This window comes from Macrobrachium nipponense, chromosome 7 (genome assembly GCF_015104395.2).
Source record: "Macrobrachium nipponense isolate FS-2020 chromosome 7, ASM1510439v2, whole genome shotgun sequence".
Lineage (NCBI taxonomy): Eukaryota > Metazoa > Arthropoda > Malacostraca > Decapoda > Palaemonidae > Macrobrachium > Macrobrachium nipponense.
Window position 1 is genome coordinate 28,709,569 of NC_061109.1, and position 127,762 is coordinate 28,837,330.

The 127,762-nt window shown below is 42.7% G+C and overlaps 1 protein-coding gene and 1 long non-coding RNA gene across 4 annotated transcripts; one reads left to right on the forward strand and one right to left on the reverse strand.

Moving 5' to 3' along the window:
- Positions 1–4,860: 4,860 nt before the first annotated feature.
- LOC135217166 (uncharacterized) lies at positions 4,861–7,046 on the reverse strand. Its single transcript, XR_010315068.1, has 3 exons — positions 6,841–7,046; positions 5,305–5,521; positions 4,861–5,022 (listed from the first exon to the last, which is right to left on the reverse strand). It is a non-coding gene; the product is annotated as an uncharacterized LOC135217166 (long non-coding RNA).
- A 23,199-nt stretch (positions 7,047–30,245) lies between these two features.
- Positions 30,246–115,487, forward strand: LOC135217145 (serine/threonine-protein kinase STK11-like). Of its 3 annotated transcripts, none has more exons than XM_064252853.1 (4): positions 30,246–30,360; positions 75,532–75,671; positions 91,132–91,371; positions 115,357–115,487. In XM_064252853.1, the coding sequence occupies exons 2-4, from the start codon at positions 75,555–75,557 to the stop codon at positions 115,450–115,452; spliced, it is 453 nt and encodes a 150-aa protein (XP_064108923.1). In that variant the 5' UTR covers positions 30,246–30,360; positions 75,532–75,554; the 3' UTR covers positions 115,453–115,487. The 3 variants fall into 3 exon arrangements, with proteins under 3 accessions (XP_064108923.1, XP_064108926.1, XP_064108925.1); XM_064252856.1 differs by lacking the exon at positions 30,246–30,360 and adding an exon at positions 30,415–30,435; XM_064252855.1 differs by lacking the exon at positions 30,246–30,360 and adding an exon at positions 30,505–31,147.
- The last annotated feature ends 12,275 nt before the right edge of the window (positions 115,488–127,762 follow it).

Genomic DNA, 127,762 nt, shown 5'->3' on the forward strand with positions numbered 1-127,762 from the left:
TCTTGATTCAATCACTTGAGGAGTGAGAAGAGGATCCGGCTCAAGACTGTGAGTTGTGTACTTCGCGCTTCTTCCTCTTTTATTTTTCCCCGCAGCGCAGCCAAATGCACCCGTTAATCTCCCTCTCCATCCTTCTGACTCTTTCCTTCTCCCTCTCTTCCTCTCCCCCACCTCTCTCCATCAATGAGAGAATAAACACAACAAAATCCTATAAAAATCTCATCTCTTGAGTGTCCTGGAGAAGATGACGGAAAACCATGTGCTGGACCACTCACCTTTAATGTGATCGATCGCTCGCTGCATGTGAATTTGAGCTTTATGACGGACTGGAATACGGGTCAAATGGAAATGCGATGCTAAGAGCGAATGAAATTCAAGTTCACGATGACATAACAGAGTCCATGGGGACGTTTTATCCAATCATTAGTCGTTCTTCATCCTATTACATCCAATGAGAGGACCGCCTCCAGAAAGGTAATCAGCGTCGCCAACCAAAGCAAGAGTTTACGGTAATGACCCGCTAGCGTGTCGGGAAACGCGATCATTTTGTTAGTCTTTGATTCTGACGAGGAAACTGGATTTAAGCTGCTTAAGAAAGTTGAAAAAACAAGGAGGGTTTTTCAATTTTTCTCCCTCCCACCCATCCGCACACCCGCACGAGACAGTGCGAAATTAAATCGGATCTCTCTTGTTTTAGGATATCTAGAAAATTACTCTCTCTCTCTCTCTCTCTCTCTCTCGCTTAGTAAAAGAGCACTGCTCTCTCTCTCTCTCTCAAACAATTGAAAAGTTAATCCGCTCTGTTCCAGCCTTCGAGGTGGCGAGGAGCAGCAGATTCAAGATAAAAAGGAAGAGTAGGTGAACACATATATCGTTCGCAATGAACAACCCGACATTTCATTGTAAAGATGGGGTATAGATAGTAAAAACGGCAAAAACAGCAATAAAAACGTAGTATCAATGTTATGAAACTGTAAACATGGATCGACAGTAAAAGAGTGAACGTGAGAGGCTAGCCCTAGTCAATCCAACTCTGGAATTAGGATAATCATGGAAATGACTGGCAACATTACTCTAGTGAATGCCTAAATTAGAGCTGACAGTACCAGTTGGGTATTGCTTAATAACATAGAAATGAGCAGCAATTGTGTGTGTGTGTGTGTGTGATGAGAGAGAGAGAGAGAGATGAACATCAGTAAGCAGTTGTTTAGTAAATTTTATATCGTCCAACTCTTGTTACACAATCTAGTATGTTCCATTTCACCTGAAAAAGGGGGTAATGCTAATTTCTATCAAAAGATAGTTTTGACAGTGCAAATCCTTTTATATAGCTTTTGGTAGAGTATAACGAAGGCAGTATATAAAAACAGCACGTAAAAATGCGATAACAAACTTTAAGATATGAAATTAACTTTGAATTTCATGATAAAATGCTATAGAGATAATTCTATATAGGGAAGTTCATCCATGTAGAGAAATGGCAATCTTTCCTAGCAAAAAAAAAAAGTTGGATATAGACTGCGTTTTAGGCCACGTATGTCCTTTGTACCATAATTAAGTGCATTGTTTACTAGGAAGTGGTCGCAGTTATCAACTGAAATAAAATAGAATTCTTTTATGATGAAAACCAGGCTGGTTTACCTATTCTGTTGTTCATCGTTTCTCTCTTTTAATCATCATCAATGGCATTCAATTTACAATTACCTGTACAAGTAAACCACTTCCATTCTTCCCCAACCCATATAATTGCGCCATATCCCTTCATTTGCCCTTATAATAAACATTACTCTTACTCATTTTCAACTGGCCTCTGCAGTTTCTCTTCACTATGATAAATCACTACTTTCTTATCAGCCTACATCAGCCACCCTATACTACAATCAAGATCCCTTTCGCAACCCACATATTCACACCTACATCTCGTGTTCTTTTTCCATCTCCCAATCCATATAAATATCACATATCCAGGGTAACATAACACACCCTCATCTCAAACTCGCTATACGACAAACTAGTCCCTCCTCTGTCTACCTATTTTAACATGTACCACTGCATTGTCATCATAATGACTTATAAATCGCCATAGAAGATGCACTTACACACCATGTATTCTTAACGCCATCTTCATTTTATCCTGTCAGTTCTAGCATAGGCTTTTCCAGCCTCATGTACGACAAGTCCAGCGTTTTTCAGTTTTCCTCAATACTTCTGGCTCGTACCCCCTCATCCTCTACCGAATGCACAGTGGTCTTTCCCTACATACCCTTCTATTTCGCTCAGCCAGTCAAAACCTTAATATAGGACTTCCCTGATTTGCTAAGAAGTCCTAGGTCCCTCTGTTGCTACCGTCATCACCTTTACCCTTTTCAAAGCAACCATTATCATTCCTCTCACTCAGTCATAAGCACTTAGTCACGCTTTCACCGTAGAACCACATCATTTCCCTTGTAATCCTGTTAATTGTCAATTGCCATCCTATTTTCGCAACAATCCCTTTCACAAGCATTCTCACCAATGCCAACCCCCCCCCCCCACCCCATAAATCATACACCCATTGGATCCATGCCCATTTTTAAATGCCTACTCTCGGCTAAAGACTACAGACCCTTCAGTCATCATATTTCCAATTCCGACTTTTATCATAATAGCCGTTTGCTCAAAATATTTCTCTTTGCATTTATTTACTAGTGGAAAAACTTGTTGTTACCTACAGTGTATAATGCAGTCATAAATTTACAATAATTTTCAATAAAGATGCCACGTTCCATTCACGGTCCTTCACTGACTTCTCCATTTTCTTGTAAGCCAATGCAGGATGATCTCTAACATGCAACAGCTCTTCAAAACAATATCTTTTCCCTCATTTACGAAGCCACTCACTTCATTATCCCACCATTTACTGCTCTTTTTTTCTTTCTTTCTGCAGTCTTGCAAACACTTCCAGTTGAATGTTTCATACACCTCTTCACTGTCATTTACCAGGCTGGCCCATATATGTTATACACAGACACACACACACATATATAAAGGTATTATATATATATATATATATATATATATATATATATATATATATATATATATATTTATAAATATATATATATATAAAGGTATAAGCCACTAAGGAAAAATAAACAACGGAGTTTCCGCAAGATCTTTCTACGTTCAACGTCCTTTACTTGCTAAGTAAAGAACGTTGAACGTCGAAAGATCTTGCGGAAACTCCGTTGTTTATTTTTCCTTCGTGGCTTATACCTTTATTTTATGGATTTATCACGTTCCAAACTTTCGTGATTCAGTTATATATCTATATATATATATATATATATATATATATATATATATATATATATGTGTGTGTGTGTGTGTGTGTGTGTGTGTGTGTGTGTGTGTGTGTGTGTGTGTGTGTGGATAATATATATGGGCCAGCCTGGTAAATGACAGTGAAGAGGTGTATGAAACATTCAGCTGGAAGTGTTTGCAAGACTGCAGAAAGAAAGAAAAAAAGAGCAGTAAGTGGTGGGATAATGAAGTGAGTGGCTTCGTAAATGAGGGAAAAGATCTTGTTTGAAGAGTAGTTGCAGGTTAGAGATCATCCTGCATTGGCTTACAAGAAAATGGAGAAGTCAGTGAAGGACCGTGAATGGAACGTGGTATCTTTATTGAAAATTATTGTAAATTTATGACTGCATTGTACACTGTAGGTAACAACAAGTTTTTCCACTAGTAAATAAATGCAAAGAGAAATGTTTTGAGCAAACGGCTATTATGATAAAAGACGGAATTGGAAATATGATGACCAAGGTAGTATATACCTTGATGATCGGACTGAAAGGGTTCTATAGTCTTTAGCCGAGAGTATGCATTTTAAAAAATGGGCATGGATCCAATGGGTGTATGATTTATGTGGGTGGGGGGCGTGGGGCATTGGCATTGATTTGAAAAAGCTTGTGAAAGGATTGTTGCTTATGACTGAGTGAGAGGAATGATAATGGTTGCTTGAAAAGGGTAAAGGTGATGACGGGTAGCAACAGAGGGACTAGGACTTCTTAGCAAATTCAGGGGAAGTCCTATATTAAGTCTTTGACTGGCTGGGAGCGAAATAGAAGGGTATGTAGGGAAAGACCACTGTGCATTCGGTAGAGGATGAGGGGGTACGAGCCAGAAGTATTGAGGAAAAGGGAAAAACGCTGGACTTGTCGTACATGAGGCTGGAAAAGCCTATGCTAGAGCTGACAGGAATAAACGAAGATGGCGTTAAGAATACATGGTGTGTAAGTGCATCTTCTATGGCAATTTATAAGTCATTATGATGACAATGCAGTGGTACATGTTAAAATAGGTAGACAGAAGAGAGACTAGTTTGTTGTATAGCGAGTTTGAGATGAGAGTGTGTTAATATTCAATAATTGGTAAGTGTGGTAACCAGATACTTTGGCCACGTCATCACAATATATATATATATATATATATTATATTAATATATATATTAATATATAATGTATTATATATATATATAATATATGTTATAAATATATATATTATATATATATAATATATAGTATATAATATCTATATATATATATACATATATATCTGATGTATATATATATTATATATATAATATATATATATAATATATATATAATATAATAATTGTTTTATGTTTTAAGCCCTTGCCTTCAGAAGGGCCCAAATACATAAAGGAAAATAGTTGAAGGGAAAATGCAGAATAAATTACTTGAACTTACCTTAAAATGATTTATAGTGTTAATTTACTCTAGGGGAGGTCGCCAGAAAACTCAGCTAATTACTTTACATACATTTATTTACAGGAGGCTGCTTAATAGCCTGGGAAAGTAAATGCAACTTGTCCACATGTGGGACCAATATCATCTCTCACAAGGGGATAGTTGGCTAAAAATGCGGTTCACGTAAAAGCTGGCTTTCAAAATTGTTCATATGTCTTGCGGTAAAGCATCACTTGCGGGCGCGAAGACTTGGACACGTGACTCAGGAAATCTGGAAGAAATCCCAGATTAGACACAAAATAATCAGAGTTCTTGCACAAGTTACAGTTACTCACTTTGTCTAACACAATGGGGAGGAACTCTTAGCGTTAAATGAAACATTCAATGACTTCATTTGTCTGGATGATCACACAAGGGAAGCATGCGGCCACGAGGCAGTGAGAGGAACAAAGAAAAGTTCATTGAGAATTAGAAGTTTGAATTTTGAAAATGGGGAGTCATTACGACACTAGGAGTTAAGGAACTGGCAATATGACTGTTTCACAAGACGTACCTGGATGCCATAATCAGTGGACCTTTGTAGAAATGCGGCATCGGCTTTGTCTCAGGTCTGGGCGCGCCAGTAACGCCTTGGTAGTTGGTAGGCCTAAATGGAAGGCTAGGCTGGCTGGGACATCCGTCCGATGTCACGACTGGAAGCGACTGAGGTCGAAGGCAGGTGTGTAGCATGGTTGTTTGGGGTCAGCTTAACCCCCCAAGAGCAGGGCATCCTGGAAACAGAACATACGGCCAGCAACGGGTTCACAGGAAAAAGAAGCTCAAGACGTAGGCCTAATAAGTACCCAGTCCTTAAGGCTGAGAAGTCTTTATTTCCCCCCTTCTAACAGGAAATTCCTATCTCTGGCTGGCATGCTTTGGGTTCCCGCCTAAAATCAGCTGATATTTGGGTGAATATGGCTGCTCTTTTAGAAATAAAATACATTAAATACCGCTGGGAAGACGAGGCGGTGAATAAATGTAACAATATATATATATATATATATATATATATATATATATATATATATATATATATATATATATATATATATATATATTGTGACGAAGTGCCAAGTATCTGGTTATTACACTTACCAATTACTGAATATTACCTCACCACAGCCAGACACCTGAACCTTCATCACAGGTAAATACGACTGAATACTCTAAATGTAACAGTGATCCCTTGAACAACTTACCAGTATTACATAAAATCAGACTAGTGTATTAAAACAGGTGTGAGGTAATCTTATATGTAATTAAATTAATCAAAGGGCATCACTCCATCAACAACTTTAAAAGTCTAAGTATTTCCTTGATTTCAAAAGTCTAAGTACTTCCCTGGTTCTAGCTCACCTCAATTAAATTGAAGGAAAATAGCTCAGTTACCACTCTATGTTTCTACCTAAACAAAATTAAATATACTGGTAAAAAAGAACACTTATAGAAATTTTAAATACAAAAATTTATTACCAAACTCAAAATTTATAAGTGAAATTCAGGGAAATTCACTGTTACTTGAAAACAACACAAAGTTTAATTAATTCTTGAATTAATTATTAAGCAAAATCAAATCAAAATTGATTTATCAAAAAAATCAAATTCAAAAGTGTTAGGTAATAACTAAAATTTGGATATTAATTCACAAGTGCTAAATAACACTAAAACTGGAAAAGAATTCTAAGTAAATGCAAATTAATTCACAAGTGTTAAATTCAATTAAATATGCAACAATTAAGTAATGAAAACAATTGAGTTAATCAAATTGAGAATGCAAATGAAAACAGAAAAATGTGGAAAATACCAAAATTGCAAAAGAAAGCTTTAATCACTTAATATAAAAAAAACACACTTCAATAAGAAAATTGATAAATGTACAAAAATCACTTCAATAAGAAAAATGGATAAATGCACAAAAAAATCACTTCAAAAGAAACAAACACAAAACATAAAAATTTTCAATGTGTAAAAATTGAAATTGTCCCACCAAACTACTGTACATATGTTTATTATTTTGTTGCTAGTGAAAAACCTTGTAATAGCACATTACCTTGGTACCAATTTTCTGCTGCAGTTACTTCCACACAATATCTAGAAAAAAAGGGTGCCGTTACACACTTGTACAATGTTTGTTCAGATTCCACAATAAACACTAATAATATTAAATAACTCATAAGAAATATCAGATCTAAAATTTATATGAGACCAACAACTATGTAAAAAATCTTTTACTTTAAACTTTATCACTGAATCTTTTACAAGAGAGAGAGAGAGAGAGAGAGAGAGAGAGAGAGAGAGAGAGACCCAAACGCAATGAGGTCTTAAAGCGGAATGATTTTCCTTAACAGTGGATTTCTTCACACAAAATGTTTTGAGGCCGAGAGACAGTTACTTTCATAGAAATTCTCTTTCAAAACAATATCTAAAGAGAAATTGGAATTACAATCGTAAATAGAATTTATTATTGCGTGTTTTAAGACAATAAAAGTATTTTACGTAATATGAAACGAATAATTATTTATATTGAAAGTAAAACTAAACAACGTCACTTCCCAAAGATGACGTATGCTTAAACAGAAGGTTCTAGAACGATCTTACGAAAAGATGATGCAATACCATAGGAATATGGTGAAATATCCATGTGACTTCTCAACAAAGACGTACACGTTTGAAACCAGTCATTTACATTGTATTCTCAACATGTTCCAAAACAGAACTCCCTTATCAGAAGTGTTGACCTGTTATGAAAACAAAACGGAAACTTGGTGACGAGCATGCCTCGCGGCTAATGTACAATGCAAAAATTTCTCTCTGTTTGTCCACATCTTAGTTATATTCTTAACTTTTAAATGAAGTTACGTGAAATCTGAACATACATTATCAGAACATACTAACTCTAAGCTGAATAAGGAATCTGAAAATATTGCAAACTATTTTACAACACTTCATACAATTACGGAGAGGATGATAGGCATTACGAAAGTAACAACATATAAGAATATATATAAATATATATATATATATATACACACACACACACACACACACACACACACACACATATACAGTTACGAAGAGGGATATGCATTACGAAAGTAACAACATATAAGAATTTATATATATATATATATATATATATATATATATATATATATATATATAGATATATATATATATATATATATATATATATATATAATATAATATATATATATTATATATATATATATATATGGTGAGGGTATCGTCCGCATGCCCATATTGCTCAACCACAGTTACTTCAGCACCCTGATAATATAAAGATGGCACTTAGGCCAAAGTAACAAAAAGTGAGAGGCCTCTTGTGAGGGAACGAGACCAATAGCTTCCCGTTGCTGGAAAGACTGACTTGCAAAGGATCGAGAGAATCTTCATCGATTTCCCGAGTTGCATGCCTATCTTTAGCAACTACTAAACGAGGCTGTCTTTAGAGATTTAGTAGCCAAGGATATCTCTAGTGACTCGATTAGCAAGATCATCTTGAACTTCACAATCAGAAACGATCATCTTTCTGTAACTCAGTTACCAGGGTTATTTTAAAGGGCCAGTTAGTTATTCATTAACCAAAACCATCTTGAAAACTAAACTAGCGAGGTTATCTTTAACGACTCTGTGACAAGAGTAGTTTTTGTGACTCAGACCGTCAAGTCTAGCTTTTGAAACATCTAAAAAGTCTCTATTTGAAAATTCTCTCACCTTGCCTCTTATCTTATGCGAACCATGAAGCAATTCCTGGTGACTCAGATAGCAAGACTTTATTCGGTTATTTAGTTAGAAAGTCTATAACTCACTCTATAAATTCAACATAGCAGTTCAGTTAGAAAAAGTTCTTCGACAGGCTAATTTGTGCCACAAACTTTAGCAGTTCAATTAGAAAATTAACAAATTGTTCTGTAACTCAGTTAAGAATATTATTAGTAACTATGTAGTAAGAGATTTACAACACAGGAGTTAGCACTGTCTTCAGCAAGACACTAATATATATCAGAATCAAGTATCGGGGAAATGTGAAAACTCGCTCGTTATTTTGTAACACCAGAAAACCTCAATAATTAATCAATCACTCGATGAGATTATCATTTATGGTTACTTTCCCTTCCCAGGAATCTGCCCTTTTAACAATCAAGAGAACATTGCATCCGTGCAAAGGTGAATAGGTATATCGTAACTTGTTTTTCTTATTATTTAAATCTGTGTTTTACTAATTTCACTTTACATTGCATACTATTCTTTCTTCATATATGGACATTCTGCTCCGAGGAAGCGTGCTCAATGCTCAACTGGTCAAATCCTTCTTGGCCGTTTTCCAAACGCAACTTTTTTTAAAGAGAAAACGCCATCTGTATCTTTATGCTTTTCTGTTTAACACTGGTAGTCTACGGGTCACAGCTCTTCCATAAATGGTCCCTATATATATGCATACAGAATGAAGGTACCTGGGTCAGAGCTCCTGGGCGTTACGTAACGTCACTGGAGTTGCTAGTTGCCTCCGTTACTTTTCACGGGTTGAATAATAATGATAATAGCTTTGCCAAAGACACATCTGTGGGGTTTTTCATGTTCGGAGATACTTACATCCACAAATCTACACTAACGCACATAGTAACGCTGCTTGCAAAATACAATAAGCATACCTCTTTTGTTCCTTCATATTGATCTAACATTTCGCCTATTTTTACTCATTTATTTTGATAAACTCTGACGCCACTAAACACTAGTAATACATTCCAATAAGAAAAAACTATTCATCCTAGCATGTAGCCATGATGCAGCAGAATGTCATTATTAGCTCTTAAAATGCCTTCGCAATAGCATGAAATGTGTCTAACGCAAATCGTACGTTGAGAAGCCTAGACTTCCTGGCAGGCAGACCTCTTTTGCCCCTTCACAGCTGCTTTATGAGTTTGATGATTTGCTCAATCCCGGAATGATATAAAGACTTGAAAATAGCCTGCCGGTTTTCAGCTCTTTTATCTCTGAAGACAAAATAACAAGACTGAAAATATTCGTAGATGGTCTCATTTATTTCCGTTTATATTTATTCTGTTTTCCTTTGGGTACGAATAAGGCCACTTTGATTTCTTGTTTCTAAAAAAGTTATAAAGTAAACTGGTAGTGTTCCACAATGCGTTGCACGGTTTGTATTTTCTGTAAAACCTTTGTTCATGAAACAGGCGGTGGGTGGGGGGGAGTCTTACGGAAACTGCAAAAGAATCAGTCAAGCGTAACCAACAATATCGTGGAAAAGAATGTTGGCGTGGTCCTCTATACAACATAGGAAACCATTGCCTTTAACCCTTATTTCAGCGTTCTTAGGGCTTATTCGAGACTTTATTGACCAATTTCGACGTAATACCGGAGGATTCTTTACATCAGAAACAAATCAACCTTTTTCTCTTCTGTAAAATTCTACGCCATCCTAAGCTCTGGTAGTATAAGAGGGCAATCCTCGGAAACGCATTTCTGAAACAGGAGATTAAAATTAAGACCCCATAAATGACATATTCTTCATTAAAGAAAAAGACTATTTTAATTTTTGTATATGCATATTACTGGATGCCTACACAAAGCTACGGAAATAAGTATATGATATGAATATGTTTTACTTACAACTTGCCCGCGGTACCTGGCTTAAGGGACCCAAAACAGACTAAAAACAGTTGAAACAAATGATCTCGAATGAAACTGCAGCCCTGATCACTGCGTATTCGGCTGTTGTTAGTCAATATACGTGTCTGGATTACCTCTGGCTATCGTAATTAGTTAACGAACCGTTTAATCCAAGATCACAAAATAAAATATTCATGTTTAGTATATCCACGTTTTATTATTTCGAAGTCATATGAATCTTTCTAACAAGTTTTTCCAAGGAAAAGAAATATTATTTCAAAAAATACAAGGCAACTTGCTGTTTATATATTTTTTTACTTTTTCAATTTATTAAATCTCCATATGGAATAAAGTAATACATCATTTCTTTATATATAATAGTTTTCCGCAATCTCACGCTAATCATTGCGTGTTTAACACGACAATGAACACATGATGATGATTCTGATTTGAGGTGACAACATGTTAAGGTGTTCCAAAAACTTTTCATAAAAACTCAAAATAGGTAATTTGGGTAAAATGCATAGATTTATTGGAATATTCCATTCTAATGATGAATGCATGGAGTCGAATCAACCTTAGTATGTTTCTAGTCTTGGAAAGATTCAACACGCCAGACTGTTCTTATCACAAACACCTTGTGACAGAAGCTGGGTAACAAACCTTATGTGGATACAGCTGAATTAACTGATGCTGAGTTATATCTGACGAGAAATGCTTGGTAGCTTGATTTTATGCAATGGTTAGTACTAGGTCAGATATAAGTAATTTTGTTATTATGGTTTCTCAGTTCATGTCGAAACCTATCCAATAAGATTTAAATACAGTTTAACATGGTTTGAGATACCTGCAAGGAACTGTTATTCATTGTCTTAGATATTTTAGGTTGATATACCTATTTCTCTATGGGCCAGTTAACATTGAGACTGTTTTTGTATTTTTTTATTTTTTATTGTAAAATAATGGTGTATATATATATATATATAATATATATATATATATATATATGATATATATATATATATATATATCTTAACCCCCTCTATCAAAAATACACAAGCTTCCCTGTCAGTAGCGGCCGGCAAGCATTGTCAACTAGGCTAATGAGTTTACATAAATACAAAATATGCTATTTTATTTCCCAACCAGTTGAACATAAAATGGAACAAAATGATAAATAAGTCATTTTATTTAGAAAACCAATCTGACTCACAAGAACTGTAAATTATCATTCCCACTCTCCTGAATCAGTCTAAGCATATATATATCTATATATATATATACTAATATATATATATATATATATATATATATAATATATATATATATATATATATATATATATCTTAACCCCCTCTATCAAAAATACACAAGCGGCAACTCTTCCCTGTCAGTAGCGGCCGGCAAGCATTGTCAACTAGGCTAATGAGTTCACATAAATACAAAAATATGCTATTTATTTCCCAAACCAGTTGAACATAAAATGGAACAAAATGATAAATAAGTCATATTTAGAAAACCAAGTCTGACTCACAAGAACTGTAAATTATCATTCCACTCTCCTGAATCAGTCTAAGTAATCACCCCCCAAAAAATCTCAAATTGTCAATTGCTACATTTCAATAGTCAAACTTAGAGAATCCCATTTCTAGAATAATGACATGGGACCCATCTGAAACAAAGAGACATATCCATTATATTCCCCACTACACATTGTTAAATAAATATATACACTTCACACTTCTCTCTTTTCAAAGGCAACTGTTTCTAAGTCATTTAAATATGTGTCATACCTCTAATGGGTCTTGCCTCAGCACCTGATGTCCTCTGAACTGCCTTCCTCCCTATCTCAAAGGAATGTGTGCTTTTCTCTTAAGTGTCTCGAGTGGCTGGACCTGTCATGCATGTACAAACGGATGTACACATCCACCACACCCTAAAATCGCCCATGGCTACAGTTCAAACGGCCATCAACCCCAAAATGCACACACATCAAATTCCTTCGCTTCCAAGAAGGCTATCTCTAGGTGCTCTCTGTCTCCAAGCCAGAAAAGCTGACACGTAATTCACTACTAACACATCAATTTATTCCTTTAATATATACACAAAATTACATATAATCAGTCAATAGTTCTAACATTTGGCAAATTTTATGATCATATTTGTACACAAAAGAATTTTAATGACATTCAAGTACTACAATTATGTACAAAATCATCACAACAAATGATAACACAAGGTACACGAAAAGTAGCAATATATACACAAAACACAAAGGTCGTTTACATCGTAAGAACTCTTGTCAAAGAATACAAAAATAGAACTATAAATAATGCCGCGGCAGTTTTTTTTTTTTCTGCATGGGCGTTTTCCCATATTTTGACCGAGTACTATGTAGACCTCTGAAAAAGCGGGATGCCATACTTTTAAAAACTAACCATAGAATCTTATATTTTACTATGTAGCTGAACCATCGATTGTTAGTTATTATCATCAATCTGACAACATGGGCGTCCGCAGCAGGGCAAGGAGGGGCATTTGGCCCCCCTGGAATTTCTGGAAAATATAAAATTTCATGGAAAATGCAAAATGAATAAAATAGAATGAACATTCCTGTTTATTCAGTTTTCTATTATTCAAATTTCCATGATTACCGGTTTACTACTGTTGTTGGAACAGGAATTGGAGTCGTTGGGGATCTCTTCCAAACTTGTCAATAACCCTGTGACTCTGGGTCCCATACCATCGTTTTCCAGGAAATCTAATGTGTGTTCTGTCTGGCTTGTTACTCTAGTGATTTGTGAAACATAAACTCGAAAAGAATTTTTCCGCCGTAATTCACGTATGTTAATTGTTAAATAATTTTTCCGTAAAAAATCATTAAAATTCTCCACAGGAGATGATGTAGTTGAGCTTCTCTGTTAGATAAAAATAAAAAGTGCCACCATTTGGCATCTAAATAATTCTGGAAACAATTTTTCTTTTTTCGATAAAGGGGAGGGGGATACCCCTCCACGACACAGATCTCATAGTCATTGCCCCCGCCCCCCTGGCATCGTTTTCTGCGGACGCCCCATGTCTTGCAATTCTTTTCACCAGTGTTAAATCCTATATCAAGCCACGTAAGCTCAAGACCTTTGTCCATGGAAGTGTAGCTGACCATCTCATCAAATTATCATACCAATGAATGGAAATTTCTTTTTTGCTCTCAATACATTTATCACCGCGCTTGGTACTGTATGTACATTTATTCATTAGTATCGGGTCCGATTTCAGCTGGTTGTCCCACTAATTAACTAAGTGCATTTGAGTCGTCACAACCAATACCCAAACCACATTTCAACTGTAACTTAAACAGATGTAATTTTAAAAAATTCCAAGAGGATGACTTTCATTAATTTGCTAAATTTTGAAATATGATATAGGCCTTTCACGTGTATTCACTCACACGTAAATACTGTTAAGCAGACTGGCATATCTCTACATGAAGTAATTTTACCTTCAACATCTGCAATTATATGGAAGATAAACCATTCCACATTTTGTTTACCCCTATAAGAATATTGAAGAAACAGTCAAGAACTGAAAACTAAACACTCATTATTTATTCATAAAAAAACTATTATAATACACATGCAAACGGTAGGTTACGAATGCAAAATATCCAACCTGCTATCCCATAACCTTGTTCTTTATACAAAACATATCAGTTCGCAATGTTTCATGGGTAACCCAGTACAATAAAGGATTATCGATAAAACCTAGAATAAATATTAATGAATTCAATAATTGATGTAAGTACTGATACTTAGAGAACACACGAATTCTTAAAAGTTAAACATATTAAATTGACAATAGCAAGTTCTTGGACGCTTGATAGCATCCAAAGTTGCAGATACATATCTTGCTGAGAAATTGCCTTGAAAAGTACGCTCAACTTCGGGTAGATCCAAGCATCTTCAAATGCTGCTGCAGAATCTCCCACAGAAGAAAAATGATCTTTTCTCTTCAAGAGAGCTCTAATAATTTACAAAGCAAATGAGACATAACACCAGTCTTGGTGGGGGCAGTTACAAATTAACATACAGTAGCATGTGTGGAAGTCCTCGTCTTCTTTCCCACCATTATCCCTACATTAAGGGGTCGGTTGCCTGATGCGCCTTCTCTACTGCCTTCTATCAAAGGCATCAACCTCCACCAAACCTCTTCTCTCCATATCTTCCTTCACTTTATCTCACCACCTAATTCTCTGTCTCCCTCTTGATCTTCTTCCTCTAACAGGTTCCTCTCAAGCCCTCTTCAATCCCTCCTCGTCATCCATCCTCAACACATGCCCATACATCTCAATCATGACTCTCTTATCACCTCTGTAATCTTTACTAAGCCTGCCCTTCTTCTTATTTCATATTTTCCAATCTCTTAAGCAAGTGATATTCCCATAATCCACCTCAGCATTCTCATCTGTGTTCTCTCAAGCTTAACTTCCTCTTTTCTTCTCAGAGCCAATGTTTCTGCTCCATACATTAACACTGGTCTTATCACTGTTATATATCTTGACTTTTAGCTTGATTGGCATTTTCTTATCACATACCACTCCAGCTACCTCTCTCCACTCCCCCCCCCCCCCCCCTGCAGCTTTTATCTTACTGTCAACTTCAGCCTCACATCCTCCCTCTTGGCTTAAAGTAGATTCTAATTATTTAAACTTTTGTGCCTGTTTTATAATTGAGCCTCTTCTTTCTTGTATTAGTATTCTGTCTCTATCTTCCCTACTGCTCAGCAAAACCTCTGTTTTATTGACATTCACCTTTAAGCCACCCCTTTCTAAAGATTCCTGCCCCTCTTCAACTGTTCTCTGTAGGTCGTCCTCATTTTCAGCAGTAATCACCAGATCATTGGCATACAACAATTCCCACAGCTCTTCATTCCTGATCACTTCACTCAGCATATCCATGACCAGCACAAACAAAAATGGACTTAAGCTAACCCCTGATGAAATCCAACATTAACTTCAAAGTTTTCTGTTTCCCCAACTGCTGTTATCACTTTTGTGCGGGTTCTTTTATATATCATCTCGACCAGCCTCACCAACTTTTCTGGGATTCTGGGACTTTCCTTTTCCTTAAACACCAAAGCATCAGTTCTCTTGGGATTCTGTCGTATGCTTTTTCTAGGTCTATAAATGCACAATAGAGCTCCTGGTTTCCCTCTAACCTCTTTTTCTGTAGCTGTCTTACTATGAAGATGGCATCCACCGTCCCTCTTCCTCTCATGAATCAATACTGCTGTTTCCTGATCTTTACAATCTCTCATCTCTCAAGTGCAAAAGTCCTCGTAGGTGTGCACAAACCTACATATCAACGGTGATCAACTGCCACCAAAGTCTCCTACTCGTCTCACTTTCTTCTTCAATTATAAGAACATAAAATGTAACCGGTGCTTCATGAATTGTCCATAAGGCCCGCTCTTCTTACAACCTTGCGGCTACGTCTTAAACCATTACGTGGTCACGACAATACCAGACTACAACAAATACGATCTCCAACACTGCAATTATTGATACTTAAATGCAATACCAAAATAACACTAAGGTGGCCGAGCTCTCGAGAAGTCAAGTCAATCACTACCCACCACAACCAGCCACTTTGCTCACGCCTCACCTGCAACAAAACCCTCGTCTGAAAAGAAGAAAACACACGTTGAAAGTCAAACAAGCAATTCTCCGTGATGAAAAGTAGCCTAGCTTGTTACACCAACTTACCAACCTATAAGGATTTTAATGAAAAGTGCACCATGGAAAATTTAGAAATTAAATGAATTGAAGCTTATATCTCGAATTCTTTGATCCCTAGAAATATCAGCCTAACCCTGAATGGTTCGGAAATCCGCTCCATGTCTGCACATTTTCTTGAATTTTGGTTCCTTCAGCAAGTTGCGGACTGTAGTAACAGAAAAACGACAGCTGGAAATGTTCTTGCGGCAATTATTCGACGACTCCATAATATTTCTTGACACAGGTATGATATCTTTTTACTGTAAGGATAATTAGCTTACGAAAACCGTGAGTTACGTCTTTTCCATCAATGCCCAAAAAAGGTTATTACTCACCGAAAACTTGACGCCATTTAAAGTTAATCATTTTCACTATACGTAGAAACCACTCTGGCAAAATTTTTATATTAGCACTCAGAAAATGTGCTATTCATAATCTCCAAAATCAAAATTCAGATAAACCACACACTATGCTCAAAGTCTTATTCTTAAAAAGATCCCTTTGATCTTTTAAGAATTCAGATAAAAGTTAGAGAAACCACTGAGGAACTTTCCGAATTCTGAGTCTGATTTTGAAGATTGTAAATTGCTGTATCTCTGAATGTAAATTCCTGATATCTGAGAAAATTGCAATTATTAAGCCAGTTTTAAAGGGTAATCTTGCCTATCAGGAGTTGAGTTCATATAGACCTGTATCAAATTTATCTTTTATAAAAAATCATGGAGATGTGATCATCGAACAATCAATGGCTTACCTACCTACGGCAGGTGTTTTCCTGACTGCTAGCCTGCCTACAGACAATTATATTCCACTGAGACAAAAACATATGTTCAGTGGTAAATGGCCTATTGGAACTGATGGCTACAGATAAGTGTGGTATGTTGGTGCTCTTGGATCTTAGCGCTGCCTTCGACACAGTTGTGCATGATTTACTCTTAGATGACCCCGAATCCATCTAAGACTGTTTGAAGGATAGCTCGTACTGTGTATAGATTAGAAATGCTGCGTCATTGTATGAGCCTTTGACAAGAGGAGTACCTCTGGGAAGTGTGCTTTGCCCTGTCCTACTCTGTATCTACACAAAGTTAAGCACCTCTTAGTTTTACCAGACCACTGAGCTGATTAACAGCTCTCCTAGGGCTGGCCTGGAGGATTAGATATCTTTATGTAGCTAGGAACCAATTGGTTACTTAGCAACGGGATCTACAGCTTACTGGGGGATCCGAACCACACCGATAAATTAATTTCTATCACCAGAAATAAATTCCTCTGATTTTGCTTTGGTAAAGCAAGGAATCGAATCCGGACCCTGAGATCGGTAGTCGAGCGAGTAACCACTCGTGCAACGAGGAACTCTGTATCTATACAATTAGTTTGTCTAATACACTACATGATTTTGGAGTAGAATATAAGTTATATGCCAGTGACACAATTCTATTTTATTTTTACAAACATTAAGTCACTAAGTCTACAAATTAATAATGTAGTGAAAGTTGCTGGATATCATCTCAAGAATATAGCCTTTGTGGGGAAATATCTTGAGAATTCTGTTAAGAATCTTATCATCAACTCTGTTATAAACCGTCCAGAATATTGTAACTCGGTGTGCTATAAATTACTCAATGTACAGCTCAAGAAACCTCAGAAATAAAAGGTGTTGCTCCACGGGACAGGAATGCCCCTGTCTTAATTAATTTGCACTTCCCTGTGAAATCTGGATAATATTCAAGTTATGTGTTTTGAGGGACCTATTACAGTTTATACAACCAATAAGTTGACCTGGTATTGGACTAGTTTCAGATGGTTTCAAGTTGTTAGAGCCACGTTTTTCCCCAGTCTGTGGCTCCAGACGTTCATTAGCTACAGCATCGCATTCACTAAATTAAAGGGTACCAGCAATTCCATCCAGCTCTTATGATAATATCTTCACAACCTCATTAGCTAGGTTAAAGCATATTTTACATAGGCACTGAAAGCCTTGTTGATGGATACCTCTGGAAATTCATGCCTTGATTATGGATAGCATCCCAAACCTGTGTTCATGAACAGTTCCAAAAAAATTGTTCAAGGAAGTACCACAGTTCCCACTTATGTTATTGACAAGCCTCACAAAACACTGCCCTTATTCAAGGATAGTATGAATGTCTCAGTGCCTTGGGATGATGAACAGCATCATAATCATTGTGCCGATTGTACCATTTACTCACTGTCTGTGTTCACGGATAACCTTACACGCATTTGACAGGGTTCATGGAAAATAAATTCACTGCCCATGTTCATGGATGGCATTACAAAACTATTGCCAGGATTCTTAGGTAACATAAAAAAAACTATTCCCAGTGTCCATGAGTAACACTGCAAACTCATTGCCAGTATTCAAGAGTAATTTCCATACTCATTGCTTGTGAAGTTGATTATATCTTAGTTTTACCAGACCACTGAGCTGATTAACAGTTCTAGGGCTTGCCTGAAGGATTAGATATTTTTACGTGGCCATAAACCAATTGGTTGCATAGCAACAGGACCTACAGCTTATTCTGGGATCTGAACCACGTTAAGAAAAGACTTTCTATCACCAGAAATAAATTCCTCTGATTCCGCGTTGGCTGAGCAGAGAATCTAACCCGGACCCTGAGATCGGTAGTCAAGAACATAACTGACTCGTCCAACGAGGAACTAATTAATATTAAACTTATTGTCTGTGTTTAGGAATAACAAATTCATTCATTGTTTGTGTACAAATAGTAACTGTTCATAGAGAAAACTCATTCCTTATGTTCATAGAGGAACTCACTGTGTTCATAGAACAAACTCATTGCCCATAGTCATAGAGTAACAAACTCATTGTCTGTGTTCAAAAAGTAACAATCTTATTGCCTGTGTTCATAGAACAAACACATTGCCTGTATTCATAGAGTGAAAAACTCTGTGGTTATAGAGTAACACACTCATTGCCTGTAGTCATAAAGCAACAAACTCATTGCCTGTAGTCGTAGAACAACAAACTCATTGCCTGTAGTCATAGAGCAACAAACTCATTGCCTGTAATCGTAGAACAACAACTCATTGCCTATAGTCATAGAACAACAAACTCATTGCCTGTAGTCATAGAGCAACAATTCAACAAACTCATTGCCTGTAGTCGTAGAGCAACAAACTCATTGCCTGTAGTCGTAGAACAACAAACTCATTGCCTGTAGTCGTTCTTTAGAAAACAAACACTCATTGCCTGGAGGTTCGTAGAACAACAAACTCATTGCCTGTAATCGTAGAACAACAAACTCATTGCCTGTAGTCGTAGAACAACAAACTCATTGCCTGTAGTCGTAGAGCAACAAACTCATTGCCTGTAGTCGTAGAGCAACAAACTCATTGCCTGTAGTCGTAGAACAACAAACTCATTGCCTGTAGTCGTAGAGCAACAAACTCATTGCCTGTAGTCATAAGTGTGCTTAAATAAATAGTGCGTTGGCCTGTAGGTCATAGAGCAAACCAAAGACTCATTTGCCTGTAGTCATAGAATTAACAAAAAACTCATTATGTCCGTTCGTGTGTGATAGTGATGCAACCAAAAGATCCATTGCCTCTAGTCGTAGAGTAACAAACTCATTGCTTGTGTTCAGAGTGTAACATACAAACTCCATGTTATTATATAGCATCATAAATACACTGCTTAAGCTATGAGTAACCTAACAGAATAAAAACTAATCAACATACCTGAAAAACTTTACTACGCCTTACTCAAACAGATATTCCAATTATTCAATGCAAAAAAAAATCCATGACTTTAAGTTCCATACTGTCAATTTAAAAAAATACTTTCGTGCTGTCTGTTAACTGGAGCTGAAAGTTCCTAGCAATGAGTTACTGACAAACTTCATAAAATTAATTTCAACCTCTAACAGCAGAAATCCAAACATTACTCTGGACATAATCTTTGTCATGGGAAAATTTTGCATTGTTTTGACGATTTTCAAGAAAAAATCTATTGGGTAAGCAAGCCCTATTATTGTAAAGGACCCGTATTTAGGAAGTTTACTATATTCCCTATAACAGGAAATTTTCGGCCTCGAGAAAGGAAGTACCAAGTTCCAGTCCTCTAAAAATATTACAAAGTTTAAAGGCAACTTTACGCTTAAAAATTTAAATTCGGGCAAAACCTTTATGGATATTGGCCAAAACATATCTGACTTAACCTAACCACAAACTTAATCAGTTTTCAGGAAGCTAAAATACTAAAGTAAAACACACCAAGATGGTAGACCTGTACATAAATTTAATGTTTTAATGCTGATTATTACCGTTTGATGGCAAAAACATTCTTAATTTCTTCAAACCTTAGGGAGCTTCTGCAAACTTAACTGAGTGGGAGATACCGAAGCACTTTTAAACACCTAATACCTATCTGAACTTGCAAGGAAACAAAGCAATAGGTTAAGTCTATACTTACTACCTGAAAGAAAGAGTTTGATTAGCTGGTTTGTTGTTCACAACTACCCAAGAACCCTCCAGAGGCACTGGCCCTTTTTAAAGGGGTGAGGGATAAGAACAGTATCTACAAATTAATAAAGTAGATTTATGACCAATTGAAAAAGTGAATTTATTACAAAAATAAAAAAAAGTAAATATAACAAATTAAAAAAAATATTACAAAAATTAAACTGCAAATCTATCACAAAAATTTAAAATAAATTTCCAATGTTAAAAAGTTAATTCATTATAAAAATAAAATGCAAATTTATATAAAAAACAGTTTTAGTAAATCTATAACAAATACAAAAAATATACAATTATCTAAGAAATATAAAAAGTAAATTTATGACAAAAAAGTACTTAAAACTAAACTTGGCAGACGAAAAATACCTCCAACATACCTGTTGCTAAAGAGAGCAGCTTTACCATGTGTGAAGCTTTACTGTAAGAACAGGAACTCCAGGTCAAACTCTTACCAAAAACATCCTGGAAAAGATAAAGCTTTACAGCTGTGCGTGATTTACTTTAAAGCTTCTAAATTTTGGGGGTTTACGCATGTCAGATTATGGGTAAATGTCCACAGAAATTGTTACGATGAATGTCAAATATTTGTACGAGATCAAACACGCAGTAAGATTAGAAAATCTCCAGAGCAAATATACAATATTAGCAATGATATAGTAAAGTTCCAGAGTTACCTTGCAGAAGCCCGGGGTTTAGTATAACATGTCCAGCAAAGTGACGACAATTGATGGAAATTTCAAGCGTCAACTATAGTCTAATCACGTGATAAACGTTTTTTTTTTATATAAAAACTTCACGACAGGGCCAATCGCGCTACGATATATTGATAAAATTGGGAGGAATTGAATACGCCACTCCTGAGAAAAAAGAATTAGTTAGCGAACACCTGCTAAAGGTCTACCACCCACAACGATTTTACAGTCGAAGGTCTGAAGCTTCAGAGATGTCCTAAGTTCCAAAGTTCCGAACTCGAACGATGTCTTTCAAAGTCTAATGATGTATGTAGACCTTGTCATTAACCAAGGACTCTAACGTGTCTTGCTTCTTGGAACATGACCGAATGCATCCTATGGATATCCTTGAAATTGCTAATTATCCAAGTATTATTTTTATTTCCACTCCCTTCATTTACTTGTCTTTCATGGAAGTTTAAAATCACATGATGAATAGATTTTCCTGACCGTAACTCGTAATTTCTTTTAAGGCTCATGGAATCATATATAGAGACTATCGATTCAAGATCACGACCGTCGTAATGGCTGGGTTTGGTGATCAATAGACAACAGTCGTGGGCCTTGGGCCACAAAAAAAAAAAAAAAAAAAAAAAAAAAAAAAAAGCTAGCAGATTATGATACCATGAAGTCATACGCAATGAACCATTCATGTCAGTCTTGCATGTCGAGATGAGATGACATGCAATTCAGTTGCGTCATATGCCGACAGATGCAATGGCACCGTCATGAATCGTGAATACGGATGTTACCATATATAAAGTGTCAGGTGAGCTCAGCATTCATCATTCTTGTTGCAGCCACAGACAAAGCAAGAAACAAGGAAATTTATTAACAATTTTGGAAATAGCATATATGAAAAATGAAAATTTTATATTGTGATTATCTAATAATCAGAAAAAGGCACAACAAATTAAACCAATACAGGGCAGATCACTTACCTCTTTCAATCCAAGGGTCTTTGGCTTCTTCTGATGGACATGTTTCCCAAAGAAGCAGAAGGTCGTCAAGATCCACCTTTCCATGTCCATCAGGTTCCTCACTAATGCATGGCCGCTCTTGGTCCTGGTCAATGGCCCAAACCTGGTTCTTAATGACTTCAACCACGTGCTTAGCTGAACTGCAGTCAAAGGGGGGTTTAGGGACTTCGCCTTTTCTCCCAGGAGTCGCATCTTCTTCTCCACATCCTTAAATTCAGTGAGGCTACTGTCATGAAGCAAGGGTTGCTGGTGCAGCCATTCCCCAACACCCTCTCCTGGTGGCGCATAAGAACACACAAGGTGTTTTCTTCCGCTGTTGCTGCCCAGACCTGTCACTGACCCTCTCTGCATCGTTGTTGCTGTTTATGATTTAGCTAGCTTTATGCCAGCACGGGCTCTTGCTCCTAGAGCATCCTGTAAGTCTCTGCATCCATTGTCGACTCCTTATCGTTGTCAATGACTTCCTCATCCCCGTGTTCCATGGTCAAGGATTCTTCCTCACGGTCAGTTAGGGCCAATGATATTGAAGGAGATGAATCTTCAGCGGCTTGCTGAAGGGCCTGCAAACAGGGGTCGTCAACAGGTGAAACAGATGCTACTGAAGAGATGCTAGGAGTGACATCCTTAGACGGCACAACCTTCTTCCTCACAACCTTCTCAATGTTTTGTGACATGATGATCTGGAAACAACGAGGAGATCACATATGGGTCACTGGTGAAAGACTGTTGACTTGAGTATCTGGGATGCTGCCTTTTATGCCTGCAGATGCACGTGACACAGTCTGACTACTGCACATACACACTGCACACTCTGTGGGGTTACCAACTTCCTTAATCAAATGCCTATGCCGTTGCAGCAGTCGAAATGTAATTATGGCACTATCACGTCTTCCAGCATGACAGGGCGACTTTTGACAGTTGTCGTGACTTGACTGCGTAGGTGCTACGGCTGGGGTCAAACATTGGCGATTTCACACTGCGCATGTTGTAATGGCTGCTTTACGTCTGAATTACGACCTATTTACGCTCAAGTCTCCATGCGCCATCACACAGTCCACGACTAGTCTTTGAATTTGCTGACGTCCGCCAAGTAATTGCGGATGTTCAAAGCTGCATTTAGCATACACGATCGAGCTGCAACGAACGTCAAAAGTCGCCATGTCATGCCGATGTATGAGAGTGTCTTTAAGCGTTTTCAACATACGTGAATAACTTTCCATGTGGTTACAGCAGACACGCATTACAGTTCCAATGTACAGCGTCCATTACAACATACGTGATGCGTACACCCCTCCAAGTGTGGAAGAGAGCACTGCTGCGCGCAGTTCACTGGCACGATTCATTAGACAAATCTGCCTCTCTTTTTTTCAGTTTTGATGAACATATATTTGTGATACAAGATTTTCAGTATTCTATATTGTCAAAGAACTCCTCATACACATGAATAACACAGAAATCAACCTTGTTTTGAGGTATAGTAAATGAAAAGGCAATTTGTATTTCCATTTAAAATTGCAACTTGGATTTCCAGTATTCTTGGTATATTTTGAGTGTGTCATATATAAGGAAATATGACATTGAATAAAACTCACAAGAAAATATGTTAGGTAATACTATAAATGTTACAATTTCACTATTTATTTGGATATTTAAAGCTATTTAGATTTAATTTTAGAAAGTATGTACGGGCATTTTCTATTGCTTTCTTCTTCAATTATACCACTGAGAAAATGCTTTCTTCTTCAATTATACCTCTGAATTTGACAAGGAATGGAGTCTGTAGGTGAGTTTACATAATCACGAAGGAGATCACGTTGAGCCCCGTCAGTCAGGGATGCTCGCAGCCGGGTTGGGGAAGTCAGGTTTGGTAATATTTTGTCAGGTCTCCAGCGACCAGTTACGACCTCATGTGACACAGAGTCTTCTTGATCTGCGTAAGTGGTGGCACTAGGATTTCTTGTTAAAATCAAGTTGTGCAACGCACAAGCGGCAAACACAATGGTTTCGGCGCGATCATGCCGAAGTTGAATGGGGGAGTGAAACACTGAATCTGTGGGAGACAGATGAAAAATATTAATTTAATTATTACATGGTAAACGAAAGGTATTTTATGTTAAATACCTATTATTTAAGTAAAAATAATTTGATATACAAAAGGTATATCATATTAATACACTTTTAAAAAAGCAGACTGAACAATATCTACCTGCTTGCTAGTATGCCAAAGGCATTCTCCACTGTACGTCCTGCCTTGCTCATCCGATGCGCTCATGTGCTGTTAGATTTCGTGCAGGGTATGGCTTCATCATATAGTTTTTCAGAGTGAAGGCGTCATCTCCAGTGAAGAAATAGGCAACAGGTGGTTTGTCTTCACTTTCGCTTGGCAATCTTTCAGGGGCAGGCAGATTAGCTTCATTTCCATCAAGTATTCGTCAGAGCTGTGTCTTCGCAAACGCACCTACATCAACGTACATGAACTTGTATTCTATGTCCACAACTGCAAGTAGAATTATAGAATAGAATTTTTTATAGTTAAAATAATGAGTTCACGTTTGTAGTGGGTTCTTGAGTCTGATGTGTTTGGCGTCTACTGCTACAAGGGTGAGTAGGAAATTCCAACGTTCTTGAAACCCATGGGCTATCTTCTTCCATTCCTCTGGGGTCGTGGGTGACTGAATCACCTAATCTCCAAATGCAGCCCTACAAGTCTTAAGCACAATACTGCTGATTGTGTTGTGTTCTATTGGAATTGGTAAGAATCTCCAGTTGCAAGGAAATGTAGGGTAATTGCAACCCGCAGGTCTGGTGGAATGGGTCTTCTCCAGAGTGTGAGGGTCTTCCCGATTTAGGGTGCGACCCGTTCAACAATTTCATTAAAAAGATCCTCTGTTATTCTTGTAAAGTTGTGGTACAGTCCTAGAGTTTCAATTGTCAATTCTCTCATTAGATTGTCGTAATAACCTTTCTCTCTTCTTTGTAAGTATGACTATATCCAGCATCTCCTTCTTCTTCTTTCCTTCTTGGCCTTCTCTTTCTTTTGGTCTTGCAGGTACTTCAGCAGTTAACTGCAAGAGGGAGTAATAAAAATTCACAATGGCCAGTGGTAATTCAGATTGACGAATTGCTGGTCCTGAGAGTCCATCTTGTTCCTTTGTCTGCGTCTGGAATGGGAATGATTACTGAATTCCCACCAGCTCTTTAAATACCCATTCCAACCTCTTCATGACACAGCTGCGTGAGTCCCCATGTCCTTGTGTACGTCTGCATGTGCTGTTAGGTACGTCAGGAAAAAGCCTCAATAACTTAGCAACAGTCGTAAATGCCTTCCCGACAGTTGCAGCCCGCAAAAAAAAAAAAAAAAAAAAAAACATTAAATGTGGGCGTAGACTAGAACATTGCATGGCGACATAAGTGTATGACTGTGTATGTTGGCAATTTCACCCCAAAGGACGCACGGTGTGAAGTTGCCAATGTCTGACCCCACCTTAAGCAGCCTTGCACATCTGCCACCACTTGGCGGACGTTGCCAAACTCTCCGACGTGGTTACGGATCATGACGACTAATGGCGTCTTGCTCGTAATTGCACCGTAGTGGCGTCTTAATGAGGAAATTTCCGGCCGTTGCGACGGTCGCAGTCTTGAATCACCAATGTGTGACTCAGGCATAAGCCTATCGTAAATTTCTTTTCATCACTTTGATTATATAACTTTAATTCATGTGGAGATTTTGCCATAACGATATATAATGAAATATTCTACATATTTGTATATAGCTGCATACACACACACATTGGCAAATGCGTTAAATTAGAAGAGGGCAAAGGACTGCATGAGTTTTCCTCATGACTTACTAGTCTTTACATAAATCATGCCGATACGTTTCACAGTACATTTCCTCTTATTTTTTGGTAAAAACAGGTGAAGTATTTGACGCAGTGTCAATTTCCTCTTCTGACTTATTAAAAAAATTAACTGTTCCTAACTTGAAGGAAACCATTATGTCTGCTTTGAAAAATTTACGATCACCACTGACCAAGAAAAATGCACAGAGGAAAAGAGAAGAAATAAGGAGCTTACTGTTTATTTCCCTCAGTCCTATTTTTTCTATTTTATATTTGTTTAATTTTGTCAAATGGTTTCCAAAGAAATACTGAAACTTCGTAAATTCATTGGCAGCATAGTTAGTACACATAGATTGTCAATCACTGAAGTGGCGGTCTCCCTGCCGAGAGTGTAACTTCGGGTGGCCATACTGAAAGATCTCGGTCCAGCTCATAGTACTATACTTTATTACTATTATCATTTTTATCTTTTTTACTATTATTATTATTATTATTATTATTATTATTATTATTATTATTATTATTATTATTATTATTATTAGTGTTGCTGATATTATTACTGCTATTATTATTATTATTAATAATACCGGACCCAATTTCACAAAGAAAAATTACCTTGGCCTAAGCACTCCAACCATTGTGGTCAAGGCCTAAGCATCTGCTCTTGGATCTAAGCAGTGTCTAGCGTAAATGGTTCCTGTGAATTACGGGGCCTTCTTTGCATACAGTCTCTAAGCACTAACTAAACATTAATGCACACTCACTAAACACTCACACTTACATACACTCACAAAACACATACTTAACATACACTTACTCTATAACACTAAACACTCACTGAATACCCATGACTCACTAGGCACTCACTATACACTAAATGCTCACTAAATACTCTTAAAACACTAAACTCACTAAATACTCAATATACCTCAAACACTCAGTAAAGATTCACTAAGCACTCACTTAATCCTAAACATTAATTAAGCACTAAACAATCACTAAGCACTCCAATACACTAAACATTGTGTGAGTACTCACTATACACTAAGCACTCGCTGTATAAAAAACACTCACTAAACTGTAAACACTCAATAAACACTAAATACTCACTAAACCCTAAATGCTCATTAAACCCCTAGACACTCATTAAACACTAAACATTGATGACCATCCACTCATCACTCATTGAATGCTCAATAAACACTTACACACTAAACATTAACATTTACTAAACATTTAATAAACACTTACACACTAAACATTAAAGTTCACAAGACATTCACTGAACACTCACTACACAAACATTCACAAAGCATTAACTAAATCTAAACTCACTAAACATTCACTGAATACTTAAACACTAAACATTCACTGAATACTTACACACTAAACATTTACTAAACACTAACGTTCTTTAACATCTAAACACTCGCCAATATTCACTGAATGCTTATGCACTAAAAATTGCTAGACAATAACATTCACAAAACCCTAAACACTCACTAAACATTCACTGACTACTTACACAGTAAACATTCACTGCCTACTCACACACTAAACATTCGCTAAACCCTAAACACTCACACGCTAAACATTCACTAAACCCTAAACACTCACTGAATGCTTACACACTAAACATTCACTGAATATTTCCACGATAAACATTTAATAATAGTCACTAAATCTGAAACACTGAGCAAACATTCACTGAATACTACACACTAAACATTCACTAAATCCTAAACTATACAGTAACTAAACACTTACTCATAAACATTCACTAAACTCTTATTCACCAACCCCTAAAACTTTGCTAAACACTTACTCACAAAACATTAACGATAAAAAAAGTCACATTAAAACTAATCCCCTCTTCAATTTGCGGGTCGCCAGACTTTTAAAAATGGCCACATGGCTTTGCAGCGCCGCCCTGTTGGAAGACCACCAAACTACGTTGTACTGGTATAGAGATCGCAACTCCAGGTGTATATATACAGGGGCATAACTCACAGGGGGATGTGTCCCCCCAAAGTTTGAGTTAGGGGGGACACTGTAAACTCTGCCCCACCACCACAAATAATAAATATTATGGTTAAATATCATGCTCCTACGAAGACAGAGCTAGGAAAATTGAAGTATTACCCCTTTAAAACAGTGTCCCGAAGTTTCCTTTGAACCTCTCAAGAAAATCTATATTAAGTTTGAAAGAACATCTGGTATAATATAAAGTATTTTAAATATCTATTTATTATTAATTTAACTATTAATGAAATCCTACTTCCCTTGTATCATATTTTTTGAACAGGTAAAACAGAAAAGTTTCAAGGGATTTAAGGTGCTTTGTTTCATGTATAAGAAAATTGTGTTCGTGATTGATTTTACAGTATATATATATATATATATATATATAGATATATATATATAATATATATATATTATTATAATTAATATATATTATTATAATTAATAATATATATTTATAATATATAATTTCAAAAATTTTTCCAATAAACGCCCAAAAAGCTATTGGGGACAAATTATATATGTGCTAGGGTAAGCGTATCCACCAAATATTTTATGGCATCCATACATACGACACATAATTGATTTCAGATGCTTAATGTTAAACCGCCCATATTATTTAGTTTACCTGCCCTTGTAGGTCTTACAGTGCCCTTAAAAAGAGCTCAAATTTCAAAAAGTTTCTGAGGGGGTTCACAAAGCCCCCACACCCCCCAGCTAAACAGGCTCGCTTCGCCATCCACCCCATTGTACCCCCAAACTTTTTTGGAACTAGTTGCGCCCCTGTAAACATATACCCTTTATGGTAGTATCCATAACTCATAGCTATTTATTGCCGCCTATGTTCGTTTTCTTTTCCCAATTCCACACCCCGTGTTTCTTTTTTCAAGCAATAAATCACATTTTTATTCAATATTTTTGTCTGCATTTACTCACAGATCGCTTTTAATAGTAGCTTCCGTTCTTATTGCATTCTTTGGTGATTGACGGAGCAAATGAACTCATGCCCAACATTCAGCACTCGCCATATTGTTGACAAATCTTGTTAATATTCATATAGCTTATTTCAGACGAGTTGGGACTGTTTTACTAATTTCTAAGCACTGGATCACAAGAATTTCAAACTAAAAAGTTAGCGTTACTACGCAAAGTTTAGTCAAAGAACTGCAGTGGTAGATATCATGTAACGCTTGTTTCACCAGCAATTGTTGTAATTGTGAAGTTGTGTTTCACTTTGTATAGTATTCACTTTGGATATTAATTGTCACGTAAGATTACTGGCTTTAGTTTCAGTAATTCAAATTATGGCAAACGAATTGAAATTCTCAACAGCAGTTAAAATGAGTAACGTTATGGCCGATAATATTTAGCGAAAACGTGAACTTACGGGGAGAGGATGCTTTTTTTATTATTGAAGATAAAAAGAATTTTTTAGAAACAATTATCATGAATTTATGAATGAGTTTTGAACCAGTAAATGATGAGAATGGTATGAAGATAGACCCTGCATTAATCTGTCAGTTTTATACATACAGAACTAACCCAGAAAAGACGGATTACTGATTCATATAAATTTAGGTGTTCCTAAGTTATCCCTTGCTATAACCTGAAAATACCTATGTAACATACTGTTAAGAGATTGCCGGTGTCCTACACAATGAGTTTGTTATTCAATTCTTCTTGATGAACCTTGTGCATGTTATATTTAAGTTAATTGTATGAACTCAACGATACAGTATTCAGCCCATCCAAACGATTTAGATCAATAGTCAGAAGCCGTCATAATCTTCGTATTTCATCCCAGTATTTATGATATTAGCTATGTAGCCTTCGATATTTCTATGTAAACTAATTTTATCTGAAAATTAAGTATCTCCTAAATTTTAAAAAAGCAAAACTCATTGGATTAGTAGTAAAAGTATGAGAAGTAATACTATTTGTCATACGTCAAGTCGTGTGAAGGGCACCAAAAGGTAGTTTCACACTATAGTAATTATTCAAGACCGTCACTTGTTTACATTTTGAAGATGATCATTGTGAAGCTCCAAAATGGTGACATTTATTCATATTACTATGGTAATTCAAGCTTCTTCTTAATTGTGCTTAAATGGCAAATTATTAGTGATTGTTGCAATGGCACTCGTTGAAAAGGTAACACGGGTACGCTTAAAACCAAGTATAAGCCTCGAATCCCAATTAGTAATCTGAGTGGGTAGGCCTACTAGCTAGAGGTCAAAGGTCATATTTAGCTTGTTCTTAAGGATTAATTCGTCATGGTCACACCTACTAGCAGTTCCAGGCTTTAGAGTAGTAGTAGTATTATTTTTTTCTGTGATTTTTGTTTGTAGGGTTGCCTAGCCTACCGATAGGTTTCTTGATGCACAGCCTACTTTAGGCAATTGTAGGTTAAGCTTAAACCAAGCTCGCTTAGTAGTTTACGGTGTTTGTTTTCCAATTTAGGAAATCCTGCATTTAAAATTGTGAAATCCATGTACAAAATAGTAATATACTAGAGAGTATAAGGCCGGGCTTTGTTTGGTTTTAACAGTACCTTAAAGGCTAGGGCAGTAGGTAGGCCTTGGTAGGTTTTTATTTTTGAAGTCACAGGATGTGAATATTATTATGTTCATGATGTAGGTACATTGAGACACAGTAAAACAGAAGACAACTATCGTGTACGTGTACAAGGGGTGCCGTGTTCAGTATTATCCCCATGGGTATGTAGGGTAATGCATTGCTGTGTGGACAGGCGGACACTTTCCCTAAAAATAACTTTAGCACTTCCAGTATCCTGAGTTAAGATTCCAGTCATAACCCAACCAGCGTAGAAACAACAGATTGAGACCTCTACTTTCCTCTTGAAGTAAGTGTTTTCTTTCAAGTCACAATATACCTAGTAATGCCATAATTTCCGGTTGAACAGAAGTTAACGAAAGTCTTCCCATGCTCAATGCAAACTTACCTCCATGACGCTTTCTAAATTTTACTCAGGTACCTATAACACCTTACGTAAAGAATTGAGACCACCTTGGTGTTTGCGGAGTCACTTGTGTCCATAAAATTAACATTTCCTGTGCTAAATCTGCTTTATTCACAACAATCTTAAACGACTAGGTGTATCGGCTCCGGCTGGGAAAACATGGCGTTTGTTTGGGAAGAAGAAGAAGAAGAGTGCGGTAGATAACATCTAAATGATTAATTAAAGACCAGAATAAGGTTATGAATTGCATATAGTTATTATGTATTCATGATAATTCATTTGAAAATATTCGTTGTTGTAAAAGTAACCAGATTCCTGACAAATTTCAACGGTTTTGCTGTGATAGCTACGGTGTTACCAATTGGGTTTTTGTTTACCCTCCAAACTTGGGATAAGACTTACAAAAAACAGTGGAAATAGGTGAATTTAGCATATCTATTTGTAATATATATATATATATATATATATACATATAATATATATATATATATATATTATATATATAATATATATATATATACACATATATATAATATATATCTATATATATATATATATATATATATAAATATATATATATATATAGTATGTATATATATATATATATATATATACATATAGTATATATATATAGAGCATTTTATCATTATTGCATTACTATGACCTCTAGAATTCACGGAAACAGTTTGTAAAGGCATTGGCATTGGCAATGATGAATGGCATCTCTAGCATGCATTAAAGATTACATTTGTTTCAGCCGTACAATTATTAGAAATTCTAAACTAATTATTTCTGCCATACAATATGATTTTTTTTTATAGTTAAAATAGTAATATAGAAAACTTATAAATACCTAAATGCAAGTGTTAGTAAAAAAGTCAATTTGTAATTTTATTAAAAAAAACAATTTCACTCCTAAAACCTTGACTCATGGGGATTCTGGCTGCCAGACTTACAAAATCATTCCCGCTGTGAACAAACTCATGTATTTTAAGTTGAATTTGGAGAAAATTAAGAATGAAATGTAAAATTGCAATCAAATAAGCACTGTGGAGTTTCATTTGTAATGGCAGTAAGGATAAAATCATCGAAGACAAGGTAAAAATGCATTTCAGTTCAAAACATGATCGCGGGAATAAAATGTCTCATAATTTCACTAATATAGGTAACAAAATGTTTTATTGTCCTGATTACAACTGCAATAGTAAGGAAAAGCAGTAAACTATACATAGATACGCAAATAATTGTTCAAATGAGCGCTGGGAAGGCTGGAAAGGACGTGTCCTCCAGTGTATGCCTGGTGTCCGCAAGACAATACCTCGCCATATTTGATTAAAAAACTGCTTTGAAAACATATTTTGTGAAGACCTCACATGCTTATTTTAGTTCGTATTGTGGTTTCATATACGTATCTCATTTTGTTGACAAAACTTTCTTTGTTCCGATACGTAATACAAACCATCGGTCCTTTAACAATAGGAAGTAGCTAGCGGCAGCTGGAACGGTCGTAAGCTTCGAACAAGGGGAGAACGGTAGTTAACTGCTTGTCCGATCGTCGCGCGCCGCGCGACTGGGAGGTAAACAAATCACTTTTGCTTTCGGCCGTGTGAGGATAGGACGTGCTCGTCATCGCTCTGCCCGCTTTATCGTTTGCTTTGAGTATCAGCCCTCTTTTTCCTAGTGTGATTGAGAGTATATGTTTGTAAGTACTTTGGCATTTCTTTTTTCATTGAAATAATGAGTGATCAAGAAATGGAGATTTCGCCGCGCCCCCCAGTCGCCCGTAGTTGTGTCCCCGCCGGGCTGGAGGGCGTAGATGCGGCGGATTCAGATCATTTGTGGATGTGGATCCACACGAAGTTTGTACTCGTTGTCGGGGGCGAGAATGCTCCCGCAACGAGCCATGTGTAACATGTATGAATTGGTCCGAGGCGCAGTGGGTTCTGTACGAGGGCAGGAAGAGACTTAGGCCGCCAAAGAAGTCATCGGAAAGTCCAGTGACTCCTTTGGTAACGGACACTTCGTCTTCTTTCCTGCCCCCCGGCCAGCCCCCACGTTTCGCGCCTTCCCCTGCGGGGGGGGTAGCGGAGTCCTTCTCCTCTCTCGATCCGTCGAGTGTGGAGGGGAGGGCGACGCTACCCGGACGTCCAGTTTGTTTTACTCGGGGTCTTCCGTCTCCGCTCTGGGTGGGGTTCTCCTTCCCCCAGGCGTGAGGAAACCCCTCTGACTAACCCGACTGTTGCTTCCGCAGGTGTGCCATCAGCGAAGGACGACCTGGGACAGGTGTGGGAGTCGCTGGGACTGCAGGGAGTGCCTAGCATACAGGGGTTGATTCAGCGGTTGGCGGGGTCGGCAGTGGTCACTCATGGTACGGTAACCACTACTACCACCACAATATCTACACCAGCTTATGAGATGCCACCGCACTTGGTGTATACACCACATGTAATGTCGGTGACACCCACGGCTGCAATACAAAAACCGATTGCTGCCGTACCAAAGAGGACGGTGCCACCGCCACCTGGGTTCTTTGTATTGCCGACCCCGGACTTCCGCTGCCCCAAGAGTACCCCCCTGGACCTGCCGCCAGTGCCGAGGATGACGGTAGCTGCCGACAGGACGCCTGGCTCTCCTGTGGTACCTGCCGTGCCTGCCGTACCTGTTGCTGTCCCTGCTGCTCATTCCCTTTCAGATAACGCTGTTCCTGGACCTGTTCCTGTTGTTCCTGCTGTTGGTGGTGCTGTCACAGTCTCAGGTCTTTCGGACAGGTGCAGTCGGGCCCTGTTGCTTCGGCAACTGCCCCGGCTCCCTCCTGGATGGAAGAACCTGACGTCTGTCCTGCGGGAGCCTGGCGAAGAAGAAGAGGAAGATGTCGTCGTCGTCTTCGTCGTCTTCTTCGTCTTCTTCGTCGTCTGCTGCCTCCTCTTCCCCTTCGACTTCTAAGGCTAAGCAGCCGAAGAAAGAAGACTGCTGCCTCCTCCCCCCCCTAAGAAGACTCCTTCGGATCTTCTAAGGGCCCTGGCTCGCACAGGCGAGTCGGGGAGCTCTTCTGCTGGTCCTCCTGTTCCTTCGGAACGGGGCCCGTCTCTCTTCTGCAAAGAAGAAGACGACGGGGACCAGAGGTGCACCAGCCTCGGCTGGTGCGTCCTCACCTGGTGTTTAGCGGTTCCTGCCGCTAAACCAGGTCCGTCTCGGCCGCTTTCGTTCGCGAGTCGAAAAACGATAAGTACCGAGTGTGGGGACGCTCTTCCACGGGAGACCGTCCAGCCAAAGTCTTGACGTCCGAAAGCTCGCTCGCCGTCAAGACAGCGGCGCGGAGCAGAAGACTGGCGAGAGTCGTGCACCACGACTCTCGCTAGGCCAGTGGACGCTCTCGCAGCGATCAACTGGCTGCTCGGGCTGACGTGACGGGTCCGCTGACCAGCCACGGGTGAGGCGAGGAAGGGGTCCCCGCGGGCCGTCGGTACCAGCCACGGCTGGTACCAGCGGCTCGACGCGCCGAGAGGACGCTGGCCGGTCTCGACGCGACAGAGAGCCTAGCAAGGTCACCTGACCGCCGCTCCCGTAGGGACGGGCGGAGACGGTGACCAGCAGCAGCTCGCCTGACGCTAGAGATCGGTCTCGACGTTCTCAGCCGAGCCTATCGCCCCAGGCGAGCGGCAAGGCTAGGCCTGCTGCTCGATCGCCACCGCGGGTTGACGATCAGCAGCAGCCCTCCACGCACGCACTTCTGGTCCTGCCAGCGAGCGAGGGGGGAGCGTCAGGTCTGCCTCTCCCGTACCTTCAACCTCCTCGGGCTATACCGGGAGGACGCGACGGTAACCGAGGAGTGATCACGAGAGGTGCGCCGCTCGTGACCCAGCTATGACGCCGTATGGCTCAGGCACGGTTTTAGGACCGACCAGAACATACGCGCAAGTAGTTGGAGGCGACCGTCAGGGGTCTGTCGCTGTTCCTCCTTCTGAAGGAGGAGTATCGCGGGAACCTGTTCTTGCTGGAGGGACTGGACGGTCCTACTCCACAAGACGCAGTAACTCCCGAGATACAGAGGAACTTTGCAGAAGTCATTAAGCTGATTCGTCAGCATAATGACCTTGCGGAAGGATCGCCGCTACACCCCGGCAAGCCCACTCCCCCGGCTCGAATCATTTTGGGGTCCCAAGAGGGAACCCAAAATGATGGTGGGGTTTACCGCGATCATAGCTTGCAGACTCAGTCCTGGATCAAGTGGAGAATCTCGTCTCAGGACGGGCGGATTGGCGCTGAAAATCCGGTGGACCCCCGGTCTTTCCTAAGCTGCCTTCCTTTCCCCTCTTACCAAAGCTGTGTCAGAGGCGATTCTACGTGCCTTCGGAAGACCCGATACTGGCCTAAACAGGTTAACCCGGAGTTAGCGAGGCTGACTCCAGGTGTGTCCCTGCAGCAGCCCCTCCTGTCGGAGAACCTATGGTTCCTCGCAGCAGGAGGCCTTACTTGCCCTGGAATCTACCGCTATGGCAGCGTTCCAGGCGAGTCTCTTGGTTGGATTTGTGGTCCCTCACAATATCCAAAGTAGCGGCCGCTCCGGGTGAGTTTTTCTGCTCTCGAAGACGACGCTTCTTTCAGGAGCTGTGCCAGTCTGGAGGAAGAGCGATCTCTTACCTCGCCCATCAGACTGCTAACCTGTGGGGCTGGGCCACTTGGTTCTTCGACGTAGGGACGCAGTCCTTAACCCGAGTGACCCAAGGGGGTCCCGGGCATGAGGCGGCACTCGGGCTTCGAAATGGACCCATTAGGAGTTCCCCAGCTCTCTTTCCCGGAGAGATGGTGGACGCTGCGGTGGAAACGGTCGGCGCACTTGACGACCAGTGACCGCTTAGGTTCCCACCAGGCCAGTCTCGAAGGTTACTGGGCAATCTCGAGCGACTGCGGCCAAGCCAAAGAGCTTGGCTAGCGCTTCCACGGCGGCGAAGACGGTTGCACCGTCCAAGCCCCGTGCGAAGACTCCTGCTGTTTCGACTTCTGCTAGAGGAAGGCCGTAATCAGCCCTCCTCCCAACCCTCCTTTCCCCGAGGAGGTGGTGGAAGAAGTCGAAACGAGGAGGGAACGCTAGGGACGGTGTTCCCCTTCCACCTGCTGCCGGAAGTGGGGGGGTGCCTGGCGAGCCATTGGGCGACTTGGCAGCGCTACGGCGCCGAGAACTGAATAGTAGACGTCCTTCGGGAGGGGTATCTACTACCCTTCGAGTCTCGGCCCCCCCTCATCTCCAAACCGGTCCATCTACAGACCTATGTCCGGGGATCAGCAAAGGACAACGCGCTTCGACAGGAGATCAAGACCATGCTGGCGAAACGAGTTGTAGGAAAATCGTGGAGGACCAGTCACCGGGCCTTTTACAGCCGCCTCTTCCTAGTGGAGAAGGCATCGGGGGCTGGCGTCCGGTGATAGACCTCTCTCCCCTGAATCGCTTCGTTCGCACGACGCGGTTCAAGATGGAGTCGGCACGCTCGGTGCGCGACTCGATCAGGGGGAACGATTTTTCATGCTTTCAGTGGACTTGAAGGACGGGCTATTTTCAAATACCAATCCATCAATCCTCCAGAAAGTACCTCCGCTTCATCTTTTTCGACTGGGACGGGTGTACCCAATTCAGGGCACTTTATTTCGGTCTCTTCAAAAACCGCCCCCAGGTGTTCACGCGAGTGTTCACTCTGGTGTCAGCTTGGGCCCATTCGCACGGGATACGTCTTCTGAGGTATCTCGACGATTGGCTAGTCCTGGCGAGCTCCGCGCTCGCAGTTGCTACAGGACAGAGATCGACTCCTCAAGTTTTTGTCGCGATCTGGGGATCGTGATAAACTACGAGAAGTCCGATCTCGAACCAAGCAGAAGATGAAAGTACCTGGGTATGCTGATAGACACGGTAGCAGGGCAGGTCTTTCCCGCAGGACTTGCGTATCAGCAAAATTCAGGGAGGGCAAAAAGGTGGGCCGGGTCCGGTTTCCTGGTCTCGGGCAAGAAAAAAAAAAACAGGCAGCACAGCAATGGCAAGTCGCGATCGGCCATCTGTCGTCACTCAGAAGTTAGTCCCTCACGGGCGTCTTCACCTGCGGTCTCTCCAGTGGAGGCTGGGGAGAGTTGGTCTCAGGCCAAGGAATCCTCCTTACTTTCCCGTGGTCTCACGGAGCAAGGTGAGGGGGCAGGACCTAGCCTGGTGGCTCGACGACAAGAACCTCTTAAGAGGAGTGCCCATACGCACTCCCCCCCCGGAGATGCTTCTGTTCTCAGACGCATCGACCGAGGGATGGGGCGCACACCTGGAGGAGTTGCTGACTGCAGGTGTGTGGGACCATCACGAAAAGCACCTTCATCAATGTCCTGGAACTCAACAGGCGGCGTTCAACGCTCTCCGAGAATTTCAGGACCGCTTGGTGGGACACTCAGTGGTGTTTGATGTGCGACACCACAGTAGTGGCATATGTCAACAAGCAGGGGGGGGGGCTAGGTTTTGTCTCTTCCGCTCCATCAGTTGACGGGGTGTTTGCAGGTGCACGATGGGCCACGGCTCACTCGATAGAGCTGTCAGCACGCTACATTCCAGGCAAGAGGAATTGTAGTAGCGGACAAGCTCAGCCGTCGGGATCAGGTGATATGGACCGAATGGTCTCTACACCAGGACGTGGCGGAAAGCTCTTCAAACCTGTGGGGGCGACGGGGTCGTAGACTGTTCGCCACCCGGCACAACAGAAAAACTTCAGGTTTTTTCTTTTCAGCCGTGCGGGACCCATGGGCAGCTGCAGAGGACGCTCTCCAACACCCCTGGACAACCTTTCTTCGCCTACGCCTTTCCTCCCTTCTGTCTGATTCGGAAAAAGTGATCAGTCGAGCGCTGGTCACTCCCAATCTCAGAATGATCCTGGTGGCTTCCCAAACGGCCTCAAGCCGTTTGGTATCCGGACCTGCTGGCTCTTCTTGCGGACGCACCGAGAGAGCTACCCAATTGGCACAACCTTCTAGCCCAGCCACACGTAGAACGGTACCACCAAAGCAGTCCAGTCCCTTCAACTTCACGGCTGGCTGTTATCCACCATCTTTGCTTGAACGCAGATGGCTTTTTTCTCGTAGCGCAAGGCCAACAGAGATTGGCTGGACACGTTCCGACGAATTCCTCTGCAGCTGTGTACCAGGGGAAGTGGGACCAGTTCTTTCTGTGGTTTGATGTCGTAGACAGGGTCTGTCTCCTCTCAGAGCCACTCTTCAGCAGGTAGCGGATTTCCTCGTGTTTTCTTCGCCGAGAGAAGAAGCTCCTCTCAGTACCCCACAGTTAAAGGATATAGAGCAGCACTGGCGCTCATCCTAAAAACTGAGGGGACTGGACATCTCGAACTCGTTCGAGATTTCCTTGCTAATGAGGAGCTTCGAAAGGTCTTGCCCACCCAGGGAACTCAGGCCCCCTGCGTGGGATGTGACTCTCGTCCTTAGGAGGTTTGACTCGAAGACCCTTCGAGCCCCCACTCCGAGAGTCGTCAGACAGGGATCTGACCCTCAAGACCCTCTTCTTGCTGGGCCCTGGCATCGGCGAAGAGAGTAGGGGAACTACATGGTCTGTCTTATGATGTTAAACACACCAGAGGCTGGGATCTGGTGACGCTCGATTTCGTCCCGAACTTCCGTAGCCAAGACTCAGAATCCGTCGATCCCTGACGACAGTTCGAGTCTTTCACGATCCCCTCCCTTCTGGACTTCACGATAATGATGCGGATGAGATGCTGCTTTGTCCTGTGAGGGCGCTACGGCGCTATCTGAAGAGAACTCGACACCTCAGGGCCTGAGTGTCGACGCCTCTTTCGTTAGCACTGGGTTTACCAAGAAAGAAGTTTCCAAGAAACACGCTTTCTTTCTGGCTGCGTGAGGTGATCAGAAGAGCGTACGAGGCTGATGGTAGCGACGAACATCCGTACGCTCAGACCGAGAGCCCACGAAGTCAGAGGTATCGGACCCTCCTTAGCGTTCCGAAAGACTTCTCCGTGGCGCAGGTCCTGAAGGCAGGTGTCTGGGCCAACAGGACCACCTTCACGTCCTTTCTACCTTGGGGCGGGATATTGCCCACAAGTCCTTGGATACTTTTTTCCTTGGGACCTGTGGTGGCTGCTCAACACGTTGTGTAAGCTTACCCAGCACCCGAGCAGGCAGAACCAGCATCGATTCCTGGTATGACTGGGAGAATTGAATGTGCGAATGAGAGAGTGACTGGCTTCTCTTCACCATCTTTCTCTACCTCTACCTGTGGGGCAGAGGGATACGGTCGTTACCACGCTGGGAAGGGAGTCAGATGCAGGTAAGCTACTCAACCGAGCTTCCCATCCTATCTCTTTAACTAGAGATAGGAGTGTATATCCCACCACTTTCTCCAACAAGGGGGAGGAAGTGGATGCCGACATGAGACAAACCCATTACTTTACATTTGCTCATGTACAGGAAAAGTTCTTACAATGCTGGTACGAAGAGATACGCTTGCCTCTCTCTTAGTACTCGGCCCAGAGGTCTGACCATTGATCCTGCGGTGCACACCCCGATCAATCGGACAGAGGCTTGGATCCCTCCCTCGCTCTTACGACCAGGGAGGCATTCCAGGGATGGACGAACACCAGTCTGTTCATCAAAGACTCAGATTCCTCCCACCAAGAAGTGAGGTCTTCCTATTGTTAAAGGACCGATGGTTTGTATTACGTATCGGAACAAATGCACAATTTGTCGAAAATTGCATTTTTCCTAACTATACAAACCTGAGGTCCTTTACATATAGTCCCTCCTCATGCCACCCCTCACTCTGCGTATTTTGCATGGGCCAAAAGCAAAAGTGATTTGTTTACCTCCGCGCGACGATCGGACAAAGCAGTTAACTACCGTTCTCCCCCTTGTTCGAAGCTTACGACCGTTCCAGCTGCCGCTAGCTACTTCCTATTGTTAAAGGACCTCAGGTTTGTATAGTTAGGAAAAAATGCAATTTTTCGACAAATTGTCATTTCTTCGCCGAGAGAAGCTCCTCTCAGTACCCACAGTTAAAGGATATAGAGCAGCACTGCGCTCGTCCTAAAACTGAGGGGATGGACATCTCGAACTCGTTCGAGATTTCCTTGCTAATGAGGACTTCGAAGTCTTGCCCACCCAGGGAACTCAGGCCCCCTGCGTGGGATGTGACTCTCGTCCTTAGGAGTTTGACTCGAAGACCCTTCGAGCCACCCCGAGAGTCGTCAGACAGGGATCTGACCCTCAAGACCCATCTTCTTGCTGGCCCTGGCATCGGCAAAGAGAGTAGGGGAACTACATGGTCTGTCTTATGATGTTAAACACACCAGAGGCTGGGATCTGGTTGACGCTCGATTTCGTTCCCGAACTTCGTAGCCAAGACTCAGAAATCCGTGATCCCTGACGACAAGGTTTTCGAGTCTTTCACGATCCCCTCCCTTCTGGAACTTTCACCGATAATGATGCGGATGAGATGCTGCTTTGTCCTGTGAGGGCGCTACGGCGCTATCTGAAGAGGAACTCGGGGGGGGGGGGAAACCCACCTCAGGCCTGAGTGTCGAGGCCTCTTCGTTAGCACTAGGGTTACCAAGAAAGAAGTTTTCCAAAGAACATGCTTTCTTTTCTGGCTGCGTGAGGTGATCAGAAGAGCGTACGAGGCTGATGGTAGCGACGAACATCCGGTACGCTCAGACCGAGAGCCCACGAAGTCAGAGGTATCGGGGGGACCCTCCTTAGCGTTCCGAAAGAAACTTCTCCGTGGCGCAGGTCCTGAAGGCAGGTTCTGGGCCAACCAGACCACCTTCACGTCCTTCTACCTTCGGGATATTGCCCACAAGTCCTTGGATACTTTTTCCTTTTGACCTGTGGTGGCTGCTCAACACGTTGTGTAAGCTTACCCAGCACCCGAGCAGGCAGAACAGCATCGATTCCTGGTATGACTGGGAGAATGAATGTGCGAATGAGAGAGTGACTGGCTTCTCTTCACCATCTTTCTCTACCTCTACCTGTGGGCAGAGGGATACGGTCGTTACCACGCTGGAAGGGAGTCAGATGCAGGTAAGCTACTCAACCGAGCCTCCATCCTATCTCTTTAACTAGAGATAGAGTGTATCCACCACTTTCTCCAACAAGGGGAGGAAGTGGATGCCGACATGAGACAAACCCATTACTTTACATTTGCTCATGTACAGGAAAGTTCTTACAATGCTGGTACGAAGAGATACGCTTGCCTCTCTCTTAGTACTCGGCCCAGAGGTCTGACCATTGATCCTGCGGTGCACACCCCGATCAATCGGACAGAGGCTTGGATCCCTCCCTCGCTCTTACGACCAGGGAGGCATTCCAGGGATGGACGAACACCAGTCTGTTCATCAAAGACTCAGATTCCTCCCACCAAGAAGTAGTCTTCCTATTGTTAAAGGACCGATGGTTTGTATTACGTATCGGAACAAATGACAATTTGTCGAAAATTGCATTTTCCTAACTATACAAACCTGAGGTCCTTTACATATAGTCCCTCCTCATGCCACCCCTCACTCTGCGTATTTTGCATGGGCCAAAAGCAAAAGTGATTTGTTTACCTGCCGCGCGACGATCGGACAAGCAGTTAACTACCGTTCTCCCCTTGTTCGAAGCTTACGACCGTTCCAGCTGCCGCTAGCTACTTCCTATTGTTAAAGGACCTCAGGTTTGTATAGTTAGGAAAAATGCAATTTTCGACAAATTGTCATTTCTTCGCCGAGAGAAGCTCCTCTCAGTACCCACAGTTAAAGGATATAAGAGCAGCACTGGCGCTCGTCCTAAAACTGAGGGGACTGGACATCTCGAACTCGTTCGAGATTTCCTTGCTAATGAGGAGCTTCGAAAGGTCTTGCCCACCCAGGGAACTCAGGCCCCCTGCGTGGGATGTGACTCTCGTCCTTAGGAGTTTGACTCGAAGACCCTTCGAGCCACCCCGAGAGTCGTCAGACAGGGATCTGACCCTCAAGACCCTCTTCTTCGCTGGCCCTGCTGGCATCGGCAAAGAGAGTAGGGGAACTACATGGTCTGTCTTATGATGTTAAAAACACACCAGAGGCTGGGGATCTGTGACGCTCGATTTTCGTCCCGAACTTCGTAGCCAAGACTCAGAATCCGTCGATCCCTGACGACAGGTTCGAGTCTTTCACGATCCCCTCCCTTCTGGACTTCACCGATAAGATGAGCGGATGAGATGCTGCTTTGTCCTGTGAGGGCGCTACGGCGCTATCTGAAGAGAACTCGACACCTCAGGCCTGAGTGTCGACGCCTCTTCGTTAGCACTGGGGTTACCAAGAAAGAAGTTTCCAAGAACACGCTTTCTTTCTGGCTGCGTGAGGTGATCAGAAGAGCGTACGAGGCTGATGGTAGCGACGACATCCGTACGCTCAGACCGAGAGCCCACGAAGTCAGAGGTATCGGACCCTCCTTAGCGTTCCGAAAGAACTTCTCCGTGGCGCAGGTCCTGAAGGCAGGTTTCTGGGCCAACCAGACCACCTTCACGTCCTTCTACCTTCGGGATATTGCCCACAAGTCCTTGGATACTTTTTCCTTGGGACCTGTGGTGGCTGCTCAACACGTTGTGTAAGCTTACCCAGCACCCGAGCAGGCAGAAACAGCATCGATTCCTGGTATGACTGGGAGAATGAATGTGCGAATGAGAGAGTGACTGGCTTCTCTTCACCTCTTTCTCTACCTCTACCTGTGGGCAGAGGGATACGGTCGTTACCACGCTGGAAGGGAGTCAGATGCAGGTAGCTACTCAACCGAGCTCCATCCTATCTCTTTAACTAGAGATAGGATGTATATCCACCACTTTTTCTCCAACAAGGGGGGAGGAGTGGATGCCGACATGAGACAAACCCATTACTTTTACATTTGCTCATGTACAGGAAAAAGTTCTTACAATGCTGGTACGAAGAGATACGCTTGCCTCTCTCTTAGTACTCGGCCCAGAGGGTCTGACCATTGATCCTGCGGTGCCACACCCCGATCAATCGGACAGAGGCTTGGATCCCTCCCTCGCTCTTACGACCAGGGAGGCATTCCAGGGATGGACGAACACCAGTCTGTTCATCAAAGACTCAGATTCCTCCCACCAAGAGTGAGTCTTCCTATTGTTAAAGGACCGATGGTTGTATTACGTATCGGAACAAATGACAATTTGTCGAAAATTGCATTTTCATACAATCAACTTACCTGTCAGATATATACATAGCTTAAGACTCCGTTCCCCGTCCCCGACAAGAAATTCAAATTTTCGCGCCACTCGGTACAGGGTAGGTCAGGTGATCTACCGGCCTGCCCTGGGCTGGCAGGACTAGGAATCATCCCCGTTTTCTATCATATTTTTCTCTGTCGCCGGTGGTATCAACATTGTTGTTATTACCTCCTGACTTAGATTCATTTTTCAACCTTTGATCAACGTTTTTTCGGCTTTTTTGGTGACGTATTTGGATCGTTTTTTGGCATTCGCTACTGTGGACTGTTTTTGGAATAACTCTTTTGGATTTTTCTCAGTATGTCTGATTCTAATGTGAGTGTGAGAATGTGGTGTGAATGTAGGCTGCAGGGTGAGGATACCGAAAGCTTCGGTGATCCTCACACTGTATGCCGTAAATGTAGGGGGGTTCAGTGTTCTGCTATTAATACTTGTAAGGAATGCGAGGGATTGAATGCAGAAGAGTAGAAGACTTTGACTTCTTATTTGAAGAAGTTAGAGAGGGATAGAGTTAGATGGCTGAAAGGTGTGAGTTCAAGGCCTATTGAGCCTTTCACGGATAATTCTAATCCTACTGATGTAGATTCTCCCTATATATCTCATTCTCAGAGTGCTTTTTCGGATTCGCATCGGGAAATCGCCAATCTGAAAGCTACTATTAGAGACAGTTAAGTCCAAGATGGCTGACTCCAAAGGTAAGGCTAGTGATAGTGAACATTTCAGTGAAGTGGAGTTCTCTCAGTGTTGTGGAGGGGGCGTTTGATCGTCCCTGCGACGCTCCCAGGCCTAGACCTCTTCCAAGCTCCCATGCCCAGAGGAGAGAAAGGAAAGTCGAAAGCCTTAAGGAGGTCGTGGGGAATCCCCAACGGTCAGACGTCCCTTCAGCTAGCTCTGCTTCATGGCAGGCGGCTCAAGGCGCTATAGAAAAAGCGTCCTTCGCGAGTGTTTCTCGTCCTCTCCCTCTCCCTCACCTAAACGAGGGTGGAAGGAGTCGAACTTATCGAGACCGCTGAAAGCGTCATATGAAGCCCGACATAGATTCGAGCCCAGAGCGCTCTCAGATGACGCTCCGGTCTGCTATTAAGAAGCGAAGGTGGCGTCAGCGTCACCTGGCGCTTGTGCGGAAGTACCCCTTCATTCTTCTTCCCCGAGTGATGACGAAAGGGCGTCATGCCACTAGACGTGGGGAGGAAGCGTCAAGAAAGATAATTATGCGGTTCACGGAACAACTGTCATCTCTTGTGGGAGTTTAGCGCCCCGTCGGAAGGACGTGACGCTTCCAATTAAGAAGTCTCGTCCTCTCTCACCTGCTCGAAGAGAAGCGTCAGACAGACGTGAAACTGCTAAACGTCTTGCAGAAGCTTCGAGTTCGAGAGCTAGAACGGGGGCTTACGAGAGTTTTCGTAAAGCCAGAGAAACGTAAAACGTCTTTTAGAAGTGAAGCGTCATTCAAAGCGGATCTTAGAGTGACGCTCCCGTCCAATATTGTGACGCCGAGTAGGACGCCTTTAGAGAACGGAGCGTCTTCCAGGCGCGAAGCGTCATCAAGACGTCAGCAAGAGACGTCAGCCATGACGCTCGGAGAAACGGGAAGCGTCATACAAGGCGTCTTCTAAAGTTCAAGAAGAAGAAAAGCCGGAGCTTGTGACGCCTTCCAAGTCTTTTAAAGCGGGAAAGAGGAAAGAGTATCATTCCCTTAGCCCCTCTCCTATTAGGAGTTTGTCTCCTCCAGAAGAGGAAAGTTCAGAAAGGAGAACGGAGACTCAGATAAATCCCGAGTTGGAGGAAAACTCGGACGATGAAGATCATGGAAGAGAGGGTTTGTCCAACTATAAGGTTTTGACTACCCTGCTTCTTGAGGAGTACGGAGACGAGTTGACTCCTGCTGCTCCTCCTTCTCCGCGCTCGCTCTTTTCCAGTGCTAAGACGAAGAAGCCCTCGTCTTTTCTAAAAATGAAACCCACCATCTCGATGAAGCGGGCATTACACGCCTTAGACTCATGGATGAAGGTCTAAGAAAGACTTAGTCAGGACAGTCTTTTGCATGCCTCCAGCAAGATTAGCTGGGAAATGAGGCATATGGTATAAGACGGGAGAGAATATGGGTATCGCTCTCCCTTCTACAACAGAGGCAGATTTTTCGACTTTGGTTGACGCTTCAAGGCGTCCAAGTCTCAATTCTGCACGAATTACATGGAGTATTTCAGAACTGGATCATCTCCTCAAGGGACTCTTCATGTATTGGAAGTCTTCAACTTCTTAGATTGGGTCCCTTGGGGTGATGTCCAAGAAAGCCCATGATTCAGAAGGAATCGAAACCTGAAGCCCTGTTATGCATTTTGTCTTGCATTGACAAAGCGGTACAGGATGGATCTTTTGAAGTCTCTTCATTATTTGGAGCAGGTCTTTTAAAGAAAAGGACGGTGTATGGCGCCTTCTTAACAAAGGCAGTCTCGCATGCTCAGAGGGCAGCTCTACTGTATGCGCCTCTTTCTGACTTTTTGTTCCCTTCTCAGTTAGTGAAGGACGTTGCTCACTCTTTAACTGAGAACGGCGACTCCAGGATCTTCTGACGCAGTCAGCTAGGAAGAAGAAACCTGTTTCGGTATCTGACAAGAAAGGACCTAGTACATCAATGCAGCCCTTTCGAGGTGGTCCGACCTCCAGACCTCCCGCAAGAAGGAAGGCTCCGGAGAAGAGAGGTAGGTCTGCCTTTCGTCCCTTTAAAAAAGGGGAAAATGAAACATCTCTCCTCCAAGCACCAGTAGGTGCCAGGCTCCTGGGATTCGTGGAGGCCTGGACACTGATAGACGCAGACGCGTCCTCATTGACTATCATAAGGAAGGGATATCGTATTCCCTTTCCTGAACACTCCTCCCCTAAACGTCATACCAAGGGAAAACTATCAGCCAAGTACAAGGACCCTGTGCTGAGGGATACTCTTCGATCGATGGTGGAACAAATGTGGGGACAGAGAGCGATAGAACTAGTACTGGATCAAAACTCCCCGGGGTTTTTACAATCGCCTTTTTTCTAGTGGCGAAAGCCTCGGGAGGCTGGAGACCAGTACTGGACGTCAGCTCTCTGAACAAATTTGTTCAGAAGGAGAAGTTCTCCATGGAGACTTCTGCTTCAGTCTAGCGTCATTACGACAAGGAGATTGGATGGTGTCTCTAGATCTCCAGGACGCCTACTTTCACGTCCCGATCCCACCCTTCATCGAAGAAGTACCTCCGTTTCATGACGGGGGGAAGGATCTTTCAGTTCAGAGCCTTGTGTTTCGGCCTGTCCACAGCTCCTCAGGTCTTCACAAGCCTGATGAAGAATGTGGCGAGATTTCTTCACCTCAAAGGAGTGAATGTCTCTATGTATCTAGACGAGCTGGCTCATCAGGGCCAGATCGGAGAGACAGTGCTTGGAGGACCTAAAGTTAACCTCTGGATTTGACCAAGGCGTTGGGATTGCTTGTGAACCTCGAGAAGTCTCAGCTGACCCCAGACAAGACCTAGTCTATCTGGGGATTCGGATGGATTCTCGGGGTTTTCGAGTTTTTCCTTCGCAAGAGAGAACCGCAAAAGGAAAGGTTTGCGGATAATCTCTCTCTTCTTAGAGAAGCAACAAACGTCGGCGAGGGAATGGTTGAGCCTTCTGGGGACGCTTTCCCTCGCTGGAACAATTCTTCCCTCTAGGGAAGACTTCATATACGTCCACTTCAATTCTTCCTCAAGAAGGTCTTGAGCTGGAAAACCGGACAACTGTCGGACGTTTTCCCATTCCAGTGGAGATAAAGGCCCACAAACCTACAGTGGTGGTTGCTACCTCTGGAAGAGAAGGGCAAAGGGATCTCTCTAAGAACACAGAACCCAGACCTAGTGTTGTTCTCCGACGCGTCGGAGACAGGTTGGGGAGCGACATTAGGCTCAGAGGAAGTGTCAGGCACCTGGGAACCAGCACAGGGTGTCCTGGCACATAAACTGCAAAAGGAGCTCTTCGCCGTACATCTGGCCTTAAAGAGCTAGCAACCTCTGTGTCAAACAAGGTAGTGCAAGTAAACGTGGACACACCACCGCACTTGCCTACATTTCGGAAACAGGGAGGGACGCACTCCTCGTTCCTTTACGAGCTCACGAGAGACCTATTACTTTGGACGTCTCACAGGAACATCTCCCTGCTGACAAGGTTCGTACAGGGAGTAAGGAATGTGAGGGCGGACAGGCTCAGCAGGAGGAACCAGGTCCTTCATACAGAATGGACTCTACACGAGGAAGTGTGTCTCGATCTCTGGTCTCTGTGGGGAACTCCTCATGTGGATCTCTTCGCAACATTCATTTCAAAAAAGGCTCCGTGTGTTTTGCTCGGTCGTGGAAGATCCAAGAGCAATATGGTAAAAGACGCCTTCCTGCTAAAACTGGTCTCGAGTAGACGTTTTATGCTTTTCCCCCATTCAAAATCCTGGGTTAGTAATGAAAAAGTTTGTTGCGTCAAAAGAGACGAGGATGACGTTAATAGCCCCCTTTTGGCCGGCCCAGGAATGGTTCACGGAGGTGGTAGAGTGGATCGTAGACTTTCCAAGATCCCTACCAAGAAGGACAGATCTTCTCAGGACAACCACACTTCAAGACGGGTACCATCAAAACCTCCTCCCCCGCTTCCTCGCTCTGACTGCCTTTCGACTATCGAAAGACTTGTCAGAGCGAGAGGCTTTTCTCGCGAAGTGGCAAGCGCGATCGCGAGAGCACGCAGAACCTCCACTACGAAAGTATACCAGTCGAAGTGGGAGGTATTTAGAAGGTGGTGTAGAGCAAGAAGTTGTCCTCCTCCTCTACCTCTATAGCGGAAATTGCTGATTTCTTGCTATTCCTGAGAGTAAAAATCTCATCTAGCCGTATCCACAATAAGGGATACAGAAGTATGCTCTCGGCTGTATTCAGGAACAGAGGATTAGATCTGGCAAATAACAAAGATCTCCACGATTCTCATAAGATCTTTTGAGACTTCAAAGTCTAAGGAACCAGTACCTCCGAACTGGAACCTGGACGTAGTCCTCAAATATCTGTCTTCGGATAGATTCGAACCTCCTCATCTGGCATCGTTTAGAGACATAACTAGAAAATGCCTATTCCTTTTATCTTAGCTACGGCAAAAAGAATTAGTGAATTACAAAGCTCTGCAGGATAAAGTAGGATTCAAGGGAGACTCGGCTATTTGCTCGTTTAAGAGACCCTGTTTTAGCGAAAAACGAGAATCCCACGAATCCTGCCTAAGTCATTCGAAGTCAAAAAGGAATGTCGAGTCGGATCGTCGAGCCAGGCAGAAGCAAGCCAGAGGTCTCTATGCCCTGTTAGAGCTCTGAAGGTTCTACCTTCAGAGCGTCAGTTGGGAGGCTCTAGACAAGGTCTTTGGTGCGCGGTAAAAGACCCCTCAAGACTGATGTCCAAGAATGCTCTGGCGTTCTTTGTAAGAAACGTCATTACGGACGCTCATAAGGTCTGTCCTGACGAACAGTTACAACTACTGAGAGTAAAAGCTCATGAAGTAAGAGCGGTTGCGACGTCTCTCTCGTTTTTATAAGAATATGTCGCTTAAAAACATCATTGATACGACATAACTGGAGATGCAACGTCAGTATTTGCATCTCATTACTTGAAAGACGTACGTGTGACGTATGAGAATGTTTTTCTCTAGGTCCTATCGTATCGGCAGATACGATTCTGGTACGGGAGCCGACACCAATCCTTTAAATGTATATACTGTTCTTCTTTTTGGATATGGTCGAGAGTCTCTTCGAACAATGGAGGATTTTGGCTCGCACGGGCGGCCGTCTATGTTGTTCAGTAAAGAATTCCTTGTCATCCAATTAGTTGAGTATAATTTTTTTTTTGGAAAAAAATTATGTATGTGCGTAGTGGTTTTTGAGTACGGTTGTTGTGACGAGTTCGGGGATAACTCGTAACAATCCTTAGTTCTAAAACATATGGTTAGGATCAGGTTGGTCGGGATTGGTTGTGTGCTCCTTCATAAGGTGTATTGTCATATAAGTGGATCAGCACCCATTGACAAAGTCCTTTTAGGCTCTGCCGAGTAAGCGGATAAGACCCCATCGGCAGACCCACAAGAACTCTTGGCCATAGATCATATATCTCGCTAAAGTTTCTTGAGGTGATGCAGACTACTGGGCAAACACACCCGAAGTCTACCACCTATCAAGGTAGGAACCCAAGGTTTTATTTATACCTACAACATATGTTGTTTTACCTGTCTATTCCATATAGTAGCTGTCTCTTACCCTCCACCGAAGGGTGCAATCAGCTATGTATATATCTGACAGGTAAGTTGATTGTATGAAATGATATTGTTATGTTACAATAAAGTTTCATACATACTTACCTGGCAGATATATACAATTAAAGGCCACCCAGCTCCCCGCAGGAGACAGGTGGAAGAGAGAAAATATGATAGAAAACGGGGATGGTTCCTAGTCCTGCCGCCCAGGGCAGGCCGGTAGATCACCTGACCTACCTGTACGAGTGGCGCGAAATTTGAATTTCTGTCGGGGACGACGGAGTCTTAGCTATGTATATATCTGCCAGGTAAGTATGTATGAAACTTTATTGTAACATAACAATATCATTTTTTCCTAACTATACAAACCTGAGGTCCTTTACATATAGTCCCTCCTCATGCCACCCTCACTCTGTGTATTTTGCATGGGCCAAAAGCAAAGTGATTTGTTTTACCTCCCGCGCGACGATCGGACAAGCAGTTAACTACGTTCTCCCCTTGTTCGAAGCTTACGACCGTTCCAGCTGCCGCTAGCTACTTCCTATTGTTAAAGGACCTCAGGTTTGTATAGTTAGGAAAAATGCAATTTCGACAAATTGTCATTTTGAATGTTATGCTTAAATATTGAGTTGTATTTTTGTTTCACCAATTAAATATCGAGTGAAAAAGTGGCTCACTAGTCTGTGCAAGTGTCCGCACAGCGATGCATTACCCTATATATTGCTTAAAATACCACTGTGCAACCATTGATCTGAAAAAAGACCACTTTTTTACTCTATGTTTAGCTAATTAGTGAAACAACAACAATATAATTCACTAATTAAGCATACCATTCAAAAGATTGAAGTTTCGTCAACAAAATGAGATATAGGTTAAAGCACCGCAGTGCGGCCAGGTGACCACCTGTACAGTTGCGCGATCACTTTCCCAAGAAATAACTTTAGCACTTCCAGTAACCTGAATTAGACATCAGTCACAAGCCAACCTCTGTGGAAGCAACACCTCGAGACCTCTACTTTCCTCTCGAAGTAAGTGTTTTCTCCCAAGTTAGAAATTAAGGCCATAATTTCCGATTGAACAAAGTTAATGAAAGTCTAGCCGTGCGCAGTGCTAACTTACCTCCGTGACGCTTTTGAAACTTTTACTTAAAATACCTATCATATAGAAGATTGATGCCACAGTGCTTATTTGATTGTAATTATACACATTTTGATCTTAATTTACTCAGAATTCCACTTTAATACTTGAGAGTTTGTTTACAGCAAAGCCATGGCAGGAATAATTTTTCAGCCTTGTTGTACATCTGGCAGCCAGAATCCACGAGTAGAGCAGACGACAGTTTAGTAATTTGTTTATGAGAAAAAATTTGTACTTTTTTTCTAGCACTTTTCATATATTCAACTCAGTATTACTATTCTAACTTTTTTAATTTTTAATACTAATTTTATGGCAGAAATAATTTGTTTTTAATTTTTGATAATTGTATGGCTGAAACAAATGCAACCTTTAATGCATATTAGGAATGGCAAGTCATTGTTGCCAATTTAATGAAATTTAACACATGCCGATGCCTTTACAAACTGTTTCCATGAATGAATTGTAGATGTCATAGTCATGCAATGATGATAAAATTGCCCTAATATATTTATGTATATACTATACTACAAATAGATATGCTAAATTCACTTAGTATTTTCCACGGTTTTGTGTAAGTCTTGTCCCAAGTTTGGAGGGTAAACACAAACCAATTGGCAGCAGTGGTAAAAAAAATAGGAAAGTGCGAACAACACATTGTAGCTAATTTTCACAGCAGAACCGATGAAATTTGTGTGAGGAATCTAGTTACTTTTACAACGAGTATTTTCAAATGAATTATCATGAATACATAATAAATTTATGCAATTCATAACCTTATTCTGGTGTTTAACTAATTATTTGAATGTTATCTAGCGCACTCTTCTTTCCGAACAATCGCCAAGTGTCCCCGGGTTGCAAGTGTAAGATTGTTGTGAAGAAAGTGTCCCACCATCTATGGTACAAATGGTATGCGGATTTAGCACAGGAAATTTGAGTTCTTCCTAAACGATTGCAAACCCTCGGTCCTTTACATAAGGAATTACTTTCAGCATAGGCTGGAATTATGACTGTTCAATTCTTGAACAAGGTGGTTAGGCAGTAACTACCATCTGGTAGGCGGGTAGGCCCGCCTGCCTGGATGTAAACACTCCACTTTGCTTTTGGCTGTCTTCCGATGAAGACGTATGTTTGTGAGCTCTTGCTGACTAGCCGGTGATTACAGTTTTCCCAGTGGGATCTTTAATTTGTTGTTTTGAATAAATATGTACGTATGTAAATATGGTGTTTGATATTAATAATTAATTGACTTTAATAATTAACAGCAAACCCACTTTTTGCGATATCCTTGATAGCCGCCTTTCTACTTCATGTTAAGGATCGGTGGTGAGGGTGTGCCAACATCATCTTTACATAACATTTTCACCCTTTAACGAGACATGTATTCATCCGGAATTTATACTTATGCTTTGGAAATTACTGAGGGGAACTTTAGAGGTTTGTCCTTTGTTTTCTCCTGGTATTTCCTCTTCTCCTTCGTCCTTTCGCTAGGTATCAGACGAAAATAGAAGAGGGGGCGTGTGATGTTGGTGTTAAAGGGATCTCTTCTCATTTTGGAGGGCAGTGCCCTTGGATGCAAGAGGAGTATCCTTATTACTTTGAATCATATTTTCTTTCTTTTACAGGCTAACAGTGGTGATAACTGATTACAGCAGTAAATATCTCTCCGCGTTGGCTATCCTAACCTCGTAGCATGCTGTGATATTGGTCCTTGAGTGTGTGTACTGTCCCCCTGCTGGAAATCATATTCATTTACCGCTGCGATCCTGGAGTTTCGTCACTGGACAAAGCCTGCGCCGCTGCCCTGTGATTATTAACTCTATTCCTGCTGGTAAATGTACCTCATCCTGTAGAGGAAGTCATGCAGAATTTGGAGAAGTCAAAGAGGAAGAGAGCTCGTCAAGTGTCGTCACCTTCCTCTTCGAAATCATCATATTTTTCATCAGCCTCCACCCCTTCGACTTCTAAGGCTCCCTGCCGAAGAAGGAGAAGGTAGTCTCCCCCCTCTCTCAGCGCCCCAGTGGCGTGATCGGTATGGTCTTGGCCTGCCACCTCAGTGGCTGCGAGTTCGATTCTTGGGCATTCCACAGAGGGGTGAGAGATGTGTATTTCTGGTGATAGAAGTTCACTCTCGATGTGGTTCGGAAGTCACATTAAGCCGTTGGTCCCATTGCTGAATAACCATTGGTTCCATGCAACGTAAAAATACCACACAAACAAAACCTAAGAAGTCTCGTCATGGAACTTCTAAGGGTCTGCCTCCTCGAACTGAGGAAGCAGTTGGGTCTTCCACTGGCTCGCCTGTTCCTTCAGGAATGGGAACCTAGCGTGTCGGAAGCCGTACGAAGAAGCGCAAAACTTTGGTTTCGCATCTCTGCTGCTAGTCCCTAGAGGTTCTGCCCACTAAGACTAGTGCCGTGTCAGGCGCTCGTTCATGAGTTCTCCAAGTGCACATAAATCTTTGGATTCGTATGCATCTAGAGTCGGTGATGCTGAGTCCACTCACTATGACTTGGGCATGGAGTGGAAGAGAGGAACGAGTCGCTCAATTGACTTGCACCTTGCCCGGTGATTGCTTTTGGAGTGATTGCTCGGTTCCCAGGGTTGATGTGATGGTCCTGCGGGACTGGTGGGGGGTCCCCCATTCGGTCCTCTTGAGAGGTTTTAGCCTCAACGAGGAATTGGACGTGTTGGAGGATGTTACCGCTCTCTCCAGTCAGGTGCACGCTAAGCCCCACCCAGACGATAGTCAGACCGGTTTTGGTGGCAGCGAACATTTCACCTGCCTTGCGAGAGTTTCGTAACCCTTCCTTGGGCGTGTTTTGGTTTTCTCCAGACGATAACACTTTCCTTAGTCTTGCGTGGTGGTCATCACCACAGGTTGATGGCTGCCCATGACTCGCTTCTCCTGCTAGTTCCGCTAGCAAGGCAAGCGAGAGCATCCAGTCTTCCTCACCTATTCCCTCTACTTCCTATGGCTACGCCGGAGGGGCGAGGTGATAGGGAGGAGATCCTGCAGAGTGGTCTCCGTAGGATTCAGCATCGGGGGACTACATTCCTGGAGGGATCTTAGGGTCTCACCGGACGTACGTCCACATCGATGAGGAAGGATCTTATGTCAAATCCAGTCTTAACTGCTCTCATTTAGGACTGGTTTTTATGCTCGTTTTTTCTCGATTTCTACGAAAATCGAGGAGGGGCCCCATCCGACAATTGTTTGACGAAATTTGGGGGTCTCGCCGAAACACTTAAATTTCTTTGGAATTTCTAGCACTCTGAGTGTTTTGGTCTTCTACGATCTGCAAACACGGGCGAGATGAGAATTCCTGATAATTGTTACTACAATACCCGGGAATCGCACTGGATGCTCAAATTCCTTGGAATTTCTGGCATTCTCAGAGTGTTATGGTTTTCTGTAATTTCCAAACACTCGCGTGAGACAGACATCCCCGGTAACTGTTATTACAAATATCGGGAGTCTCACTAAGACATTAAATTCCTTGGAATTTCTAGCGTTTGCAGAGTAATTTGGTTTTCTCTGATTTCCAGACACTCGAGCAACAGGCATTCTTGATAAGTATTACAATAATCGGGAGTCTCACTGAGTGCCTAGATCCTTTGGTTTTGTTGGCGCTTGCCAAGTGCTTGGCTTCATCATATTGCCTAGTACCAGGGTGAGACAAGGCTCACCCGATTATTTTCTTACAAGAGTCGGGTTTATTTTCGCTAAGCGTGGGAATTCTTTTGAATTCTAACGCTCGCGAGACTCACTATATGAGTGCTTGGATGGCGAGACGAGCCTTTACCAGTACAGATGAGTTTGCTCCATCAGTTCTGGCGTTTGAAGTTATGGGGTGGAGCTTGGAATTGCATGCAACACCTGGGTGAATGGTCAAGTATTGTCCTCGTGTATTGGATCTTACCGTCCAAACACGTAGAACAGCAGACACTGAATCCCTCTTATTCTTCTTCTCGGAGCTTCAGCCTCAAAAGAGAATAGTTAATTGGGAAGAAGTGATAGCTGTTCATTTGACAATTACAGTGGTACCTCGACATATGAAAGGCTCAACTTACGAAAAACTCGAGATACGAAAGCAAATACGAAAAATTTTACGGCTCTACATGTGAAAATTGCTCAAGTTACGAAAGGTTGTTGCTGTAAAGTCCAGAGATTCGCCCGGACCACCGAGAAATATTTTAAAACTCGTGCGCCGCCAACTGAGTAAACTCACCACCATCCTCCCGCTCTCCCATTGGTTCCTGATGCTAGTCACCCCATAAGATCGTGCTCTCCTATTGGTCAGCATCTACCCCTTGTGCTTTATGCATTCTATTGGTAAAAGGATGCTGTAAATTGAAAAACTTATTCATGCAATACATTTAATAGAAAAAACATTTGGTAAAGATAGAATAAAGAATAGAAATGAATGGTTATTATACTGTTTGGTAGTTTCAGTAGTTGAAGAGATAATGAAAATTTATGGCTTACTGTGTACTAGGAAAAGTGATTGGTTGGCGATCGTTCGATACTCGTAAGTGCTGGATGTAAACAGAAGTTTGGAAGCTTTTTTGTTTGTTTGTTTGTTTATTATAGTTAATGGTTACTTAATAATTATTTGAAATGAGTACATGCAATACATTTAATAAAAAAAATTGTGAATTAGATATCATAAAATATAAAATAAATCAGACTGCTATCATCGAAGCCAACAAATACGTATTTTTTAGAATTCTTCTTGTTTTAATATTACGTTACGTATATGTTTCATTATAGCTGTCAGTAACTCGGTATCTCCATTAGGTAAAGATAGAATAAAGAATAGAAATGAATGGTTATTATAGTGTTTGGTAGTTTCATTAGTTGAGAGATACTAATGAAAATTTATAGCTTACTGTGTCCTAGGAAAAGTGATTGCTTGGCGTTCATTCAGTACTCGTAAGAGCTGAATGTAAACAAACGATTGGAAGGTTTTTTGTTTGTTTGTTTGTTTGTGTATTATAGTTAATGGTTAATTAATAATTATTTGAAATGAGTACATACTGATTATTTATACATTTTATTGGCATATTCTAAGCTTTTAGCTTCTTAGGTTTAGATGTCAGAATCATAGACTAGGCTACAGTAGCAACCGCTAACATAGGCTAGGCTTATTGCTAAGGGACATATGCTAAAGTCCTAATATATGCAGTAAAAATGGGGTTGAACATTACATGCAGTTGAATATTACTCAAGTATGTACAGTATTTTGCCTTTTGGAGTCATATTTCTTCCGTCTGATCGCGTCGTAACCCTAGAACATGTGTTGTAGGCCTGGAAATATAATTTAACTACTGGGCTGTTTTTGTAGGGCTTGGAACGGATTAGGCATTTACATGTGAAATGCGGGTTCAAGATACGAAAAACTCATGATACGAAGGCCGCCTCGGAACAGATTAATTTCGTATCGCAGGTACACTGTACCACTCATAATTATGTAATGGTCATCTGCTCAGTTCACTTGGCTCGGCTCGGCCAGACAGCTTGATCTGCCGATCGGAGTGCTCGGCTCTAACAAACAAACTTTCCGCTCTTGATCGGTGCGGCTTCTTGTCATGACATAGCACCCTCCCTTCCCATGTTGCAGCGAGTTTTCATGGGGTCATCTTTGTCATCTGACGCCTCCTAACCTCCCTCTTCATAGGTTTCCACTTCCTAACAAGAGGAAGGTATTCTCCGCCCCTTAAGAAGTCCCACTCCAAGACTTCTAAGGGTCTGCACCCTTTCCATGGAGAGGAAGTAATTGGCTGTCTCGTTGGCTCACCTGCTCCTTCCGGAGCGGGAACCTGGACGCTATCCATAAATATGGTGTTTCGGGAGCCCCAGGAGTTCGAACCCAGGTTCGTTCTCCAGTCTCTGGTTCCAAGGGCAGTGCTCAATGGAAACTAGGGGGGGCTGCGTCGGGTTAGTACTCGTGTACGGGTGTGTCAACCCCCAAGGGGGGTCGTACATCCACAGTCAGTGATAGGTAGTTTTCTATCCATCACGATAGTGGCACAGGATGAGAGAAGGGACAGAGCCGCGTTGGTGGCTCAGACCCACCTATGAAAGCCAGGAATGGCTATTCTTCAGGTGCCAAGATCGATGTCGCTGTCCCTTGTGACAAGGCATCTGAAGGAGATAAGAGGAGGTCCCCTGTGTAGTCGTCTTCATGAGGTTCGATCACAGAGAAGATAGATGCGTAGCAAGACGTGGTAAGTTCTCGCCAGCTTTTACTGTATTCAACGGTCAACTTTCGCTCGCGTTTACGTGAACGAAACAGTTGTAGGAATGAATGCTTTCAGGGAAGAGTGGGCAGGAACAGTTAATCCTCTCTTTTTTTCCTTTTACTTCCTGGTTATCTAGGAATGAACAAGGAAATAAGAGGAATTCTGTGGAGTCTACTCCTCGGAAACCCGAGAGACTATGTTTTTGATTCAATCTTAGGATCTTACTGAACATAGGTCAATCCGTTCAGAATGGATAGCACCGAGAGGTTTGAACGCCTCTCCAGTGCTACTGTTTTGGGAACAACCAGTTCGGCTTGAACTAGTCGTCTTCGGTATCCTGTCATCACCATAAATTCTCCCTTTGGGAAAACTTCACCTTCACTCTCTTCATTAGAGAATGAAGGAAGTCTGCTTCCAGTCCTTAGTCTTGTCCCTTGAATGAATAAGAATTAGGCTGGAGTGCAGTTTACAAGAACCTACAAATATACTAGCATATTTCTCTCGCGACATGCTTCTGTTATCAGTTGCTTTGTCCGAGTAGTAGATGCATACCTGTAAGTTAACTCTTCTGGTATGTGACCGAGACGAATAGTTCCTTCTCTTAATTAACTTGGAACTCAGGACAGCCTTTCGGGCCTCTCAAGAGTTACCGGTTTTGACTTTGAGATAACTAGTGGTATTGTTTTCTAACAACACCACAACATTTGCATCATCACCAAACAAGAGGGTTTTCTTCCCTCCCATTTCGGTTAAAATGCAGATGCTTGAGTGTATCTTTTGTGCGCTCAATGGTTCTAGCCAAACGTGTTCCTTCATGGAATGCTCTAACAGGCAACTCAGGATGACAACAAGTGGAGAAAGTGGTGTATGGCTCTGTTTCAGTACTGCTTGCGCTACGAGATTCTTTTCGTTTTGGTATTGTTTTTCCTCTGTTGTGTATTGACTACCAATTCGAATCTTTGCCTGGCAGTCACAGACTTAGGTCCCTGGTTGGCTGAAATTTTTGCATATGTGTATGTATACCCATCTCTCCTGCACCACATTTGCCATTGCGAGAATTTTCAGACAGCTATATCTCATTCCTTAGACTCGTTATCATCTTCCTGTTTACCCCACAGTATAACAGAAGTCTGTAGCCTAGTCTTCTGCTTCATCGCACCTGCCCCATCAGCCGCTGCGATGACGCAGATTGATATTCTTCAGACAATTTTAGTTTGTCTTCTAATATACATTTCCTAATTTGTAAGGTGTTCAATTATTCTTTGTTCACCCTGCATTGAAAATGAATAACAGAAGACTTCACCTGTTCCCTGCCCAACTATCTGTGCTCCCAAAGTAAATAAAAGTTTCCTCCCTGAACCAATCCACAAGAAGCGGTTCTTCAGGTTGTACAATCCTTGTGTTTTCATGACTGAAAGACTCAGCTTTCATTGCAGGCTCCCACTTACTTGCCGAGCAGCAATGAAATAGCGGATTAACTTTTCAGTCCTCTGTAAAACAACAGGGATTAAAGCCGTCTTCACTGGTTTGTGTTATTGACAAGACTTTTCTATGATCAGAATCCTGGGAGTTTACTTCTCTCGATTCAACTGTGGAGATGCAGGTCCACATTCACCTCAGTCGTTCACTAGTAATATAGTATTGTTTCTCCTTGATTTAGATTTAACTACTGAGGAGAAACTTGTGTCTTGCCATCACAGGGATCTCAGAATGCAGTTGACTCTCGTCTAATGTGCACATGACTTGTGAGAATCATCATCTCTTCTCTTTACATTGTTGGCGAACAAGACAGATGATTTGTATGGTTGTTCTCAGCATAACCCTTCAAAAGGCAGGTGTCATGTTGTGACTACATCTATGTCAGATGCACGACAGCGCAGTCAGTCAGGATCTGCTGACGACTCCGAGTCCTTCATGATCTGCACTTTGGACTTTGTATTGGTTGATCCAAATCAGTCATTCCTTTGTCCCATTGGTGTGTTGCTGTACCCATGAAGGATTGACACCCTTCATTGAATGTCGATGCCTTTATCCACTGCAAACTGCCATTGCAGAAGTGTCCAGTGACACGTCTTTCTCCGAATCTTACGATATTGTGAGAGACTTCTCTGCAGTTGGATAGTCCAGTGGATGGGAACATTTCATCACTGAAGAATACGTCGGACCGGAAGATAGATGAGGTCTTATTGCGACCATATTTATATCTTTCTTCCTTCGAGTCTGCCCACAGGTCCTTGGAACCTCTTTTCCTTGGACCAGTGGTGGATGCTTGCAGGATGTGTTTGCTTACCTGGCTTCTTCAAGAGGACAAGTTGCATCTCGCTTATGGTGTGTAGTTCTAGAGGTAAGAAGGATGCGAGAGTGACTGGCCTCTCCACCTTCCCCTTCTCGTCCTTCTACCCCTCTTCCTTCAGGTTGAGGATAGGACTTGAACTTACACTGGCTGGTCAGGCAATTGAAGCAGTAAGCTTACACATCGAGCTTCCTTTCTGTTTTTCTTATCAGAATCATAGAAGCAATCCTGCTCCTTCCCCTAGCAAGGGGAGGAAGGAGGCTGGCAATAATGCAAACCCTTCCCAGAACTTTACATTAATGCCTCCGACTCTAAATATTCTTCCCAGCCCTTTTTCAGATGAGTTATGATTCCTCACTCATTTCAAAAAGGCCCAGAAGTCTGACTCTTGATCATGCAGCTCCTATACTCCGATCAAATTGTCAGAGGCAGGGCACTCCTCCTCGCTCTTATGACCAGGAGGAATAGCCCAGATGTGTAGAACTCCAGTTGGTTCTAGAGGCTCACTCAGATTCCTCCCACCAATCAGTGAGTCTTCCTTATGTAAAAGACCAGGGGTTTGTATGTTGTGTAGATTGCCAGTATGTATTTGACTCCCAAGTGCCTGAGATCCCAGAGTCGTCTTTTGTCTAATGAGCGCCCAGCACCAGCCCCCTGAGTGCCCTGCTTTAGAGTGCTCAGCACCGGTTGCCAAGAGCCCAATGCCAGCTTTCAAGTACCCAACGTCTCCTCTTCAGCATCAACTTCCAGCTTCAGGATTTTCTGTGCCAGCTGTAGATGATCTGTCCTTGCCCGTCAAATGACAATTGGCCAATATTATGGACTAGCTTTAGAAAGCTGCTGTAGGCAAGTCAGTGAAGGATTTTTCTGTCTCCAGTCTCCTCTGATGAAGAGGAGTTAGACCAACAGCCTGCCCCCTAAGCGTATGCAGCTCTTCTCAGGTATTTCCTAGTGAGCTTTCCATCCTTTTTTGCTTCAGCAGTCCTGGTCTCGCCTGCCTTGACCTTTTTTCAGATCATCATCTTTTTCCTCAGGACACTGTTAAGGAAAATGCTTCAGACCTCCAGAAGAAGTCTACACAGGGCCTTCTTGCGCAGCCCTCTAAACAACCTAAAGTTGCCCTTGTTTGTCTCCAAGTCATTCTCACTGCTCCAACAGCAGCCCTTTCGTAGGAGTAAACAGAAATTTCAGGCCAGGTCCTGCTCCAAGGTATGTTTTTCAGCCTTCCTCCAAGAAGTGAAGAAATATTCTTTATATACCAGTACGAGCTAGACATCTCCATTTTTGGGAGAAGTGAAGTTTCAGAGGAGTGGAACAGTGGACAGTCAAGGTCCTGAAGGAGAGCTACCCCATCCCTTTCAGGGAGAAACCCCCTTAAGTCGCTATGCCCATTGTATTGATGGGGGGTATTTGAAAGGCTCGGAGAAGTATTCGGCTGTTTCAAAAGAGGTCTTATCCTTCCCTCAGAAGAGAGCTGTAAAGGAAGTTGAGGATTTCAGTGCATAAGATTTTTACAACTGTCTGTTTATAGTCCCCAAGTCATTGAGGGGTTGGAGACCTGTCCTCGATGTCAGCTCTCTGAATCCCTTTGTCCAGAAGACGAAGTTCAAGATGGAGACGAATCAGTCAGTACTGTCATCCATTCACCAGGGCGATTAGATGATTACCCTCAATATGCAGGAGACATACTTCCATGTCCCCATCTATCGCTACTTCAGGAAGTACCTCAGGTTTGTCTTCCAGGACAGAATTTTTTTCAAGAGTTTTTTTCACGAAATGGCTTCACCTTCTCGGCATAAACGTTTGCCTTTATCTAGATGACTGGCTTCTCCAATCCCTTGTAAAGAAGTGCATGAAGGACCTACAGAAGACCCTTCTCCTTGCTCAAGAGCTGGGAATACTCAGCAACCTACAGAAGTCCCAGCTGAAGCCCTTTTTAAGCATAGAAGTCTATATCTGTCTTCAAACCAGGTTCTCAGTAACCTGTCTCTTGGAATCTTGACATGGTATTGAAGTGGCTAAGTAGCCCTTCTTTCCACGTTGGTTGGGGATCTAACCCAAAAGACTCTCTTCCTTGTCGCTTTGGCTATTGCCAAGTGTGTCAGTGAACTTCAGGCCATTGATAAGAGGATAGGATTCTCTCTCAAGGAGACGCAGTCTGCTCTTTTACTCTCGGTTTCCTGGCCGAGAACAAGTTACCATCAAAGCCCTGGCCCTGTTCTTTCACTATTAAGAGTCTGATGGAAATCCTTGGCCTGCAAGAAGTGGAAAGATTCCTTTGCCCCGCTAGAACCTTAGTGTATTATGTACCTGGACAGGACCAAGAATATCAGAGGACATCGGCGGGGCTAGTCACCTACACAAAAACAATAGAAGTGCTACAGCAATTTTTTTAAATTAGGCTACCGCACGAATGGAAACTAGTACTATAGCTATATAATTACTTTGTAAGAATACATAAATGAAGCTTGATTTTATTATTAAAATAACATTTTTCATGGTAGGCAAGCTTACATGTAGCATTAAACCATGGCATATCTTCAAGATGAAACTTTGGGATTTTAGAAGGAATTCTTCTCACGATAATAGTGTTAAGATGATTGTTTAAACACTTTGATATTCAGACTCCTGTAAATATTGCCCCACCTGAGCGCAAAAAGATCATGGTAAATAACATCCCAGTTGATCTTGGATTTCAAGTGTTCCTTTCTTGAAAAGTTAACATCCATACCCAAAGTAACCTTAATCAAACTATGATCTGAAGAGCCCATTGGCTAACTTACTCAAAAAGATACAGTCCTTGTAATATCTGTGAAGACAAGGTCAAGATAGTTACCAGATTGCTGCATGGGATCATTTATTAACTGGTCACAGCCAGAAATAGTAGAAAAGTCTAAAGCAGCAACACCATTGATATCTGTGGCAGTAACTTAGGGCAGTCATTTAGTGTGATGATCCTTGTAATCACAAATAAAGATAATAAAAAAAAGTCTTGTAGCTGGCTTTATAAACTGATGCCATTTTGGTAACAACATCCATAAATAGTCATCCAAATCTGGGCTCCTGTAGCTAGCAAAGATTTAGACTTATTACTCTTCCACAGACTTTAACCATAGTGATTTCAGTGAATAAGTGAAAGGGCAGTGAATGAAGTTGGGGTTACGGTCCGAGTGAAGCCACTTTATTTTTATTTTCCAGGTAGTCCCTTAGTTTTCAAGTATAGTAATTAATGTTCAGATGATGCTCTAAGTAGCCAAGAATGGTTAGAAAAAAGAGAGAGAGAGAGAGAGATATTTGCAAATCAAGGTTTTTATCTATGAGATAAATGTTGAAACTTTGAAACATCTTTGTGAATTTTTAGGTTCTAAGGAAAAAGGTTTAATACATGTATTGGTAGCAGGGTTGTTTTGATTTAAATCAGGTTGATTTTAATTATTTAAATTGAAATTTAAATCAAAAGATTTTTTAAATCCATGATATAAATCATACTACTATCATGATATGAAAATTTAGAATAGGAAAAATATTCAATAAGCAAACATTTAATTTCAATAGCCAGTTCAATAGAGTTTGTTCCTACACCATATACATACCTGGAGTCCTTTGCTTAGGATAGATTGCAGCTCAGCTGAAACTACTGGCTAATACATTCTTTTATATACTAAGGTAGTTAATTGCCCGGTGGTGGGGAAACACTGCCTCCCCACCAGCTCACTGAGTCGTCACTTTGATTACAGCCGGCAGTGAGGAAAGACCTCTCTTTCGCTCTTGCTGTCTTGTTGAAATTATTCATAACATTCTTTTTCTCTTTCTAGATAGATGTGAGTATGTCTGACAAAATGGTTATGCTTTCCTGCCCTGGTGTCCCTTTGTCCTTCTTACAGGGGGCATTCCTGTACATCGGAATCTCCCTGTGAGGAGTGTCATACCTGGCCGCCTGCCCAGTGGGTTGAGTATTGCCGGCGGCGAAGTAAGAAGAAAGGGATTCTTTGCCTTCAAGTTCTTCCTCGAAGACCAAACGACCCAGGCCTTCTGCTTCCTCGTTGGGGACTCGTCCTTTGGGACCTTAAGCGTTTCACTCCTTCACTCCTCCAGGAGTGAGGCGCATAAGAGCGATGATTCAACTCCTGGCCAGCCTTTGAAAGTGCGAGACCTGCCCGTTTCCCCTAGTGAAATGGGAAGGCCTGGCCCTTCTCAGGATGAGCCTTGTTTTTCAGTGCATGTTGACGACGCCCTTCGTGTTTTATGGCCTTCGTTGGGACTTCCTGGTCTGCCGTTGAAGGAGAGACTTTTGTCGGCACTCTCCTCCGGTGCTGTTAAGGAAGACGCCCTTCCTTCTGCAGCGCAGCCCCCAGAGCCCTCCCCTGTGGAGGCTCTTTTCGATGGTGACTAGGTCCATCCTCCTGTCTATTTGCCTTCGAGGATGCAGGCCCTGGAGCTTTGCCTTGTCCCTGGACGAGGTCCTCGGACTTCTCCTGACACGCCTTCTTCGAGAGCCAGCAGTGACTCTCAGAGAAGTAGTAAAGACTCCTCTCAGAGACGTGCTGATGCGCACTCTTTTTCGAGACCTGCCAGACCTTCATGCGTAAGCTCCTCATCTTTGTGCGATGCTATGGCATGCACAAAGGAGCCTCTGTTGGATTTACCCTCCTCCTCAATGGGCGATGCTACGGCATGGGCATAGGAGGCTTCGCTAATTGCACACTCCCCTGCAGTGCATGATGCTTCGGCATGCGCACAGGAGCCTTCATTGGAGAGAGGTTGCAGAGACACTGTCTCTCCCTCTCGGGGACAACGCGCCAATGCGCATCCCCCTTCTACACCTGTGTGTGCGGCAATACAGCGAGATCACCTTCCTGATGCGCGCCATTCATTTGCGCACCTTGTTACTCCTGTACAGGGCGCTCCGACAGCATGTGTGATTATGCATGCTTCCTCTAGATAGCGCTCACCTGTAACGGGTGTTCCCCAAGGTGCTGCTTCAGCAAAAGCATAAGCGGTCACCGATACGCACCAGTGCCTGTGCGCGCCAACGTGCGTCACCAGAGCGTTTTTCTAAATAATCCTGCAGGCGCTTTCAGTCTCCAGTATCACACCCCAGACGCTCTTCTTCAGAACGCTCTTATGCTTCGACACACACTACAAGACACCCATTTTCACCTGTGGAGCATCAATGCTCTCCAGCGCGTTCTAACGAGCGCATCTCTAGGCATTCTCCTGCACACCAATATGCGCGCCATTGGCCTACACGGGCTTATGTGCGTTTAGAATCTGTGAGCGCGCCCGCACCGACATGTGCTCTTGCTCCTGCAGATACAAATGCATCTGTAGAACCTTTTTCCTCTGTCTTTTTCAATGTTTTGACACAAAAAACGGAAATTTCTCAGTCAGACTACCGTTTTCGCAACTTCCATCATCTGCTCCTCCTCCGGAGGTCCCATCTCCACCTTGGAATCCTCGTAAAGCTGAAACCCAGCCTTCCAGAAGGCAGCCATGTAGGCTTTCGCCGTTAATCAGAGGTCGTTGTTCCCTGACTCTTCCTTGAGAACGGGTCCCTTCTCCTTCAAATAACCTTCCATCCCCCGTCCTATTCCTTTTGGGAAGTTGGGAGTACAGTTAAGGGGGTTTACCATCCCTAAGCTTCCTCGAGTGCTTAATGCCAGGTGAGAGGTGCTCTGGAAGCAAAGACATCCCGTGACTCCTTCTTACGAGTCCAGACCTCCAACCTCTCGAGGTTCTCGATCTCTGAGGACTCGTTCCATTGTAGAGAAGTATCATATCTCGCCCATCAAATTCGAACCCAGCCGAGATCCTTCTGACAGGGCTCCCACAGTGCTTTTGGAGAGGGCTCCATCTCCCCTCTCTCCTCCAGCTTCGCCAGAAGCAGGCAGGCGTCCTCCAACTCCACCTTCCCCCTTCTCACAAGGGGCTGTCTGACAGGGGTATAAGAACCTTTGGAAGGCAGCGAAGAATTGCCCTCGTGATTCTGAGCCTCCAAGGGCTCCTGTGGCTCTGGGGGCCTCAGCTCCCAGACCTTCTGCTGCCCCTCATGAACAACTAGAGACTTGGCCTTCTTCAAGACTGGACCCCTCTCATTCATGCCCGGGTGCGTCAATGCAGAGGGAGGATGATTTTCACGATTCAACCGACGATTCAGCTGGCTACCTTCTGGAACCAGCTTCTCCTGCTGTTCCGGAAGATGCAGCAGCCGAAACCACCTTCCGTGAGATCATCGGTCTCATCCCAGGAGATGTTGCAGCTCGAACAAACCTTGATGGCAGTGTTGCAAGCAGGTTCATGGTTGGACTTTTGGGGCGTCACGGTGGGCCTTCTTGACACCTCTGAGACTCCACAGCAGCCTGACAAGCAAGCGGACATGGCCTATCAGCTCCATGACCTTGATTTATCGGGAGATAAGGCTATGAAGTTCTTAGTCCACCAGCTTGCCAACCTTTGGGCCAACCTGGTGCTGAAATGCAGGGACGCCGTCTCATCAAAGCTTGATCGAGACAGGATTCTGGCATTTTGTCACGATCCGAGGATCATGGTGAACCACAAGAAGCCCTCTCTAGAGCCCTCTCAACGACTGGTGTATCTCGGTATGTTCCTTGACACCGTTGCAGGGAAAGCCTTTCCGACACCGGAAAGACTAGAACTCTTCTAAAGTGTCGCTTTGCCCTTCCTTCAACAGTCCCAGCTGCCAGCACATCAGTGGCAACAGTTGCTGGGACATCTGGCCTCGCTCGAACGCCTTGTTCCAAAAGGTTGGATGCACCTTCGATCTTTTCAGTGGGGTCTGAGGAATCGTTGGTTGCAGAATCTGGATTCTCCTCACGATCACGATCTAGTCCCAGTGGAGGAGAACATATGCTCTGATCTCGAGTGATGGTTGGACAACCCGAACCTGTTGAGGGGCTCCCCTCTCTAATCTTGTCCACCCGATCTGCTCAAGTTCACGACGCATCCAAGGAAGGATGGGGCGTGTACCTACTGCAACACCTGGCTTTGAGCCTATGGTCCGACCAGGAACGTCGGGGTCATATGAATGTGATGGAACTTCGAGCTGCCTTCCTGGCACTCCAGCACTTCAGCTCTCTTCTGACAGGTCACTCGGTGGCGCCGATGAGTGACAGCACTGCCGTAGTGGCTTACGTGAACCGTCAAGGCGGTACTGTGTCTCTGCAGCTATGCCAACTAGCAGTGCAAATTCACAAATGGGCAGCTCTCAACTCGGTAGAGTTGACAGATCGGTTCATTCCAGGCAAACAACATCATGGGCGGACAGTCTAAGCAGGAGGACACAGATCATTGGCTCCAAATGGTCTTTGGCTCCTTGGATAGCGAACAAAGTGTTGACTTTGTGGGGTTCCCCAATGATAGACCTTTTCGCTATCTCTCTAAATTGGGAGCTGCCGATATACTGCTCTCCAGTTCCAGATCCGGCGGTGGCATTCAAGGACGCATTCCAGCACCCCTGGGACGGCCTCGATGTCTATGCTTTTCGACCATTTTGCCTGATCAGGCAGGTGTTGAATCGAGGGCGATCCACACCTCTCTCCATGATGCTAGTAGCGCCGAAATGGCCCCACGTAGAATGGTACCCGGACCTTCTACTACTGCTGGTAGAGACTCCGAGAGTGCTTCCACCACTCCCCGACCTATGCCAACCACATACGAGGATCTTCCACAATGCGGTAAGCTTCTTACATCTTCATGCGGGGAGGTTATCCAGCAGCTCCTCACACCGAAAGGCTTTTCGTGAGAGGCTGTGACATCAACGTCAGGATACCTCAGGAAGTCCTCAACGCCTGACTACCAGACCAAGTGGGCCATTTTCTGTGGTTGGTGTCATCAGAGAAGCTGTTCTCTCAAAGCCTCTATCCCCTTGATTGCTGACTTCTTACCACTCTCCGGAGAGAGACTCCTTTTGTTCTCGACAGTGAAAGGTTATCGCTTGGCCTTGAGCCAAGTCCTCAGACTGAAGGGAATTGATCTCTCCTCCTCAGAGGAACTCTATTCTCATATGAAGCTTTAAACAGGGTTGCACTCCAGTATTGGCAAAGGCTCATCCCTGGGACATCGTTGCTTTCCTCAGGTCTTTGAAGAGAGCTCCTTATGAACCATTGTCCCTGGCGTCTGATAGGGATCTCACCCTGAAAACAGTTTTTCTTCTCGTCCTTGCTTCCTCCAAGCGAGTTAGCGAGCTTCATAGCCTAGCCTATGCTGTCGCTCATACTGAGCGCTGGACCAATGCCTGCTTCAGCTTCATCTCTGAGTTTGTTGCGAAAATCTGGAATCTGGTCCAGGTTGATTCTCAGTTCTCTTCCAGAGTTGGAGGCGTCCAAAATGGCGGTGATTTGGAAGCCGCTTGGGCTAGGGGGTACCCCGTCCTTGGGGAGGATACTAGCGCATTTTGTGGAGGCTCGCACCCCCCCTTCCCGGTCCAGCCAGGCCATACCCCCTCCTCCCGGCCTCATCTCCGCAGGTGGGAGCAGTCGGCCATCTTGTATTGCTCCGCCGGTGTGTCTCTGTCCCTTTGTATCGGAGTGACGCTGCGGCGTCAACCCCGTTGATGACGTCACAGGGTCCATCTTCGTTTATTCCTCTGCCAGTGGCGTCTCTTTCCCCCTCGCACAGAGGGGGAAGCCGTGACGTCACTCTCATCGATGACGTATCTCCCAGTTGCCTTCTCCGATCCGCCCCACTTATCTGCGACGTCATCACTGCCGCCCAGTTTGAAATATCTCCCTTCCTTGTCTTCGGAGCCTTCTCTGGCACATCAGTCCAAGTTCATATGCCAGGCAGTGCTTCAGAGGCTGGACTCTATATTGCATGTGAAGTTGGCTGCCTTATCAGTTAGGAGGACTGGTAGGAAACGCGTTGCTTCGTCCCCGCCTTCTGAGAAGAGTGCGCATAAGAAGCTAGTGCTGTCTTCCTCTCTCCCTCTTCCCCCTCTACGCCTTGTTGGCGTATTAAGCATTGGAAGGCTAAGGACTTTGCCCTTCCTTCGCCGTTGAGGGAGGAACAGTGCAGACAAGTTCCCGAGAGTGCTGTGGTTTCGAGCTGTGTTAGTGAATTGTGTTCTGCAGGGGTTGCTTCGCCGCCGAATCTCGTATGTGCAACCCCCTCCCCCTTCTGTCCTTGCACATTGCGAGCGTGTTACAACCTCCCCTGTCCGTGCACGTGATGGTAGTGCCCCTTCTTCTCCAAGGCCTATTTGTCACCGTTAAGATCTGAAGGCGCCTGTCAAGAGGTCGAAGGTAGTGAGCACGGAGGTGGTGCAGCTGGAGTGTTTGCCTGCCTCTCTAACTGGTTCCAAGACTTCCACTATAAGGGATTCTTCGTCAATCTCGAGTGCTCGAGTTTCCCCCCATCTCATGTACGTACAGCCGCCACGACCGTGTCTGTTCATGAACGTCAGGAGTCACCTGTTGAGGTAAGTGATGTGCCTAGTGTTACAGTGGGTCCGTCTCGGAGGCTGACGCTTGGACCCAGCCCAGATAGGTTAGTAGGGGTTACAGACTGTTTGGCTACTAACCCTTCTGTGAATTTTGGTGAAGAAGGCACGTTACAAGAGCCTACACATCCTTCTCGTCTTTGGTCGCCGGTGCCAGAGCAGGAGGGGGACACGCGTGAGTTTCTGTCTTCCTTTTCGAAAGTTGTTGATCTCATTCGTGGTTTCAACAATTTAGCCAGCCTAGTAGAGGTTTGTCTGCTCTTTCCAATGGTTGCCTTCAGAATTTTCGTACCTAAAAAACTCAGAGATACATGGAAATATGTTGGTAAAAATAACCTGATCATTATTTATGATAATTATTAACATTAACAATTTGTCGTAAATTTTATTTGAATAGCTATCCTAATAGAGTTTTGCCTGTTCTTTCCAATGGTGTCTTCAGAATTTTCACACATAAATAATATAAAGAAATTAACAAATCTGATAAAAAAAATCTGTTTGTTCATGAAACTTACCTGTCAGATATATATATAGCTGTATTTACTGAAGTCCGACAGAATTTCAAAAACTTCCGGCACACGCTGTGGTCGGCCAGGTGGTTAGTACCCATTCCCGCCGCTGGGAGGCGGGTATCAGGAACCATTCCCATTTTCTATTCATAATTTTTCTGTCGCCGGTGCTGGAAACACCTGTTTTCAGTACCTCCGTCTTAGGATTTTGGAAACTTCATTGCCGCTAAGTATCCTAATTGTCTTTTAATTTATTTACTTGGATTTGTGGCTAGGCATACGCTATCTTAAATTGATTTGAATTTGATTCATTTTTGCATAAGATATCTGAATCTAGTTAGGCTAGTTTCAGAGGGTGTTGTCTGCAAAGATAGGGTGTGGCTACCGAAAGCTTCGGTAGATCCGCACTTGGTATGCACGAGGGGTATGGGTCTTGCTTCTTTGTTGAGATTTGTCATGTAAGGAGTGTGAGACTTTGTCTAATTCCGTAAGGAAGACGTATGATTCGTATGTACGCAATTAATCAGTAAACATGTCTAATTCTGTAAGGAAGACGTATGATTCGTATGTACGCAATTAATCAGTAAACAAAAGTTTCTCTCCGAGATGTATCTCGCTCTTCCCTGAAGGCAGTTTCTCTCGCTTGTTTTGACGCCTGTCAGGAGCGTGACGCTTTTCTGCACGCTTCTTTTGACGCTCGGCTTGAACGGGACGCTCGGATGGACGCCAGGTGCGCGCGGGTGCACGCCAAGCGCATGCCAGTGGACGCCGAGCGTCCTCGCCAGTGGACGCCGAGCGCGCGCCAGCGCACGCCAGGTGTGTCTCCTGGCTGAACGTTTCTGTTGAACTCTTCAAGCTCTTGTTTACGATTTGGGCCTCAAGAATTTTTTACCTCTACCTTCGGTGATACCTTATACCTCACATGCAAAGAATGTGAAGTAAGCAGTGCTTCGGAGGAAGCTTAAAGTGAACAGACAACTTCGTCTTCGAAACCCAGCAAGACCTCGGGTTTTGTGAATTCAAGAGGTCTCTGTCAATATTATATTGCTTTTTGCAAAGGTGGATGGAGTTAAGGAAAGCTCAAGGGAAGATCTCGTTTGCTCTACCGCAGTCAAGACTTTGCGATAAGGCAGTTACGGGTTATGTAAAGGCTCGACGTCCTGCACGTCAGGACTCTCGGCAACGTTCAGTAGGATTCTTGCAAAGGCACTCATCAAAAGGACGCTCTTCAGGAAAGCGCAAGACAGGACTTCCTTTGCCATACTGCCAATAAATTTTAAGCTTTAGCACGCATTAGTTGTGATACGGGAGAGGAAGCGGGTTGGAGAGTTTCTTCCTCTTCCCAGGATAATTTTGCAAGCTTTTTAGCCCATCTGAAAGGGTTTTTCAGATGATAGATTTTGTTAGTTTCTAGTCGGGACTACGCTGCCGAATTGAACATCGTCGTTCTACCTGCCGTAAGCCCAGTCTCTTAACAGGATTCTTGCCCCTTCCTCGTTTGAGAGGGAATCGGAAAAATAAAATAAAAAGCTCGACTTCCTGGATTACGTTTTGTCAATTCAGTGACTTTCCCCCATTGACAATATACTATCGTTTTGTCAAGTAAGTGGGTATCCCCTCATTGACAAAATATCTCTTTGTCCCGTAAATGGGTTAGTTCTCATTGACAAACATCTCATTAACTTCATATTGCGTAAGCGAATAAGCTCTTATTGACAAGATTCGGAAGAGCTCTCATTCATCATTCGCAGACTTGTACAAGAAATAGACTTGTAGACTACGTCAATGAACGCTTATGTCCAATAACATAAGAAGCTTGAGCTGTCTGCTTCGATTTTCTAAGTTTTGTTCATGAAACTTGCCTGTCAGATATGTATGTAGCTGTATTTCCGAATTCAGCTATATATATGTCTGCCAGGTAAGTATGAACAAACTTTATTGTAATATACATAATATCATATTTTTGCCTTGCGTTATTTTACTAACTGGGTTGGTTGGTTCAAGTCATATATGCTGCTGTAGTACCTCTTTCGGATGGCAACCGAGAGGTCTATTGTCTATTATTTAGGACATTAATCGTTACTCCCTGCAGCCTTCCAGGAGTTTCCGATTTATCTTTTACCGTTGTATGGTAGTGTTATATGACGACACAAACGCATCTATATGTTTAGTGTTTTCTGTTTCGCTTAAATATACCAACTGAGAGTCTCTTTCTGCTCAAAAAATTAACGGACCCTAAATTTCTTCGTAGAATAGGGTAGCTGGCAACCCAGGCATAAAGTTAAGAGACGACGTTCGTAAGCTGCTGCTGTGACTGTCCTCCAGTCCAACTGAGCCAGCCAGTACCAGCTCGTGCGCTGTCATGCGCGGTAGGTTACGTCTCTCTCTCCTGCGGGATTGACTGACTAACCGTATCTCTGTGCTGGCGGTTACGTCTCTCCTGCGGGATTGACTGACTAACTGTATCTCTGTTCTACAATCACGGACTTTAGCCTAAGATTGAGGGGATTTCTTACATGAATGAATAAACATTGCATTCGTTTTGCCTTACTATGTTCAACAGAGATATCTCTTTCTCCTTTCGGTGCTCGTTACCGCACGGTATAGGACTACGAGTCTACAGCAACATTGCACTATTATATGCTCTCCTGCTTAGGTAAAGCGCAGCCTTATTAGGGAAGCAAACATACTGTGTGAGGGAATGGATGAGCTTGCTGGGGACCATTTCCTTCCTAAAGAAGTTTGTTTCTCTGAATAGACTGCAATTCTGACCTCTACTTGTTTTTCCTTCCGGGAAACTGAAATTTTATTCGAGATCTAGGAATGATTCTGAACATCTCTCAGTGCGTCAAGTATCACCTGAGGTGATAGAAAGAAGGTGCCGGACATCTGGAGAGGGTTTCAGATGTCCTGGATCATAATCTGAGAGAAGTGGGAGCAATTCGGTCGTCCCTCCAGTCCTCGAAACGAGTTTTTGGAACCAGTGGTCCATATCAACTCTGATCTTCCACAGCTCTCTCATATCTTAGGAAGTATCTTCTTTCGGTCCCTGTTCGGGTTTACGAGAAAGAGCCTATTATAACAACAGACGTAGAATGTAACAATCCTCTAGAGGTTCGTTACAGGATTGCAAAAGTCTGTACGAATCGTCTCGATCGACGGCAGCAACTACTGACTTCCGAGTGGATTCTTTCTTTAGAAGTATGTTGAGAGTTGTGGAGACTTTAGGGATGTCCTTTCATTCATCTCTATGCTATGTTGAGGACGAAGAGGCTTCTTCTTCTCTGCTCCCTTATTCTCGATCCTAGAGAGCGGTACCATTAAACGCCATCCTATGATATTAAACGGGGATGGATGTTTAGTCTCTTTTCCCCTTTTTCAAACGCTTAGAAATTGTAATAAGATGATTTATGACGTCACAGGGAGCGACAATGACGCTGATCGCCCCATGTTGGCCTTCAAGATCCTAGATTCACAGAGGTCACGTCCTTCCTAGTTCACTTTCCAAGGACCTTTTCCGAGAGAGTCGGTCTACTCTAACACGAAAGGTACCTATAACCTCTCCGCTCTGAGTCTGACCACGTTCAGACTATCGAGATGTTGACAGCATAAGATTACCGTCTTCCTTTCCGTTTGTGGAATGGGATAAGCTGGCAGTCACAACTATTAAAGAATAAGCAAATATGTTATTGATGGCCTTTGGGCTCAGAGATTTGCTTCTGTCAAACAACAAAGCCCATTCACGATCTTTGAGTTCTGTGGAATCTCGAAACTCGCTCACCATTCTACTTTTTGTCTCACCTGTTTTCTCGGAGTCAGACCACTCGTGCGAGATCAGGCGACATATAGTAGCCCTGAGTTTCTTGTTGACGAAGTCGGTTGCGTTTATACACCCCCGATGATCGTTTTTTACATGAGACCAGGTTGGACTGTCAGGCATTCGTCCTTCGGGACTGAATCGCCTTTTTGCTCCTCGCTCCTTTCTCCTGGCACCAGAAGCTCGAGTCAGGAGTTGATTTGCTAACGACGTGGGGTTGCGTTGATACCCCCCCAAGGTTTGCTTAGCTTGAATCGCCCAGGCAGTCCAGACACTCATCCTTCAGCGAAGAATAGTGCCTTATGGTCTTCAGGGTACAGCCTTGCTGTCCTTGATTCGTCTGACTGGTCTACTGGTCGGTCACCTGACTTTAGTACAGACGGACTGACTGTGCATGTCCAGATCGAAGCTTTCTATATGGAACTTAGACGTAGTCTGAAGTTCTTGATGTCAAAGCTTTCGAACCTCTCCTTTTGGTTAACTTATTGCACGTGACAAAAAGGCCTATTTTCTAACCAATTAGATCGACAAAGAGGGTTAGTGAGGTTTTAAGCCATCGTCAGAAGTTTTGGCTTTAGGGAACACAATGCGGTGTGTTCGCTAAACCTTCCGTTGTGGCCTAAGAATGGAAACCCGTCAAGTCCTTGGGCCAGGAGCTTGGAATCAAGGGATGGCAAAAGTTATTGGGCAAGAGCCAGAGAGAGTCCTGTGCCCTGTCGGGTCTCAAGTTTTAGCTACATAAAACTAAAGAAGTCGAAGTCCTTCGGACAATCTGCAGTGTTCCGAAAAAGACCAGACTTGCCCATATCAAAGAACACCCTGGCTTTAGTGTTGTGGAGTTCTTTCAAAAAGGCTCCTTCATTGTGTTTGCACAAAGATTTGATATCTTTTGATGTGAATGCTCACGAGGTGAGGGCACGGCCTCGGAAGCATTTCAACAGAGCATGGCACTCATTAACATACTGAGTACCACGTTTTAGCGAAGCAACTCTGTGTTCGCTTCACACTTCCTGCGGGATGTGAAGACGGCATATGAGATCTGCTGCTCGCTAGGGCCATACGTGTCTGCAGACACAATCTTGGGGGCAAGAAGTACCACTCATCCTATCCTGTAGAAAATGGTTAGGAAGAGCTCTTAATTTAGTTATTGAGTCGCCGCCAATGGCGACTTCTTAACTCTTAAGCCTTAGTTAAAACACCTTAACTTTGGCTAGGTTGGTCAGGTGGTGATATATATATATATATATATATATATATATATATATATATATATATATATATATATATATATATATATTTATTTATTTATTTATTTTACTCTTAGCCCTCATGGTATGGTCAATATGGTCTAGTCACATTGTGGTCACGCCCCCGTTGACAGATCATCTGGAGTGCACCAGCTTTATAGGTCTCTACCTCGCTGGCAACTCTAGTAAAGCAGAAGCAGACTTGGGTGACAGTAATCACGAAGTCAGCTATGCTAACAGGTGGAACCAAGATGTAAATCATCTGCATGCATTTGTTTCCCAAAATCCTTCTATTCTGTCCCTTCCCACCTCCAACGGTGGGATTCAGCTATATATATATATGACAGGTAAGTTTCATGAACAAAATGATATTGTTATGATACAATAAAGTTTGTTCATACTTACCTGGCAGATATATATAATAACAAGTACCCACCCACCTCCCCTCAGGGGACAGAGTGGAAATAAAAAAATTATGAATAGAAAATGGGAATGGTTCCTGATACCCGCCTCCCAGCGGCGGGAATGGGTACTAACCACCTGGCCGACCACAGCGTGTGCCGGAAGTTTTTGAAATTCTGTCGGACTTCAGAAAATACAGCTATATATATATCTGCCAGGTAAGTATGAACAAACTTTATTGTATCATAACAATATCATATTTAAATAAAAAAATATAATTTGAATAAAAAATATAATTGAAAAAGTGAACTTGACTGCCCCCAGCAACTGTAAATTTATCCCTTTATACTTGATCTAGATAGTCACAGCCAATGGCTCTAGCCACACAAGTAGGTCTTTAAATATTATTAACTAAACTGAAAATGTTTTTATTTAGATAAAAAATATAATTAGAAATTGATTTAAATCAAATAAATCTGATTTAAATGTAAAAAATCCAATTTTTAAGATAAAATTTTTTTTAATCAACATCCCTGATTGGTAGGATGTCGTTGCCCTAATATTGAAGATTTAAACATTAATTGCACTGACATAAGTAATGTAGAAGTGTTAATTGATATATTTGATCTCCAGTGATGTTTGGCATATGAAAGACAATGATGGACCAAGGCAATGATAATTTCATGTCCTTTGGTGTTGGAGATGATCCACTCGTCATCCAGAGAATTGATTCCAATGAAATTATATATTGCCCACCAAAGAGAAAGTACAAGGTAAGGTGCATTGTGATTATTGTTCTTAGTTCAAAGTTACTTATTTTCACAATTTGGCTGTTCTAATAATTGCCAAACCAAGAGAATGTGAAGGTCAAGGCTAGAGCACAACTAATATTTTAAAGTTAATATATTCAAAATGATTGTATTTTGCAGTTTCTCTAAAGATTATATATAATGGTCTTTAAATACGTAGTAATCCTGTTAAATATAGATTTTAAGTATCATTAGTTAGAGACATGACAAGCTTCCCTTGTAAGCAGAAGCATAAGTATAAGTTGTTCCTACACAATATGCAAACCATCGGCTTTCATAAGGAAAGCATCACCGCAGCTGGAAATGGCCATTTAACTTTTAAACAAGGTGGTTGGGTATTTAATTACCATTCAACTGATGGGAGTTCCGCCCACCCAAATGGTAAGCATTCACTTTGCTTGTGGCTGCTGTGCGATGTGAAATGTTTGTATCCTCTGCCCTGTCTGTCATTTTGCTCTGTTTCCCTCATCATCATTCTTGGTGGGATTGTTGCTTGTTTATTATTTTGTTGATATAATATCTTGCTGTGAATATTTGTGTGTTTGTGAAGAAGTATGCAAATCCATGAATGATTTAAGCCTGAGCTGAAGGACAGTACCCAGCCTGTCTGCCCTGGTACTGCCTCAAAACCCAGCAGTTGCTACCGCTTGTCTGTGGATGTTGACCCTCATGCCCTCTGCGCTAGTTGTAGAGGGCATGACTATGACTCTGAACCATCTATGTCTGGTGAGGGTTGTGACTGGTTGCCTGTGCAATAGGAGAAGTTCTTCCAGAGGAGGAAATACAAGAAGGCCTCCAAGGTGTTGTCCAGTGGTAACTCCCCTGATGACACCTTTGATATCCAATCCTTCTTGTTCCTTCCCCCTGTGGAACTTCCTTTGCTGTCACTCTGATGGGAGGAGTTGTCTGCAGGTTTCGATGGACAGCAATTAAAAAAGGAGTCCATAAAGTGCGCTTGCACTGACTTCATGGGTTATGGATCCTAGTATTGTGTCTCTGTCAGTAGAGGAGGTGGCTGTCCGTTCCAGTGGCACTCGTAGCCAAAGGTCACTATATGTACTCCCCTACATCTGGGAAGAGGCAAACCATAAGTTCAACGGAGGGTAATGAGGTTTGCCCATGAGCAACTGCCCCCTCAACCAAGCCTGTTGTTCGCTCCCAGGACTTTGAGGACAGCTACTGAAAACATCCAGTTGAATGTTCATGATTTTTCATCAACTGACTCAACTTCCGACTCGTGTAGGCACAGTTGGCACTCTGAAGTCGAACGTCTAGTGTCTTCTAAATGTATGAGAGAACGTAAGAACGAAGCATTACAAAAGTATTTGGTGTGTGTGGTGATCGTAAATTTTTTTTTTCTTTTTTTCCAAAGCCCAGTGGGAGCCAAGCCTTCAAAGACAGCTTGTGTAGTATGTTTTCATACATTCAACTTCCCTGTCAGATATATACTTAGCTATAGACTCCGTCGTCCCCGACAGCAATTCAAATTTCGCGGCACTCGCTAAAGGTAGGTCAGGTGATCTACCGCCCTGCTCTGGGTGGCAGGACTAGGAACCATTCCCGTTTTCTATCAGATTTTCTCTGTTGCCGGTGGTGTCAACATTGTTGTTACTACCTCCTGACTGGAATTCTTTTTTCAACGCTTTTGATCATCTTCGACTGATTTTTTGGTGACATACTTGGATCGTTGTTGGCATTCGCTATCGTGGAATTGTTTTTGGACTTGGCTTTGGATTTTTCTTGAATATGTCTGACTCAAGTGTTGGTTTCAGAGTGTGTGTGAATGAAGGCTGCAAGGTGAGGATTCCGAAGGCTTTGGTAGATCCTCACACTGAATGCCGACGATGTAGAGCTGTTGAATGTTCTTTTGATAACACATGTAATGAGTGTGAAAGGTTGAGTGCGAATGAATGGAAGACTTTAACTTCTTACTTGAAGAAGTTAGAGAGGGATAGAGAGAGGAAAGTGGCTTATAAAAGCCTTAGTAGATCTAGATCTAACGAACCCTTATCTAACGAACCCTTGTCTAGTTCTGTAGCTTCTTCTGCTCATTATGATTCTCAATCTTTATCAGGCCGATCACTGGTTGCTAATCCTACTGATTCGGCTTCTGAAATTGCAGACCTCAAGGCTTCCCTTCAAAAAATGCAAGAGAAAATGGCTGCATTAGAAGGTAAGCAAAGTGAAGGTGATATTTCCAGTGATCTAAGTGTCCCCAGTGTAGTGGAGGGGGCGTCTGGTCGTCTCTGCGACGCTCCCAGGCCTAGACCTCTTCCAAGCTCCCTGGCCCAGAGGAGAAGGAAAGTCGAAAGCCGTACGGAGGTTGTGGAGAATCCCCAACGATCAGGCGTCCCTTCGGCAGAATCTGTTACATCTCAGACTGCCAGGGATCGCTACAGAAAAAGCATCCTATGTGAGTGCTTTTCTTCATCGGGATCTACCTCACCGAAACGAAGATGGAAGGATGCGAAGCTTTCCCGTCCGTTAAAGAGGAACTGGAAAGAGCCTGAGTTGAACTCTAGCCCCGAGTGCTTTTCCGAAGAAGAAGCACCTTCGGTCATAAAGAGAGCTAGACAGGAGTTAACTCCTTTTGCTGTAAGGTAGCCCTAAGCGCCTTCCAGATCTCCCTCTCCTGCTTTTGAAGAAGAAAGGGAGTCTTCAACCAAGAAGATTTTGATGAACTTGCAAGAACAACTTGCGTCTTTGGTAGGAGTCCTTTCCAAGGAGCCTCCTCGTAGAAAGGACGACAAGCTTCCTGTCAAAAGATCAAGACTCCGATCTCCTGTCAGTTGCAACGAGCCTTCCAGGGGAGTTGTCGCACAGGCGCCCATCTCTGGGGGGAGCGAAGCACGAGGCAGGCGAGAGGTAGAAGAGGAAGAAGCTCCTGCCAGGCGCGTGGCGCCAGCCAGGCGCCAGGCACCAAGCAGGCGCCAGACAACACCTGAGAGTGAGGATTATGATGACAATGAAGTTCTCACAGGAAGGGATGAGCCAGCCAGTCGCAAAGCGCCTGATTTTATCCAAGATAATTTCAGGCGCCAAACGCCAACCAGGCGCCAGGCGCCAGCTAGGATGGAGGATTCAAACAAGTCTGAGGCTCCTGCCAGGCGAGAAGCACCTGCCAGGAGTAAGGCGCCTGCCAGGCGCGAAGAGCCTGCCAGACGCCAGGCGCCTACTATGCGTGAAGAGCCTGATAGGCGCCAGGCGCCAATTAGTCAAGATTCGCCTATGGACAGGCGTAGGGAGACAAAATCTCTTAGTCCCTCACCTGTTAGAAGTTCTTCTTCGACGGAAAGGAAAAAGTCCAAGGAAGAGACAGGAGGAAGAAGGGAGCATTCTCCTTCCGATCCTCTCGACTTAGAGGAAGTATCGGAGGATGAGGTAGTTAACAAAGAAGGTCTGTCGAACTATAAGGTTCTTACTTCTCTCCTTCTAGAAGAATATGGAGATTCTTCGACTCCAGCTGCTCCTCCTCCGCGCTCTCTATTTTCAAGCGCTAAATCTCTAAAAGTCTTTGTCCTTCCTTAAGATGAGACCGGCCATATCGATGAAGAGGGCCCTGCAGTCTCTGGATTCCTGGATTAAAACTAAAAAGGAACTGGGGAGGACGGTCTTTTGTATGCCTCCGGCCAAACTGACGGGCAGAAGAGGCATATGGTATGAGACTGGAGAAAATATGGGATTGTCTCTGCCTACTTTCGGCCTGAATCCAGACTTCTCGAGTCCTCGTAGACTCCTTGAGAAGGCACGCTTTGGAACTCGGCACCCGAGCAACATGGGGCCTTTCGGAAATGGACCATCTCCTCAAGGGCTGTTCCATGTCTTGGAGGTTTTCAATTTCCTGGATTGGTCCCTTGGGGTTTTGGCCAAAAAGATCCATGAAGAGGAAGGCCTAAACCCAGAGACTTTGCATAGCATACTTATATGCATCGACAAAGCAGTTCAGGATGGTTCGGCAGAGGTCTCCTCCCTCTTTGGTGCGGGGATGTTAAAGAAGAGGGCAGTTTATAGTGCTTTCCTCACTAAGGCCGTCTCTCCTTCACAGAGAGCTGCCTTGCTTTTTGCCCCTCTTTCAGAGCATTTGTTCCCTTCTCAGTTGGTGAAGGACATTTCACATTCGCTAACTGAGAAGGCGACTCAAGATCTCCTCAGGCAGTCATCGAGGAAGAATAGGCCTGTGGCCAATGAAGAGAAGAAAGGGGCTCGTCCACCGCAGCAACAGCCCTTTCGAGGAGGTCCTCCTGCTAGATCAATTTCAAAAAGAAAGACTACGGAAAGAAGAGGTAGAGCTTCCTTCCGACCCTTTAAAAAGGGGAAATGAGAAAGTGATCCTCCAAACACCAGTAGGTGCCAGGCTACAAGAATTTGCGGAAGCCTGGGCAAGCATAGGAGCCGACACATGGTCCATGTCGGTCATCAAGAAGGGATATTATATCCCATTCAAGGACAGCCCTCCCCTGACATCAACACCGAGGGAACTGTCCGCCAGATACAAGGACCCTGTACTGATGGATACTCTTCGTCAAATGGTGGAACAGATGTGGGACAAAAGGGCAATCGAACTGGTACTGGACCACAACTCCCCGGGGTTTTACAATCGCCTTTTTCTAGTAGCGAAAGCTTCGGGGGGTGGAGACCGGTACTAGATGTAAGTGCGCTGAACAGATTTGTAGAGAAACAGAAGTTCAGCATGGAAACGTCTGCTTCAGTCCTTGCAGCCCTTCGCCAAGGAGATTGGATGGTGTCTCTCGATCTTCAAGACGCCTATTTCCACGTCCTGATTCATCATTCATCGAGGAAGTACCTTCGTTTCATGATGGAGGGAAGGATCTATCAGTTCAGGGCCCTGTGTTTCGGCCTGTCCACGGCTCCTCAAGTCTTCACATGTATAATGAAGAATGTAGCAAGACATCTACATCTGATGGGAATAAACATCTCCCTATACCTGAACGACTGGCTCATCAGGGCCAGATCGCAGAGACAGTGTTTGGAGGACCTTTCAACGACGTTAGACCTGACAAAGTCGTTAGGATTGATCGTGAACCTCGAGAAATCTCAGATGATCCCCAGCCAGAACATGGTTTATCTGGGGATTCGGATGGATTCTCAGGGTTTTCGAGTGTTTCCTTCTTAAAAGAGAATATCAAAAGGTTGCGCTGCAGTCTCCAGCTTCTTAGGGAAGGAGCGCAGTTCAGCGAGGGAATGGTTGAGCCTTCTGGGGACCCTTTCCTTGCTGGAACAGTTCTTTCCTCTAGGAAGACTGCATCTCCGTCCCCTACAGTTCTTCCTGAAAAGGAATTGGAATTGGAAGACAGGACAGCTCTCCGATACATTTCCGATTCCTGTAGAGGTGAAAAATCACTTAAGGTGGTGGTTACCCCCTTTAGAGGAAAACAGAGGTGTGTCCCTGGAAGTTCGGAACCCGAACCTGATATTATATTCAGATGCGTCGGAGACGGTTTGGGGTGCAACCTTAGGATCGAGAGAAGTGTCAGGCACCTGGTCGGAAGAGCAGGTGTCATGGCACATAAATTGCAAGGAGCTCTTAGCCATTCATCTTGCTCTAAAGGGCTTCGAGCAGATAGTCAGAGACGGGGTAGTGCAGATAAACTCCGACAATACCACCGCTCTGGCTTATGTAAGAAAACAAGGAGGGACTCACTCGCTCTCTCTCTACGAACTGACAAGAGACCTTCTTATTTGGGCGGATCAAAGAAATATAACTCTACTGACAAGGTTTGTCCAAGGGGAGAGGAACGTGAGAGCGGACAGGCTGAGCAGGAGGTTCCAGGTCCTTCCCACAGAATGGACCCTCCACTCAGAAGTGTGTCAGATCCTTTGGTCTCTTTGGGGGAAGCCTCAAATAGACCTGTTCGCCACGTTCCTCTCCAAGAGGATAGACACCTTTTGCTCTCTGGCAGACGACCCCAGAGCCTTTGCAGTAGACGCCTTTCTCCTAAATTGGTCTGGACTGGATGTTTACGCCTTTCCCCCATTCAAGATCCTGGGGGAAGTGATCAGAAAGTTCGTGGCCTCGAAGGGGACAAGGATGACTCTGATAGCCCCATTTTGGCCAGCCCGAGATTGGTTCACAGAGGTAATGGAGTGGACGGTGGACTTCCCCAGATCTCTTCCAAACAGGACAGATCTGCTCAAACAACCCCACTTCGAGAGGTACCATCAAAACCTCCCCGCTCTTGCTCTGACTGCCTTTCGACTATCGAAAGACTTGTTAGAGTGAGAGGGTTTTCTTGCAAGGCGGCAAGCGCAATCGCTAGAACCCGCAGATCATCTACTATGTGAGTATACCAATCGAAGTGGGAGGTGTTCAGAAGTTGGTGTAGGTCGAAGAAGCTGTCCTCCTCCAATACCTCTGTGACCGAGATTGCAGATTTCCTTCTTTTCTTGAAGGAGAAATCGCATCTTTCTGTACCAACCATCAAAGGATACAGGAGTATGCTCTCGGCCGTGCTCTCGGCCGTTTTCAGGAACAGAGGCCTAGATCTGGCTAACAATAAAAATTTGCACGATCTCATTCGTTCTTTCGAAACGTCCAAATCAAAAGAACCTAGAGTTCCGAGCTGGAATCTGGACGTGGTCCTAAAATTTCTGTCTTCCGAAAGGTTCGAACCACCTCATAGGGCTTCCTTTCGGGACATTACAAGGAAGTGCCTATTTCTTTTGTCTCTCGCTACGGCGAAGAGAATCGGTGAGCTGCACGCCCTTGAGTCAAGAGTAGGCTTCAAAGGAGACTCTGCTATTTGTTCGTTCCAGACTCTTTTTCTTGCAAAGAATGAGAATCCCTCGAAGCCCTGGCCCAGGAGCTTCGAGGTAAAGGGCCTGGCTAGCCTAGTAGGTAGAGAGGCAGAGAGGTCTCTTTGCCTGGTCAGAGCGCTTAAATTCTATCTGGACAGAAAGAAACAGATGGGGGGTTCGCAACACGGTCTATGGTGCTCGGTAAAGGACCCCAAAAGACCGATGTCGAAGAATGCTTTGGCCTTCTTTGTAAGAAGCGTAGTTATGGAGGCGCATAAGAACTGCCCAGATGAGAGCTCACGAAGTAAGAGCTATCGCAACGTCTGTTGGCTTCCAGAGAAATATGTCGCTTAAGAATATCTTGGAAGCAACATATTGGAGGTGCAACTCGGTGTTTGCATCTCATTACTTGAAGGACGTGCGCGTAACGTACGAGAAATGTTTTTCTCTAGGTCCGTTTGTGTCAGCGGATACGGTTCTGGGTATTGGAGCAAGCGCCGATCCTTAATTTTGTGTACGTAACCCTCTTGTTGGATACGTTCTTGACTTCCTGCTGGAAGAAGTGTCAGATGTCGCACAGGCGGCCGTCACTTCGGTTCAGTAAGGAACTCTAGTGGTATCTGACTATCAGAGGGGTACAAATTTTTTTTTTTTTGTACTTTAGTGTATGCGTATTGACTGTGTATTTCGAATTATGGGTTGTTTGTGAAGAGTTTGGGGATAACTCTTGGCAATCTTAGAACTAACACAGGTGTTAGGATCGGGTTTTCGGGATTGGTTGTGTGCTCCTTAAATAAGGCGTGTTGTCATATAAGTGGATTAGCACCCATTGACAAATGCCAGTCAGGCTCTACCGAGTAAGTGGATAAGACCCCATCGACAGACCCACAAGAACTCTTGGCCACAGATCACTATCTCGCTAAGGCTCTTGAGGTGAAGCAGACTCCTAGGCAGTAGCCACGAAGTCTTCCACCTAATCAGGTAGGAACCAAGGTCTATAAATACCTACAACATATGTTGTTTACCTGTCTATTCAGTAGTTAGCTGTCTCTTACCCTCTGCCAAAGGGTGTCAATCAGCTAAGTATATATCTGACAGGGAAGTTGAATGTATGAAAATGATATTGTTATGATACAATAAGTTTCATACATACTTACCTGGCAGATATATACGATTGATGGCCCACCCAGCCTCCCCGCAGGAGACAGGTGGAAGAAAAAATCTGATAGAAAACGGGAATTGTTCCTAGTCCAGCCACCCAGAGCAGGGCGGTAGATCACCTGACCTACCTGTAGCGAGTGCCGCGAAATTTGAATTTCTGTCGGGGACGACGGAGTCTATAGCTAAGTATATATCTGCCAGGTAAGTATGTATGTATGAAACTTTATTGTATCATAACAATATCATTTTTAGTATCCGATGAGAGCCAAACACCCATCTTCTGCTGAGCACCAGTTGGCTGTCAAGTGCCTGGTGGGAGCTCAGTGCTTAGCAAGAGCAAAGTGTGTTGTGTTGCCCGAGCACCAAAGGGAAGAGAAGTACCCAGTGGGCACCAAACATTGAGTTGCGCCAGAGAGCGATTTACATTTCATTTATGTGTATCATAGAGTGACATTGTGATCTTAATTGAGATTTTCTCCCGTCTCTGAGATTGCATCGGACTTGATGAGTGTATCTGGGTCCTCTCCTCCTGCTTTGGTACCGTTTACACCTGGTTGGTCTACAACTCCAAGAGGCATTTGATGCCTAGTTCAGGGTGTATTTTACTGTCTTTACAGTCAGACTGGGATGTATTAAGTGCTTTTGCTGTCCAGGATACTATTTTGGATCCCATCAGCTGCTGACTGGTCATCCTAGGACCAAAGATGTAATTTTTAAAGGGCCATTACCCTATAAAGTGTTTTGGATCTTCTGAAGAAATCTTGTGCTGCTTCTCAAGACTCTACTATTTTACCCCCTTCTTCAGTTTTGTCGGAAGACAAGGATAACATTTTAGAGCAACCAACATCTGCCGATGCCTTGTTGCTGAAGTACTTTTTACTCAGTTATCCATTGTTCTTTTCTCTAGCGTCTCCCTCTTCACCAGGTTTGGCCTTTGTGAGGAGGTAGCTGTAACGCACTGTTAGACCTCTGAGGATGGTCCTCTCCTGCTCGTTTAAGAAGGTGCTGTCCATTGCCAGGTGGCTGTCAGAGGAGAGGAGTTTTGGCAAACTAGCATTTTGCAGTCCTCTTACATACTCTCCTTTCTAAGAGAATCTACCAGTTTTATGCTACAGGTGAAGTTCTATCCCTGGGAGTTTCTGCCTTCTCCAAGACGGATTTCTTGGGCCTTGTTGATGCTTCAAGAGGATCGACCTTCGCATTAGCCTTGGTATGTTCACTTCTTTGGCAGTAGATTATCTGCTAAAGGACTTTTTTATTAAGGTCAAAATCCTCTAAGACTGGACGATTAGCACCGTATTGAAGAAGATTGAAGAATGTACATCTCCTCAAGACAATATTGCTGCAGATTGGTTGGGAGTTACATCATCTGCAAACTAGGAATTAGAGATGGTGCACAAGCCCTGGCTGCCTTATTTTCTTATGGCACTTACTGCTACGGAACAGAATTACAGAAAAAAGTTACACAAGCCCTTCTTACGCTGTCTGCCAGGCAGTCCTTTAAAGGCAGTAGAGCAAGGAGCCTATCCCTGCAGTAACCTCCGTTGAAGCTGCTTTTCCAAGAAGACCTCTGCTAGATCTTCCCCACCGTTATTCCCTACATTAAGGGGTTTATTGCCTGATGTGCCTTCTCCACTGCCTTCTACCAAAGTCATCCTCCACCAAACCTCTTCTCTCCATATCTTTCTACTAGATCCTACTCCAGCAAATTAGGAGACAGTCCTCCATGTACCAGATGAGCCCTGGCTTCTCCATTTTTGGCAAGTATGGGAAGCAAAGAAAACAGCTATGGATCTTGTAAGTCTTTGAAGAGAGATCCTCTATACCTTTCCTGCTGAGGTAGGCTAGATGATCCAGAAGGAGGCCATAGCAGTAGTGAAAGACATCTCTTTGGTGGGATTTTACAACTGTTTTTATGTTTCGTCTGGGGGTTAGAGATGACTTGTCCTGTTTGCCCCTTCAAGGAATCTGCGTCTTCTTCCTTTTGTGGTCATATCCCTGTAGCATGTACTATCGACAAGAAAAGTGAAGATACAGTTTTCATTACCTTTAGTTCATTGAATTTCCCATTTGTTTTTACTGAAGACACAATCTTGCTAAATTTACTCTGGAATATGAAAATACATTGTAAATTATATCATATAAGTTGAAACTGCAAAACAAAACTGTTCAGATACTTAAAAACATGATATATGTCCGAAGTAATATGAATTTCTCAGATGGCTTTTTTCATAGAGATCTGGTAAATAGAATGTGAATTTCTGATAGTAGCACTATTTATCACACAACAATATTTACTCGTTTTCCTTCACGAACGGGAATATTATTGCATCATCGTAAGTGGTGAATGTAATTACTATTTGAGTTTCTACAAATTTACGCTTGTATTCCAAAGTGTTTAAAGTTAGCTGACGTCAATGGCAATCAATGTTGAGATGGCTAAGATAAGTTGAGCAAATCTAGTTGCATCTGCAAGAGCGTTTTCTATGATGTGAGGGGGAGCCCTAGAACTTTGGGCAGGAAAGCGCAAGTCACTGGATACTGGCTTACGTAACGGATTCCACACTTTGATTACTTTGACGTTGACATGGATTGAATGCTAGTGGCTGTTTACAAAGCTGTTGTGTTTAGAAATAAATCTTTATCAAGGTTAAAGTAGCATGTCAGCTCAAAGATTTTCTGGCTATGCTCCCATTACAAAGCAGTTCGTAATTAGCCCACATGACTGCATTACTTTGCCGCGATGCTGAAATAGTCTCCCAAAACATCAGCATTTTTTGCATGATATAAAACTTTGTCTGTGCAATACGTATTGAGTTATTTGTTGTAATAAATATTTTTGTACATTCAACTTCCCTGTCAGATATATACTTAGCTATAGACTCCGTCATTCCCGACAGAAATTCAAATTTCGCGGCACACGCTTCAGGTAGGTCAGGTGATCTACCGCCCTGCCGCTGGGTGGCAGGAATAAGAACCATTCCCGTTTTCTAATCAGATTTTCTCTGTCGCCGGTACCATCAACATCGTTGTTGGTTCCTCCTGACTTGATTTTCGTATTTCATCGCCGTTGATCTTCTGGACTGTCTTATTTGGTGACGTATTTGGATCTGTGGTTTGGCATACGCTTTTGTGGACTGTTTTTTGGATTTTGCTTCCGATTGTTCTCAAAATGTCTGACTCTAACTGCGAAGTTAGAAGATGTGTGAATGAGGGTTGTTTGGTGAGACTACCGAAAGCTTCGGCAGATCCTCACAATGTATGCAAGAGGTGTAGAGGGAATGAATGCTCTAGATCTAACACTTGCAATGAATGTGTGAATAGGAGTGAGGAAGAATGGAAGACTCTAGATTCCTACTTAAGGAAGTTAGAGAGAGATAGGGTTAGAAAAGCTGCCTCTAGAAGTTTGAGTAGATCTCGCTCTAACGAGCCAGTTAGTGTAACTAACCCCCAATTAATTGCTTCCTCACATGCAGTATCACCCTCGCCCGTCGCAGATAATGCAAATTCTGCTACGGAGATTGCAAATCTGAAGACGGCATTAATAAGGATGGAGCTTAAAATGCAAGCTCTTCAAAGTAAGGCTGTGGACATAACGACAGATCCCGTGACGTCATCAACGGGGCTTCCCTCCGACTCGAAGAAGCAGCAGTAGTCACTGGCGGAGCAATACAAGGTGACTGACCTTGGCTACCCACGAAGACAAGGCTGGGAGGAGGAGGGATGACCTGGCCAGCCTGAGGAGGGGGGATAGCGAGCCTCCATAAAGTGTGGTAGCAACCCCTCCAAGGATGGGGGACCCCCTAGCCCAAGTGTCTTCCAAATCACCGCCATCTTGGACGCCTCTGATTCTGGAATAAATGAGAATGATGAAAAAGCCTCACCCTTCCCGGGAATCAAATTAACTCCCGAAGAAGAAGAGGCGACATTACAAACATCAGCCTGGTGGGCTCCCGATACTTCCAGTGACGAATCAATGGAAGAAAAGGAAGGAGACACAGGAACAACACTACTATGGGGGTTGGATACTGTAGGAGACGAAGCATTGGGAAGAGGCGAAAAACCTTCCCATGAAGGAAGAGTCGAAGCCCTCTGATGCTCTCTCTCTTGCTATAAAACGACTTCCACTGCTCTTTTGGCCATGCCAGGCATTCTGTGCAAGGATTCGTTATAGTACAAAAATTAGAACGGCTCCTGCTACACATGATGTGGGGATCAGTTGCCGCCGAATCCAAAAAGCGAGAATATGGAAAACTTGGAATTCTGGGGCACACACGTTGACAAGGCTGAGAAGGAGCAGAAGCCATAATATCAGCCAAACACACACACACACACACACACACACACACACACACACACACACACACACACACTAAACACAAGCAAAACAGGCAATGAACCGGGTAAAGGCCAAGAGGGGTTAACCACTACTCTCAGCCAATCAGTTAAAGAAACAACTGATGCGGTGGCGTAGGTGAGTGGTCTTTGACCACTCCTCCTCACCCGATCTACGCATTCGTTGCCAGATATCACAAGATTCCTTGCTTTCATCTATTTTTTAACCGGATCCAGCTAGGCGCTAGAAATTATCCTATTGTTAAGATTGAAGGTTTGTAGTTATGAAAAATGCAAATTATCTTAGAAAATTTGTCATTTTATGCAATTTACAGTCTATAATATTGTTTTAATTCACTTTATTGGGTATCATAGCAGTCGGAGAAGATGATAGAAGTTACCAGCTAGTGAAATGGTGAACTTAAAGAAAATATCAGTACCATTCCATTAAAATGGGGACAGTTTTGTTTTTGTAGCACAAAAAGCGGGACAAATCTCACAAAAGTAAAATAAAGGCGGGACATTTTGCTAACTTTAAAAAGAGCGGGACAGAGGTTGAAAAAGCAGGACTTTCCTACCTAAAAGCAGGGACCTGGTCACATTACTTATGGAGGAAATTCATTTATCTCATTGCTATTTCTTTCTTACTGTCAGTCTTCCTATATCCCTCTCACTATTCCTTTTTGTTATACAATACAATTTTCTTCATAATTCTTATATTATAATCCATAAATCATTGGCTCGAAGATGTTTAGTGATGAAATTTAAAAACTCCTTTTCTGAAGGTAAAACTGAGGACAGGCCAAGACATCAGATGCACGGATATGTGAATCTGTTATATGTATGATGTTAATCAGTGAAAGTAGTGACATTTGTGAAAAACTTATTGTTATTTATACTCACAGTCACAACTTCTAAAGTCAACTCTCATTTGTCTCTTTCATAATGAACACCCTAGTTATATATACTTACATTTATTTGCTGAGAACTTTTAACTGTTGGTTTTTTGGAAATTTAAATAGCTTTAAGATTATATTTCATATACTTATTTCTTTTCACAATGAGGCATTGTGTACATTAAGTGCTTCTGTTTTCTTACTTTGGCCTAGAACCATAGTGAACCCTAAACATAATACAACACTATTAGATTATTGTTATCATTACTGTATCATCTTTGTCAATGATGTCATTATCCTTCAAGTACAGAAAATTTGCTGGCATACTCCCTCAGCATGATACAGTACATGTTAAATCTTACAACGCATAAGACACTGTTCTAAATGTAGAATGCGGCTGCACTGGTGGTTTCGTAGCCTTAATTACAACTGTTGTCAATCGAAGTGCCTATGATATTAAACACACGTTTTTGCTGTTCCCTAACTCCAAGTTCTTAGCCCTTTTTCTGTTGTAATGTGTGAAAGATGGAGTGTTGTAGGCTTTCTGTACATCGTACAGAGTGAAGCGGATATGCATAGTCTATCATTTAATTTGATGTTTCATAATCTAAAAAACTGTATTTTTCTATATGAAATGGCTACCCCATGAATTAATGTTTTTGATTAAAAATTTAAGCTTGGTGTGGGCACTTCTTACGATTGTTTCTTCAAATAATTGTTTATAGCCTCATTAGTTGCTGTCTCATATTAGATGGTTTTCCAGTTCTGTAAACTGAAAAGTTACTACTATATATATCCTTGAAGTAATTGAATTTGTTTCCTAAGTGGAATGCTATGAGGAAGTGGAGGAAAACTTGCTATGTTAAGTAAGATGAATCCTCGCACATAAGCCTTGACTGCAACACGAACCCATAATGTCTCAAATGTCCTGACCACTCAAATCTGAAAGGTTAAAACATTACCATGTTCCCAGAAATTGTGCAGTTGAAGCTAAATATTATGTCTAAAAAGAAAGAGCATAATTCAATGCACACCTAGATGTTAAAGAAAAAACAACAATGATATAATGAGAGGAAAAACTCCACACTAAAGCCTACCAAGCAGCATAAGTAAGTAAATACAGTGGACCCCCTGTATTCGTGTTCTCTGGATTCGCGTTCTCTGGATTCGCAGACTCACACATTCGCAGATTTCTATCTGGAATGTTTCCCCTTATTATTTGCGGAAAATTCTCCTAGTTGCGGTATTTTTCTATGAGAAATATTCACATATTCCTGGTTTTTATTAATTTCATCATAAAAATGCACTTTTTGTGATATAACTAATTAAAAAAACAGGTATAAAAATTTTTAGTGGGCTTTTCTTGAGTTTTAACTACCAAAATAGGAGGTTTTAAGCATTTTTATAGGGGTTCCAACTATTCGTCGGGTTCTAACTATTCATGGGGGGTCTGGTACGCATCCCCCGCGAATACGGGAGGACCACTGTATATATCATTGAAGAAGAAATAAAGCATATTGGAATGTCTTAACATACACAAATTGGAATGTCTTAACATACACAAATATTTCAATATATCCAAAACAATTTTTCAAAATACAAACTTGCTAAGAAAGGAACAAGATGGTTCTGACTCCTCTCTCCCTGAAGAGGCAATATTACCCCTGAGAGACAGGACAACGTTATTATACATTAAATCAGCTGATGACGAAGTAGTAGGAACAGGCCTGGAAGCACATCTACTGCGAGTTGTATCTGTCACAGAGGAAGTCAGGAAGCGTGAACACGGGAACCCTGTAAGGCACGGGAACCCTGGAAGGCCGGGACATATACGTTGACACGTGGGACTTCGTAGGCTGGATAGAGGAGTCCACGATACAACAGAGAAGGAAATCATGGGCTTAGGTCAAAACCTGGCTTGGGAGGAGGAGATCAAAAGTGAATGTCTCCAAGGCGGTTGAAGAGAGACTAAATGTGTCACTAGGTTTGAGCGTGGTCTCTGTCTCGCTCCCACCTCAGCTATGTATCAGATGCCAGATACCACAGATTTCTTGCATTTACAGATTTTAATTGTTTTTAACTGGTTTCCAGCTGGCACCAGAAGATTTATTCAAATTCTAAGACTTAATGTTTGTTAGCTGTGAAAAATACAAATTAATAAAAAAATTGTCATTTTGTATATTTTGATTGTCTTCCTCTATGGAAAACTAATGCATGTTTTGAAGTTACTGTATACATATGTAGAATATGTTAATTGTAATTTTATTTTATTTTAGTTGATTGGGAAGTATGTTTTGGGTGATAAGCTTGGGGAAGGAAGTTATGGCAAAGTTAAAGAATGCCTAGATAAAGACACCCTCCAGCGTCGAGCTGTGAAGATTATGAAGAAGAAAACACTTAGAAGAATTCCAAATGGAGACCAAAATGTAAGAAGAGAAATACGTCTGTTAAGGAATCTGAGGCACAAGAATGTCATTAATTTAATTGATGTGTATCACAATGATGAGAAAGGAAAGGTAAGATTAGAGGAGTTTTTTTATAATATCAATTTTAAATTTTATATAAGTTTTTGTAATAATATTTAAAATTAAAATAAGTGTAATTGTGGTGTAGATTGTACTGAGTACATAAGATTAATGTCAATTTAACAAGCTGGTGTTGAGAGGTTATAGGAAATATTTTGTTGCTGAAGATTTGTTTCACCCCAACCCATCATTTAATCATAGTCTGTCTTGTGAAATTCCATACATGATTCCACTACATTAGAAAATATCAAAGGGCTCAGGTAAGTTGGTGGAATTTACATGCAGGCCCTTTGCATGTTTTAATCCCATTTTTATATTTCAGTTTTTCTATAATTTCTACATTTTTCTATATACTGGATGAATGTCAATGACCTCAGCTGCACCAAGGCATAGATTTAATTTTGTTGTTGGTGCATGGCTAGCATAGGACAGTTTTTTGCTGTTACCTCAAGCTTTAAATCCCTTTTATTTGAAATGAATCGTCCCTACTGTTGAAGTTAGCTTATGGTCTGGGAACTCCACAGGTTGGCTTGATTTAGCCGCCATTAGTAGTTCGTTGCGCGGCCGAACAGGCGGCGCCACGTTTGTTTACAACTTCAAGACAGCAAAAATTATGCCATATGTCCTTTGTTTTTGTGAGAATAATTCTTATTAATGAAAAGAAAACATGTGAATTCTTAGTAATGAAAAGAAAATTTGTGAATTCTTAGTAACGAAAAGAAAATGTGTGAAGTCAAATATGTTTTTTATATTAACTTGAAAATATATGTATTTTAAATATTCCACTTGAGAAGCCTCTACCAAGTCAATCTTTTTAATCACAACAATGAGACATTTGGCATGCAAGAATTCTTTACTCTTAGTCTTAGTATGCTTGAAAGACTTACATGTAATACAGTTTGATAATTTTTTACACAACTGTGTATTTACATACATATTTGATATGTCACCCATGAGGTCAGATGATACTAGAGGTAAAAAGTGCAAGCATAAATCTTTATCAATGCTGGAAAATGCTTATCCCATTAGCAAATAGTTTAGTGTTCACTTTCCTCAATAGATGGTGTGGTGCTTTATGTTTTGATGGAGACATTCAAATGCCTCGTGATTGCCGAAATTTATTAATTATTTTTTTCATCTCACTACCTCTACAATAAAAATAAATGACGAAGAAACTAATAGCAGTAATTATGAAATACCAAATTTAGAATATGAAAGTCCCTGCTAAATCATGTGCAGATTCTGAGAAGAGTTTAGCACTGTGTTGATTTAGTATTGTATTGACTTACTAGTAGGCCAACTCGAGAATGTAGGCTAAATGTGTTAAATGAAGTACACTATTTTAAAGAAAATTATACATTATGATGCTATAAAATGATGAAGTTAAAATATATGAGTAATAAGATGTTAAAATGCATTGTCAGAACTTTGCCAAGTAGTAGGCTCTGGTGATAGAAGTTCACTCTCGATGTGGTTCGGAAGTCATGTAAAGCCGTCGGTCCCGTTGCTGAATAACCACTGGTTCCATGCAACGTAAAAGCACCATACAAATAAACAAACAAGTAGTAGGCTATGTCGGGAACTAGTTCTGTGTATATTATATGTGACTGAAAATTAATGCTATCAGTCGAAATAAAGAGAATAACGCATTTAACGACATCGCTGGAACGGAACCCTGTCATTAAACAAGGAGTACCTGTACCAGTGAGTACATAAATGATATTAACTTATTGTAAGCGTGTATGATGGATTCGTTATCAGGAATGACAATTTCTTAATCCCAGCTCGGATGGTTTAAGATCTGACATTAACACAGTCTCCCTTGCGCTATTCTCATCCAAAGAACATTATAGGAAACACATCCCTATCATTTCTCGATGGACTCCCTCTGTCCATAGGTAGGGTTACCAGAGATCTCCTCCCAATTTACTACTTCTCTTGGGAAGGAAATAACCTTTCTTCCAAGAATCAAATGGTTAGGGGTCAAAATTTCTTGCTGTTTCAAGTCCCCAGGTGTGTAACGTAATGGTCTATCATTGATGATCCCTTCCAGCTCTACTAATACACAAGTCAGTTCTTCAAAACTGAATAAGGCCTGGCCTATGATCTTTCTTAGGCATGACTTCAGAAGTCCTATTAGCCTTTCCCATATAGCACCAAACCATGGTGCTCTGGCTGGAATGAACTTCCTGTTACACTATCTCCAACAGATTTTCCTTTACCTTGGGATTCTCCAATATGGTTCTCAGACAATCTGATGCTGCTGCTACGTAGATGGCATAGGGACAAAAATTAAGTTAAGCAAAGAAGAAAAAGTAATGTATCTTTTCCATAAATCTTTTAAAAAGTTATACATTACTTCACTGTATCCAGTAATATTGTATGTACTACAGTGCCCCCCCCATCCCGTATTCGCGGGCAATGCGTACCAGACCCGCCCCGGCTTCCCTCTGAATTGAAAAAGCGGCAATGATCACTGGCAGAGCAACACAATATGGCTGACCATGGCTACCAACGAAGATGAGGCCAGGAGGAGGGGGAAGGCCTGGACAGCATGAGGAGGGGTGTAGTGAGAATCCAAGAAGTGCGTCAGCAAACCCTCCAAGGAGGGTGGACCCTGTAGCCCAAGCATCCCCCAGAGCACTGCCATTTTGGACGCCTCTGAATCTGAAATTAAAGAAACTGATGAAAAAGCCTCCTCCCTCTCGGGAATCAAAATAACTCTCGAGGAAGAGAGGGCGACAATACATAAATTAGCCTGAGGGCCTTCCAATGATTCCAGCGACGAATCGATGGAAGAAAAGGAAGGGGATAAAGGCACAACACTAGCATGGGGTGTGACAGCGGCAGGAGATGAAGCATTGGGAAGAGAAGAAAAACTCTTCCACGAATGAAGAGTAGAAACTCTACGAAGCTCCCTCTTACTATAAAATAACTTCCACTGGGTAAAGGCTGAGAGAGGTCAACCACAACTCTCGGTGTGGTGTGGGTGAGTGGTCCTTGACCACTCTTCACCCGATACACGCACACGTTGCCAGATCTCACAAGATTCCTTGCTTTCGTCTGTGATTTAACCGGATCCAGCTAGGTGCTAGAAATTATCCTATTGTTAAGACCTTAGGTTTGTAGCTATGAAAAATACAAATTGTCTTAGAAAATTTGTCATATTGTATATGGGGGTTCCATATGATTGGTGGGTTTGATGAGAAAAATTTTGATTTGTGTAAGAATGCCTTTAGTTTAACAAAACCGAAAACTTTTTCCGATACGTATACAGACCCTCAGTCCTTTAACAATAGGAAGGTACTTAGCGGCAGCTGAACCGGTCTTAAGCTTCGAACAAGGGGGTTCGGTAGTTAACTACTTGTCCGGCAGTTGGCGGTCAGCCCGACTGCGAGGAGCTTTCTCTTTTACTCAGTGTGAATGTACAAAGCCTGCGTAAGTACGTATCTGTGTTTTGTATTTCATTCTCAGTGAATATTGCAAATGATGGATTCCCAAGAGCCGGAAAGACCCCCTCGCCCCCCCATTAGCCGCAGGTTGTGCCCTGGTGTGGAGGGCTGTAAGTGTGGGGCCTTCCGATCATCTGTTGAGGTTGATCCTCATGATTTTTGTACTCGGTGTAGAGGGCGAGAATGCTCTCACGCTGAGACATGTGATACAGTAGTACCTCGAGATACGAAAGGCTCAACTTACGAAAAATCCAAGTTACGAAAGCCAATACGAAAAATTTTACTGCTCTACATACGAAAAGTTTTCAAGATACGAAAGGTTGTTGCTATAAAGTCCCGAGATTCGCCCGGACCACCGAGAACAATTTTAAAACTCCCGCGCCGCCAACTGAGTAAACTCGCCACCATCCTCCCGCTCTCCCATTGGTTCCTGATGCTAGTCACCCCATAAGGTCCTGCTCTCCTATTGGTCAGCATCTACCCCTTGTGCTTTAAGTATTCTATTGGTAAAAGGTTGCTGTAAATTGAAAAACTTAGTATTCATACAATACATTTAATAAAAAAAAACATTAGGTAAAGATAGAATAAAGAATAGAAATGAATGGTTATTATACTGTTTGGTGGTTTCATTAGTTGAAGAGAGATACTAATGACAGTTTATGGCTTACTGTGTGCTAGGAAAAATGATTGTTTGGCGCTCATTCCATACTCGTAAGACGGGTAAGATCTGAATGTAAACAAACGATTGGAAGGTTTGTTTTTTGTTTGTTTGTGTATTATAGTTAATGATTAATTAATAATTATTTGAAATGAGTACATACTGATTATTTATACATTTTATTGGCATATTCTAAGCTTTTAGCTCTTAGGTTTAGATGTCAGAATCATAGACTAGGCTACAGTAGCTAACATAGGCTAGGCTTATTGCTAAGGGACATATGCCAAAGTCCTAATATATGCAGTAAAAATGGGGGTTGAACATTATATGCAGTTGAATAATACTCAAGTATGTACAGTATTTTGCCTTTTTGGAGTCATATTTCTTCCGTCGTAACCCTAGAACATATGTTTTAGGCCTGGAAATATAATTTACTGGGGTGTTTTTGGAGGGCTTGGAACGAATTAGCCATTTTACATGTAAAATGTGTTCCAAAAGATACGAAAAACTCTTGATGCGAAGGCCGTCTCGGAACGGATTATTAATTTCGTATCTCAAGGTACCACTGTACTTGTATTTTTTGGTCGGAGGAGCAGTGGGAGCGCTATGGGGGGAGGAAGAAGCCGCGTAAGCCGGCCAAGGAGTTGTCGGAGGGTTCTCCGGCTACGCCCTTGGTTATGGACATGTCTTCTTCTTTTCTCCCTCCATCCCAGCTCCCTCGTATGGCTCCTTCCTCTTCGGGGGAGGTTTCTCACTCCTTCTCCTCTCTCGATCAGTCGAGCGTGGAGGGGAATGGGGCGAGATTCCCTGACATCCAGTTGTACTCGGGGTCCTCCGTTCGCTCAGGGTGGGACCTGTCCCCCCCTGGGCGAGGGGAGACCCCCCCACTAACTCGCCCGACTTTTCCTTCCTCAGACCTGCTTGCCACGGGGGACGATCTCGGATGGGCCTGGTACTCGCTGGGGCTGCGAGGGACACCGACGGTCCAGGGGCTGCTGAGTCACTTGCCGGTAACACACGGGCCAACCACCACGACTACCACGCCGGGCTACGCTGCTCCGCCGCACCTGGTGTACACTCAGCACATAGCCACGGTGACCCCAACAGCTGCTGTGTAGGCGCCGCTGCTGGAGGTTTCGATGCCCGCTGTGACGCCGCCACCTGGTTTTGCCGTTCCTGCTGCAGCCCCGGACTTCCGGTGTCCCAAGAGCTCTCCTCTGGACCTGCCTCCTGTGCAGAGGATGCTGCCGGTTGCTGCCCCGCCTCCTGTTCCTGAGTATGCTGCCGCTCCAGTCCCGTTACCAGTCCTGCCGCCGTTGTTCCTGCCCGTGGTGTTGCTGCTCCCACCCCAGGTCCTTCTGGACAGGTGCAGTCAAGCCCTGTTGCTTCGGCAACTGCCCCGGCTCCGTCCTAGATGGAAGACCTGACGGTAGTGCTGAGGAAGCTGACGAAGAAGAAGAAGAAGAGGAGGAAGGTGTCGTCATCGTCTTCATCGTCGTCTTCGTTGTCTGCCGCCGCTTCCCCTTCAACTTCTAAGACCCCACAGCCGAAGAAGAAGAAGGTCGCCTCCTCCCCCCTAAGAAGGTTCGCTCTGAGACTTCTAAGAGTCCGTCCCACTCCGGTGGGACGGTTGGGACTTCTGCCGGTCCTCCTGTTCCTTCGGGAACGGGGCCCGTCTCTTCTTCCGTAAGGAAGAGAAGACGGGGACCGGAGGAGTGCCAGCTAACACCGGTACCTCTTCGCCTGGCGCCAGATGTTCTGCCTCGATGTCAGGTACCGTCTCGGCCTCTCGTTCGCGAGAGTCACCGAGTGTACGATCACCTGCAGGTGACCGCTTGGCGCCAGGATCCAGGCACGGAGCGGAAGACTGGCGGGGGTCGCTCAGGTGACTCTCACCAGACCAGCGATCGCTCTCGCTGCGATACGCTGGTACCCAGGGTTGACGCGACGGTCCCAGACCGCTCACAGGCTGAGGCAAGGAAGTGGTCGCCTGAACCAGGCCTCGCTCCCACCATGACAGCGGACTATGCAGGTCCCCTGACCGCCGCTCCTAACGGGACTGGGCGGAGAGGGGGACCAGCAGCAGCTCTTCTGACGTTCTGGACCGTCGCCGCTGTTCTCGGTCCAGCCGCTCAACCAGGCCTGCAGCTCGATTGCCACCGCAGGTTGGTGATTGCCTGCAGCCCCCTCAGCACACCGGTTCTGCCAGTGGGTGCAGGGGGAGCGTCAGGTCTGCCTCTCCGATCCCTTCAACATCCTCGGGCTTCACCGGGAAGAGCAAGGTGATCAGGAGTGATCGCGAGGGGCGCGCTCCTTGCGATCCTGCCACGACGCCCTACGAACCTGGCACGGTCCTCGGACCAACCAGATCGTATGTGCAAGTGGCAGGAGGAGACCAGGAGGGGTCTGTCGGGGTTCCTCCTGTGGAAGGAGGAGGGTCTCGGAGGCATTCTCGCTGGACGGGCTTGATGGTCTGTCTCCACAGGATGCAGTCACTCCTGAGATCCAGAGGTCGTTCGCGGAGGTAATTATGCTGATTCGTCAGGACAACGACATGGGGAAGGATCGCCGCTCCCACCTTCCGAGCCCACATCGGGCATGGAGTCGTTCTGGGGACCTAAGAAGGAACCCAGGACGACGGTGGGTCTGCCGCGATCGGCCTTGGCTGACAGCGTGCTGAGCCAAGTGGACGCTCTAGTCTCCGGACAGGAGGGTTTGCTTTGGTCCGGTAGGTCTGCCAAGCTCCTTCCTCTACCTCTACCGTGACAGAGGCGCTTCTACGTGCCTTCAGAGGACCCTCTGCCGCCCAAACAGGTTAACCCGGAACTAGCTAGGCTAACTCCGGGGGTGTCTCTGCCGCAGCTCCTGTCGAAGAACCTTTGGTTCTCGCAGCAAGAGGCACTTGCCTTGGAATCTACCACAATGGCAGCATTCCAAGGAGTCTCCTGGATCGACCAGTGGTCCCTCAGTGTCGAAAGCCGCGGCCTCCTTAGGGAACATCACTCCTGAAGGGGGACCCAGCTTTTGTGAGACTGTGCCAATCTGGAGGTAGGGCCCCTCGCCCTAACCTGGCCCACCAGACGGCTAACCTGTGGGCCAACCTGGTTCTCCGGCGTAGAGACGCTGTTCTCACCCGAGTGACCAGGGCGGCTGGGCGTGAGGCAGCTCTGGGTCTTCGCAACGGACCGGTGCGGAGTTCCTCTCCTCTCTCTTATCCAGGGAGATGGTGGACGCTGCGGTGGAACAGCGGCGCACTGACGACAGTAACCGTCTTGTCCACCTGGCAGTCTCCAAGGTGGCTGGGCAACCTCGGACGACTGCGGCTAAGCCCAAGAGCTTAGCTAGCTCTTCCTTTGCGGTTAAGACGGTCGCCTCATCGAAGCCTAGAGGAAAGAATCTGCCTTCGACTTCTGCTGTAAGGAGTGACCGCAACCAGCCCTCCTCCCAGTCCTTCTCTCGAGGAGGATCTGGGAAGAAGTCGTCAAAGAGAGGAGGGAAACGCTAGGGACGGCGTTCCCCCTCACCTGCTGCCGGAAGTGGGGGGGTGCCTGGCGAGCCATTGAGCAACATGGCAGCGCTACGGTGCGGAGACCTGGATAGTAAACGTCCTTCGGGAGGGATATCTACTACCCTTTGAGTCTCGGCCACCCCTCACCTCCAACCCGGTCCATCTGCAAACCTACGATCCTGGCTCGACCAAGGACGTGACGCTTTGGCATGAAGTAGAAGACATGCTGGGATCAAATTGTTGCTGTGGAGATCGTACAGGATCAGTTGCCGGGCTTCTGCAGCCTACCCTTCCTGGTGGAGAAGTCCTTGGGGGGGCTAACGCCCGGTGATAGATTTCTCCCTTGAACCGATTCGTTCGCCAGACTCGGTTCACAATGGAAACAGCACGTTCAGTGCTCGACTCCATCAGGGAGAACGACTTCATGCTTTTGGTGGATCTGAGGGACGCGTATTTCCAGATACCCATCCATCAATCCTCCAGGAAGTACCTCCGTTTCATCCTTGACGGGACGGTGTACCAATTCAGGGCACTTTGTTTCGGTCTCTCAACCGCCCCACAGGTGTTCATGTGAGTGTTCATGCTGGTGTCGGCTTGAGCCCACTCGGTAGGGATACGTCTCTTGAGGTATCTCGACGATTGGTTAGTCCTGGCGAGCTCCCGCTCGCAGTTGCTGCAGGACAGAGATTGACTTCTCGAATTGTGCCGCGATCTGGGGATCGTAGTGAATTACGAGAAGTCAGACCTCGAGCCTAAGCAGAGGATGAAGTACCTGGGCATGCTGATCGACACGGTAGCAGGGCGAGTCTTCCCCGCAGATTCGCGGATCAGCAGGTTCAAGGAAGCAGCAAGACAGTTCCTGTCTCTACAGGAGCAACCAGCTCAGCAGTGGCAGGTCGTGATCGGTCACCTGTTGTCTCTCGAGAAGCTAGTCCCTCACGGGCGTCTTCACCTGCGGTCTCTTCAGTGGAGACTAAAGGAGTGTTGGTCACAGGCAAGGGACCATCCCTTCTTCCTCGTGTCCCTCACGGAGGAGGTGAGGCAGGACTTAGCCTGGTGGCTGGACGATGGGAACCTCGTAAGAGGAGTGCCTCTTCGCACTCCCCACCCCTGAGATGTTGCTGTTCTCAGACGCATCGACCGAGTGATGGGATGCACATTTGGAGGAGTTGCTGACTGCATTTGTGTGGGACCATCGCGACAAGCACCTTCACATCAAAGTCCTGGAGCTCAAGACAGCGTTCCTCGCTTTCCAAGAGTTCCGGGACCGTCTGGTGGGACACTCAGTGGTGTTGATGAGCGACAAGACCACAGTAGTGGCGTACGTCAACAAGCAAGGGGGCCTAGTGTCCCTCCTGCTGCACCAGTTGACGTTGCAGATGCACGAGTGGGCCGTGGCACACTCAGTAGAGCTGTCAGCCTGCTACATTCCAGGCAAGGGGAATGTGGTAGCCGACAAGCTCAGCCGACGTGATCAGGTGAATAGGTAAACCAAATATGGGTTCCCCAATTCATCCCGATGTGGCGGAAAGGCTCTTCAACCTGTGGTGGGCGTCCAGTCGTGGATCTGTTCGCCACCTGGCACAACAGAAAACTCCAGGTTTTCTACTCGGTTGTGCCGGACCCATGGGCAGCTGCAGAGGACGCTCTTCAACATCCGTGGGACAACCTCTTCGCGTATGCCTTTCCCCCGTTCTGTCTTATTCGCAAAGTGATCAGCAGGGCGCTGATCACCTCGAACCTTCGGATGATTCTGGTGGCGCCCAAACGGCGCCTCAGGCTGTTTGGTACCCGGACCTGCTGGCTCTGCTTGCCGAAGCTCCGAGAGAGATTCCCCCCTGGCACAACCTCCTGTGCCAGCCACACATAGAATGGTACCACCAGTCCGTCGAGTCCCTGTGTCTTCACGGCTGGCTGTTGTCCACCATCTCTTGCGAGCGAGAGGCTTTTCTCGCAGCGCAGCAACAGAGATGGCTGGATACCTCAGATAGTCCTCTGCAGCTGTCTACCAGGGTAAGTGGTCCGTCTTCTGTGGTTGGTGACGTGGACGGGGTCTCTCTCCTCTTAGAGCCACTCTTCAGCAGGTAGCGGATTTCCTCGTCTTCCTTCGCCGAGAGAAGCTCCTCTCCGACTCTGCAGTTAAAGGATACAGAGCTGCCCTGGCCCTAGTCCTTAAACTGCGAGGTGTGGACATCTCCTCTTCTTTCGAGAACTCCCTCCTGATGAAGAGCTTCGAGAGGTCTTGCCCACCCAGGGAACTCAGGCCCCCCGGGGTGGGATGTGACTCTCGTCCTTAGGAGTTTGACTCGCAGACCCTTCGAGCCACTCCGAGAGTCGTCAGACAGGGATCTGACCCTCAAGACCCTCTTCCTGCTGGCCCTGGCATCGGCGAAGAGAGTAGGGGAACTTCATGGTCTTTCCTTCGACATCGAGGATGGGGATCCGTGACGCTCGATTTCGTCCCGAACTTCGTAGCGAAGACTCAGAATCCTTCGGTCCCTGACGACAGGTTCGAGTCCTTCACGATCCCCTCCCTGAATGATTTCACCGATAATGATGCGGATGAGATGCTGCTTTGTCCTGTGAGGGCGCTACGGCGCTATCTGAAGAGAACTTGACACCTCAGGCCTGAGTGTCGATGCCTCTTCATTAGTACCGGGGTTACCAAGAAAGAAGTTTCTTTCTGGCTGCGTGAGGTGATCAGGAGGGTGTACGACACAGCTGGTAGTGACAACACCCGTAACCTTCATCCGAGAGCCCACGAAGTCAGAGGTATTGGTCCAACCCTTGCGTTCCCCAAGAACTTCTCCCTGGCGCAGGTTCTGAAGGCAGGGTTTTGGGCCAACCAGACCACCTTCACTTCATTCTACCTTCGGGATATCACCCACAGGTCCTTGGACACTTTTTCCTTGGGACCCATGGTGGCTGCTCAACAAGTTGTGTAGTCTACCCAGCACCCGAGCGGACAGAACAGCATCGCATCCTTGTGTGTCTGCATGAATGGACGAGTGAAAGAGAGTGTGACTGGCTTCTCTTCCTCCTTCGTTCTTCTCTACCTGTGGGCAGAGGGCTGCGGTCGTCACTACGCTGAACAGGAGGCCGATGCAGGTAAGCTACACAACCGAGCTCCTTTCTATCCCTTTCAGTAGGGATAGAAGTGTTTATCCACCACTCCCCAAAAAAGGGGGGGATTGAAGCCAACAAGAGACAAACCCATGACTGCATTTTGGCTCTTGAAGTAGGAACTAGTTCTTGCCTTTTGATATTTATAAGAGGTACGCTTGCCTCCCTCTTATAAATATGGTCCAGAAGTCTGACCACTGATCATGAGGTGCACACCTCGATCAGCTGGGCAGAGGCTAGGATCCCTCCCTCTGCTCTTACGACCAGGGAGGGAATCCAAGGTAGGACGAACACCAGTCTGTTCATAAAACTCAGATTCCACCCACCAAGAAGTGAGTCTTCCTATTGTTAAAGGGCCAAGGGTTTGTATATGTATCTGAACAAATAACAATTTGTCATAAATTGTATTTTCATACAATCAACTTACCTGGCAGATATATACATAGCTAAGACTCCGTCGTCCCCGACAGAAATTCAAATTTCGCGGCACACGCTGCAGGAAGGTCAGGTGATCTACCGTCCTGCCCTGGGTGGCAGGATTAGGAACCATTCCCGTTTTCTATCATATTTTCTCTGTCGCTTGGAATGTAAACAACGTTTGCAGTTCCTCCTGACTTGATTTTTGGATTTCATCGCCATCGAATCTTCTGGGCTATCTTTTGTAGGGAAGTACTGGGTCTTTGGTTTGGCATACGCATATTAATTTGTTTTAATAACTTTGGCTTCGAAAATGTCGAAGAATTGTTTACGTGTAACTATCGAACTTTTCGGTAGACACTCACATAGTTTGCAAGAAGGGAAATTTTAATATTTATTCATTAATAACGTGTAGTAAATGTTAGAATTCATTGAGGAAGTTTAAGCTAACTTCCTTCTTGAGGAAGTCAGAAAAAATAGAATTAGTTACGCTTCCTTTAGAAGTTTTTATAGCTCTCGTACTAGCGAGCAGTCAGAGCATTAACAATACTAGTAGTGTTGTATCCTCATCTCCTTCTTACTTCACAGAATCTTCAAATTCATATTGCAATTTGAAGACAAAGGAATGTAGCTCAAAATACGAGCTATTGAAAGGTAAGAAGTGATTTTAGTGTTCCCCTTTGCAGTGGAGGGTGCGTCTGATCGGCTCTGTCTCGCTCCCAGGCCTAGACCTCTTCCAAGCTCCCATGCCCAGAGGAGAAGGAAAGTCGAAAGCCTTACGGAGGTTATAGAGAATCCCCACCGGTCAGGCGTCCCCTCGGCAGGTTCTGTAGCACGTCCCAGACTGCCAAGTTCGCCATTGGAAAGGCGTCTATAATAATGAGGGTGCGCCCGATCGGCTCTGTCTCGCTCTCAGGCCTAGACCTCTTCCAAGCTCACAAACCCAGAGGAGAAGGAATGTCGAAAGCCATAAGGAGGTTTCAGAGAATCACCTCTGGTCGGGCGTCCCCTCGGCAGGATCTGTAGTAGCGTCCCAGACTGCCAAGGATAACCGTTGGAAAGGTATCCTATAATAGTGATTTCGTTATCCGATTCCTCATCGAAAAGGGGGAAGTTCTGACGAACTTTCGAGACCTTCTAAAGTTCTTAAAAATCTCTAAGTAACTGGATTATATCCTGGAAAGTATTACGGAAGTCTATCCTCCTTCCTCTAGATCGGATATGGAGAAGTAAGGAGTAGCTGCGAAGATCCTGGGAAAGTGACTACAGCAGATATCTTCGTTGGTTGGAGTACTAAGGAGGGTCCTTCTCGGTAAGGGGACCTCTTCCTTCTGGAATCCCGTCCGCTAGAAGTCTCTGAGAACTCGGACGAGGCACCTATCAAGAGTCTTGGTGGATAAGGAGAAAGAAGATTCATCGACGAAGAATTTTCTTGAAGATGCAAGATATTATCTTTCTCGCAACAGACTGCTCAGGACCGCTTCAGAAAAAGCGTCCTGCGAGAGTGTTTCTCTTCTTCTGCTTCTCCTTCACCTAATCGAGGGTGGAAAGACTCGGATCTTTCCAAATCCCCTGCAAAAGGCTTTGGAAGAAACTTTCTTTGTAACTCGAGCCAGAGCGCTTCACTGATGAAGCTCCCTCCTCGATCAAGAAGGTGAAGTTGTGTCGATGTCCCCCTATATGGACGTAGCGGATCGTGCTCCTACGAGGTCTCCCTCCCCTCCCATTGAAGAGGGCGCGGGAGAAGCTTCTAAGAGTATCCTACTGGCTGTTCAAGAGAAGCTAGCCTCCTTGGTAGGAGTTATGGCTAGACATCCTCCTCGTAAGAAGGACGTTTCTCTTCCGATCAAGAAGTCTCGTCCTCTCTCTCCTGCCAAAAACGAGGCGTCTTTCAGACATGAAGCTTCGTCTTCTAAACAAGTAGAAGAAGATTTTTGGTCTAGATCGAGAGCGAGAGAGGCATATACCAGACAAGATGTCGCACAGAAGACGCCAGCTAAATGTGAGGCGTCTTCCGGCGCGAGGCGTCATACAGAGGCGTAGGTGAATCAGCCAGTCGCGAGACTCTAGCCAGGACTCATTCCGGACGTGAAGCGTCATCGAAGCACGAGGCGCCAGCCAGGACGCCAGTTAAGTGTGAGACGTCTTCCAGGCGCGAGGCGTCTTCCAGATGTGAGCAGTCAGCCAAGCGCGAATCGTCAGCCAGGAAGCTCGGCGGACGAGAGGCGTCATCCAGGCGCGAGACGTCTTCCAGATGCGAGGAGCCAAGGCTCCAACCAAGCGTCAGCCAGACGCCAGGCACCAGGATCTCAAGCTTCTTTGTGTTTGGAGATAGATTTCACAAAGACTCTCCTATTTTGAGATTTGTCAAAGATCAGTTGTTTTCCTGACAGGGACACAAGATGTCGCACAGGCGACCGTAGCCCATGTCAGGAGGGACTGTGGCTGTGGGAAGTTTTCTAACTAGAACAATCTTCTCATGACAGGGAATTAGTGTTCGCCTAAGCGACTTCATCTCTGTCCTGAGGGTTTGTTTTGGAGAAATAGTCCTTCTCTTTGTGAAGAGAGGCTCTCTCCTTAGGTGACTCCCTCTCTACCAACATTTGGAACAAGAGATGGAAGACATAATAGACTAGGAAGTCAATGAGGGTGCAGGTCTTTCAGATTACAAGACCTTAGCAACCCGTTTCATTACAGCTTTATGTCCATGTAATAGGAAACTGGAATGATTCTCTTCGATCCTTGCTTCTTGTTAGGATCTCCTTCGTCTAACACTAAATTGTATTACAAAGATAGAAATTTTCCATTCTCCCTCGGCCTCGGAGGAAAGAAAGAATGTAAAAGAAAATCATCCTTTAGACTACGGTGGTTATGGTCAAGTCATATGCACACGAAGTAGACTACAGTTTCTTAACATCCTTACATAGGTTTCCTAGATTAATGATGTTTACCTAAAATGTGCAGCTTTATAAAGGATTCTTATACGGCAGAGCACGATATGAGATAATTATTGCATGCTTTATAGAAACGCATCTCATGCTTTATAGAAACGCATGAAGACAGCATAATCTTTTTAGAATCGAATTTTGCTCAGGAGAAGATGGATGAGTTCGATGGGAAACATCCTTTTCGTGTCAGAAGGATGTCCCTGGATGGACTATAATACGTTTTAATAGCTCCATCCCGGCGCAAACCAGAAGCGCCAGAAGTGTAAGATTCACCTAACAGGATCTTTTCTTGATTTAGCGAATTATTAACCTATAAGTCCATCAGTCTCTATCTTATCTCTAGGAGCATCGAGAATTTCTCTTTTTACTCCACTGTTCCTGTTTACAAATAGAAGCTATTGAGAACAAGAACACGGAACGAAACGATATCAAGAGGTTCGTGGTATCAGTTTGCACTTCCGAGACAACCTTCTCGATCAACGATAACTGTTAAACATCAGTATAACATTTATTGGAAGAGTTGTGAAGTCTGAGAGAACCTTCTTTATAGATCTCTTCGCGAGGTGTAATAAGGACTTTCTAGAGAGAGAGGCTTCAGCCTTTCAGACCCACTGGTTTTGCTATGACACACCCCTGGCTCCTCCCCCTTGATAGTCGTAAAAGAGCACAAACCACGCCATCGGGGCGGAGCAACCAGAGAAGTGCGAGTTGACAGGAATCAAACCGACATATTTGAAGTTGACAGGACACAGGCAACACCTGTTACACCTCACCATTACTACAACCCTCCCCTAATTATTGTTACGAGGGACAACGACTTAATCAACTAATTAAAATGTCCAAAAAAGTCGTAGTATCAGCAGATGTGCATAATCTCAGCGAAACTAGCGATGATGACAATATTCCACCGGCACAACCCAAAAAGAAGAGAGGTCCCAAAACGGAAGAAACCAGCCAGGAACCTTCCAATAGTGAAATTCTTCAATTGTTATTATTACAGAATCAAACATTATTGAAACTAGTGGAGAAAGGGTAAGGTTTAATATTCTGTTTTTATATAAAAACGTCTCGGATAGCAGCGGATATAGACTGATGACGTCACAAGCATGGCAGTAAAAAGTAAACAATGAGCCGGAACAGACCGTGCGGTAGTTATAATCGTAAAAAGTTTAGATTAGATAAATTTCGAGACCGAAGTACGTTATCATATAATCCTAAACTATGTGTAAAGTGAGCCTAAACATTATAAGGACTAGATACTTATATGACAAAGGTAATTAATGTTGTAAGGTGAGGTGTTAACTAGTTTTGCCTTACGAGCTGAGTAGCCTAACTAGCCTACTTTTTTCTAACTTTAAGTTTAACATACTACGTCAATCTAGGCTACCTATTAGCCGCTCCCTTCCGCCTATCCCACCGAGATCCTATCGTCGACATTTTAACTGGAGGGGTTCCTGTCAAAGGCGGTATAATTGCGCCTACCTCAGCTAATGGGTAGAATTTTATATCACACTCGTTTCCTTTCGATATAATGGTTTACCCCTTACCATGAGGAACTGCGTCTTAAGAATTTCTGACAGGTCGGCTATATAAATATATAAGATGATTACTGTAGAGGCTATATAAATTTAAGTATGGGATATTAGTGAGAGGATGCCGATTGACCTGAATTAGTAACCGATGAAGGCCATTTGAGCCTAGAACCCAATTGCCTGGCTTCAGTCTTCTAGGTCTGCTGCTGTCCAACCTGATTGTAAATTCATGAGCCATATTATAGACATCAGTTAAACTTTTATTATCAAAATTAAGTCTAGGTTTTCACTCCTATTGCAGAAGTGGTTTCGACTGCAAAAAGGAATGACAATACTCCTCCTCCCTAAGCGCCCTCGCCGTAAAGTAGATTTACCTGAGAATGCAAATGAAGAATTATTTACACTTATAATGAAAGATAGTAGTGACTATGAAGAATTTAACCCGCTTACCTTTAACAAACCTATTCCTACTTATATATCTAACAATTTTAATGCTGTGCCCTCCATTCATAGAGATGGGAAAATACAATTGAATGACTCCCTAATTGCATTAACATTAAGTGAGAGAAAAACTCTCATGATCAATTCTTGTTTTGTAACCATAATAAAGAACTTGCAGACCTTTTCAAATTGATAAATTTGCCAAAGTTGAACTTTTGGCCAAGTGGCAGGTTGTTTAATGAAGATTTCAAGAAAAAATTTCACTTTGATATTGAAAACATTAAAATGGCTATATCTTCTTTTCAAGGACATGCAGCTCTGGCACAATTAGCTTACCCCTCTAAGATTAACGATATTGATTTCATTACTAAAGTGATAATTGGGCCTTTCAGGAAACACATTGATCTAATTAAAAGTTTAATCCGATCATTCAGAAGTAGATCTTTACCCAGGAACCTCAATTTAGATACGAGAGATGCTATTATTAAAGCTGAAACTAATGATATATGGGTCTTATCAGATGATCAAAGGAAAGCTATTGCTTCGTGCTTTCGAGGCGGTCCCCTTCCTAGAGGAGGGGACATTACCTCTAGAGGTGGAAGATTCAACTTTGGCAAGCATCAGGGCTACCCCCCAGAGGGAAATTTAATTTTTACAGAGGATTCAGGGGAAGCTTTGGGTTCAGGAATAGGTTCAATCCCTACAGGCGAGGTATCAAGAGAGGTGGCCGAAGAGGGGGAAGGAGTACAGGGGGACAGACAGCAATTAATTCAGACGTCAAAGATAAGAAACAAAACTAATTATGCTTTAATTCTTAATACCATTGAGCCCTGCTGGGACCAAGAGGAAAATAACCTGGAGCTACAACAGTAAAAATAAAAATATGGCAAAGGTACCCACTAACAATTCATATTAGAAGAGTTATTTCCCTTTCCCTACAGAAGCCTCTAGCTCCAAGGAAACCTCTCACGCCCCTCCAGTAAGTGGGATAGGTAGGTCGTTGACAAATAAATTTAAAAATTGGCAAAAACTCCCAAATTCTTCTTTTGCATGCAACTTGATCAGTAAGGGTGTGAGACTCCCATTTAGCAATAAAAATAAGGCTCAAGACTTTGAAAGATTAGGGGTAGATAGATATTATTCTCCTAGCAAGAGAATAATACTAGAGAGAGAATGTAACAGATTACTAGACCTAGGGGTAATAGAACAAATTAACAGAAATGCTTTTTATTACTCTAACCACATATTTTACAAGCTTAAACCCGATGGGAGCATTCGCCTAATCTTCGATATGAATGCCTTAATACTATGATCAAGAAACCTTCTTTCTCTATGCTGAAACCTAAAACTATATTCCCTTATTTGCATTTAAACAACTGGCATGTAGACTTGATTTAAAGGATGCTTATTGGCACGTCCCTCTTCATTCAAGTGCTCAAAGATTCTTAACGTTCAAATTAGGAAAACGTAATTCAAACTGGACGGTTGTTCCCTTCGGGTTAAAGACAGCTCCCTACATCTTTTCCAAACTAAAATGTACACAGTAGTTAAAATACATTAGGAAGAAATATAATATACTCATCTTTAATTACTTAGATGATATACTCATATTGGCAGATGACTTTCACAAATGCGAGGCTCACATCCAAATAGTCATTGAAGTGCTCACGGAGCTGGGTTGGCAAATATCTATTAAAAAGTCTGTTATTCATCCAGTGCAAAAGATAGAGTTCCTGGGAGTTCATTATAACTTGGAGAACAAAACAATGAGACCAATGCAGAAAAACATTGATAAATGTATCAGGCTTGCCAATACAGTATCCAACTTGAACAGGTCTGACCTCAAATTATATCAAAGATTGATAGGATCACTTAACTTCTGTTCCTACTACACCTTTTATGGTAGATACCATCTTAAATTCCTTCACAGGTTTCATAGATATTTTGCTAAAGGATATAGAATCATTCCTCCTTCTTTCAAATCCTTTCTAGAAGAAATGGAAACAGACTAATATGTATAGTGATATAAACATTCCTAATAATCAGTAGATCTAGAACTATTCACAGATGCATCCAACTTTGGCTGGGGTGGAGCATTAATAGGAGAACATGGCATACTCTCAACTAATAATACATGGCTACAAAATGAGAATACTCTGCACATTAACATTAGAGAACTACTTGCATGCATTTACTGTATAAAAACACTTCAGAGACAAACACTAAGAAAACAAAGCTAGTACTAATTCACATAGATTCACAAGTAACAAACTGTTGGGTCAAAAAACATGGTAGCATTAGGAACAAATCGGCCCAGGAGGCCATCAAAGTGTTACTAGACATCAAAGGAAAATACAACATAGACATTCAAACTAAATGGATTAAAGGGAAAAGCAATGTGATGGCTGATTCCCTATCGAGAGACTTTGGTTCCATCATCCAGAAGCCACTCTTGACGATAATCTATTCAATTTAATTTGCACAGATATGAATTTCTTTCCTGAAATAGACCTTTTCACCAATGGCTTTAATTCTAAATGTAAAAGATTTTGTTCTTCCGTACCCAACACAAAAGCAATTGGTAATAATGCTCTTCACATTAGCTGGGAAGGTTCTTCTCCTCTTTATGCTTTTCCCCCAGGCTTCTTACTGCATAAAGTTGCTTTTAAGATATATAACGAATGTAATAACAACATGCTCTTCTGCACTATTTCCCAGGAAACGGAACCATGGTTTCCTCTAGTCAAGACAGTCTCCAAGGAATACCGGAAGTACAAAGTCAAAACAGAAGGCTGCCAGATACTTCATATGGACTGTACCTTACCCTTAGCACAACACCACTTAAATTTGATCGCCTTCGAATATAAAAGTCAATCAACTACCTTCCATATTTCCTCCAGAGATATGCAACAAAATTACTTCCAATTTACGAGACAGCTCCTTGGCCAAGTACCAAAATCTCTTCAGTAGCTTTAAAGAGTTCATACACAATAAATATGGAAGTAACAACAAGTTCCCTCTTTTATCACTGCTACTCTATTTTAACGAATTAATAGACAAGGGCCTAGCGTACAACACACTAAAAGGATATCGAGCTGCTCTTGGACCAGTTTTGAAGGATACTTTCCCAATTATTGTCTAGCAGAAGACAAGTATATTAAAGCTATGCTTGATGGAGTAAATAGAAGAAGACCAGCAATTCTCATCAATTTCCAGGCTGGGATCTTGATAAAGTAGTTTCCTTCCTCAAAACTACTTCCAAGAGATGATTCTATGCTGCTCATGATTCAGAAGACCTTATTCCTCGTAGCTTGGGCTTGCCCATTGAGAGCTAACCAATTTAATCATCTATGTATCTCCAGGAGCACTTTCACACCAGAAACCATTGTGTTAAGGAACCACCCTTCCTTCATGGCCAAGAATCAGAGAAACAATTACACTCCTATTGAATTCAGCTTTAGGTGTCACCCTACAAAGCCAAAAATTTGTCCAGTTAGACAATTAAACTTTTATCTGAAGTACACAAATAAAATCTGTGCAGAAAGGAACATAGATAGGGAAGACCATATTTGGCTGGATGAAAACTTCAAGATCATGTCCCTTCCAAAGATGAGGCAGCTATTCAGGGACTGTATTTTCAGAGCTGATCCCAATGCCAGAAAACACTCCACCAATTTCCACTCTATCAGAGGTCAAGCAGCTTCAAGGATGATGTATAAGGGAGTTACGCTGCAAGAGATAATGACTAGAATGAATTGGAAAAGCACTCTGTATTTGGGTCATTTTATGCTCTCCTCGGTCTACAGGGAGCTTTCGATGCAGTCGTTGCAGGACTGCATCTTCATGCCCCCTGAAGGTATCGGGTGAGCAAAACCAGTGGGTCTGAAAGGCTGAAGCCTCTCTCTCTAGAACTGACAGTTTACTTGTGAACCTAAGTTCTGGAGAGAAGAGGCGAGGCCTTTCAGACCCAGGGTCTAGTTCACCCTCCGACCCCCTACCCCCGAAACCGAGGAGGGGGAAGACCATTCTGGAGGAATAAAGAATTTATAAAGTAAACTACCTACAAAAGTCAACAGCTTACATGTTTCTGAAGGCCAACCATAACATTTTTCAATTATTCATAAATTTCTTTAAGGTATACTTAGACTCGTTTCCTTGCATTTAGAGGTAATGCAACTTTTAGGTAACAAGATAGGAATATCTTGGAAAGGGGAGGTGAACTACTGTCACATTACGTATATTATCTAAGAATATAAAGAGGAATAGAAAATGTTAAAATTCACAAATTGGAACTTAAGTTACTACTTGTAGTAATTTGCAATCTCAAATAAATCTCACAACAGGAAAATTGAATGGTAAGTACAGATATACTTCATAGCAACTTGCAACTTCAAATATGGCGGTTTGATTCCTGTCAACTCGCACTTCTCTGGTTGCTCCGCCCCGATGGGCGTGGTTTGTGCTCTTTTACGACTATCAGGGGGAGGAGCCAGGGGTGTGTCATAGCAAAACCAGTGGGTCTGAAAGGCCTCGCCTCTTCTCTCCAGAACTTAGGTTCACAAGTAAACTGTCAGTTCTTCCTACAAACTGCTGCCTTATTCTCGAACAAAAGGTAACAATACGCCATCTTTACTGTTAATGGGGAATAAACTTTAGTCTTTTTTTCCCCTAGTTATATATATTCTTAACAGATATTAAGATAAATGGGCGTCAAAGGAAGAAGATGAATGCCTCATTTTGGCCATAGAGAGGTTGGATTTACAGAGGCCACGTTATTCTCTCAGCATGGGTCGGAAGGGTTTTTCTAAGAGATTAGAGATTTTATCGGAATCTATTATAAATAATGGACCTGAAAAAACCTATCCAATCTGAGTCTGTCTGCGTGCAGACTGACCAGAAGTAAACATGAATGAGAGGATTTTCAGGAGAAGCTTGATAATTCCTTCAAACAGGCTAAAGAGTGGCTGAAGATCGTGCTAGATGGAAGGGGGAAACTGTCCTCTTCCGATACCTCTGTGAACCACATAGTGGTTTTCTTCCCTTTCAGGGGAAAGTATCACCTTTGTATTTTCTGCTTTCAATGAATACAGTAAAATGATATACTCTGGCTCGACAAAGAGTATTAGAGATAGCAGAGAATTAAGATCTTCGGGATCTTATACAATACCTCTATACGATAAAGGTAGGAGATCTTATACTTAGAATGGGATCCTATTTTGGGCCTCAGATTCCGTGTTCTGACAAGATGGAACTGCTCCTCATAAAAATTTCTTGGAAAATTTTAGGAGAGAATTCTTGTTTTCTCTTGGCCCTAAACTGCCAAGAAAATATTGAAGTTTTTTTGAGCATTGGAATCTCGCATCTTATTCAGTGGAGACTTGGCAACGATTTTCTATCAGCATATGTCTGTTAAAATAAATTTAACCCTCTATCCCTGACTCAACGATTTCGGAGAGAAGTTTCGTTGTCCAGACAGGATACTTATGTTTTCTTCTACGAAAGAAGAAATGGTTAAAACATTTTTCCTACTGAGTCTTTTGAATACGAGGAGGACTCGAAATAGATCCCAGAAGACATTCAGAGAGATACATTAGAGCTAGAAATCAGGGGTCCGCCCAATTTCAGCTCGGAGTTACCTTCGGCTTCCAAGCTCCTTCCCTTCCTTAGAGCAAGGATAGGGAAGATTCGGCAGCGAGAAACCTCACCATCATTTCAGAAGAGATCTCGTTAGCAAAGGAAATAATCACGAAGGATCCTCATCGGATAAAGACTCTTATCTCTCGCACTGTTAGATTCCTATCGTCTACTAGATGTAGCTGGATACAATCACCTCCCATTGCCGGAGAGGCTGAAAGCTCAGAGTGGAAGAATTTCTTCTGTTCTTCTCCTGTCCTGATGAACCATTGTAGTTCTTCAGGACTTTCAGACAATGTAACGCAAGCCAGATGCCAAGTGCCGTAATGTCATTGTCTGATGAAGAGACAGAGCGGGCCTCCAACCTGGCGCATATGCGCTAGAGGTGAACAAATCGGACAGATAAGAATGTCCGATGTGTACATCGCCAGGCAACCTCGAGACTCTACCAAGCTAGAAGCTCATGCAAGTGGGAAGGATCCAGCCAGGCTCCAGATGCTAAAAAAGAGCCAACCTGGAACAGGAGCGAGGAGTCAGCCAGACATCAGGCAAACTCGAAACGCTAACAGGTGCAAGGCACCAGCCAGCGCAGGGCGCCAGCTAGGTGCGAAGCTCAAGCCAGGCGCGAGGTGCCAGCGAGGCGCGAGGCGCCAGCCAGACGCGACCTGGCGTCGCCAGGTGCGAGGCGCCAGACAGGCGCGAATCTCCAGACAGGCGCGAGGCGTCAACCAGCTGCGAGGCGCCAGTCAAGCGAGAGGTACCAGACAAGCGCTAGGCTCCAACCAAGAGCGAAGCACCAGCCAGGCGTGAGGTTCCTGCCAGGCTTCAGGCTTCAGACGGGAGAGATCCATTTCAAGAAAGCCCTGGTCTTCTTTGAAACATGGAGATCTCCTAAGCACTTCATAAGTGACTTGATTCCTTCAAACAGCTGAGAATTAAAAGCGCAGGAAGTGCGCGCTTTTGCAAATTCTTGTTCTTTACATAACAATATGTCATATAGGACTTATTAGCTGTGTTGTACGGTAGAGGCAACTCTGTGTTGACTTCTCATTACACAAAGGATGTCAAGTTAACCTACGAGAGATCCTTCTCTTTTGGTTTATATGTTTCTGCGGATAAGTTACTGGGATAAGGAGCCGACACTGATCCTTAACTTTGAGTTAAAGTTATTTAACTTAGTGAAATTATTGGGGTTTTGAAAGGAGTGTGGGGATAACTCTTTTCAATTTGAGCGGCGAACCCTCCTCGGTTAGGATTCAGGTGATCGGGATCGGTGTTGCGCTCCTTAGTTATGCCAATAGGCATAGGTGTATTGTCATATAAGTGGATTAGCACCCATTGACAAGTACCTTTTAGGCTCTGCCGAGTAAGTGGATAAGACCCCATCGGCAGACCCACAAGAACTCTTGGCCACAGATCACATATCTCGCTAAAGTTTCTTGAGGTGATGCAGACTCCTTGGCAACAGCCATATGAAGTCTACCACATATCAGATAGGAACCAAGGTTTATTTATACCTACAACATATGTTGTTTACCTGTCTATTCCATGTTAGCTGTCTCTTACCCTCCACCAAAGGGTGTCAATCAGCTATGTATATATCTGACAGGTAAGTTGATTGTATGAAAATGATATTGTTATGATACAATAAAGTTTCATACATACTTACCTGGCAGATATATTTGATTAATGGCCCACCCAGCCTTCCCGCAGGAGACAGGTGGAAGAGAGAAAATATGATAGAAAATGGGAATGGTTCCTAATCCTGCCACCCAGGGCAGGACGGTAGATCACCTGACCTACCTGCAGCGTGTGCCGCGAAATTTGAATTTCTGTCGGGGACGACGGAGTCTTAGCTATGTATATATCTGCCAGGTAAGTATGTATGAAACTTTATTGTATCATAACAATATCATTTTTCCTAACTATACAAGCCTGAGGTCCTTTACATATAGTGCCACCTCATGCCACCCCTCACTGCGTTTCCTGGGCCTAAAGCAAAGTGACTCCTCTCCTCGCAGTCGAGCTGACCGCCAACTGCAAGACAAGTAGTTAACTACTGAACCCCCTTGTTCGAAGCTTACGACCGGTTCAGCTGCCGCTAAGTACCTTCCTATTGTTAAAGGACCTCAGGTTTGTATAGTTAGGAAAAATACAATTTCTGATAAATTGTTATTTCAAATTGTAGATTAAAAGACTTTCATATTTATATAATTTTTGGTATCCTTTTCATTTTCAATATATTTTCTTTGTGTACGTACAGATTTACATGGTGATGGACTTCTGTGTTACTGGGTTGCAGGAAATGTTAGACCGAACTACCAAAAAAAAGTTCCCTATTTGGCAGGCTCACAAGTAAGTATTTTCCTCATATTTGATTTTGAGTTTAAATCTTGATCTTCATTTGTCATCAAAGTGAATGGCTTGAAGATACTAACCTTCATTTTGAAGTCAGATTAATCAATTATTAACAACAGCATACCAGTGATCCCAAACATTCAAGCAGGGTCAGGCAGTTATTTTTCTATTATCAACACCATGCAATTTAATCTTGTATTAATTTTCTCTAAAGTGCCTTTAAACTTTAAAGACAATTCACTTTATTTCTTAATCAAAATTTATGTATTCTTTTTCCTGGTGCAGTATTTGGAGTTTAGATTTGAATAAATTGTTTATACATCAGATAAATTGTTTACACATCAGATAAATAGTTTGAAATATATAGAAAAACTCAAGAATGTCTTCTCACTTTTGGGATATGCTTGTCAGTTTTGTAGTGTAAAGAAATCAAGAAGTGTTTCAGCTGAACCTCACCCCAACCCATTTTACACATATTTGAATCTCCTATAGGAAGTTATGATATCATTATTTGTTCTTCATTTCAGAAATAGAAAAGTTTAGAGATTATAGCTGTCACAAGTACATCTATTTGTACATATCTGACCAAATTGACCAGTAGGTTCAATATGTATTTCTTCCTATGTGTGTAGAAACCTCCTAATTTTATATGGATATAACTTTGGCAAAAACTTTTGCAGTCACTGAAGCTTGAGAACAAGTTAGTGAATTAACAGCTGGTGAATTAGTGAATGGGTCAGGAGAGCCACCCGCTCACTGGACTGTCAATTGCTGACCTTTTCTGGCGCCTTCAATGTTGAAGCAAATTCCTTTCTTGGTTTGAGTAATTTTTATGTCTTTATCATGACCTGTGATTTTGAGTATGATTGTTTCAAAATAATATTGCCTTATAACTTTCCTCTAAAGTATGATCCGGGAGGGTGCTCAGGCCATGACAGAGTGTAGAAGTTATATGTTACTAATGTCAACTCTCATTTGATATGTTATCTTTGCAGTAGTCAGGGTTGTTGTACTTTTTTTAAATACATCAAGTTTCACTTGTATGCCTTGCCAGTGGAAGAAGTATGGGTTCAAGAGGAAGACGTTGAAGAATGTGCCATCATTGTCTTGTAAGGCAATACTTCTCTGCGTTCCCAAGTGGCTTTCACTGATGAATCCTCCTTGATTACTGCTGCTTTTAAAGCTGGGATGGTTTCCTCAGAATGTGCTGGTGATCAGTCTCTAGCGAAAGTTACAAGTATGACTGGATTCCTGAGATTGCTACTATTCCAGAGCTTGTCAGTATGGGATTATTGAGGATCACATTAGGTCTGGCATTGCAGCACTCGACAGGTGGTGCATGCTCCTGCTAACTTAGATTAGTTTCCAGGGTCTAAGGATGGGGGGTTGGTTGGGTTTGGATTGTGCTTGGTCCTCTTTGACCTGTTTCAAGGTATTTGTCTCGATTCTCCAAATAGGTTGGGTTATTTGGCTTTCCCATCTGCTGTGGTTTGAGGGATCCTTCTTGGTTTCTGTAGGCTGTAATGGTCCTTTACACATGAAATTGTTTCATGTTGAGTTGGAATGGGAGCCAGCCGAGAGTTTAACAGACTCAACCATAATAAGTGTAATAATCTTGGGGAAGTGGCCATGGCTGTTCCCATCCCATGTGTCCTCCATTGTTAACCTTAGCTTTTGCTTGAGGTTTCAAAGTCATTTTAGTTTCCTAGAGGAAGTAAACTTCCTTGCTTCTAGTTGTTATTCCAACCTCCTTCCCCCTGCCTCTGACATTTCAGCTTAAATATTATGCTTCAGAGGACACAGACACCTGGTAGACCCATCAGTCTGCAGATTGAAGAACAGCCTTCCATTTAGGCTGTACCACAATTGCCTCTTATCTCTGCAAACTGGAAAGACTAATTATTACAAAAGTTTTTCATTAAAAATGGAAAATGTGGAGTGACAGTTACACATTGTACTTCTGGGGTGCAAGAAGAGTTAACAAATCTAATATTGCAATACACTCCCTGAACACCTGAATTGGCCCTGGTCACTGACCAGTCCGAACTATATCTCCACACATTTACCCACAAGTGGGTAATTTTTAACTGTCAGTGTTACCAACGCTGCAGGTAAAATCTAGTCAAATGAGTTACCTGTGTTACCATTGGCAACGCTGCTGCAAATACCAGCCACCAGAGGCCTGGTGGCCTTAATTGTTTCTTGTTTGCCATGGTGTGCGGATTAGTCCCACATCAGGCGAACTTTTGGTCATTTAGCCCGACCCCATTCAAAGAGTTTTCGTATTTTAATGAATACAGATTACGACCTTGGTCTGTTATTAACGTTTTTCTCCCGATTTGACTTTGGATAGCTACTTTGTACTCGCTATGGATAAGTTAGATAATAAATGTCGTCGCTGTCTGCAAATGGCTTTGCTTCTGCTTTATCTACAGTTTGACGATCGAGCCTCCTGCAGCTGGACGTGTTGGTGCTCATCGGCTCTGCACGCCCTGCAAATGTAGGATGAGTACCCTCACACATGATCGACGTTCTCTTTGTTATTTCGTGTAGGAAGGTTCAGTGTAATACCAGTCAGATATGTTTGTCTTGGTCAGGAGACAAGGAAACATTAGCGTTAGTTATTCAAGAAATTAGTAGACAGGTTATCATCTATTATATTTAGCCTATTTCTTGCCTGATGAATAATTTAACCAAAATAGAGATAGTGGTAGCAGTAGTATAGTTGATTTTAATCACGTTCTTTTTCAGCCCCCTACCCTGTTACAGAACCAGCCCTAATGGATGCTGGGGGTAATGGAGAACCACAAGCCTCCGAGTGGGTAGGTTCTGCCGGGCCCTCCTGGGCGCGGAGCAGGCACAGTGTTGGGAGCAGATTTCCCTTTCCCCTCGATGTGTAAATTCTCGATGTGTAAGTTCTCAGGATGATGAAAATTTAGGTCAGATACAGATGAGTATGGATAATAGTGCTACATAGTGTTCAGGAAGAGAAGTGCAGGCTTCTTCGGGTCGATTTCTATTATAGTAGTTTATAGAGGGACAGTTTGTCTTTAGAGCCTCATTGGTTTTTTCCTGCTTCGAGTTCCTTGCATCAGAAGTTTTCTAGGTCCATGGTTGGTAGTTCAGGGGTGGTTTTGGGTCTGTCAGATTCTGAAGTGTTGAATACTGCTCCTTCGTCGTAAAGGTTCTTTTCCTTCTGAGGATGAATTTCGTTCGTCTCGTGATGGTGGTAAACTTGATCAGGTTTTCAATTTGACTCTTACATATACGGTATGGTAATTGTTAATATAACTAATTCTTGGTTCAATGCATATTGACTTACAATAATTCAGTATGTAGAAAAATAGCATAACAATCAACTACGGCTAGCCTAGCGTTCACGATTATATATCGCATGCATATAGAGCAGCCTAGCCTAGAGTATTCTCTATACTACATATCGGTATAGTAATTTTAATAGTGGCTAATGCTGTAGGTTGAATGCATTCTGACTTTGGATAATTCAGCACAGGTGTAAATAGAACACGAGAATCTGATAATTCAGTATGAAATGCAACTGAACAGGAATAAAGATCAGATTCGGTCCGACTTCAGCATTATAAGTTTGTTATATATATCATCACATCCCTTAAACGCCTATTGGACGTTTTTTACGTCGAGATAAATTGTCTTTTGGGTGCCGACCGGACGTAATTTACGTTGACATAAAATTTTTTTTTTTTTTAAATTCGCGAAAAAATACTTATAGGCCTACCAGCTGAAAACTTTTGAATCACGCGCCTTGGGGGATGCTGGGAGTTCGCGGATCAAGGTGTTGTTTTGTTTATAATCGTTACGCCGGCGCAAAAGATCGAAAGCGCGAATTTCTTTCTTATCACACTAAAAGTATCAGTGACATCTCGGAAAATTATTTTGTCACTTTGACATAATTTTTGCACCATTTTTAATTAGCTGTTACATGGAGTATTATATATGAAAATGTGCGCATTTTCATATAGAATACAACAAAAAAATACTCCTGATTATAGCTTTGATCAGTTTTGAAATATTTTCATATAAATAACGATAAGTGCCAAAATTTCAACCTTCGGTCAACTTTGACTACTGAAATGGTAAAAAAACGTAATTGTAAGCTATAACTCTTATATTTTAGTAATATTCAATCATTTACCTTCATTTTGCAACAAATTGGAAGTCTCTAGCACAATATTTAGATTTATGGTGAATTTATGAAAAAAACTTTTTCCTTACGTCCGCGCGGTAACTCTTCCGAAAAAATTATACGTGCAATTGTTGTAATGTTTGCACCATTTTAAATTAGCCGTTAGATAAAGTTTTACATATGGAAATGTGCGCAATTTCATGCACAATATAACTAAAAACAACCCATGGTTGTAGCTTTTCTAATTTTCGAAATATTTTCATATAAATAACGATAAGTGCCAAAATTTCAACCTCGGTCAAGCTTTTGACTACCGAAAGATGGAAAATGCAATTGTAAGCTAAAGCTCTTATATTCTAGTAATATTCAATCGTTTACCTTCATTTTGCAACAAATTGGAAGTCTCTAGCACAATATTTTGATTTTTGGTGAAATTATAAAAAAAAAAACATTTTCCTTACGTCCGTGCGGAAACTCTTCCGAAAAAATTATATGTGCGATTGTCATAATGTTTGCATCATTTTAAATTAGCCGTTACATATATTTTTATATATAAAAATGTGCGCAATTTCATGTAGAATACAACTAAAAATAATTGAAGGTTGTAGCTTTTCTCATTTTTGAAATATTTGCATATAAATCACGATAAATAGAAAAAACCATGTTCGGTCAACTTTAACTCTACCGAAATGGTCGAAAAACGCAATTGTAAGCTAAAACTCTTACAGTCTAGTAATAGTCAGTCGTTTATCTTTATTTTGAAACAAATTTTGAAGTCTCTAGCACAATATTTAGATTTATGGTGAATTTAAAAAAAAACTTTCCTTCCCTCCTCGCGCGGATTCTCTGCCACAAATCTCCGAAATGCATACGTTGCATTCTCGGAATATTTGCTCCGTTTCATATTAGGCATTTCATAGAGTTTTATATATGAAAATGTGCACAATTTTATGTAGAATACAATAAAAAATAATTGAACATTGCAGCTTTTCTCATTTTTGAAATATATGCATATAAAAAGATATATAAAAAAATTTGACATTCGGTCAACTTTAACCCCTTCTTTACCGGGTGGGTGAGCAGAATGTAAACATTGCGTTTGCTGCTGATCCGAATCTCTCGTTAGTGTCCGTTGTACAAGGGACATTGGTGGTCGGTGAGAAAACTACAGTCTTGAATAGAAATTTGGTCTTACAGAATGTTGGTATATCCACCTGGAACATGCACATAAAGCATTATCAAAATAGAACAGTAAATAAGCACGTAATAACAAAAAAAAGAGCAACAACTAAAGCGAAAGTCCCGCCGATAAATATGGAAATCGCAAATTTTATAGTATATCTCTCAAAAATTGGTCGATGTCGTTCTCTATGTTTTCTAAGATTAGTTTCATCACAGAAAACAACTTTAGGGGTATCAGGGGTATCTAAACTAATTTTTCAAGTTTTTTGTCCTCAGAAAAAACTCGCTTTTTTCGCTTTTTCTCTGGTTTGGTTTTTTATATATAAAAGTTACTATAAGGCTTTATTTTTACCTTCATTTATCCTGGTGTTCATATCTTTTATTTGTAAAATGTAATAAGTGATATATAAATAAATGCAGTAAATGATGATGCAACTCGTTTTATACTTAGGTAGAAGTTATTACATGTTTACGCTTGTCTGGATTTGTGATTTTTTGTTGAGACGCAGTTCATCTGTCACCTACACACTACTATAAGCAGTAATAATATTATTTTGGGTTCATCATACGTCTGGCATCGTGTCATACTGTTTATTTTGCTCCAAACTCTTCAAACCGAAATTACAGAATGATTGGAAGTCCCTATCTGAAAAGAGGAGTTTTGGTGGTACCTTTCGTACCACCTTTATGTACCCGGGGCGGTGTAGTAGACTTGAATGGTGGTACCCGCCTACCTCCAAACAAACTTTCGGTAATGAAGAGGTTAACTTGTCCGAAATGGTCGAAAACTGCAATTGTAAGCTAAAACTCTTACAGTATAGTAATGTTCAAACATTTATCTTTATTTTGAAACAAATTGGAAGTCTCTAGAAAAATATTTAGATTTATGGTGAATTTTTGAAAAAAATATTTTTTTTACATCCGCGCATTACGAATTCGTGCATCATTTTGTGATAATTTTTCTCTGTGTTGCCTTGATAATTTTACAATGTGTTATATACCAAAATGATTGCAATTTAGTGTACAATACAACAAAAACAAAATTAACTCGTTAGCTTTAACCGTTTTGCCTCACAGCGCGATTTGAATTACAATATATATGAAATTTTGTTTTGCACTATCATATATTGCATTATTTATATATGATAATGATATTTTTTTTCATTTCTGATGGTTGCATACTAAACTTCAGGCAATGACAAAAAAAAAAGAGCCGAAAATGAACTCTTAATCTTGAAAACTAAGCGCACTGTGATTTTTTGAAAAAAATACTTTTTCCGCTTCGGCGTTCACTCCGAGACCCCCTAGGCATACGGGAGACGATTTTTATTATACCCCTTAGGCGTTTCAGGGATATTAGCGTAGTATAAATACTAACTCAGCCCTCAAGTTTTCTCGTTCTGGAATCAGCTGATGGCAAATATGAGTTTGCGTCGCTGTATTTAACTCATTCTTGTCCTGGTTGGCTAGCATGACTGATGTAACAGCTCTTCCCCGCTTATGCCATGTTTGTCATCTTGAGGGAAGGTGTGTTTTTGACTATTTTCAATGTTGACATATTAACATAGCTGATGGTATCCTGTGCCATATAATCTGGTGACGGAATTTGTTTGTATGACAACCTCATCCGTTTAGCAGACAAATTGCCGTCAGTAATTACATTACGCTTAGTATGTCAATGACAGTTACAATGTAATTACCAGTCGTATTATCAAATTACAGTGACACCTGAAATTAATATATGGTAAAGGGGTTACAATGGGGCCTCGTTTAGTCGCGGATCAGCAATCACGGATTCAGTTAATCACGGGTTTTTCCTTGGACCACTTCTCAGTCTATATCACTGGTATGAATCCCAGCATCACAGGCTTGTCCATGGTAGGCTAAGCCTCGTCTGGTTCCGATAACCAGCAATGCATTAACAGATTCACATTATGATATAACTGCACAATAAAGGTAATAAAACCATTCTCACCTTATATATTATTGGCATATCTTCGTAATATATAGCCTATTCATGGAATAATTCCACATCATTGACATCAACTTGTAGTTGAGTGGCCAGCAGAAATGTAATCATTGAGTTACACTTCACAGCGACCTTTGTCATTCTTAACATTTTTAGAAATGTTAATTGTAGTAGTGTTATTACAGTAGCAATAACATTTAGGAAAACATTAATTTTCAATTCGAACTTCATTATTGTTTTGGTATAACGTAATCAACTTCTCTGAACACTGCAGTCATACAAACAATAATTGTCATAGATTATCGTATTGTTGTTTGCGATCGGCGACGAAGCGTAAACGTAATAAAACCATTTTTACCTTATCTATTATTGTCATATATTCATAATAAAACGCATAGCTTATATATTATTGGCTTATCTTCATACTAAAAAGCCTCTTCAAGGAATAATTCCTTGGGGAATGCATTTTTCAAAAGACAAAAATACTTTACTTACTTTTTTTTTGAGCCCAAATACTATATCCCGGAAAATTAACAAAATCGCGAATTTTATCATAGAGCAAGATTCACTAATTACTGTGTTTTCTTCTTCTTTTCATGACTAAATGCATTTTTAGGATAAACTCATTTACACATTTTCAAATGCTATAAATGTAAATAGCAAAATATCTCTCTCTCTCTCTCTCTCTCTCTCTCTCTCTCTCTCTCTCTCTCTCTCTTCTCTCTCTCTCTCTCTCTCTCTCTCATCACTTACAGAAAAAAACTATAATACTGATCTATTATTGTCGTAATAAAAGAAACAAGATGTCCCCGACTATTGTAGGTACAAATGTGTTGCCATATTTTTATTCTTTCTGTGATTTACGAAACTGCTTCAATACAACTTTTATAGTTGACTCAATGATTATCACATATTATAACAGTATACAAGAGAATATCTTATCACTATCGATGTTTCATTTCTTATCACCATAAAAATATTTAAAATACAAATTTCATTGTTATTCTCGTGCTAAGCTTGTCAAGTTACTCTCGTCCCAAGCTGCACTCTCAAGCTACTCAACAATTCGACAATTACTCTCCTCCTAAGCTGCTTTCTCTCTCTCTCTCTCTCTCTCTCTCTCTCTCTCTCTCTCTCTCTCTCTATCAATGAAAATATGAATTACTGTATCATATATCATAAACTATTATGTACAAAGTTAAGAATAATAATAATTCCATTAATAAATTAGTTTCTTTTAGCAACAATTGTTTTCCAAAATAATTTTTTCGATAATAAACGTCCATCAGCTGATTCTAAATGTAAACAAAAGACAAAAATAGATTTTTATTGCTGTATTTTGCTGTTTATACAATGATATTAGTATAGTTGGTTGCTGTAATCATTACAGTAAATCATGTTTTTTTATCATAAATATGTTCATTCACGAAATAGATATATTATGTACTTTTAGTTTGGTGCAGCAGCCAAATCATGAAAATAGAAAGGAATTGGTAGGTAATATACTTTTGTTTGCTGATCTGATGAAGGGGAAAATGAAGATAGGAAAGAATAACTTTGAAACTGTCTTGAAATTAGTTTAAGGTGATAGTTGAAGACATATTTGGTGCTTGAACTAAAGTAGGCAGTTATAAACATTGAAATAGTGGTCATGGGTGGGTTACTTATTAAAGTAGGCAGTTTAAAGCAATTTTTGAGAGGGGGGGTATAAGGGGGTACCAGAATAACACGGGTATTTACTTATCCAGGGGGTTCTGGGGCCCTATCCCCCCGCGATTATCGACGACCCTACTGTATATTTAAATTACCTTTAAATATGTATTGGGGGTTACTTTTCAGTTAAATTACAATTACACAAGCATGCCGTCAACACAGCACGGTTGTGGGGGCGGGGAGGGGTGGCCTAGGCAGGCAATGATGCTGACTAGTCAATTTCCTTCACTCCAGATGCAACCATATCACTTGGTCTCGCCGAATGTTTGTGTACCTAGTCAACATAAATGAATCTGGATACTTGACTTATATTGTTCGTCGTACGACCTAATTTAAGTCCAAATTTTGACTAATATGTCTCATTGGAAAACTAGTTTTTCTTTCCATTAATAGACTGTAAATTAGCGATTCTTTCGTTTTCAACTCTATTTTTTTTCTCATAGGTATTACGAGCTTTACGTTATTAATCCTATGTCGGTATGAAAACAAAGTAAATAGCTCTTTCATGGTAGTATTTTCACAGGGTTTTCTTTTCAGCCAAACGGTCTGCATTTGATTTCATTAAAATAAAGCTTGGGCGTTTTTGAATTCCATGTTTGCCAGATGCACGTGATATGCCTTATCAGCTTCACTACATTTAGAGCATGAATACAGTACAGGCGGTCCCCGGGTTACGACGGTTCCCCGGCTTACGACGTTCCGAGGTTACGACGCTTTATCTTAAATATTCAATGGAAAAAATCCGTCCTGGGTTACGACGCTTGTTCCGAGGTTACGACGCTGACGCTTCCGACGCTCGGAGTTAACGACGCTTTTAAAAAACGCATACTATGATAAAAATCCTTTATAGTTTAGCACAGTATATTAATAAAATAAGTTTCTGGTTAGATTACACAAAAATTTTGAGATTATGATGATTTTCGACACTTTTTATGTTGTATTTTTCTATGTTTTTTAGTGACGCCTCATATGCGGAACTAGTTTTCCGAGCGAATGAATACATACTAGTTTACATATAACAGTCCAATAAGCGCAAATAATGAAAAAATCATTGTCTTGGTTTTCCGGTAATAATAACAAAACGAAGTTTTCTGGTTTAGATTATCAACGCAAAATTCCAATGTATTCCAAAGAGAGACATTATCCAGTAATTTTGATCAGAGAGAGAGAGAGAGAGAGAGAGAGAGAGAGAGAGAAGAGGAGAGAGAGAGAGAGAGCGAGAGAGCGTCTTAGAGAGCGAGAGAGAGAGAGATATCCGACGCTCCGAGTTAGGACAGAGAAGTGTTCGTTTCGTTAAACGGCCTCTGACTCATGCCAGTAAATGTTTTGTTGATACTAATAATATAAGCCTATTTAAAGATACGTTAACTTTAATTAGTCTATATGATACGTAAATAGTAATCAACTGTTCTTGTAGCCCTCAATATTTGGCAAAATCGAAGTATCCAAAGAGAGACATTATCCAGTACGTAATTTGATCAGAGAGAGAAGAGAGAGAGAGAGATGAGAGAGAGAGAGAGAGAGAGAGAGAGAGAGAGAGAGAGACGCTGTGGCAACAAGGGTCTCGGGGGGTTTTTATAGCTTCCTTCTGCTTGATGATCGTGGATATTGTAGAAGGATTTCGACCATACGTCGTTTGCCAAATCGACGATACGAACGCCACGTTCATGCTTTGCTATAATTTCATGTTTTGCTTCCATCGAAATAATTTTCTTGGGTTTTTTCTTATCACCTGCTTTGTCTTTAGCTTTGAGACCCATGGTTAATAATAAAATAGACAAAATAACACGAAAAATAGGCGCAAATACAACGAACTAAACAACGACGTGTTAACATGCAGCACCAACAACAAACAGACTGAACGCCATTTTTGGTCTTCGCCTATACAACTAACACTCATCGCAAAATCGTATCTCAAATATTTCGTTGTATATCAAAGCTTGTATTTTCGCAAATTTTCTGTTATATCTCAAAACATTCGTATATTAGGGCAATCGTATGTCAAGTTTCCAATGTAAATTTGATCAGAGAGAGAGAGAGAGAGAGAGAGAGAGAGAGAGAGAGAGAGAGAGAGAGAGAGAGAGAGAGAGAGAAGACGCTTTGGCAACAATGGTCTCGGGGATTGACGTAACGTTTATTTTCTGAACAGATAGGACAGGGAAGTGTTCGTTTCATTAAACGGCCTCTGACTCATGGCAGGAAATGTTTTGTTGATACTAATATAAGCCTATTTAAAGATACATTTACTTTAATTAGTCTATATGATACGTCAAATAGTAATCAGCTGTTCTTGTAGCCCTCAAGATTTTGCAAAATCACTCCAGGTTGTACATAAAACTTCAAGAATGTAGTGTCACCAGAGGATTACAATAGTTTTTACCTTCAAGAACCAGCATTCTTTTATGAAAATAACTCCAGGTTGTACATAAAACTACAGGAAACAAACATGTAGTGTAACCAAAGGATTACAAGTAAGGTTTTTATAACTTTTTATTAGTTTAAGACATATTTCCAAGCGTCGTTCCGGCTTACGACGATTTTCGGCTTACGACACGTCTCAAGAACGGAACCCCCGTCGTAACCCGGGACTGCCTGTAATTATTTACTGTTGCACGTGGATGAATGTAATAACGGATGTTGCTATTGGGATTTGATTTGTATTAGCAACAAAGTAGTTTCTTGTTCGGTTGTCCATAGCTGTACGCAGTTATACGAGTATATATCATTAAGATACTTTTTAACTTGGAAGATGGTGCAAAAATATGGAGGTGGAGATGTTAGACGATTGTAATTCGGCCTCTCTCTTGCTCTCTTTTACTTTCCTAATTTCATGTTCTCTAGATTCATCTTATTTTCCACCCTCTCCTAACACTTGATTCATTGTGCAACAGAGAAGCTTTTCCTCCTGTTACACCTTTGAAACCAATTACTGTCAATTTCCTTTTCAGCGCTGAATGATCTCATACTTGGCATTTGGCCAAAATTCTATATTTAATCCAACTATCTCACTGCCTGACTGCACGCTGCTGCCTACGCCAGCTGCGCAAGAGATTTAGAAAGTCTTATTTTCAAAATGTAGTGCCAATTTTAATTACTAACCCCCATCATAATTCAAATTATCGTAAGGCAATTACAGTAGCTTAAGTACAGTGGGAACAGAGTATGGACCGTTATACTTGATTCACGCCTTGAAGAATTTCCTGATTTTCTAATGATGTTTGTCAAGATTTGTGGGGAATAGAGTCGGTCTAGTTTTCTCTCTCCCATTTTTCTGTTAAAACTTCT

Coding starts and splice junctions, on each gene's coding strand:
- LOC135217145 (XM_064252853.1), top strand. CDS start 75,555: ATGATGGACCAAGGCAATGATAATTTCATGTCCTTTGGTGTTGGAGAT. Junction 75,672..91,131: donor CACCAAAGAGAAAGTACAAG/GTAAGGTGCATT, acceptor ATTTTATTTTAG/TTGATTGGGAAGTATGTTTT. Junction 91,372..115,356: donor ACAATGATGAGAAAGGAAAG/GTAAGATTAGAG, acceptor GTGTACGTACAG/ATTTACATGGTGATGGACTT.